The sequence below is a fragment of the Polyodon spathula genome, chromosome 3, assembly GCF_017654505.1.
Source record: "Polyodon spathula isolate WHYD16114869_AA chromosome 3, ASM1765450v1, whole genome shotgun sequence".
Taxonomy (NCBI): domain Eukaryota; kingdom Metazoa; phylum Chordata; class Actinopteri; order Acipenseriformes; family Polyodontidae; genus Polyodon; species Polyodon spathula.
In genome coordinates this window covers 41,273,904-41,395,799 of record NC_054536.1, presented here as the reverse complement: position 1 = coordinate 41,395,799, position 121,896 = coordinate 41,273,904, and the positions used below count along the sequence as shown (strand labels likewise).

At 39.2% G+C, this 121,896-nt stretch overlaps 1 protein-coding gene across 1 annotated transcript; it reads right to left on the bottom strand.

The window, feature by feature from the left end:
* Positions 1-2,184: 2,184 nt before the first annotated feature.
* Positions 2,185-76,037, bottom strand: LOC121313096 (zinc finger CCHC domain-containing protein 2-like). The gene is made up of 13 exons (XM_041245258.1): positions 75,084-76,037; positions 71,553-71,664; positions 67,606-67,682; positions 41,977-42,048; positions 41,494-41,594; positions 28,363-28,457; positions 26,693-26,753; positions 14,812-14,947; positions 10,204-10,271; positions 8,890-8,972; positions 7,174-7,302; positions 5,174-6,565; positions 2,185-3,014 (listed from the first exon to the last, which is right to left on the bottom strand). The coding sequence occupies exons 1-13, from the start codon at positions 75,870-75,872 to the stop codon at positions 2,953-2,955; spliced, it is 3,177 nt and encodes a 1,058-aa protein (XP_041101192.1). The 5' UTR covers positions 75,873-76,037; the 3' UTR covers positions 2,185-2,952.
* Positions 76,038-121,896: the final 45,859 nt, after the last annotated feature.

Below are 121,896 nucleotides of genomic sequence, written 5' to 3'. Positions count from 1 at the left end.
ATTTTCTGGCAGATTGATTTGGCACACTGGTTAATATTTGAAACAATATTCAAGCAGGGTTTGCCAGATTTCCAACAGAAAAATAGCGACGTCGTTCTTCAAAACCCACGTTAGAGTAAGGGCGTTTATGCAAATTCCAACCTGCGGCTCTCAAAAAACAAGCCCAAATCTCGCTTATTATAAGCAGACTTGGCAACCCTGCAATCAAGGTTATTTTCTGGAGATTAAGGCCACCGTATTGACCAATCAGGTGAAAGTAAAGCAACTCTCCGATCCATTTTATAATTGTTTAGGAGGTGGAAATTCCTTACTATTTCTACCCATTGAAGGGAGGACATTATGTTTTGTCAGCGGTCTTCATTTTTGTTGAGGAACAGTCATATTGGCACACAGCAAGAATGAAATGAAAAGCATTTCAGAGTAGAGGTAGGGTTACCAGCTGTCTTGGTTTTAAGGGAATTTGTAGTGTTTGGTCAAAACCACTGGCCGGACAGCAAAAGGGTATGGTTCTTACGAATCTTGCTTACTCACTATTCATTACTGTTTAGATATTTCTATTCTCGCTGATCCAGTCCTTTCAATGCTCCACTGTCCAAACGTTTTTTTCACCTCACCCCCACACCCCACCTGGGGCCAATTCGCTCCTATAGCTGGATTTGTCCGGTTTTGTAAAAATGTAAAGTTGGCAACCCTAGGTAGAGGACTGATCGTGTTCAATGCAGTTTGTACTATAAACTAGTAGGTAGTAACTTACACATTTCATTATCTTGAGATCACCATGACCAAAGGAAGTTTTGTCTTAGACACATACCTGAACAAACATGCTTGGTGCCTCAAGACTCCAAATGTTAGTTGAACTTCTATTTTCAACACTATGAAATATTTCTTCTTCCTAGAAGGAAGGAATCCCTGCAAATTTCTAACATACTTGTAACATGCAATGCAGTTTCGCTTGTAGTGAAGTTTGTGACATAACAAATATTGCAGTGTCCCCAAGGTGTCCCCTAACTTAAAGGTTAAGAAATATAAAAGATACTGTCATTTTAAATAGGAAAAAAATGGCACAACAAAATCTTAAATGTGTTTTTATTATTTTATTGCTATTAATTCAAGGAAAAAAACAAAAATATGCATAAATTCAAATTTTTTTCTAGAAATATAATTGACCTTTCCAGTACATAACATTGATATCAAATACAGTAAACATACAACTGAAGGTAACAGTATACCTCCTAATACAGTACAGCATTTTAAACCTTAAAATAACTTCAACAAATTCAACTGGCACGTTTACACACACACACACACACACACACAGGATTGCATGGTTCTCCATCCACTCGACTTAAGGACTTCAGAGTAAAACTTTGAAGAACTCATCCACACATATTATGGTCCAATTTTTTATTTTAATTTTTTCAAAATAAATGTCATCCTTGTTTTTTGCCCTTACATCTTTTAATAAGGAAAGCTCTGCACTTGGAGAGCTAAAGAAAGCTTTTCAAAATCAAGTGACTTTTTTTTATTGTATTGTTTATGTTTGCTTTTTTATTTTATGGTTTGTTTTTTTTATTTTATGGTTTTTTTTTTTTTAATTTTTATTAGAACTCAAAGAATAAATCCTCTATCCTCCCCTGCATGTCAGTATAATAGATTCTTCAGGCATGCCAAAACCTTTGTACCTGCTGTAGGTATAGCATTTACAAAATAAAAAGTAAATGCTGGGGCATTTTTATATTCTACAACTGTGGTTTGTTTCATCAGATGGTTGTTATTTAACAAACAGGAAATTGTTTGCAATTGCACCACCTACTGGGACAAATTAGCAGCATCGTTTAATCCTGCTCATACATTTTGTTTTAGTGCTGCCTCAATGCATTCCTGAAAACTAGAAAATGAATGAAAACAAGAGTGCATATTGGCCTTTTTAAACCCAACATGACTTAGACATGATTAATACCTTCTTATAAATGTGTTTCACATTATACTTAGTGGCAAATGCTTTTGAAATGACTTTCTAGAACAGTTACAATAACCTTTCTCATTTTAACACCTTTCTTTGTATAAATTCATACCATTAATAAACTTAAAAAAACACATAATAATAATAATAATAATAATAATAATAATAATAATAATAATAATAATAATAATACAAAATCTGTTTTACATTCAAAACGCTGCTGCAATAATCTAGATTTTTGTTTTGGGGAAAAATAATAAGAATAATAATATAATAGAATAATAATAATAATATGACACTAAAACCAGACATGTATTTTAAGAATTTACTGTGGCTTCTTGCATGTTTTCATATAAACAGAACATTTTATACAACATTCACACTATTTGTTCTTTTTAAATTAAGATTTCAAATAAATATAAAAATTAGATGTTTGTTAATTAGCTGCTCTAACACAATACTTAAAACACATTTCTTTCCATTTACAAAATTCATATCCTTTTTAAAGCTTTTTTCCTTTCTTTTTTAAACGTTTGCTCCAACAAGGTAAATATAGGCACAGACTCTAAAATCAGATTTTCAATGTATTGTTACAAAAAAAGACTAAGCAAGTCTTGTAATAGAAAGCTTCAACTTTCTGCATCTAACACAGAAAAGAAAGCATAAACACATTACCTATGCAAAATGACAACCAATCTTTTCAATGTTACCAAAAATCTTTTAAGTGACATGGTGGTACTTAATTAAGAAATAATTCAGTAAACATTGCAAGTGCTTCTTGCGAGTCTTCAGTGCAAAACTAGAGATCAACATTATGCTCTTTGTAACTGATTGTTTCCCTCACCTGTGATAAAGATGAGTTTTAGGCACACGTTCTCAGATTAACTAAACCACTCCCCTGAAGAGGTTGAAAAATCTTAAAACACTGGCTCTCAGGAAACTAATCTTTATTAAGAAAGAATAAAGCGCCTTTGTGGTGTCCAGCTGTTTTAGTCTGCAGAGTCTAGAGTCTCAGGATGAGATGGAGGAGCAAACTTAAGGCGAAAGCCACCTACAACAGGAAAGAGACAATTCTGTTAACAGGGCACTGCATGAGGGGAAAAAACAAAACACAGAACTCCTCTGACAAGCCATAAAAACCTAACAGAAATCCTATTGGGTGACCATAGCATAGAATATTAGTAAATATTAATGGTAAAATATTGAAGTATCTTAAATTAAACCATCCCAGTTAACAAGTAAACTCTTCTGTCAATTAAAACTCTAAAATTAAAACCCTCTAAAAATAGTTTGTTATATTAATGCTCTGCTTGAAATGAATATATGTTGAAGGAACAGAAAACCAGCAGCGCTGTTGCACGAGGGAGCAAGATCTGGAAACACAATGAAGACCAGAAGACAAAATCCTCTTTCTAGATTGCTTCAGAGCGAAAGTTCAGAATTTATTTGAGTTTTATTCCCTAGCCGACTTACGAGCCATGATGTTAAAAAATACATGTAAAAAATAACAAATGCAAATAACGTAGATCAATTGTTTATAGGGATTAGGGTGAAGAATAAATTGCAACGATAAACACAACAGGATAATCAATCTCTTTGATTATTTGATGTAAATGTTTAACATAAAAAGTATAACAGTTATACAGGCCAATTAGTATATTTTGAATACCTTACACCGTTGGTCACTTTGGTGACTGAACAAAAGAATGAGAATAGGCCATTAGGGTCCGTTTCCCCACCTAATGCAATAGACCGGTCTTTATGCCAGGTGTACACTACCAACACACAATGTGGGTAATCCTCTGGTATTATTTATTAAGCATTATATAGCGTTTTCCACTGTCTGTTCAAAGAAAATCAAGCCAATCTGAAGATCAGGATAAGCAGTGTACTCGTGCATAGCTTGCAAAGCTTCCAACAGAAACTCGACAAAGCACGTGAAAAAGGCCGTTTACTACAGAGTGCCACGGGGGAACACAGAAACCCAGATGGTGTAACAGCTTGATTATTGTATCTGGCGTATTCTCCAATGAAGGATGATCAAGTGTAGGTGGTGTAAGATCAAGTTTTAAACAGAGGATATGCTAATACGCTGGAAAATGAATAACTGAATTACATCAGAAGAGAGATTTCTGGCTTCGCAGGTAGGTGAATGACAAAACGCATGAGCAATAGCAAACAAACTGCAGTACACAAATCTTGGATCAATTACGTTTTTGAAGATATATTTCTACTGCCTATGGTACATAATCTTTTTCAAAAATATTCAAATTAGATACATTTTTTCACCCGATAAAGTATTTTCTTAATGTATTTATCTGTTTGGTTTGTGCTACATAGGGATTGACTTCCAAGCTCCAGTGATGAGGCCTCAGACAAGTAATCAGATATGAGACACATTTTTAGCCAGTCAACTTGTGATTTACTTTCTTGGCCATTGACAGATAATATGGAATATATTTTTATTTGTCCAGAACGTTACTTTGTGAAATGTTTTGAATACACACGTGCATTTGAGAAGTTAATGGTCATGCCAGGTAGAAGTATTTGTATAAAATTCTTCCAAGTAATCTGTATTAACATAAATTCATCATTTAATTTTAAGACTATATTTAAAAAATAAACTAATAAAAAAGCTGCCTAATTCTACTTGTTTGAATTTGAAATGTACAAAAAATGAATAACTAACTTGAAAAATGATAACTACTTGTGCCATACAAAAACCTACTTTATTGTCCCAACAAGCATACTGACTTGTGCTTTTCGTTTTGCTACTCCGTATAATGCTCAATGACCAGCACTTAACATTATGCACTTGCAACGGTCGATATATTTTCTGTTTCTATCTCTTATGTATGTGCTCCACTATAGGTTTTGTTAGTTTTAAAGGTTTTGCTTTCTTTATCTTTTTTTTTTTTGTTTGTTTACTATGGTATACACACTCAATATTCTTTACAGGCAACCCAAGCCTTCACCAAACACAATCCCGGCGACCAAACTGACTGGCAGTAGTAAAACTCCTTCTCACATATTAGGGATGTATCTTATTAGGACTTCACCATACTGTGTAACGTTCCTTTCTGAACATGGCAGAAACATTTTGTTCATAACATTATTTGTGATGGCAACTTAAGGTGAACACACTACATTTCAGCCTCCAAATGTGCTTTTGTAGTTAGAATGACCTCACCCACCCCCTATTCAGATTACCTTGTTGGCTTGCCTCTACTGATGGTTGCTTGCAGTCCTGTGCGTAGTGTCCACTGGCCCCGCAGTTGTAGCAGGAGATGTTCCCGTTCTTCTTCACTGCTGCCCCGCTGGCAGCATTTGGCATCATGCTAACCGTCTGATACATCAGTGGGTAGAAGCGACCGAAAGCAGCCATCTGCTGGAGGCCATAGTTGGCCTGGTTGCCAAGCATGTGGTCTGTGTGTGCGTGCAGCAAGGGGCCATTAGGGTAGGGCGAGTGAGCAGGTGGGAAGAAAGGCAGCTGTGTTGCACCGTTGCTCTGGTGCGCCTGGTTGAGGTAGCTGCTGTTGCACAGGGTCGTTAGGTGGAAGAGCGGCTGGACGCTGTAGAGCTGCCGATGCAGCTGGGGGGTGAAGAAGAAGCTGGGTGGGTGGTTGCTTCCGCAGCTGCCCCGGCACCCGCAAGCCCCACATCCCAGCTGTTGCGGAGGGGGATGCGGCTGCGGCTGCTGTGGTGGCTGATGGGGTCCGGCAGAGCTCCCGCTACTGTCAATGTAGCAAGTGCTGTCACTCTGAGCTGTACTGTGGGTGACAGCCGGGCTGGGGCTAGGCACAGGTCCCGGGGTGTGAGTGGGAACAGCTGGAGGCACCATGGCCTGAACTTGGCCAACTGCCTGGGGATGAGCAGGAGGAGGAGTGCCCGCAGCTCCTGGGGAGGACCTGGAGACTGGCAGGCCAAAGGACGGCAGTGGAGCTGGCAGGCCTGTGGGCAAGGACAATGATAGAGGCTTGTTGTGGGTTTGTATAGGCTCAGTGAGGGGCATTGCGGGGGGCAGGCCTGACCTCATTGGCTCTCCGCTCGGATATCGTCCGGCTGTCTTCAGGGTGGACATGTAGGCTGAGTTAGGGGATATCAAATTGATGGCACCCACTGCTGGCTGATGCTGGGTAGTGATGCAGTTCTCTGAGCTCTGGCAGATGTGCGGGGCAGTTATTTTGAAGCGCTCAATTAGGGGGTGGACAGCTGGGCTGCCTGGTTGCTGCGGCTGGGAAGGTCTTAAGGCAGATGGGAGAGATATGGTATCTAGGTGCTGCTTCTCTAAGTCTCTGGCTGCTGCAGGGCTTACCATGGGCTCCCTCATGCAAGGAAGAGCAGGGGGCACGGTCACCATCAAGCCCATAGGCTTGCCGTCTACTGTCTGTGGAGGGACCATTCCTTCGGGCTTGAGAGCACCGTGCTGGATCATGCACTGGATGGGCGGCATGAAAGACAGCTGCGTGAACTTGGAGGTGCACAGGGGGTTCTCTGGCTGCAAGACAGCATCCTTCAGGAACACAGCTGGGGCAACAGACCTTCCCTCAACAGAAGCTGCACCCTTTGCATTGCCAGAGTCTTCAGAGTTACTGTCAGTATCTGCAGGGAGGAAATGGGGTTCATTCAACAGCACTGACAGACAATACAATATGAATTTTAACAAAACGTTTCCCCTCACAAAATAACATGTATTCAAGTCAAAGTGGAGGTGCTGTTGCAGTTATACCAAACTACTGTGCAGCTGAAAACTAGAAAACAATGTGACAGTGAAAGATTATTTAAAGGACGTAGGTAAATTTAGACAACGTAGGTAAATCGACAAGTCACATGACCACAATATGTCACAAAATAAAACTTAAAAAATATTAAGTTGGCATCTCAAGTAGTTTGAGATATTAGCAGATTAAGAACTAGTGGAGGCAGAATGACAGTTAGAGGGATACTTAATGATCTGATGTTTGCAAAACTGCAATAACAAGTTTGTGATCTGTGGTCTTGATTTCAATGCTATGCAACATTCTTTAGTAAAAGTATGTCTCAGTAAATCGTTTTTAGACCTACCTGTACTTTCAAAGCTTGGTGTACTTGAGGACTCCAAATGTGCATACAGCAAAATTGTTTGTAGGTTTAATTAAACACCATCACATATAATTATACACTGTGATCCTCAATAACTGAAACATTTGCACAGGTGTGTAGCTTCCTACCCTTGTCCTTCTCGTCCTCGCTTTCAAAGCTCTCTCTGTCATCGTGCCTTGGGCTGGAGGGGGAGCTGTAGCTCTCAGAGGATGTCTCTCCACAGGTGTCTGGACCCGAGCCAGCATCCAGCCTGGGATCTAGAGTTAAAAAGGGATGTACAGATAACCACCACTACAACAGACAAAAAATACATAATGGGATTGGTCTCACAGCTGATGTCTTATTGTCTGACATCTACACTATAGTGTACAAATGTATTGCAATACCTGCAAATAAACAAAAACAACAGGAAAAAAAATGAAGACGGCCACCAGACTGACATTTTTTATCAGATCCTCTGTAAAGATATATATAATCACTTGCTATTTCAAGGAAATACATTCAGCCATTTTGAAGAAATCATGACTGCCACCAGGCAGCCATTTTCACTTTGGTGAAATGGTATATGGTATATATACAGTGTGGTATCTCTGGAACTATTTAGGAATTAATAGGTGGATCTTATGAATCCACCAATAGATCTCATAAAAATTAACATTATACTTCTAAGGTAAAGGCATATGAAACAAGACAAATCCTCTCAAAAAAAAAAAAAGTTGTTGGGACTAGTTTGATAACTGCCTTTTGCTGTGAGCTCATACTGACTTATTTTTGGTCAAATAAGGCTGTACTTAAAGCTATTCAATGTTAAAAGACATGTCGACACTGTTTTTGGAGCAGTTGGTTTCCATCACCTTGTGTTGTCAAGACTTGAGTAGGCAAGGCTGAGCACAACCCTGGACCTGCACTCTTCAAAAAACAGGCAAACTAGAGAAAGACTGTAACTCACTCATATGCTTAGCGGTCATAATCACAACAAGAGGAGACATTTTGAGAGTTAGGAATTTCAGTTTTGCAGTATGCATAGGTTTGAACAGCTTAGTGAGGGCTTCTTGCACCACACTGAAGTGCCATTGAGAAACCAAGTCTTTCCTGGGGGGCATACACATCGCCCTTCAGGAACTGAGTTGCCAGGAAGTGAGTTTCTGGGGACAGTCAATTTTCACGTGGCAAGCCAAAAAGGCAGCTAGGTAGGCTTTTAAGGTCGAGGGGGTCTTGCCGTCGTCCAACAGGTTTTGCAGATCGGGTCTTGTCCTTGTGACAGACCCCAGGTGTGGAAAATACCCCATTGTAGTCATATTGGACACACATAAAAGCTACTCTAGCACTCTGCAGCGTTACTCTAATGCTGTCTGTCAGGCCCAAGTGGCTCATGTTGAGCCTTTCAGGGGCCAGAGACACAGCTGTAAGCTGCTCAGTAGGGGTGCCACAGGGTCCCCCCGAGCATGACTGAGGAGATCAGTAGAACCTACTGGGCCAGCTCGGGTCCACGAGAAGTACTTGCATCTTCTCTGGTCTGGTCTTCTTCACCAATCAATGCTAGTGATGGGACGGCACACAGCATGTGGCACAATGCTTTCAAACAGTCAGCCACAGAGGGCACTGGCCCACCTTTGCAAGCCCATACTTGTGCCTAATCTGCCTAACCATGTCTGGATAAGGAAGTCGCTATTCCGAGCTGTGCGGGCCATCCCTCAAGAGTAGGTCCACTCCCCTGTTTAGTATATCCCTGGCAGGTGGACTGCCTTTCGCGAAAGTAGGTGGTCATGTTTTTTATTATTATTATTTCAATGTTTCCATTACTACAAAAAGAGAAGACAATTCTGTGCTTGTAAAGTCCTTACCTTTCCCAGACTCTGATTGCACAGGTCCCAGGATACCATTGGTGATGTAGCTTATTCTGCTGTCCACTTTCTTCCCCTTCTCTCTGCAAAAAGAAAACAGATTGGGTACTGTCTACTTTCTTTTTATGCCTTGTATCAAGGATTTGGCTAGTGTGTGTTTTAAAGGCTCAAAAGCAGTGTCTATATGGCTTTGAACTGATATATATATATATATATATATATATATATATATATATATATATATATATATATATATATATATATATATAGAGAGAGAGAGAGAGAGAGAGAGAGAGAGAGAGAGAGAGAGAGAGAGAGAGAGAGAGAGCTTGTAAAGACACTGTCTAAAGGCTAGTGGTCTGTGTCAATAATATGGCTAGATTATAAGAATGTTGCACTGAGATGGTTAATGTTCACTGGCTACTTCTGGCTGCTAACTGAACCTTTGAGATAATCACAGACTCTTTATAGTTTGTACAGAATACCGACTACAAAGACCCAATGTTAAAGCATGTGGTCTTTATTATCCATATGGCCAGAGGCTAAAGCCATGTGGCAGTGAAAGGGGTCATTTTAAATGGACAACACTGGTAATAAAGGTTAAGTAAGAAAATCAAAGAATCCAGCTGTGTACCAAAAATGAATTCAGTACTGGGCCTATTAGGGGTGTGCTGATACTTGTACTCTGAATTGCCTTTAAGCAGTGTTTAAAAGGTATCGGGAGGTATTACATAAAATCAAAACACACCTATTAATTCATTCTGATTTCAAACAAACAAGATTGTTTACAGCCTCCGTACGGCAGTAATAATGTCAGCACCCTGGATGAGACGAAAATTAGTTTCACTCAACGTGAAAATAAAATGCTATTGATTGGTACTCAATTGTAAAAGGTGAGGGAAGGGCAGCTTTTCATATTGAAATCAAAACATAAATAAATGCTTCTTAAAGGAAATTACGAGAACAAGTATTAGCGCAGCCATAGGGGTTATACAACCTTGAAAACATTACGTTCAAATAATAGCTCAAATAATTTCAGAGATAAAGTATGAGGTTTTTCCACTGTGGTGGGGGCAGCTTTGGAAAAACAACTGGCAAGAAAGGGTTTATTGTTCTTGTGCATCACCTTCAAAACTTGAACTTGACCTAGGGAATCACAGAATACATATGTATACTGCATGTGAAGATGCTTAATAAACTGCAGTGCATGGTTACACTCCTTAGCACCGAGGCCAACCTGAAGCTGTGCGGTCCATCTAGCAGAAGTTACATGTCCTATGGAGTTTAATCTTGTGTCTACCAAAAGTAACCTACCGGTCAGTCGCATATTTCACTTTCTTCTTGCTGCCAGGATGGAAACTCAATTTATCTTCACTTAGATGCTGTGTATAGGAGCAGAAGACATGAGAGAAATTAGTGACTATTTAAAAATAGTAAAGAGGCAAAAGAAGGAGTTCTAGTTATTTCACACTAGGTTCCTGTTACAGTACAGGAAGTCACAGAGAAATTATGATAGAGTGGGGTGAACAGTTATCAGGTGAGTGTGACGTAACCCTACATTATATCTCACACATGAAGGCCATATACATCAGCCCTAACATGAACCTTGCATCTCTAGACCCATTTATATTGAGCACAGGATATTGTTTTAACAGAGCAAACTTTGTTAGGGAATTTAAAGGTGTTAACCCCCAACTGTGCGACACCATCTTCACATCTCCTTTTGACAGAGACAAAATGCTTCTTGGTGATAAGTCTCCCTCCTGACCTGTGAGGGCACTGTGTAAAGGAAACAGAGTGCCCTGGGCTGGATGGCCAGACAATTCACTCCCAGGATTAGGTGAAAGTTGGCCATCTAGAAAAGGGCTATAGTACGCTAAGTCATCGACCCAAAAAGGAAGCGATGTGGCAGCCGCGGATTACAATCGTTAACCAAGGGGGTGTGATTGATGGTACATACGGGGACGTAGCAAAATGATCTGTTTCTTGGTTAACGATAAACCGGAAGGAGAACCGTATTGTAATCGTCAGTATTTTTTTGTTTTGCCGTGTCTAAAAACTGTTTGTTTGTTGTTATTAGACAGCAAACACGATCCAGAGCTGTTGCTACAGGCCAGCGCAAAACCCAGACAGCACAGCAGTTTCACTGTATTTCCACCATGAGCACTACAGCACTCACTTGGGACCTGTGACTGTGTTTGTGTTTACTGTGTTTAAGGTTTTGAGTCATTGACTAATTTACTCTCCAATTTAGACATGAAACTGTACCTTGAAGTCATGAGTACTTTCAATAAAAACTGTACATACTTTAATGGTAAAAATGCTTATATGCATTAACTACACAAAACTTGGTCTTAAAATAAAAACAAAAACAACATTAGGTTATTATCATAACCCTGGTTCCCTGAAACTGAAAGTAACCATTACCAAATGGGCAATTACCTCTTAAAAGACCCAAAACCTGAATAAGATTGCCCAAAAATGGACCTGCCAGGAAGCTGAGCTCCTGGGGAGACCGAGTCAATTTTGACATGGCAAGCTGAATGGCTGCCAGATAGATCTTTAACCCTTTGCCGTCCAATGTCAGACCAGGTCCGACATGATTTTCCCTTTCCAATCCAATGTTGGACCCTGTCCCACATCATCGAAAAGACATAAAGCACAGGTCTCTAGTCGTTTTTTCGTCGGAAAAAGCAGAGAAAACCATTCAATGACCGAGTTAGACCAATAGAAGCCAACTGAAACCGGAAAAAAGGGGCGTGTGAGCAATAGCCCTAGCAGCTGCATCACAGAGATAAGCGGACATAAACAAAGGAGGTAGCTGCTTCCGCATCCAGCGCTCAAAGAATATCACAGACATTTGCAGAGCTGTTTAGATATTATAGTAATAAAATAATGACTTGGATCGCATTATTGAGCTGTTTGGTGATAAAACGAGTGATCAAGAGAGGATTTATCAGTATGCACGTTTATAAAGAGGGATGTGAAAAATACAGCGAACACGGAGTGGGGCTTGGCTGGAGATGCAGTACTGACGTTGTTTTGCATTGCAATGCCCTTTAAACCTGTGAAAATAAATTGGACCTGACGCGCCTAGCAGGTGCTAGATAAATGGACAGCAAAGGGTTAATGTAGGGGGAGCTTCCCCTCATGAAATTGGTCCTGCAAGCATTGCAGCGTTACTGCCAAGACGTGGGGTCGAACCCACGAGGCAGACATCATGTCTGAAAGATGATCCACTTGTACCCGATGCTGCTCTGGCATTTTGTATGGTGTCAATAGCCCTATTAGACATACCCAGACGGCTATAAGGTCCCCTGTGCGTGTGAGCAATCTTCACGGCTGACCGCTCAGGAGCTGCATCAGGGGCTACCAGGAGCACCTTGGTCCGGTCCAGCCTGATTTTCTAGACACAGCGGGAGTGCCCCCTAAATAGGGTGTCCATAGACTGAGGAAAAGCAAGAGCTATAGCCAGGTTACCCCAGGACAACTGGATCTTACAAAGAAACCCCGGGTGCACTAGGGGGGACACGGGAGAGCCCCTCTTGATCAGTGGTAGAAGCTCTGCCGACAAGGAGAGCTTAACTGTAGGGTATGTGCCGTCTGACTCCACGTCCTCAGACAGGAACACCAGCTCCTGTTCACCCACCTCCTCGGAGACGACGAGGGACAGCACGTCACCCTGCCAATCTGTGCTCGTAGCCCCCTGAGACCCAAAGGGGACAGGTGGAGCAGACAGCGGCGAACGTTCACACAGTAACTCTGCGAACACTCTTCCTTGGTGGAAAACTGCTGCCCTTACACCTCTCTAACAGAGGGCGATGGGGAAGAGCGCTGTGCAGGACTAAGTGTGCACAAAACTCAGACGCTGTAGTTCACCATGTCTCCTTTGCATGTTCTGGTCCCAGGCAGAAAGAACACCTGCCATGCTTGTCCTCAACAGACAGACTGGCCTTGCATGTGTGGCAGGGATAAACCCAGGCATGATGCAAGTAGCACTGCAGTGTACAGTAACAATGTACTGGTGCTGCCTCAGTAACAGGGTTGTTCAAGACCTGAACAAGACCGCTTGGTACGGACCAGGGGTGTAAGCCCTGGTCAGTAGCAGGTCAGAACCGGGTCGTGACTGTAGCACCGAGTCGGTGCAATATGGTACCAGTGCGGTAACCTCGGTCCCTGTTCGGTACCAGGAACGGGGTGACCCAGTGACCTCGGTATTGGTACGGGTACACCAGTTCAGTTATCGCGGGTAGCACCATACAGGGATGCCCACCTGTGCAAGCTACTGGCAAAACCACTCAGTCAGTACTCACATGAGACTGAGGGAAGCCTGCTTGTTAGAATTAACTTACAGCCCTCGTAATGGTGATGCAGAGCTGTCACCAAAACGACATCAAGATGCTGTGGCAGAGATTGCAAGCAACCACAACCGAAGCATGTGTCTTGGTCCTGCGCAGTGCTGCTGAACCCAGCAGCTGCTCTCACTATACGTGTGCCACAGCACGCATTGCAGACAAGCCTGTGCATAGTCCCTGAAATTACAGAAAATACAAATGGGAAAAGAAAATATTTCTCTCATACAAAATACAGTAATAACAATTACTTTAATTATACAAACCTTCCCGTAATTGGCTGAAGCCAAAACGACAATAAAATAACTCCAATTGGAGCTATTGCAGCCTGGGGAGAGAGCACAAAGTCAGCCGACTTACACTGCTTGATCCAATATAATGACAATTATACAGTCATAAGCAACAAATACCCATTTGGTAATGGTTACAATCCATACTTGAACGGGAACAGTTATTCTTATTTGCTTTATTGACCACAAACAATATGGCTGTTAAAGCTGATTTAAAAAAATAAATAAATAAAAGAAATTCCAACACTGCAGATGGAATATACTTAATAAAAGACTTGCATGCACACAACATATATTTCTAAAAAATAAAAACAATAATTGCACTGATACTTTAATAATGCAAATAAAAGATCATGTTGTACTCTTTCTTGATCACCTTACTATAGCAATATAAAGCATCCCGACTCTCTGCAAACACAGACTACTGTATTTATATTTCAGATTTACCTTCCAGAAATGTGGCTGTCAGACAGGTAAACTGGTAGGTTAGGTTGAGGGGGACTAAGATGGCAAACATGTATTGCAAATGAGTGGATTCAACCGTACATGTTTTTTTTTAATAAACATTCTTTACATTAAACCAATGATTTATTGGTCTTGGGTTTCTGGGAAATCCCAGACAGGCTACAATTAGCTGTCCTGGCATTTCTATGATCCATCTCTTGCTACCGCATGCAGTATATTCACAACTGACCATTGATAGGCCAGGAACCAACAAAGTATATGAAGCTTGATAACATGGGAACCCAAGATGTACAGCACAATTGCTATAAGTATTATTTACACATTCAATTTAAATATCATACGTAATTCATATTTTTTCAAGTCTATGTACAAAAAATACATTTTTTCTCCACTATGTTTTTTTTTTTTTTAATCTATGTACAAAAAGAGACAACCACTGCAATGCACAGTGACCATCTGCCACACTGTCATTTTAATAGGCCCTTGGGAATGACTCAGAATTTTGTATTTTTATAGCACTGGGTAATCGTAATAGCCAGAAACGACACTGGTCTGTTAAAGAATCAGCAAAGCTGCTCAATGTACAATTTCAAGTCAATCACTTTTTTTGTTGCCTACATGCAGTATCTGCACATGCTATTGCTAGCCTCACGATGCCAAAACAAATGAACCCAGAAAAGTGAAACTTAACTGTGAGGGGAAAAAAAACCCAACAACAACAAAAAAAACAAACAAACAGCAGCAGCCAGACTAACAATATGTTAGAAAAGGCAATATTATTTAATATTTTAAAATGCTGGGCAGAGGGTACCTACCTGATCAGAAGCTGGCTTGCAGTGCTCTCGGTTGTGTGTTAAAGAGCAACTTTTCTTCCCCCAATCTAGAACTTCATTGTGGTTCAAGTGCTGGGCCCTCAGTCCCTCCATCTGAGAACCCTTGCTACCCAGAACGCTTTAGATGAAAATCAAATAAAGAGAGTTACTTTCAGAAGCGGAATGCTACTTCCTAACTGGCCACTGGCTATCATGACTGGCTTCCGCTCAAGTGCTAATGACTAGGGAAGAACGGGTGCTACAAATCAATGTTTATACCATTTGTTTTATTTTCTTTAAATGGTGGTTGTCTTTTTTTATTTAGTATTATAGTATTTTATTTTTTTTACATTGAACTAACAAAATAATTCCAATAAATCTTGCCAAATACGTGTTTAGTTTTATTATTGCTATTTTTTACGAAGCTTTTAGTGAACAAAATGTACCGACATTCCTTGAAGTTATCTGCACTACTGTACTTGGTGGGTCCCTGCATTGGATGGACATTAAAATAACTCACATTCCCAGAAGGCTTATGGTCTGGCTCTCCTTATCATTAGTGTTAGGTCCACAGCTTTTTCAAATACTCATGTGTTTCAATATTTCCTTTATGCTACCTCTTGAAATGGAAAACTTGATCTCCCCTGAAGTGCAGCAATGAAATATCTTCAAGGACCAATCTGCAAATTCTGTTAATTTACAGCTTTGAAAAAAAAAGCAGTACAAAACAAAACTACATGTATTTTTTATACAGGAAAATGTGAGACCTGCAAAATGGCAATAACTAAAATTAGGTACGATTCACTAGACTATGTTCTTTAGGGCGGCAGAGAGTTTTAGATGGACAGGGCCGACAAATTCAACATTTCATTATTATGATGATGATGGAAAAAAAAATAATTGTTATACATAGTAGTTCAGTATGTTAGTATAGCACCTCATAGAAAATGTGTTTAGTTTTCATTATAATGTGCCTGTTTAAAAAATAAATAAATAGTGTGTGTGTGTGTGTGTGTGTGTGTGTGTGTGTGTGTGTGTGTGTGTGTATATATATATATATATATATATATACACACACACACACACACACACACACACACACACACACACACACACTATTTGTGAAGCTAATCCAGGTGACGTTTATTCTCTTGGACATATAGCAACTTGATTATGCCTTTTCTGATTAGCCAAACAAGAATATGAACTGATATTCTTGCAAGTTTAATGCTGCCACAGTAATGCACTGATTACACACTTGGAATTCCCCATTATTCCTCCACTGTCCCTGCAAGCACTGCGACACATAATGATCTTAAAACTACAGCAGCTCAATAATAAATCGGTAATTCAACTACAGTGGCTCTCAAAAGTATTCACCCCCCTTGGACTTTTCCACATTTTATTGTGTTACAACATGGAATCAAAATGGATTTAATTAGGAGTTTTACCACTGATCAACACAAAAAAAGTCCATAATGTCAAAGTGAAAAATAAAATCTACAAATTGTTCTAAATTAATTACAAACACAAAACGGAAAATAATTGATTGCATAAGTATTCACCCCTTTGAGTCAATATTTGGTAGCGGCACCTCTGGCAGCAATTACAGTCATGAGTCTATTTGGATAAGTCTCTACCAGCTTTGCACATCTGGACACTGCAATTTTTGTCCATTCTTCAAGTTGGATGGGAACCATTGGTGAACAGCAATTTTCAACTCTTTCCACATATTCTCAATTGGATTGAGGTCTTGGCTTTGACTGGGCCACACCAGGACATTGACCTTTTTGTTTTTAAGCCACTCCAGTGTGGCTTTGGCTGTATGTTTGGGGTCAATGTCCTGCTGGAAGATGAATCTTCTTCCAAGTCCCAGGTCTCTTGCAGACTTCAGCAGGTTTTCCTCCAGGATTTCTCTGTACTTTGCTGCATCCATTTTGCCCCCTATCTTCACAAGCTTTCCAGGCCCTGATGCAGAGAAGCATCCCTATAGCATGATGCTGCCACCACCATGCTTCACGGTAGGGATGGTGTTCTCGGGATGATGTGCGGTGTTAGGCTTGCGCCAAACATAGTGCTAAGCGTTGAGGCCAAAAAGCTCTATTTTGGTCTGTGGCAAAGTGGCTAGTGGAGGGGAACAGGTGTAGCGGTGATGCGATGCAGGAGTGACAGGCAGACAACAGTTTCCAGTGCAAAGGTGCTTTTATTTATAATCCAGGTCTGGTGACCGTAAAATAATAAATCCCCGGCTATACACAACAATGTGTAAAGCGCGGGGATAACAAGCAGGGCACAGTCCCGAACAAAAAACGAATGCACAGTCACCAGTCCTGGGTGAGTGCAGACGTGCTTGTGGTGGGTGAAGACACTGGAATTTTGTGACTGTTCTGTGTAGTGGTGCTCCGGATTGTGCTGACCCTGGTCGACAGCTCCGGATAGGTGAGTTAACTGTCTGGTGGTGCAAAACGCAGACAATTACAAAACAGACAAAACACAATACACAAACTCTTTTTTACTTTCTGCACGAGAGCTCCTCTCTCGGTCCTTCTCTCTGCTGAGGTTTTACCCAAACGAAGGAAAAGATCAGCGTTACCCTGGCCCCTATATGTAATCCCGCATGATATCTTGGTAAACGGTTGCAGCTTCCTTATTACTTGCAGCTGCCTCTCGTTTACCTTTCAAATCAATACGGTCTTACAACAGAGTCGCGCTTCTTTCCAGGCTGACCCACTTCCCTGTCCTGGAAACGAACTGTCAGGCCAGCCCTTCCAGATACCTCTCCTCTCGTTTAGCGCCCTCACAGGTTGGGAGGAAGATTTATCACCAGAACTCATATTTCTGTCACATGGTCTCATCAGACCATAGAATCTTCTTCCACTTGGTCTCCGAGTTTCCCACATGCCTTCTGGCAAACTCTAGCCGAGATTTGATGTTTTTTTCAAACAATGGTTTTCTTTTTGCCACTCCCATAAAGGCCAGTTTTGTGAAGCATCCGGGCTATTGTTGCCATATGCACAGTGTCTCCCAACTCAGCCGTGGAAGACTGTTACTCCTTTAGAGTTGTCATAGGCCTTTTGGTGGCCTCCCTGACTAGTGCACTTCTCGCCCGGATAATCAGTTTTTGAGTATGGCCTGTTCTAGACAGATTCACAGTTGTGCCATATTCTCTCCATTTCATAATAATGGACTTTACTGTGCTCCAGGGGATATTCAATGTTCAAAAGTTCTTATATCCTACCCGATTGGTATTCCGGATTTGCTTTGAATGTTCCTTTGTCTTCATGATGTAGTTTTTGTTAGGAAATGTACTAACCAACAGGTGTATTTAACCTGAAATCATGTGAAACACCTTAATTGCACACAGGTGGACTCCATTCAACTAATTATGTGACTTCTAAAGACAATTGGTTGCACCAGATCTTATTTAGGTGTGTCATAGCGCAGGGGGTGAATACTTTGTAATTAATTTATATTTGTAATTAATTTAGAACAATGTGTAGATTTTATTTTTCACTTTGACATTATGGCCTTTTTTGTGTTGATCAGTGGCAAAAACTCCTAATTAAATCCATTCTGATTGCATGTTGTAACACAATAAAATGTGGAAAAGTCCAAGGGGGAGTGAATACTTTTGACAGCCACTGTATAACACAAACTGTGTTTCAATGATTACATTTGGAATTATATTATATGTAACTTACCACTATTTACTGCAACTGTTTCAGAATGCCAGCTAAGGCTTAGCATACACATATTTACTTACATTTTTTTTTTTTTTTTTTTAAATGTGGTCATTATGTTACCAATTTAATTTTTTCCTAATGGCCTGCAAGTATATCAGATATTTATCACTCACACTGGTTGGATCAATTCCGGTTCGAGGATAAAGAACATAAGAAAGGTTACAAACGAGAGGAGGCCATTTGGCCCATCTTGCTTGTTTGGTTGTTAGTAGCTTATTGATCCCAGAATCTCATCAAGCAGCTTCAACAACATTACTGGGGAGTTGGTTCCAGATTTCCACGATTATCTTTGTAAAAAAGTGCCTCCAATTTTCTGTTCTGAATGCCCCTTTATCTAATCTCCATTTGTGACCCCTGGTCCTTGTTTCTTTTTTCACGTCGAAAAAGTCCCTTGGGTTGACACTGTCAATACCTTTTAGAATTTTGAATGCTTGAATCAGATCGCCGCGTAGTCTTTTTTGTTCAAGACTGAATAGATTAGATTCCTCTAGCCTGTCTGCATATGACATGCCTTTTAAACCCAGAATAATTCTGGTTGCTCTTCTTTGCACTCATTCTACAGCAGCAATATCTTCTTGTAATATTTTGTAGCGAGGTAACCAGAACTGAATACAATACTCTAGATGAGGTCTTACTAATGCATTGCACAATTTTAACATTACTTCCCTTGATTTAAATTAAAATAAAAACACTACATATCCAAGCATCTTATTGGCCTTTTTTTATAGCTTCCCCACATTGTCTAGCTGAAGACATCAGCAAAATAAACTCCTAGGTCCTTTTCATAGATTCCTTCTTCAATTTCAGTATCTCCCATATGATATTTATAATGCACATTGTTATTGCCTGCGTGCAGTACCTTACACTTTTTTCTATTAAATGTCATTTGCCATGGGTCTGCCCAGTCCCTTGACTAGATCATTCTGAATGACCTTTGCTGCTGCAACAGTGTTTGCCACTCCTCCTATTTTTGTGTCGTCTGCAAATTTAACAAGTTTGCGTACTATACCAGAATCTAAGTCATTAAATGTTAGCTTGCGTAGTTCAGGAGGTGTGCAGCAGGGGGCTTCCACTTTCCTGTCAATTAGTACCTATTTTCTATTTAAGCCTGTAGCAATTCACTTGCTCCATGAAGTGGGTGTAAGTTTCACCCACCTGTCCCTTTAATTAGGGTCAGTAGCCTGGCCAGGTTAAAACTCATTTTCCTATAGTCTTGCTATCACCCTATGTTCATCCTCTCCCACCATTGGCTCATTCAGATATCCAGTCCTCCAATCTCAGAGCTCCTTGGAAGCCAGTACCGGTATTAAAGCTGGCTGGCTGGGCCAGGGAGGACTCAATTTTTCTCTCGAGGAATCCATTTACAAACAAATAGCATATTACTTAATTAACAGTGTAACTTTTTTAACTATTTTAGATAAATACTGGTGCATCCATTTTCTCTTTTCATACTCTTGCACTTTGTCTAAACCTTTCTTTTTTGTTTACACTGTTACTTGTTTAAGTTTAGTTGCTGTTTAAGGTCTGTTTAGGGATTGTTTTGGTTAGTGTGTTCAGTCTCCATTTTGTTCCTGATCCTCCAGATATTTTCCAAACGGCTGTTCACCACTCAACCCGGTACTACTCAGCAGACTCACCATTTTCAACGATCGCTATTTTGTCATCAACCTTCATCCAACATCATCAGTACAAGACTCTATTCGGGACTTCATTATTTGTTGGTGAGATTATTCCTTTTCTGTCTGCTGTTTTTTTCTACTTTACTTTGATACTTTTGTTCCTGTAGTTTTGGTTTTGTTCTTTTGTTACTTTGGATTTCATGCGCATTGCTTCACTGGACTTGTTAGGCCTAAATTTCATTTATCATCCATTCAAGACTGTCTTTGTAATTGTTTTCCCTGTATAACTATTCATTCACCTTTGTCTCTTTTGCCTGTCCGTGTCTTAGTTGTATATTGGTGTGGTGTTTGGGTGTGTGGGTTTATTGGAGGCCCACCGGACACCGCATTCATTTCGCTTTAGTGTTAGTTTGTTTGGATGTTTGTTTAATTCGCTTTACTTTCTTACTCACCTGTACCTTCCACTAAACTAACTGTTATCTGCAATAAGTTGTTGCCATTATATTTCATTTATTACATTATAGTTTACAACAATAAACTGTTTGTTTGTGAAATTGACACCTCTGACGTCCCTGCTTTTGCTGTCTGTCACTCTTGCTGACTTAATTAGTTATAGATATTGGGTCAGTAGTATCTCCTTAGGGAGGACAGTACAACTGCTTCTCAGTTGTGCAGAGTGATCGTTACAAGCCCTGATCACTTGCACCTTTGCTGTCTAGAGTTTTGTTTTGAATCCTGACTAGTAGCGGTACACGTTACTCTGCTTAAAAAATAATAAAATATATATATATATTTTTTTTTCCCTTTTTCTACGAAGATCAGCTTCAAATATACACTTATACGCAAGCTTACCTGCTTTCAAATGGAAAAGCCTTCTGCCCACGCTGTTTATTCGGACTTGGACGACTTCCTACCTCCGACTCCTCCACTGGTCCGTCTTTGTTCGACCTTCCGTCCAGCCTCTTCCCGTCTTCTGACTGCACCAACCTCGCCAGCCCACCTTGCTTCCACCCAGCCTTCAGCCAGGCAACCGTGCCGCTCCAAGCGCGGTTCCGCCAGCCAGCCCCAGCTTCATTTTAAAGATTGGACGACACCTAAACTGCCGAAAGTTCTCTTCCAGAAGGCTATCCCTAACTCCGTCGGCGGAGACTGTATGTCCCTGTTTCTTGCTTACTGCGAAGCCTTATCAGCCGAGCCAATTTTTCCAACCCATCTGCAATCTTCGGCCGTCAGGCCCTCCCCTTCCACTACTCTCGCAGTTCCTGTCCTGACTGCGCATGTGCAATTCCCTGCTCACGCAGTCCAGCTCCCCCTGCCTGCGCAGCCACAGCTTCTGAAACAGCAGTTATGCGCTTTGTCCGTCCCCTCCACCAGCGATTCCTCTCATGACATGTTTAATCAGCTGCAAACTTTGCTCCAGCCTCTCAGACTCTCAACTATCTCTCAGCGCTCATCTTGACAAACTGGAGAACCCTTCTGCTCCGCCTGCCTCCAGTTCCAGTACTTCTGCCCCCTTTTCCAGGTATGTCCTCTTTAGCCCCCCCCCCATTGCTCTCCCAGAGTTCAACCTTGCCTCAGCCACTGCATCAAGCTCCTCTTCTCCTCGTACTATTGCCAACCATTCTGTAGCAAATAATTGAAGGTATCCAAGTTCAGTCATCTGGTCCCAACTGCTTCCCCAGCCCCTCTCCAATCCCCTCAGTTTCATCAGCTGTTACTAGACTGAACCCTACCCTCAGCAACCTTCTACAATCCACCCAACACTAAATGTCTGCAGCCCTCGCCCCTTCTTCAAGAGCTTCTTATTCTACAGCGTGGTCAGCATTTCTAACCTTCTGTGCTCATAATCACGTCTACCCAATTCCTTTTAATCAAGACTGGATCTTGGCCTTTATCGTCCATGCTAAGGTATCTCTGCATCTCTCCCCAGCTTCCATTAAATCTTACATTTCAGGAATACAATATCACTACCGCATCATGTCCGTGCCTTCTCCCTCCATCCTCTCTATACCAGCAGTTCGTCTGACCCTCCGCGGAATCCTCAAAAGCTTCCCCCCGCCGTACCTTCACGCCTGCCTATATCAACAGACATTCTGCATTCACTCATCTCTACTCTTCGGAAAGGCTGCTTCTCCCCCTATGAAGATCTACTCATGGAGACCATCTGACTCACAGCTTTCTTCGGCTTTCTCAGAAGCTCCGAATTCACAGTTCCCTCGGCTTCTTGCTTCCCCTCGGTGGGTATTCGTTTATGTGACCTCTCTTCTATTTCCAACTCCTATTTCCTTATTCAGCTGCGCACTTCAAAGACAGACCAACTCCGGCGCGGTCAGTTCATTCAGCTTTCAAGGACCAAGTCTGCTATCTGCCCTTTTTCAGCAATGTCAAGATATCTCTCATGCAGGAAACCCTGCCCCCCTGGACCCTCTATTCATCAACTCTTCCTGATCTATCGTCACTCGTCTCTGGTTCTCAACCCACCTCTCCACCCTCCTCTCCAGAGCAGGCCTCCCTCCTCAGCTTTATTCACCCCATTCATTCTGTATCTGTGCAGCCACCTCCGCTGCAAGGGCCAGCATCAATCACAGCCTGATCAAGACCATGGGGCGCTGGTCCTCTTCCATAGGGGGGTCCATCCTTTTGGGGGGCAAGTGATCATCACTTCCCCGACCTCAGGGCAGGGCATGGCATGCTTCAGCCTCCCTTGACCTTCAGGGGGGTTCTCACCATGTGAGTCAGAGCGGACCCCTGGCCACACACTGTTCTTTCGCAGCTCCTGCGCTTATCTTGCCTCACTCAAGGCTGTTCTATACTCTGTCTCTGTTTGGGACGTGGCTACTCATGCTCGAGTCCCATACTAACCTCTATGCCTTGTTCTTATCTCAGGTCCCAGGCAGCGTGAAGTCTCGGCCAATTGGGGATTTAAGGAACGCCCCTCTACAGAAGTCTCAGACGCTGGGTACCTCTCCCTCTCTATCTCCTTTCGTGTCCTGGTCTTCCGGGACTGTCTTCCTCTGAGGGGCAGCTCCCAGAGTCATAACCCTCATATGTTTTCGGTTGCTAGGTCCATCGGCCCTGGGTTCGTGTCGGCATCGCCACCCTCAGTCAGTGACCACTTTCTGTATCCTGTCTTCGGTTGCTGGGTCCTTCGCCCTTGGGCTTGTGTCGGCATCGCCGCCCTCAGTCAGTGACCACCTTCTATCCTAGCTTCCATGTCCAGCTTCGCTGGTCTGCTACTAGAGTGGGCGTCGCCTGCTCTTCTATCCCAGGTCTGGTCCTTTCTAGCCGGCACTCTGTCCTACTTACCGCTCCCTTCTGCTTCTTCTGCCCTATCTCTACCCCCTAGCTCACGACTCGTGAATGTAGATTAGAAATAGCAGATGACATAATACTGATCCCTGTGGTACTCCACTGGTTACCTCACTCCATTTGAAAGTTTCTCTTCTGTTTTCTACACTCCCTAATCCATCTGCATGCATTGTGATGTGTTGTAAATAAAATCATTACAATTTTAAATGACTCCTCCGTGTTTTTATTGCAGTACGGACCTGGTGTCTTCCACTTTCAACAGGTGGTTTACATCAGAGATGGTGTTTTCAAAGGCACATATTGTACAGCAAAGCCAGCTATCTGCTATTTTAACAAAACAATGCAGCACATGTTTGCTTTTTTAATTTGAATTGATGTTATTTTAACTTTTTTTTTTTTTTTTTAAACTATTGAAACTCAAAGTTAGTTCACTGTGCACAATAAATCCATGATGGACTTTCAGTTAAATAATGAACAGATTTTTACGCACAAAACAGATTTAAGTTTTTGTTTGACATACAGTACTCTGCAAAAGTTTTAGGCAGGTGTGAAAAAATGACATGTTAATAGTTTATATTTATAAATTAACTAAATGCAAAGTGAGTGAACAGAAGAAAAATCCAAATCAAATCCATATTTGGTGTGACCACCCTTTGCCTTCAAAACAGCATCAATTCTTCTAGGTACACTTGCACAAAGTCAGGGATTTTGTAGGCATATAGTCAGGTGTATGATTAAACAATTATACCAAACAGGTGCTAATGATCATCAATTCAATATGTAGGTTGAAACACAACCATTAACTGAAAAAGAAAGAGTTGTGTAGGAGGACTAAAAGTGGGTGAGGAACAGCCAAACTCAGCTAACAAGGTGAGGTTGCTGAAGACAGTTTACTGTCAAAAGTCATACACCATGGCAAGACTGAGCACAGCAACAAGACACAAGGTAGTTATACTGCATCAGCAAGGTCTCTCCCAGGCAGAAATTTCAAGGCAGACAAGGGTTTCCAGATGTGCTGTCCAAGCTCTTTTGAAGAAGCACAAAGAAACGGGCAACGTTGAGGACCGTAGACGCAGTGGTCGGCCAAGGAAACTTACTGCAGCAGATGAAAGACACATCATGCTTACTTCCCTTCGCAATCGGAAGACGTCCAGCAGTGCCATCAGCTCAGAATTGGATGAAAACAGTGGGACCCTGGTACACCCATCTACTGTCCGGAGAAGTCTGGTCAGAAGTGGACTTCATGGAAGACTTGGAAACAAGGTCAAGCGACTCAACTATGCACGAAAACACAGGAACTGGGGTGCAGAAAAATGGCAGCAGGTGCTCTGGACTGATGAGTCAAAATCTGAAATATTTGGCTGTAGCAGAAGGCAGTTTGTTCGCCGAAGGGCTGGAGAGTGGTACACGAATGAGTGTCTGCAAACAACAGTGAAGCATGGTGGAGGTTCCTTGCAAGTTTGGGGCTGCATTTCTGCAAATGGAGTTGGGGATTTGGTCAGAATTAATGGTCTCCTCAATGCTGAGAAGTACAGGCAGATACTCATCCATCATGCAATGCCATCAGGGAGGCATCTGATTGGCCCCAAATTTATTCTGCAGCATGACAACGACCCCAAACATACAGCGAAAGTCATTAAGAACTATCTTCAGCGTAAAGAAGAACAAGGAGTCCTGGAAGTGATGGTATGGCCGCCACAGAGCCCTGATCTCAACATCATCGAGTCTGTCTAGGATTACGTGAAGAGAGAGAAGCAACTGAGGCTGCCTAAATCCACAGAAGAACTGTGGTTAGTTCTCCAAGATGTTTGGGCCAACCCTCCTGCCGAGTTCCTTCAAAAACTGTGTGCAAGTGTACCTAGAAGAATTGATGCTGTTTTGAAGGCAAAGGGTGGTCACACCAAATATTGATTTGATGTAGATTTTTCTTCTGTTCACTCACTTTGCAGTTTGTTAATTGATATATAAACTCTTAACATGTCTATTTTTGAAAGCATTCTTACTTTACAACGTTTTTTCATACCTGCCTAAAACTTTTGCACAGTACTGTATCTTCAAGTTGGGATAAAACAGATTAATAAAATTTGTTTAGATTTTTTTATGTTTAAATAAAAAAAAAAAAAAACAAGTTTGATCACCCTGCTGGTAGTGGTGTGTTTTTCAGTTTGTCTGACAGTACTCCTTTCTATACTACTTTTACAGGGTCAGTATACATCTCCAAAGTGCTCGTATTATTTTCCAGGAAGTTTTGACTTCCCCATTCTTCAATTAACATATTATTAAAAAGCCTGAAATTGACTTTAAACAACATTTTGTTACAAATAAAACTGGTGGAGTGATAATGTTTGATTTTTTTTTGTGATGCGGTTACAATCATACACTTGGGATTATATCCATCTAGCTCTGTCAATCAGAGAGCAAAGAATCGTTTTGTTGATGTATAAAATAAAAATACATTTACACATATAAAATAATAATAATTTATACACACACACATATATATATATATATATATATATATATATATATATATATATATAGAGAGAGAGAGAGAGAGAGAGAGAGAAAGATATATATATATATATAATATCGAGATGAGGTTATATTATATAGAAATATATACTTATATTATCTATATATATAATATATATATATAATATAATTATATTATATTATGGTACTACGAATCCAGTGCAATCCACAAGCACTGAACACTAAAGAACACGTTGTTGCATGGACTTACCGACAAAAGCAGTGGTCTGTGGGATTTGTAATTTTAGAGCCTTGCTAGCAATATAAATAATGATACACTGGACTACAATCTCAGGGACACACGGTGATCAAAACTCTTGCTTGAGTTAGAACTTATCCAGAATAAAATGTAATGTTTTTCAGATGAGGTTATATTTGCAGCTACAACATTTTAATATCACTAGTTATTGAGGTTGTGAAAGTATTGGTCACACAAGCAACTTTTTTTGGTCGCATATTCAACCAAATAGAGCGCACCTCAGAGCCCTTGTAACCAAGTCCACTCTCTGAAAAACAAACATTTAATACAGTAAACAAACCCTGCTGTGTTTCATCTGATGGTCACTATATAAGTGCAATAACAGTTGCCACAGTGCAGAACAATTATGGATACAGACAAATAGCCCATAACACAAGAAAGCAATAACATCCAAAAGAACACTTTGTTACAGGCTCACTTACTTGAGGCTGGGGTTTTTTCCAGCATATTTCTTAGGAAGACTTGCCACGTGCGGCTCCATACCTATAACAACAAACAGATAGGTAAGGTTTTCAGGAATCCCTCGTAACAGACAAGAAGCTTTAGTGCCAGAGCCACCTAACGCAACTTTTCAAGGGACCAGCAAAGAAATTAGTCTCATCAGTAATTCTTATTATCAGGAGTCTAAGCCAAATGCATGCGGTCAGTTTTTACTGATGTTGCAGTAACACTGAAATCAAATTTTTAAATTACAGTACAATGAAAAGTATTAGAAATGTAAAAGTAGTCATATGATTTGGGAATGTCTAGATGTGGCTATATTCTGGGATATCAACTTTATCCACTATATACTCGGGAAATCTATTCCTGTTCCCCCCTTTAGTCCTTTTGTTGAATGATGATTTGGAATTTGAATGTTTTGTTTTATTGTATTGTACTTCCCATTTCGAAAATAAATAAATGTAAAATCCTGTGCGTTTTACTGGAAATCGTATACATTGCAAATGAACTGCAATTTAAATTCTTACCGCACACCCTGGGCGTGTTGTGAGGCATGAGGCCGCAGGCCGAGTGCCTTCAACCACCCAGGAAGTGCGGTAAGAATTGTCTTACCACACACCCTGGAGCGGGTAATTTCGCTTATAAAATGGCTACCTTTTTTTTTTTTTAATAATTACACAAACTAGCTTTTTAAAAGAAAAATTGAAATGTATTATGTATTCTTCCACTGAGAAAAAAATAATCCCACAATACATATATTTTGTACTATTTTTATTTGCCATAAACATTACATTGAACATTCCCATTTATAGTAACATTTTTGGATAAAATGGCATTTGAGAATTGAGAGCAGACTGATTTTCCACATCTGAGCGAGGAGTCACTGAACAGCTGCATTGCATTTCTATGCCGAACCAGACCTTGTTTAAAAGGTCAACGGTTGTGTCAGAAGACAGCAGGAGAGACTTTTTTGTTTTAAATGTTTCTGAAATCTGAAGGTAGTGGTGAGATGTATCCGTTGTGTCTAATTTTAACATTGCATACTCAGTAGTCAGTTTTATAAGGTGGTATTTAGTACATGCCAACGCCACTGCTGCATATTATATATACACACACACACACACATACATATATATATAACATGCTGAGTGAGACCTGCGTGGTGATTTCTCAGATGGCTTTTAAATAAAGTGTTACTGCTACTGCTTACCTCAGTTTTCTTTGTTCTGTTCTCTGACTAAATACCACAGTATATTTTCAAATTTTTCTGTAATTCTTTTCGCCCGAGATGAAAAAAACTAATTATTACTTAAGGTTTAGTAATATTAATAGATCAGGTAAGCAAGTTGGTCTATGAGATCATAGCCGCATGGTCATGTGATCTTACTAAGTTAATCACAGCACTTTATTTATCCAAGCCATTGATAACATAGGTTATAATGACAATTCCACCATTGTTAAAAAATGCACTACTGTATACCAACCTCAGTGAATGTAGCTCATTGTCAGCTAACCAATCTATTTAACATCCAAACCAATTTAACACAGCCTGCCCGAACAACTCTGCATGGTTATAAAGGGCACATGCTTCCTCAGGCACGTACATATATTGATATATTATGTTAAAATATTAATATGAATCACTACTTACTGTGGCTATGGCCTGGGTCTGTTGAGTTGGAAAGGAAGAAAAGACAGACCTTATCTCTTTGCCGGAAAGCTTGTGGCGCTGTGAGAAATGCATCCCTATGAAAAAGATGTAACATTAAAGTTTGTAATTGAAGACATTTCTACAGAGTGGTTTCTGGAGCCTGCACCAAGTAAAGAGATGCAGTCTAAACGCCAATATTAAATCTTCACCAAAGTACAAATGGAAATTTTGTAAGCAACAAAAAAACATCCCTGGCAGGAAAACCCTGGGGGAGGGGGTCATATGAAATTCAAAGGTTTTGTAAACCTGATGTAAAATATTACTGTCCAGAGGTTAACCACAGTGGCAGTGAAAATGTGTATTTCTACTGAACACCACCAGTTGACAATATGATTGTCGGTACAGGCACCCCTGTATTGCTACACAGAAACTGTTTTTTTGGGGTGTTAAATGTGAGAACTGCATACACAAAAAACAGCTGTGGTTTGCCAACAGTGATGTTAATGCATAGATTTAGTTGTAGTGTCTGCATTGAAAATCCGAAAATAAAATGTATTAGTGTGTATGTACTCCAGCAGCCTCGCCCCAGCTTCTCTATCACTGTGTGTAAAGGATGCTTCTGTCAAGCCTGCCGAAAGCAAACCGGAGAGCTAAGCGAAGGTGGGTTATTGTTGATCATCGCAGTTAATTTGATGATGGAAGGCAACACGACAAAATTCAACCGTGTTTAAAATCAACAGTGTGGCCTGAATGAATTTTTTTTTGCACCAAGTTTTTGTTGAGAGTCACGTTATGTCTAAACTATGAGGTAAGTTAGTTCATGACTATGAGCCCACCCCCCCCCCTGCCCCCTGTTGTTTGGTCTGACTAGATACATCAGTTTAGAAACATTTGCATCATCATCACCATCACAGCTGAAGATGGCAACATCAGATCTGTCAGCCTAAGCAGGTATGATATTGTCTACTACTTGCTATGTAAAACCTACAATGGAAACATTCAACTGTTTAAAACAATCTTAAGCACCTGTGAGCTCAAAAAAAACATTACCAGTCCCTTGTGGATTTCATTTGCAACCCTACAGTTTGTGGAAAACATACATACTTTACAGCAGTGATCCTCAAAATAACTTGGACACAGGCATAAACTGATCTTACTTAACTGTTTGCGGGCATGCTGACTATTGCATAAGTTATTATCTTAAATACTGCCTTCCTGCGAGATATATATATATATATATACATATACACACACACACACACATACATACATATACATATACACACACAGTACCAGTCAAAAGTTTGAGTACACTTGCTGGAAACTAGCTTTTTTTTTTCATAATTGACAATGTTTTACGTCGTATACGTTTCTGTAAATACTTGAAAATGAAAACACATGTGACAGTATACAAAACAAGACATAAGGAGTATCAAAGCAATGTTCAAGAAAATTGAAAACTGTCTATAAATCTTGGATTCCTCAAAATAGCCACCCTTTGCCTTAATAACAGCTTCACAAACACAATGCATTCGGTTAACAAGTTTTAGCAGGAAATCACCAGACATGTCTTCCCAACTTTGAGGTGTGCTTTGGGTCATTATCTTGCTGAAGAATGAAGGACTGCCCAACTAGCCATAATCCTGATGTAATGGCAGGCCTCTGAAGTATGCTATGATAGCCATGCTGGTTGAGCTTGCCATGGACTTGGTAAAGATCACCAACTCTGTCACCAAGCAAAGCAACCCCAGACCATGACACTGCCTCCTCCATTCTTGACAGTGGGAACCACACATGCAGAACTCATGCGCTCATCCTCTCTGCGTCTTACAAATACTCGGCGGTTGGACCCAAATATTTCAAATTTTGACTACTCCACTCCTCAAAACGTCCAGTTTCTGTGTTTTTTGGCCCAGGCAAGTCTCTTCCTCTTATTTTGCACTCTTAAGAATGGTTTCCTTGCAGCAACTCTTCCAGTTTGGCCAGCTTCACACAATCTCCTCTGAACAGTTGATGTTCAAACATCTGTACTTCTAGTAGCATTTAGCATTGTATTTCAGGGGCAGTTAATCGCCCGTTGCGTAGACTTGTGACTGAAATGAACTTGTTCTCTGATTCCGAGGTCACCCTTGGCCTGCCTGACCTTGTTCGGTCCTCATGAGTGCCAGTTTCTTCAAATCGTTTGATGGTCTTGGCCACAGCAGTTACAGACACTTGCAAAGTTCTTGCGATTTGTTTTAAAGATTGACCTTCATTTCTTAAAGTAATTACAGACTGTCTTTTTTCTTTGCTTAACTGAGCGTATTTTTCCATTTTCTGCTCCCTTACATTCAGGAATGACAAACTTGTGCCTATGCTACCTATATTTATAGTAATTATGGAACCTCACCTGTTAACAATAATTGGTGACAAAAGGTTAATTAGGTAACTAGTTAACTCAGAGAACATCTAACAAAGACACTTTTATACTTAGGCCAGTGTTCTAACACTGTTATACACATTTCAGACTTTTAACTGACTTGGGCTTCAGACTGAAATCCCCTTGCTTTGGGTGACCATTTCATTGAAATTGACAAGATTTACATTTTCATTTAAAAATAAAATTTTTGAATGCAATTCACTTATGATTATCAGCTTATATAAGTACACGTATCATATGAAATATTAAGTGTTTATAGACAAGTTTATACAGCTAAAAGCATAGATAATCAGGAAAAACCTGGTTTCAAGCAGGTGTACTCAAACTTTTGACTGGTACTGTGTATGTGTGTGTGTGTGTGTGTGTGTGTATATATATATATATACACACACACACACACACACACACACACACTCTGATAAGGCCAAGTCTCGGGCAGTAATTGTTAATGCTGCGCTTCTTTTAATAATTTATATAAAATAACGCAATGCAAATATTTTTAAATAGCATGTTTACATAGAACTAAAATAAGAGGATAGATGGTGTCTTGCTTTGTTTCAATTTGGCAAATTTGTCAACACTACTCTGTTTTAAAGATCGCAATCTCCAGTACAATTATTCAGAGAATGTGGATTCGTAACTAAATCTACTATGGTGTTTCCGTTGTCTGGTGAAATTAAAATATATATATAGAGAAAATTTAATTCTAAATACTGAAATGTATTATTTCTCTTAATAACAGGTTGGCGAAATTCAGTGCTTACCCGGCATATTAATACCCCGCCTCTGATCACAAATGATTGGACAGCTGTCAGATCTTTCACTTTCCTATTGGCTAATTATTCACCTTTAATTTTCTTACAGAATACCGTGAACGACCTATGCTTGCTTATGATTGGACAGCTCCGTAAAACTTAGCAGATATTTGACTCTCCTATTGGTTACACTTACTGTCAGTACCTGCAGCTGAAACAGACACAGTTTATGTCCCACCCAGTTAACTTATGATTGGGCTACCGCAGAGAAAATGCAAGATATTCAACTGGTTAATCGTATCGCAGAGGCCCTTCAGGAAAAAAATAAATAAATAAATGTTGAGTATGTACAAGCACAGCATAAGCGAGCAGCGCTGTCAGACTGCTAGCACGCTTCTGTTGGAAAATGTGCTTAAAGCTTTATTTATTTTCCCACGCTAAGACCCGCTAGAAAAGTGTTCACGATCCATAATTTAAGAACAGCTACTGCGGGCACGATGGCCTGGCTTCTCGGGCACCATTTGTGGACCACTGCTTTAGAGTAAAGGTTTTCCTACCAGATCTGGAAACAGCTACTGTTATTCCTGAACATTAGAGGCATGTAGCACAAGAAGTCATGTGGTAACATTTACCTACAGTATTTGGTTTAAAATGAATTTTTAAACCTGTTTTATTTAGAATTTTTTTGCAAAAGTGACACTGTTTTGTAAAACATTTGTTTTGAAAAATGGTGCAGTTTATATAGATTATTATTATTATTTTTTTAAGATTAATCATAAAATGTATTCTAACCACTCGCACTATTAAATGGAACATAAATTGAGTGCTTTTTAATGTTTAACACTGGATTGCGATACAGATTGTATCGTGAAGACACTGTTGATGCACAGCCCTAGTACTAACTATAAAGCCCCTATTCTGATGGTTGGTCATTAGTATCTTCTGTATTAAAAATCGCCAAATGGCCACAAGAAGATAGAGAGGTTAACGTGGAGCAAGAGTAAAGAAGCCTTATATTGCACCCCTTGTTTGTTGTTTTCTAATGAGCTGGAGAAAAAATCTTGTAGAACACTGTGCAAAAATGAAGGGTTCAATGCGGCAACTGGGAAGTGGTGCAAATTATATGACAAACTTCCCGAGCACTGGAGCAGTAGTCATTGTTACTGGCAATGGACAAACCTGCAGCAGGCTTTACAAGGTAGACGGATCGATAGCCAGCTTCAGAAGCAAATACAATCAGAAGCAAAAAAGAACGAAGCTTTAAAAGAGAGTTCTGGATGTAACATTGTTTCTAGCATCTAGAAATTTGGTATTTCGAGGAAGCAGTCCCACAATTAATGATGTTTCACAATGGCAATTTCTTGGGTGTACTTGAACTAATATCGCACTGTGACCCCCTTCTGCATGACCACTTACAAAAGGTAAAACAAATTCAAGAAATGGGAGAGAAAAATTGAAGCTCATTATCTATCCTGGGAAAGTCAGAACAGCATGTTTTGAACACGATTCTGACAGAGAGGAATGAACCTATTTACATTTCTGTGGTATGTGACACTATCTCCCATACAGAACAAAATGTACTTATCCTGAGGTATGTGCATATGAAAAAGAGGTAAACGAATGGAAAATCTACAAACGTTTTATTGAGTTCATTGATTCTGCAAAAAAGAGTGGACAGGAAATGCTGTTGTTTTGAAATGTTTTGACAACAGAGTCAATGTGTCCAGAAAAGTCAAATATTCCACATATTCAAAAGCCACATATTCTCCTTGCGCTTCTCATTCTCTGAATCTAGTTGGAGTGCATGCTGTAGAATTGTGCCTGAAACAGCCACTTTCTTTGACTGTGTAAATCAGCCATACGTTCTTTTCAGTGGCAGTCCCGAAAGATGGGCTATTTTGAAAGAAAAAACAAGTTGCTGTCTACATCGCTTGAGTGAAACGACATGGAGCGCTCGAACCAAACCAATTCACCCTGTTGCAAAATGCCTTCCTGGCATTAGTGCAGCTCTAGATAGCATCGTCAAATCTAGTAAACTGTCTATGAAGCCATGTCTGAAGCAAAAGGTCTGAGAAGCTACTACAAGTCTTTCACTGTAATTGTGCTTGCCACGTTCTGAATAAAAGAGTTCTGAAGAGAGTAATCGCTACAGGTGAATAAGTACATATAAAAACATGAATGTGTATATCTAAATAGTTTAAAAATTAATTACTCAAATAGGTTAACAGTATTTTAATAAATATGAATATAGTTTTGTTAAAATACGATGAAAATTAATGAGTCACACGACTAAAACTAAATCACAATGCTCCGAGCATGACACTGAACAAAATGGCGATGACAGATCCCCTTTACTGGCCTTTATAGCTGTGGAAGGCTCAGACCTCAACAACATAGCGAAAGATATCTCACAAAGCAGATGGACTGAATGGACTGAAACTAATTTTCAAACCCGATGGCAAGGTCTTGAGTAGGGTGTAGAGAACATCAGCTAGCAGTCTCACCAGGGTAAACAGGGAAAAAAAAAGCAAATATTTTGTTTACATGCAACAGAAATAATTTTAGAATACTTATGTAAATGTATTTTTATTTGTATGATTAACCACTATTAGACTTTTATCAGTTTATTATTTTGCTGCCCATATATATTAAGGCACATAGCTACATCTGTTTTGTCTGTTTGTTTGCTTAGCTTAACCCTGGGAACTGATTGGTTGTAGCATTTCGGATTATTGACTTTATTAATTAAGCATTTTGAATGCTGAAGACAATTTAGTATTAGTTTCAGTGTCTTCCTTTTATGCATCTAAGCTCTGCATCTGTCCTTTCCCCCTACTCCTTTTTTTATTTATTTTTTATTAGCGTTGCAATCAATCTCATTCATAATATAGCCTATTCAGTACATAACAGATTGTAGTTACTTCGATCATAATGTGTTCTACAGGTAAAATACGCTTGCGGCGTGTACTCACGCTGGTGACTGTGTTCCTGACACTTTTTATAAACAGAATACAATTGAAAAAGAAATTGATTTCAATAAAGTCACAGTACATATGGTTTGCTTTATGTATGATTAGGTTATTGTTAATTGATTTGACAATTCATTTTTCTATCCTTCAGGAAGAGGGGTGCTAGTGCTGACCTTAGAGCCCACTGTACCCCTTTTTAGTTTCAGAAACGGCAGTCTGTGCAGGTGGTGTTGTTGACGGTGTCAGAGGGAGGACACCGACCTCAGAACCGCAATATGCAATAAATAGAAACTAACAATGGGGCCCAAGGGTTGGGATTTGCTATATTAAATGTTAAAGGTTTAAATCATCCTATTAAAAGGAAGAAGGTACGGTCTACTTTAAGCCTAAACAATCTGATTTGGTACTTTTACAAGAGACGCATCTCTTGGAAGGGGAGTCACAAAAACTTTGCAGAGACTGGGTTGGTCATGTGTTTTTTTTAGTGTAGGCACAAACAAGAGTAGGGGTGTGGCAATCCTAGTGAGCAAATACTTCCAATTTAAATGCATGAGAGAGACTAAGGACACAGCCGGAAGGGTGGCTATACTGTTAAGTGAGATCCAGGGCCTAACAGTAATTCTTGCTAATGTTTATGCTCCGAATAGTGATGACCCTGATTTCTTTGGAGAACTGGAACTTAAATTGAGTGAAATGGGAGATTATCCTATTGTGATTGGGGGCGACTTTAATCAAGTGATGGACCCAGCTTTGGACCGCAGCTGCCCGCTTAAAAGAGGCTCTGAGAGGACGAATATACTTTTATATGCAGTCCAATCTGCCTTCCACCCCCTCTGCTGGCATAGCTTGGAAAAAACGTAATGCAGCAAAACAGCTTGATTTAGAGAGAAAAATTACAAGCAGCTGAAAAGAACTTTAAACACAATACGCCCACTGAAAACTTAAGAATATTGACACAGTTAAAATACAAATATAATTATATTCTGACTCAAAAGGCAGAATATGCTTTATTCAGGGCTAGACAGAAATATTTTGAGGAACAGGATAAAGTGGGAAAACTACTTGGGCGATATATCAAACAGAAAGACGCCCTGGCCACTATACCTGCGGTGAGATCTCAGGGGAGGAGCCTAGTGACAAATTCTTGCGATATACATAATGTATTTAAAGAATTCTACGCAGAATGATATACTTCCGACTCTTCTGCATAAGCAGAAGACATTTTCCTTAGAAAGACTAAAAAAGAAAGACTTTCCTTAATAAATTGAACCTACCAGCACTGAATGTACAACATAAAGGCTTTCTTGATTTCCCTCTATCAGAAGAGGAAACAGCTACAACAGTTACAAAAAAAACTGCCATCAAGCAGGGTTCTTTTATAAGTGTTTTATAAGTGTTTTGTAAAGGAACTGACCCCACTGCTGCTGAATATGTACATAGAGTCACTTGAAAATAAAGCCATACCTTCTACTCTGTCTCAGGCCCTTATTTCTCTCATACTTAAAAAGAATAAAGACCCTTGTGAGTGTACAAGCTATAGACCTATATCCTTAATTAACACTGACGGAAAAATACTGTCTAAAATCTTGGCCAACCGCTTAGATAAAGTAATCATTGGTTTGATCCATCCAGACCAAGCTGGGTTTATACACAACCAGTATTCTTCTGACAACATTAGGCGTCTTATTAATTTAATGTGGGCTACCCAAACCGATAACTCCCAGATGGCTGCTGTTTCAGCTCTTACACAAACATCCAAATGCAGCAGTGCTGACTAACAGGTTAATATCCCCACAGTTTGCACTTGGCAGGGGCACTAGACTAGCCTTAGAACCGTTCACACCTGCTATACGGCTGGATCCCAGTTTCCTTGGTATTCAAGTGAGAGGATCAACACATAAATTTATGCTTTACATAGACGATATCCTACTTTTTGTTTCTGACCCAGAAAACTCAAATTCAGCTGCTCTTGACACCATAGACACTTTCTCTAAACTTTCTGGTTACAAGGTTAATTGGACAAAATCTGAGGTTCTCCCCTTGACAGTTTATTGCCCCAAATCTTCATTTCAGCAGGTTTTTCTCAATGGATAAAAAAGGGCATACAACTTATACAATTTATCATTTTAAATAGGTTTCACTGGACCCCATCCAGATTGCATAGAATTAATCTGAAGGATTCCCCTGAATGTTGGAAATGTAAATCAGAAGTAGGCACTCTAGTCCATGCTCTGTGGAGCGGCCCTAAAATCCAGGCACTTCTGAAGGATCCTATGAATGTCTAACCGAACATTAAGAAGGTTAATTTCCCCTACTGCCCTTGTTTGTATATTCTGGGAGTTCCCTCACCAACTGCAAATCTTCCTGCCCAAGACGCTGACTGGATCCAGAGTGCCATAACGCTTGGTAGAAAATGAATAGTGAGGGAATGGAAAAGTACACATGTTCCTTTCCCTGATGAGTGGTGTGTACAACCAAATAGCTGCCTATGAAAAACAGATGAATTGGTAGCGTTGGAAACTACAACCTGAGATGGGCTAGGTACCTCAATTATATTGGTCAGACTGTACAACACGTTCTGTATGGAGTTCAGCTCAACCCCACACCAAAGAGAAAGAAAACAAACAAAAACAAATGATGTTTGAATAAATAAGTGAAAATGTGGAAGGGGACGAGCCGCTGGAGAATTACATGTTTTTTTTTCTCAATTTGTAATTTATTTTAATATTATCTATTTTTCCTTACCATTACACAGGTCAGCACTCAGTTATACGTTACCCAGATACACGTCAGTCACGTTTTACCGCCCTTGTATTAAGAATAAAATCAATCACCATTATATACATGTAACAAATTAATGCTCTCACCCGTCACATGCGATTTCCAACTCTGTCACCGGTTTTCTGATACAAAGCCCATCTCTTCAATGTTACAATTTATTTGAGAATCCATCACAGCCTGTGTTTTTTTTCTTCTCTGCAAATCAGTCTGAAGCAGTTGCTATTACTTCATAGATAGACAATAAATCTACCTGCTAGCAAACCAAGCCCCAGTCAGGATATGCATGACAGTGGCAATTTCTTTATATTTTATCTTTAATTATATGCTTGTCGTATTTTACTATAGTTTGCTTTACATTTTACTGTTTGTGTTTTGTTTTTTTGCAGCTAAAACAAAGTGCAGAGACAAGCTAGGGTAATGTAACAGTTAATCATTAAACAGTTTTGCACAGTGATGGATTTTTGTTTTTTTAAATCTGTGATCTTTCGTTGTTTTTGTGGATTTTCATTTGCAAGTGACCTGGGACATTAGGGCCTTATCAAGCACCCTAGTCTGAAATTTTAATACTGACTTTGGTTACTGCTTTAATTCTGGAAACTGCTTAGTTATTTTTACTTTTATTTATTTATTTATTTTTATCTTTTGCTAAATTGCATTACCTTTTATGTTGTATGCAGTTCTGTGCATGGGTAACATTTTGATTTCATTTTGCTGTTGGGTCCTTAACAGGGAATTTTACATACTGCTACAATACATATCAGATTTAAAAGTATGTACTATATTACAATCCACGTGTCATCTCTTTTCGCAAGTGATATTTTCATTATCATATTGTTCTGAATTTAAATACTTGTGTTGAAAATATAGTACTGTACCAACAAAACCAATACAGTACACCTAAATGGAAGCCTACTTATTCTAAAACGCAGTCTTTTCAGAAAAATATTTGTGACCACTGTATCTTTTTTATGTTCCCTGAAAAACAGACAAGGGTTGGAACGGGCCAAAATAAAATAATCAGATATGCGTCACACGCGTTTAACCGTCACTGAAGTCAGCATTTTATAGGGTTGGATATGCGAGTGCTGACTGTATTTCAATGTACACTTGTTCCTCTCTGCCATTGCAAAAGCGATGTCTGAAACCAGGTGTTAACTGATTCTACAATTATATTGTACAAGACAAATCATTAAAAAATCATTAAAATATTCATCACAAAAAAATAAATAAATACAAAGAAAATATAATTATAATTAGAAGGTTGTTTACAAGGTAAATTATGTCAGTGTGCAATGGCTGGATTAAGAGGGAGGCCCTTTTCATAGGAATTGTCCTGGTCCCCAGGATTCCTGTATGCAGCCCTGCTGGAAATTGGCTTAAGTAGGAAAATCAAATACAACCACAACATTAAGACAACAACTAAAAGTGTACTATCTCTATGCACTTGTTGCTTCACATTTCATGGGTCAGAGGTCAATGCCATGGTCAGCAACATATTTAGCATGAAATGCTCATATAACCAAGCAAATATGAAGTCACTACTCCTGGTAGTTTCTTGGCAGTGGTAGCACTAGCTTTGCAAAACAAAAGTGCACTACACCATTAACTTGACCTAGTGAAAAATACATGTGTGTTCTGAGTACGAAGCCAATCCCTCGAAGCACTGGGTCTTTATCATTCTGGAACTAAAAAGTCACATAACCCCTAAATGGTGGACATCTTAGGTCACTCGTAAAAGTGATGGGTGCCACTGGGACAATGAGTTTTGCCTGATGAGTTTCCAGCTTAAATCATTTATGATATATTAGCTGTAGTAGGTGTGGTAGTGGCTTTGCAAATTCAAACAAGCTTCCCTTAACACGATGGTGAGGCAGGGCAGAAGGAAGCCCTGCACATGAATAGAGGGCAGGGCAAAGCCCTGCTGAGAAAATGTATTTGTTTATGTTGAAAGGGTGTTTACATTTTGTGTTTATGTAAAAACATGATGTATTATCATTTAAAATGTATAGTTTTTTTGTTGGTTAAAATGAGTTATTCTTTGTTATTATTTGATTTGAATGTATTTTGTATTTATTTAAACATGACAGCGAAAGCTGTGTGTGTTATTGTTTGGCAGCATGGATGGGGAAGCCCCATCTAACAAAACCCTGTGTAGAAGGCGACCATCTCCCGAGTTAATTAACTGATTCATTTGTTGCCGATCGGGAGATGGTCACCAGTATAAACCCCTACAGTTTTCATTGTTTCAAGACGGGTGTTCGAGAGGAGTAACTGAAGTGAGAGATGACAAAACAAAAACGAAAGTGAAAAAAAACAAAAAAACTACTACAAGTGCTGGAAGCTCCAGCACAGTATTTGTTTAGTTTCTGTGTGTGAGATTTGTTTTTGTACAACCTTTTTTATTTTCGCTCTGTAAGCAGTGTTTTTCTGTTTGAACATTTTATTTATTTTTGTTGAAATAAAAAACAGCGCAAGAATACTACCGAATACTACCTGAGTCTGTGTTTCAGTTCCTATTTCTGGCCTGACGTCACCATCCTCAGCTGTCCTGTCACAGATGCTTATTATTATGAACTTAAGTCAGACCCAACAGTAGCCTAGTTATCATAACAGTATTGTTCACATCTAGCACATTTCATTTACTTTAAAATAATTTGTCACAGTTCCATCTACACCACAAAATCAGTCTGTAAAGCTGAATCTCATTTCGTTCCAATATAAAATGAGGGCTGTACATATTTCTCTATTTTTTTATTTATTTATTTTTTATAATTGCCATTTATAAATCAACTCACACACATCCACTATTTCCCTGATATTAGAATTAACTGACATCCCGACACACAGAGACCTGGCCACAGTCCTAACGGGGTCTGATAAGAGTTTAATTTCAGACGGTCAGTTTCAGTGACAAACAGAAAAATATTGTTAGCCAGGAGTATGGGTTTCAACTGAGTGGCAGAGGTGAAGGGCATTTTCCTAGGACCTAGGGCATTACATTTACTTTGTACTACTCAATGTTAGTCCAGAAACAAATAGAAGGTTTGCTGTTCAGATCTTTCAAGGTAAGTAAACTACAAAGTTATGTAACAACCTCTATATAAACAAATAACACAGCTTGCAGACTTCACACATTAAAATAAACACATTCACATTGAAGAGAGGTTAATAAACAAACTGAAGATTAAGATAAATATCTGTCATTAATAAAAGTGGCCTAATTTAAGAAGGTGTAGTCTACAGCTGCACTTCAAACTTGAAACTTTACAATTCTAATTTATTAAAAACGTATCTATTCTGGCACTTGCTCAAAACGTCTCTTGGTTTAAGCTGATATTTCTGTACTGCAGAGAGAAGTAAATGTCATTAAATTTGGGGTCAATGTTATGATAAGCAAATCATTGTATGAATTAAAAAAAAATTAAAAATGTATGGCAAACGCTAGTCAGAGTCCTATTTTAAAAAACACTACTGTTTAGACCATTAAAACATGACCTGTAGTTTGTTCTCTTCCCATCTGTAATCTGCATTGGCACACTTTCAGTTTAAATATCTTTTGTGTACAAACAATTCTACCAGCAACATAGTTACAAATGGTGTGTTCAGTAAATACAACTTTGGACCAAATCCAATTCCTGGCAAAGCAGCAGCGCTAACAGTTTCACTTTGTGGAAAAATGAAACTTGCAGCATAAATTAAAGTTATCATTCAGCTTGGCTTTCCTGAAGACTGCATCATTGCTTTTTGAACTGTGATCTGACCCTCAGCAAAGTTTAGTCACAACTTATCCACTCAAACTTTAGCCTTCAGAACGCCACCTTTTACAAACTGATTTATTACACTATTGTCAAACAACAGCATTTGGACAAAAATACAGCTGAAACATTTAACATCATTATATTTTATTCCATTGAGTAGAATGCAAAGCAGGCTAGAGCAGAATACTTGGACTATGGGTTGTAAATTTGGAAGATTAATAACTATAACTCTAAGCACAATGTAAAAGCCATATCCCAGACAAGGAAGATTTTGTAGGTGAGATAGCTTAGCCAGAAGCGATCAATTTAAATCAAATCTTCTGACTGCAAGATTATTGGGTCAGATTTGGTTCTATACTCATTTTACATGCTTACTCTACCCATCTTTGTCTATCTTTCACTCTTGCAGTAAGCATGTGCTCGCATGTGCCTAGCGGTAAGTGACTTACATTAAGGTCTGCTCCAGGTCCCCATGTCCCCATTTGTCGCCTTGGTTCAGCAATCTTAAAATGCCTCTTTCAAACGATTCAGTGGAAACCTCTTTTGGTAGCTTTTTGGGAGAGAAGGAATGGATAGCAGTTTCACCCATTCTAGGTTTTAATACAAATTTGATTAGCGAGTGTATACATAACAATCTTAGGTGAGTCTTACAGTTTTCCCATCCCAGTTTAGTAAATGTAGTGCTATGATTCAGCGATGGATTAAAAACAGAAGCAGCACCACCTCCCATATGCATTTCTGCCCTCACATTAAAGTTAACTGCTTAATCTAGGGATTCAGGGTGCTGCAAGATGTAAATGTTGAGCTTAATTCCTATTTTGTGGAAGCATAACCCATACGGATGCTGTAAATGCAGTTAGTTTACCCCATACAGTATCTATGTCACTTGAACAATTTGGCCCAATAGATATGGAAACACCGCTATTACTTACCTTTAATAAAAAGTCTTCAAGTTCTTGGTGTGTTTTTGTTACGGAGCTCAGCGACAAATTAGACCACTTGACCTACAAAGATAACATGTTAAGTGATTTTTGTTTATTTTTTAACCCCCTTCTTGTCATTAAACAATATATTAATAAAATGCAGATGGCATAACATATGATTTGTCAATTTACACTGGAAAACAACAAAAAACGGTAATGACACACAGTGTGCTTTCTATCGCGATACAACAGGCTTGCACTGGTAAGTGATAAAAAGGACACTGTACTTTACTGTATTGCAACGAAAATGTACTAAAATTTTGAAATAAATCAACAGTATGCGTCCATTTCATTTTTGCAATGGAAACACAAGTGTGTGATTTACATGGATTTGGCTTTACTGCCACTACAGAACACAGGCTCTTTAGATGCAGTACCTATTAAATAGATGCAGTGTCTGAAGGGGTAGAATCAGTCTGTAACTTAACCCTACAGGAAACTATTCACTTCAACAACATGCAGGATTATGCATGTCGTACTTGATATATGATTAAATACTCTTGCAAGGAAAATTCTGACAGACACAGGTGATAAGGGTCAACAGGCCAGTTAATTTAAGCCCTGTTATTTTCCACAATTGCGGAACACAGATGGAAAAAGTGGAAATTGGTTAACGAAATGGAAAGCACGTCTGCTTTTGGTTCTTCACTTGTTTTTTTATGTTAATTCAGGATATGTAAACATTTCAAATACAAAATACACACACACACACACACACACACACACACACACACACACACACACACACTATATATATGTGTATATATAGTATATATATACTATATATATATATATATATATATATATATATATATATATATATATATATATATACACACACACACACACACACAGTGCCTTGCAAAAGTTTTCAGACCCCTGACCAATTCTCTCATACTACTGAATTACAAATGGTACATTGAAATTTCGTTCTGTTTGATATTTTATTTTAAAACACTGAAACTCAGAATCAATTATTGTAAGGTGACATTGGTTTTATGTTGGGAAATATTTTTAAGAAAAATAAAAAACTGAAATATCTTGCTTGCATAAGTATTCAACCCCTGTGCTGTGGAAGCTCCCAGTTTGCACCGATGAAAGAAATTGCCCTAACGAGGACACAATTACCTTACCATTGGCCTCCACCTGTGAACCATTAAAGTTGCTGTCACATTTTCTAGATAAAAACCCCACTGTTGAAGGATCATTGGTAAGGTTGTGAATCTGAAGGAAAATGAAGACCAAAGAGCATTCTACAGAAGTTAGAGATAAAGTAATACAAATGCATAGATTAGGGAAAGGGTACAAAATAATATCCAAGTGTTTGGATATCCCAGTGAGCACAGTTGGATCAATAATCAGGAAGTGGAAGCTGCATCACACCACCCAGGCACTGCCAAGAAAAGGCCGTCCCTCAAAACTCAGCGCTCAAACAAGGAGACTTGTGAGAGAAGCCACAGAGAGGCCAACAATCACTTTGAAGGAGCTACAGAGTTCAGTGGCTGGGAGTGGAGTAATGGTGCACCAGTCAACCATATCAAGAGCTCTGCATAACACTGGCCTGTATGGGAGGGTGGCAAGAAGCAAGCCGTTACTCAAAAAGTACCATCTGAAAGCACGTCTCGGGTTTGCCAGAAAGCATGAGAGTGACCCAGCTGCGATGTGGGAAAAGGTTTTGTGGTCAGATGAGACCAAAATAGAGCTTTTTGGCCAAAACTCAAAGTGCTCTGTGTGGCGCAAACCTAACACTGCCCATGCCTCAACACACACCATCCCTACAGTGAAATATGGTGGTTGCAGCATCATGCTGTGGGGATGAGTCTCATCAGCAGGGACTGGACATCTTGTTACAATTGAAGGAAGAATGGATGGTGCAAAATACAGGAAAATACTGCAAGAGAATCTTCTTCAGTCTGCTAAAAAACTGAAGCTTGGGAGGAAATTTACCTATCAGCGGGACAATGATCCCAAGCACAAGGCCAAGGCAACATTGGAATGGCTCAAGAACAAAAAGGTGAATGTCCTACAGTGGCCCAGTCAAAGTCCTGATCTCAATCCCACTGAGAATCTGTGGCACCATTTGAAAATTGCGGTCCACAAGCGTCGTCCAACCAACCTGAACAACCTGGAGCAAATCTGCCAAGAAGAATGGGCCAAAATCACTCCGACACTGTGTGCAAAGCTGGTACATACTTACCCCAAAAGACTTAAAGCTGTTATTGCAGCGAAATGTGGCTCTTCCAAATATTAATATGTGAGGGTTGAATACTTATGCAAGCAAGATATTTCAGTTTTTTATTTTTCTTAAAAATATTTCCCAACATAAAACCAATGTCACCTTACAATAATTGATTTTGAGTTTCAGTGTTTTAAAATAAAATATCAAACAGAACTAAATTTCAATGTACCATTTGTAATTCAGTAACATGAGAGAATTGGTCAGGGGTCTGAATACTTTTGCAAGGCACTGTGTGTGTGTGTGTGTGTGTGTGTGTGTGTGTGTGTGTGTATATATATATATATATATATATATATATATATATATATATATATATATATATATAAATAACAGAGTGAAAAAAAGGACTGGAAAACTTTAATTAGCACTCTTTATGAGTCAAACAAGAAACCAGTCCATTCTAAATATCCATCCAAATTCATTTAGACTGACTGCAACTACGCCAGGTGAAATCACAAAAAATATTTCACTTATGACCACAGAAGTCAGAGTAAAAACCTGCCAGAGGAAAAAAGCTGGCGAATGAACAAACTCCTCCACCAAGCCTAGAGACAGAGACCTCTTGACCGTCTCTTAAACAGCCTTAAAGATAGGGCCTGTTCTCGAACGGGGATACTGGATATAGTTCATAGAAAAATGATTCACATTGGTTCTGGCGATGCTTATGCTTGAATAAATCATTTTCAGATGGGATACATCAGCTCTGACTTCTGAGGTATTTTAATTAAATGTAAACACTGCTTGATCCAGGAAAGCTCAATCAGCTCAAAAATTCTCTTTAGCAAAGTTGGAAGCTCCAAAAAAGGGAGACGTACATAACACACACATACAGTAATACAGCAAAAGCATGGACCACCAATATAATAAATTATCACTTCTGAATTACTCAGTGCCTTTTACAAAAGCATCATTGCAAAGCTCTTCACCAACAAAAAACACAGAAACAGATGTACTTTAAACCAGCAGGTGAGACTTGTTTGACAGGGTGTAATGTGAAATATACTTTTCTTTTGAGCTAAATTGACTCGTATGCATGCTTTGTTCCTTTACTCATGTCCAAACAATTCTGCAGATAATTCTCTACATTTATTATTTTTTTTAACACTATTGTATGAAACTAAATCTGCAACTGAATGGCGTATTTGTTAATATTGGTACAACAATTATGGACTTTGAATTTGATGGAAAATTGTCATGTGTCAGGTTTATAGGGCACCAGTTAAAAAAAAAAAAAAAAAAAAAAACAAACACTCTTGGAAATCTTTCAGAACAGAATAAAAGGGCAAATTATTTATTTTTTAAAATAAGCCATATAAACCAAATAATTCATTAGAACACTCCTGTGCACAAAAAAGCTATAAATCTGATGGGTCTGGCCTTCTGGTGAGGCAAGAGGATCAAATGGCAAAGCTTTGTGGCAACCACTAACGGTTAATGTATAATCATTAGTTTTTCACATTTTACATGCATTCAAAATTCACAAACACCTGTGTTTGTACATGCTAATAAAATACTTTTCTATATTACCTGTTGTGTACTTCAATTCACAATACAGTAGGGTGTGCAGATATTTAATGATACCCATACATGCCTTTTAAAAAATTCACAACAGGAAATGCTATTTTTCGCTCGTTGGTCCTTGTTTAAAATTGAGTGGCAATTAAATTCCATGTCGAATGATTTTAAAAAAGTCACTTGGAAGTTAATTTTCCTTTTACCCAGGGCGCTGTACTGAGGCCGTAAACTGACACAAAATATGCAAATCTAATTTGGCAGATAGTGTATGTTAGCCCTACCTTAACAGCTTATCATGCTGACTGAATTATCTACGGCTGTGTATACTGGGTGATGTATTTCAGAAGTTAAATCTTGACCGGGACTACAATCCTACTGCAGTCATGACACATTTCTTTGGAAACGAGCAAAGTGAAAACCAGGAAGTGAAATGAATGTATAAATTATTTTAATTCAAACTAACAGATTAAAAAGAAAGGTAAGACAATTAATTATGGGGGAAAAAAATGATTCACGATTTTAGGTTGTTTGATCACGATTTCAGATGACGCTGTCAGGTAGTCTGTTTGGTAATTACAGTACTCCGATCTACACAGCAAATCTCTATAAAGAATCATCTGATATTGCAAACATTTTCATTTCAACTTGACATCTGCTACTATACATAGAAAGTCAATGAATGTGGAAGGACTGCAAGAGCTGCAAATCAGGGTTCATGCTTGTGCAGAACTGTAAACCGTCCTCCCTTTAGATTTTGCATTATCAAGTGATACAAAGGTATATTTTCTGCACAAAATGCTTCGCTTAATTTTAAGTTGGTTTCCCCTAAAGCTGCTCCCTCTGCTTTCATGACATTGTTTGGGATATTGCTCTGTTAGTTGCTTAATTTCAGCACTTTTTTTTCTAGTTCTGTGGAAGTATTCACCGTTATTTGACGTTTGCTAATCGCTTTAACTTTGCACTGAAACCAAATCAAAAGACGTGAACTGCTCCTTTCCTATTTTCACCCTGAGTGGAAACAAATGCGATAAAAATCACATCCCTAGCTATAATCACTCTTATCACTTCAAAATTTTAAAGACGGCGTTTATTGATATTTTAAAATTACGTTTCCATGTAATGTTCTATGTGGGCAGCAGATACTTAGATACTCCATGAACATAAATTGAGTCCTGTAGTTATTTCACGGATAAGGATAACCTAATAAGGGGTTAAGTGGGTTGTTTACGGCTAATCTCATGCGTGAAATACAACACACGTTCATAGCGTATGTACAAAAACTACAAAGCAGTATGTAATTCAATATGCTAACTGAACATTATTCAGCAGGTTTCATTTGACTTTATGAAGCAAAATGACATAACTCCATAGGGTGATGCACTTCTGTCCATAGCTGTAGTCAAATTACAGATCATAAGAGGTACATCTACAGTAGGTAGTCAAAGCTGGCTGAACATTTTCACCTTTCTAATAGTCACTAGATCGACCTAAAATTAGGATGAACTAGGCTCTGAATACAAGTTCTGAACACATGGGCATTGGAGTGTGAATAGTATTGTTTGCACAGCATACATTTCACATAGCTGTAAAAGACCACTGGCAGGCTTTCCAGCGAGCCATTCCTCCCGTCAGTCCCAGAGCATGCAATATTCCGATAGCCACAGCAATAAACCCTGCCACCTCTTGGAAAGTAGATGATATTTATATAGCACCTTTCATTCACACAGGCTCTCACATGGCTTAACAAATGCAGTACAACTTAAATCATTAAGAATCCACTGAAGTGCAGCTTTTATAAACGCTTAAAATGCTATGCAGTGTCCGGGTTTAAACCAGATCTACACACACACACACACACACACACACACACACTCTTTATTTAAAGCCCCTTTCACACCATCATGCCCTGCCTGGGTTAGAACCTACCCAGGTCAGGACGCAGTGTCATGTGGGTCGGCTACGCTATTTCACACTGCTTTTCTGACAGCAGGGTTGGGTTGGCTGTCTGGTGTTTACGACACAAACGCATAATTTGGTATCTTCGCCCCAGAATGCCTACGAAGGTAGGTTCGAAGAGACCTAACTTCTCAGACACGGACCGGATGTGCCTGGCCTACCCGTTTGAAGTGTTTCTTGGAGGTCCTTTACTTTAGTGCAGTATATTTGTTTATTAACACAAAACTGTACTAAACAGTACGGTCAAATTCAGAACAGTTTTTTTCGGAAACGCTACCCTTCTAACCCCTTACGTCAATTGGCTCAGACACCATTACCGTTGGTACTTGGCAAACATACTTGTTGTACTGAACAGCTGAAGCACACAAAGTTTTTTCAGTGTCGCTCTTATTGTTTTACGGGTCGGCACAGTGTGGCTCAACAAATTTCATCACATCTGGAAATCCTTCACCTTCTGCAAAGCGAAGTCGGAAAATTCAATGGCCGATTGTCTTAAATACAAACTGTTATACAATAAAATCCACAATATTATGTTTTTGTGCCAAATGTAATCTAAGGGAGTTGTACAATCCAAAGAATGCTACATTGGGAGATTTATATAATATTCTGAGAAATTATGATGATCAGGGGTGTGCAATGACAGCAAGATTTGTGTGAGGGACAAGTTTTGCAGTTATACTTTGCCCGTCAGACAAGCTGTTTTTACTTATTCATTTATTTTTCCTCTGTTCATTAAGTTGCTAGAAAGACACTCTGGGTATATTTCTAGAGAGCCATGCAAGCTTCTGAAAACTGAATTGCTGAAGTCTAGCACTGAATCACCAACATTTAAAAAAAGTGTTTACATCCCACCCCTGTCACTGGAAGATCGCTGTGGAAACTGATCTTCTATTGGTTACAAAGAAACACAGAAATGAGAGCCTTTTGCAAGGCATAATCTTTTAAACTTAAGGTATTATTTATGTTTTTTGTAAATTAGTAAACAAGTGAAGCTGCTTTCTTAATACATGAACCTGACATTTAAATGAAGCAATATAATAAAGTTACAAAAAAACACAACAACAAAAACCACCATAGGTCACTATGGTATTAGCGGGTTAGAAAAAATTGTGTTGTGTAATTTAACACTTTGTGGTCAAGTGTGTACTTGTTGGGATGTTTAAAAACATAAAGTTTACTGTTAGAAGCATTTCCAGACAAACATTCCCTGGCAAAAGCTTTATTTTTTTTTTTCTTTGGATTTTAGTATTACTAAACTAATTTGCTAGTTACCTATTTTGCCATTTCTTTTGTTAAGATTTTATTGCTACATTTACTAGAATTGAACACAAGTGATATTAGTTATCTATAGGACATGCACAGTCCATTGATTTCTGAAACTATTAAAACATGAAAATTGACATATGTTTAATGATAGAAATTAAATACTTATATAAGATTATCTGTACAATATTTTATTATTATTATTTTTTTAAATACAGACTAAATCTCATGGCAATGTGTTTATGTATGTATGAATTAATTCATGTATTTATTTTTCAGTGAGAGTACTGCAGGGAAAGAATGTTGCCCTCCCAAAAAAAAACAAAAAAACAAACAAAAAAAAACACCATCAGGGTATGAAACCAGGATCACCCAGCTGCAGCAGTGTTCTACTTACTTTTTCTGACAGAAAAAATGACACCAAACTTTGGTGCTTCTTTCATTTGTTTGGTGTACAAGGTAATCAAACACGCAATCTTCAGGTGTGAAAAAAGTTACTACCCCCCTAGTTAACTCAACCTAATTAAAGGGATAATTAGGGTCAGCTGTTTGAATACTTTGGTTAACAATCAGGCCTGATCTATATAAATCTGACTAACTTTGGCCCTTACCATCAGAGTGAAGTTGTCAGCACACAGGTTCTAGAGGCACAGCATGCCACGATCAAAAGATATTCCTGAAGACCTCCGGAAAAAGTTATTGATGCCTATCAGTCTGGAAAGGGTTACAAAGCCATTTCTAAGGCTCTGGGTCTCCACCAAACCACAGTCAGAGCCATATTGTCCAAACTGAGAAAGTTTGGGACAGTAGTGAATGTTCTCAGGAGTGGCCTGTCCTGCCAAAATCTTTCCAAGAGCAAGGCATAAAATTGTCCAGGAAGTCACAAAGAACCTTAGAACAACATCCAGGGATCCGCAGGCCTCTCTTGCCACGATGAAGGTAAGTGTTCATGACTCCACCATCAGAAAGACACTGGGCAAAAATGGGATTCATGGCAGAGTAGCAAGGCGGAAACCAATGCACACTAAAAAGAACATAAAAGCTCATCTCAAGTATGCCAAAAAGCACCTGGGTGATCCTCAAGAGTTCTTGAACAATGTTCTATGGACAGATAAGTCAAAAGTGGAACTTTTTGGCCAACATGGGCCCCGTTATGGCTGGCGAAAACCAAACACTGCATTCTACAGCAAGAACCTCATACCAGTCACGCATGGTGGTGGTAGTGTCATGATTTGGGGATGCTTTGCTGCATCAGGACCTGAACTTGTCATCATTGAAGGAACCATGAATTCTGCTCTGTATCAGAGAATTCTACAGGAGAATGTCAGGCCATCCATCCTTGAGCTGAAGCTCAGCTGGGTCATGCAGCAAGACAATGAACCGAAACACACAAGCAAGTCTACATCAGAATGGTTAAAGAACAAGAAATTTAAAGTTTTGGAATGGCCTAGTCAAAGTCCAGACCTAAACCCCATTGAGATGTTGTGGCAGGACCTGAAAAGAGCAGTTTATGCATTGAAGCAGTTCTGCATGAAGGAGTGGGCCAAAATTCCTCCACGGCACTGTGAGCGACTGATCAATAACTACAGGAAGTGTTTGGTTGCAGTTATTGCTGCTAAAGGTGGCATAACCAGTTATTGAGTCTAAGGGGACGATTACTTTTTCACACGGGGGCACTGGGTGTTGCATAACTTTCTTTAATAAATAAATACGTATCAAAATGTTGTGTTACTTGTTCACTCAGGGTTCCTTTTATCTAATATTGTGTGCATTTTGGTAGAAAATCAGTAAAAAAAAACGCAGAGAAACTTGACAGGTTATACACACATCCTTTAAAAATCTGGGGAACGAGTCCTCGAGTGGCTCATCCAGTTAAAGAGCTGCCGCGGGGAGTGCAGGAAGAGACGGCGCCAGTTCGCGTCCGGGCTGTGCAAAGAAGCCTTTACTGGGGTCTCTGAAGGGGACATCGCATTGGCTCGGACACTCCCGGGGTGGGGGTTGTGAAAACGGCAAGGATTGCTTCTCCTCATCACCCGACAGCGAACCCTACTGGCCAGAGGCCAAACACATTCAGGGTGAATAAAAAAGCAGGTCTGTTCTCCGGGATCAGTAGCCTGCTCATCTCTGCTCTGGATTGCTCTGAAAAGTGAGATTTTGGTTTCAGGCTTGTGAGATCGGAGGACGCTCACACACCCTCAGAACATATGTGCTGTGTAGGGACTCACTGCGGTGAGGAGAGAAAAAAACTAAACAAAAAAGAAAATTGGACATTGTAAATTGGGGGAAAAATAAATACAAATAATAATTGGTAACTCAAAATTATAAAAAATTAATATGAAAAAAAATATGAAAAAAATCAGAATTCCACAAATCAGCTGTAATAGTTGGCAATAATTTCATATCTGTGATGCAACAAACTAAAACACCTGTACATCAGGAGTTGGATTCCGCTTATAGAGAAAGAGTGTAAAAAACAGGCAGAAGCTATATTTATTTGAATAACTCCCAAGTATTGCTTAGTACTCTCAGTATGTTAATTAAATTTACTAGCAAATGTGTTCCAAACTGCACTGAAAGGAACATTTCCTTAAAAGTATGTTATAAATTTGTTGAGGTGAGGTCGGGTCACAGGGAACCTTTTATGTATCTTGAAAAATTTTGTGAACCCGTCAAGCTACAAGGCTAGATCCGTCCCTGCTAATCACTAACTGACTGACTGTATTCCAGGGATGGAAATAACTTTTTTGTTTGTATAGTAATTCTGCGACTCAAAATATAATTTCAGTAGCAAAACTTGGGATTTGTGTAGCAATTTTTTTTTTTTTTTTTTTTTTTCATTACGTTGTTTATCCATTGCAGGGCTAGAAATAAGACTCCTTATGCATAGCATCTGCAGGTCAGAAAACCCAAAATGGCTCCAACTGCTATGCAACGGGAGTCTTATTTCCATCCCTACTGATTGTAATGGCAACAGACTCAATGATGACACTTTAAAATGTGTTTTAAATTGTCAAACATTTATTTGAATTGTTTCATTTATTACTTGAGTTCTTTTTTTAAACAACTCAACTCTTTTTAACTAAGCTGAACTTAATTTTAAGTTGAAAAAAAGTTTTTATACATCACTGCTTGTGGGCAAACCCTTTCCAAGTAAATTTCTATTTAGTCTAGTAGCTTATCACTCATCTGAACTATCAAAGTGTAAAACCTCTGTTGATGGTCTCTTTTGAGGGATTTTTTGAGACCCAGAAGGCTTTGCACAAGGTCACCTAAGACTGCAAAAAATCTCTCGGTGACTGGAGTGGGATCAAACTCTTCAGTGTCCGATGCTATATACGTCACAAACAACAGCTCCTTCTCTGTATTTCCAGCATCTGTTGTTCCATCATGCAGCACAGAGAAAAAGTCTGTTTAGTTCGTCTACAAGATTTTGCTCCAGAACCTCACCAATTGTCTGGGTAAATGATTTGCACCCTTGTCTGTTGCTGTAAGCTGTACCAATATCCACACCACGTTTCTTTTCTAAATCCACAAATTTTTTGAATTTGTTAAAGCGTGTAAACTAAGTCAATCAAACAAGAAACTCGCTGCCTACAGACATGCAGTGGACAAAAATAGTATTAAATAATATATTTATTTTGTAATTGATGATTACTGGGATAATCTTTCACACACACTGTCCTCATAGGGGGAAACATGAACATCTCTGGCAAATGTTGTTATGGATGTTTGCTTTTTACTACCATCAGTAGCTCCAACCACAGTAATTTCTGAATGTTTTCCTTTCAAATGGTGAAGCACTGAAGTTGTGTTTTTGTGGTACGCCAATTTTATCTGGTTTAATTACTTACATATTACGGTTTTCTCGTCTGGTTCCTCAACATACTTCCAAATGTGCCTTTGCACCATTCCTTTGTTTAGAGATGCCATTTTATTAAAAAAAAACGCTTGTCATTAAATCTCTTACCACGCCTACTACAGCATGATCAATCTTTCTGTTGCACCAAGAACTACTTACTTGGCCAAACCCCTTTCATTTTATAATACCACCCTTATTCTTGTACCACAGTAGTTGGATATGCGACAGACTACTGTATAGGATGATAAATGACTAAAATAAATACATAAAAAAATATGCGCTTGGTGAAATTTATCACGTGACTACACGTCTAGCATATTATACGTCTTAGCCCTTTATAGTTTATACGTTTAAAATGTTTAAAATTCCCATCCCTAGAACACAGCAGCCATTTTGAGCATGCACACAACAGAACAGTTTATTTTTTTTTTTACCCAATTTATTGTTGGTGGAGTTTTTGGGTTGTTTTTCTTCCTGATAAAGCGGATGGTGTATAAAACCACCTTCCACGAGTTGGGCACTATATACAGGGTACTCCCTTTTGACATAATGTACCCAGAAGAGTTTGAAAGGGAAGCTCTTCTTCCCCATGTAGTTTGCTTGTCATTTTCTAAGCTCCAAAGCCCACAGTAATATACAGCATCCTGAATCACATCAGCCCTGAAGTCTTCACAGAGACGGAGAGGGGATGTGTGGTTTGTCAGATTATATTATCAAATGATGGAGGGCATAATAATGTACAAATGCTCACCACATTCCTCTTCTATTCATTAACCCTTATCAGAACAGTCCCGGCAGTGCATTCTTTGGCTGCTCGTTACAAACTTGGCCCAATACGTGAAGCTCAGGCAGAGAACTGATTGTCCAATACAGGAACAGAGCTGCTGATAATAAAATGGGGGAAGCGAATACAAATCCAAAACATCTAAAATGGGGGAAAAAGGAAAATAAAAATAGCCTATGTAGGGAAAGAAATCCTTAAAGTATAGTCCGCCTCACCCCCATAACTGACATGACATCACACACAAAGCACTAGAAACACAATGAGCCATATTTTTTGTGCAAAAACAAAGGCACATTTTCTGTACTGTTACTGTAACGGTACAAAACTGCATAGCAAGAAATAACAGTTGCATGGAGAGCATTTAAATTATGACAGTAGTTTCTTGCTCGTATTATACTGTTAAAATTATTATTAATCTACAACTGCAACCTTTCCTGTATAGTAACAATGTCAATGAAACATGAAAGAAATAAAAATTTTAAATGACCCTGAAGCACAAATTCCAGTAAAACGAAGGCAGAACTGTTTTTTCTGGTTGTGTGCTACAGTACATTAACTTATGTGGTTATTTCAATGTCTTTTTTAATTCACTAAAACAGTTCATTCAGTTTAAAAAATAAAATAAAATCAACTTCACCAGTCACGGTACAATGTGCAGAGCTGTGCACAGCCCTACAAACACAGAGTGCCTTTACAAAGCGCCTATTATACGCCTGGCTGGTTTACAATCCAGTCAGTCTCTGTGCCAGGGATGGTATTGAGATCTGGATGCTGTACAATCGCTTCGCCCACTATGGTGGTGTGAGTCTGCGGCAAAGTGGTTTGCAGTGCGCAGGTGTAGAGGTGCTCAAGAAAATGACAAAAAACAAAGTACCGGTGAAATGGTGGTTTATTTATAATCCAAAGTCTGATGCCAACAGTAAAGAAATGGAGAGCTGGCAATACATAATGATGTGTATTGCACAGTTCAATAAACAACAGGTTGCAGTCCCGAAATAAGACACAGCTAAACACACACAAAACACAAGCACGGTCACAAGTCCAGAGTGAGTGCTGTAGTGTTCATGGTGAAATACAATATTAATCCGTGAACAATGGTAGAATGTTGTCCGGGATCATGTTAGCCATCTAATAAATAACAAGCAGTACAATTAGACGATACAAACAAATAAAACTTAGGGTTCTCTTAACCATAAGCAAAGGAACAGATTACCTAGCCACATCCCCTATTTGTACCTTCAGTCACGCCCCATTGGTTAGCGAGTGCAGCCGTTTCTCCTCCAATCCGCGGTTGCCACATCGCTTTCCATCTGGGGTGAGGACTTAATGTACCACAGCCAAGCCCCCTTTCTAGATGGTTGACTTCCACCTAACCCTGGGAATGAATTGTCAGGCCACCCAGTCCACTCTGTTCCCTTTATACAACACACTCACAGGTCGGGAGAGAGATTTATCATTAACAATCATTCAGAGTCATTTAGTTTGAATGAAACTGCTCTTCTATGAATTATTGCCTACTGAGCAATTCTCAGGGAGAAGGGCCAAGGTGAGCATAAGATCAGGATGAGAAACAATTGTCTTGGTTGTAAAATAAATTTTCCAAAAATATGAAACAATGAAATGAATGAATTTTTTAAAATATTAAGCAGTATTACATACATTTATGTTGACGCTACACATATATGCATTACTCTCTTTATCAAAGCTAATTAAAAACACACAAAAGATATTCCTTTTTACCATCTACTAAATGGTGTGCTGGCACTAATGACAGACTTTAAATGTATTTGAAAATAATAAAGCACTGTATAAGACAATTTTTAAAAAAATGTAGTCAAACATCACAGAACTGCCTCCCATGGCAAGGGCTGTTTTTTTTTTTTTTTTAATCCGTTAGCAAAACTGACAAAGCTTTAGACCTACCTAGCTAAATTCAATTTTTTCGATCTACCTTGTTGATATTTCTTACAACAGTAATCTGTTACAAGCAATCAAGAATAGTCTAATTCTGTGTAAACTGGTTTCACTACATTGTTCTGCATTCTTCCAGTAGATTTGGTCAAATGCAAGAATATAAAAGACTATCACCTTAACTTTTCTGCAATTTCTTTGAGAGAGAAATTCTGCTTCAATATTTAATTGACAAAAAAACATGCAGTTTTGATATGAACCACTGCAATGCGATGGGGCAACACTGAAGCGATGCAGAAAAAATAGGATTGGTGTTGCAATTTTGTCATGTGGCAGCTGGAGAACTGACCAATGACAAACCCGAGGAGAGCTGCCTATCACATTGTGTGTGCCTGTCGCCACTGGTGTGAAAGGTAGTGTCGCAGGGAAAGTTTGCATGAATAGGCCTCGAGTTTCACCAGCTGAAAGTTTTTGTTTGTTTGTTTTATTATACGAGTTCAGCGATTTCCTAAATACTTTCTTAACTCATCCTGGGCATTTTTCTAATTTTATGGATCTTCATTTTGCAAGTCATGGGAGCTACTGTAGCACAGAGTTTACATACAGCAGCAGAGTATTGACGGATAGAGAAAGTGCATGGAAAGTGTTAAGCTCTCAACCCTGTGGCCGCTTACCCAGGCCAAGATGACATTTAAAAATATGCACAGCAATTTTGCTGCAGAGTTTGAGTTTGCATTTTATCAAGCGTCTTGTTCTTCATTGGTTCCCAGCATCTCAATGGTCAGTTGTGAATATACTGCATGCAGTAGCTAGAGAATGGATCATAGAAAATGCTAGGACAACTAATTGTACCCTGCCTGGGAAATGCCAGAAACATGTGATCAATAAGTCCAGGTTTGTGATTTATAAAAAAGATAAAGAAAAAACAACCTATGGTTGAATGCACTCACTTGGAAAGAGTGTTTGTGGTAAGTGAATACACTGTGCCTTCTTAGTCCCCCTCAACCTAGCAAGCTTCTGAAAACTGAATTGCTTAAGTCTAGCACCTATACACAAACATTTTAAAAAGTGTTTCTGTCCCACCCCTATCACTTCTGATTGGCTAGCTGTGGAAAAAGCTAATCTTCTATTGGTTGCAAATGGCGCGCAAGAGAGCCTCTGGCAAGGCACGACTAATCTTTTAAACTTAAGGTATTATTTACGCTTTTTGTAAGTTAGCAAATAAGTGATACTGCTTTCTGAACACATTAACCTGACATTTAAATACAGCAGTCTAGTAAAGTTACAAAAAAAAAAAAAAACTCACCATAATCGACAAGGTAAGGCATTTACTGGCAAAAATTTTATTTATTTTAGTGTTGCTAATCTAATTTTCCATTGACCATGTTTTGTTTTATTTAAAACACTATTAAAAAAAAAAAGTTATATATAGATTTTATTTTTTATTTTTTTGAAGTGGTTAGTTATTTATTGGACATGCACAATACATCGATTTGTGGAACTATTAAACATTACAACCAACATGTTTACAATTATAGAAATGCTTATATGAGATTCTGTACAATTTTTCATTATTATTTTTTTAAGACAGTAAATCTCATGGCAATGTGTTTATGTATTCATTCATTTCTGTATTTTTTTTTCAGTGTGTAGAGCAGGGAAAGAATGTTGCCTTCCCAAAAAATTTTTAAAATTACACAAAAAAGGCATTAGGGTATCAAACCAGGTTAGCCATCATGGGACCAGATGTTAAATAAGTATATAAGACAACAGAAATAAACAAAAGAAAAAACATATTTTGTGCTTGCAGAATTTGGTGGTACCTACTGTAATATTGTGTGCATTTTGGTAGAAAAAAGTGAAAAAAGGCAGAGAAACTCGACAGGTTATACACATGTGTTTTGTGGGAAGGGGCAAGTAGATTTTTCTAGTATTATATCCCTTGGAGAACAAGTTTTCCCATATATATATACACCCCATATATATATATATATATATATATATATATATATATATATATATATATATATATATATATATATATATATATATATACACACACACACACACACACACACACATATACATATATAATATATATATATATATATATACACACACACACACACACACACACACACACACAGAGCTATGGAAAAAATTAAGAGACCACTGCAAATTTTTTCTTAAATCAGCATCTCTACATGTATGGCAGCCATTCCATTCCAGTGTCTGTTTAATTCCAACACAGGCACACCTCATTCTACTGAATGAGGTACTGATTAGGGGATCACCTGAACCAAATCTTATTTAACGAGGAAAAGTATAAAAACCACTCCTGTGGTCATCAGTATCCTCTTGCAATAGGACCAGCTGGATGGCAAAACAGTGCTAGTAGTACCTCAAAAGTAATTGGAATAAAAAAATAACTATTGACCATGCCCAAAGAGTTGAAAAGGAAAGTTTTGAGTGAGGAAAAGAAGGGTTCAATTCTGGCTTTACTGGCAGAGGGATACAGTGAGCGTAGGGTTGCTTCCATCCTTAAAATTTCAAAGACGGCGGTTCATAAGAACAAGGTCAAGCAGCACACACTGGGGACAACAAAGCTACAGACCGGCAGAGGGCGAAAATGACTCTCCACTGACCGGGATGACCGCCAACTCATTCGAATGTCACTCAGCAACCGTAGGATGACATCAAGTGACCTACAAAAAGAATGGCAAACGGCAGCTGGGGTGAAGTGCATGGCAAGGACGGTTTGAAACAGGCTCCTAGGGGCAGGGCTGAAGTCGTGCAAAGCTAGAAAAAAGCCCTTCATCAATGAGAAGCAAAGAAGAGCCAGACTGAGGTTTGCAAAAGACCATAAGGATTGGACCGTAGAGGACTGGAATAAGGTCATCTTCTCTGATGAGTCCAATTTTCAGCTTTGCCCAACACCTGGTCGTCTAATGGTTAGACGGAGACCTGGAGAGGCCTACAAGCCACAGTGTCTCGCACCCAGTGTGAAATGTGGTGGAGGATCGGTTATGATCTGGGGGTGCTTCAGCAAGGCTGGAATCGGGCAGATTTGTCTTTGTGAAGGACGCATGAATCAAGCCAAGTACAAGGTTGTCCTGGAAGAAAACTTGCTTCCTTCTGCTCTGACAATGTTCCCCAACTCTGAGGATTGGTTTTTCCAGCAGGACAATGCTCCATGCCACACAGCCAGGTCAATCAAGGTGTGGATGGAGGACCACCAGATCAAGACCCTGTCATGGCCTGCCCAATCTCCAGACCTGAACCCCATTGAAAACCTCTAGAATGTGATCAAGAGGAAGATGGATGGTCATAAGCCATCAAACAAAGCCGAGCTGCTTGAATTTTTGCGCCAGGCGTGGCATAAAGCCACCCAACATCAATGTGAAAGACTGGTGGAGAGCATGCCAAGAAGCATGAAAGCTGTGATCGAAAATCAGGGTTATTCCACCAAATATTGATTTCTGAACTCTTCCTAAGTTAATACATTAGTATTGTGTTGTTTAAAAATGAATATGAACTTATTTTCTTTGCATTATTGGAGGTCTGACAATACTGCATCTTTTTTGTTATTTTGACCAGTTGTCATTTTCTGCAAATAAATGCTCTAAATGACAATATTTTTATTTGGAATTTGGGAGAAATGCTGTCAGTAGTTTATAGAATAACACAAAAATGTTCATTTTACCCAAACACACACCTATAAATAGTAAAACCAGAGAAACTGATAATTTTGCAGTGGTCTGTTAATTTTTTCCAGAGCTGTCTGTGGCTGTGTGTGTGTGTGTGTGTGTGTGTGTGTGTGTGTGTGTGCATATATATATATTTTTTTTTGGATAACCCTTAACAACTCATGAATAGAGAACAATCACAAAATTGTGTTTAAAACCTTTTTGTTTAATAAAAAGCTGAGCACCGCAGCGTCTGTTTCACCACGCAGTTGCTGTGCGTTTTGGTTTAATTTCTGTCACTCCTACATAAGAACTGAAGAAAGTTTACAAACGAGAGGAAGCCATTCGGCCCATCTTGCTCGTTTGGTTGTTAGTAGCTTATTGATCCCAGAATTTCATCAAGCAGCTTCTTGAAGGATCCCAGGTGTCAGCTTCAACAACATTACTGGGGAGTTGGTTCCAGACCCTCCTGATTCTCTGTGTAAAAAAGTGCCTCCTATTTTCTGTTCTGAATGCCCCCTTATTTAATCTCCATTTGTGACCCCTGGTTTTTGTTTCTTTTTTCATGTTGAAAAAGTCCCTTGGGTAGACACTGTCAATACCTTTTAGGATTTTGAATGCTTGAATCAGATCACTGCGTAGTCTTCTTTGTTCAAGACTAAACAGATTCAATTCTTGAATTGAATTCAATTCTGTCTGCATATGACATGCCTTTTAAACCCGAAATAATTCTCGTCGCTTTTCTTTGCACTCTTTCTAGAGCAGCAATATCCTTTTCATAGCGAGGTGACCAGAACTGAACACAATACTCTAGATGAGGTCTTATTAATGCATTATAAAGTTTTATATTCAACAGTTTTCACTATATACCCAAGCATTTTGTTGGCCTTTTTTATAGCTTCCCCACATTGTCTAGATGAAGACATTTCTGAGTCAACATAAATTCATGTCTTTTTCATAGATTCCTTCTTCAATTTCAGTATCTCCCACATGGTATTTATAATGCACATTTTTATTGCCGTACCTTACACTTTCCTCTATTAAAATGTAATTTGCCATGTGCCTGCCCAGTTCTGAATGCTGTCTAGATCATTTTGAATGACCTTTCCTGCTTCATCAGTGATTGCCACTCCTCCTATTTTTGTGTCATCTGAAAATTTAACAAGTTTGTTCACTATACCAGAATCTAAGTCACCACTGGTTACCTCACTTCATTTTGAGGTTTCTCATCTAATCAGTACTTTCTGTTTTCAACATGTTAACCTCTGCCTAATCCATGTGCATGCATTTCCTTGAATCTCAACTGCGTTCAGTTTGAGAATTAATCTTTTATGGGGATCGGTATTACCTTTGCAATTCACCAGTCTGTCAGCCCCTATGTGAAAGACTGTTGCATGACCTTGGTTAGTGATTTGTAAATAACTTCTTCTTTCATTTCTTTGAGTACTATTGGGAGGATCTCATCCAGCCCAGGGGATTTGTTTATTTTAAGAGCTCCTAGTCCCTTTAACACTTTTGCCTCTTATGTTGAAGTTATTTAAAACGGGATAGGAACAGGCTGACCTGTGGAGCATGGTCATATCCTCCTCTGTAAAAACTTGCAAAAAAGTAATAATTTAATATATATATATTTTTTCATCTATGATTTTGCAATTTGTATCTCATAGACATTTAACCTCATCTGTGAATGTTCTCTTGCTGTTATAATATTGGAAAAACTTTTTGGAATTGGTTTTAGCCCCCTTAGCAACGCTCATCTCTATTTCTCTCTTGGCCTTCCTAACTTCCTTTTTGACTTGCATTTGCAGTTCCAAGTACTCTTTCTGTGTACTTTGTTTTTAGTCCCTTTTAAACGCTCAGTAAAATGCCTTTTTTCACTGAATATTTATTTTAATTGATCTATTAAATCATTTTGGCAATTTGTTTTAGATTTGTCTACTTCTGGGATGTAACTGTTTTGCACCTCTAGTACTACATTTAAAAAAAAACAGCCATCCTTATTCTGAGGATGTTTTATCTATTTTACACCAATCTACTTATGTTAGTCTGTTTCAAAATTCTAAACCTTAGCTTTAGTCATTACTTTTGAGGTTTTATCACTTCAAAATGAGACCAACTGTGGTCTGAGTTAGCTAATGGTTCTCTGACCTCTGTTTTAGCTATTCTTTCTTCGTTATTTGAAAAGACTCAATCAAGGCATGCCTCCGCTCTAGTTGGTAAACTTCTAGCATTTAGATAAATGCATTTAATGGATGTCTTATCTGAGTTGTTACACTTGTTTTGATCTAGTCTCCCTTCAGTTTTTTTTTTTGTTAATTTCTCCCCCCTTCCTTTGTAGTTTAAACGCTTCTAAACATCCTTGAGGATCCTTTCTCCGAGTAGATTGGTTCCCTTTTTATTTAAATGCAGTCCGTCCCACCTATCTAGATAGTCCTTGTTGTAGAATGTGGTCCAATGATCAAGATAGGTGAAGCCTTCCTGTGTGCACCACGTCTTCAGCCATGCATTTAGATTAATTATTTCCAGCTGTCCGTATGCTCCTTTGCAAGGTGCCAGCAGCATCCCAGAAAATACCACAGTTTTGGTCTTGTCTTAATTTCCTTCCTATCTCTCTGAATTTGTTTTGCAGGGGTCTTGATCTGTCTCTTCCAATGTTTTTTGTACCGATGTGGATGACTACTACCTGTCCACGTTCTCAGTGATGTTCATGACAGAGGCTCCTGGAAGGCAGCACACTGTTGTAGTAAGGGGGTCCAGACTGCGAAATGAACTTGCTGTTACTCAATACGGAGCCCCAACAATCATGAACTCCCTTTTTTTTGCTGAGTGGCCACCACTGTTAATAGGGTCCTGGATGTTGTTCCTTTCGTTCTTTTGATGCTGGTTTTGATCATCTAAATTCTGAAGTGGCTCAAATTTGTTGGATGTTTTGATTTCTGATGGTTGTGTTTGACGAAGTTTCTTTTTTTCCCCCTGCCTCTGCCTAGCTGAACCCAGCTGTTTTGACCCTCTTCTATCTCTCTGGTGGCTCTCAGTCTGTTAGGGGTGCAGACTACCAAGAATTGTGGATGTGCCAGGTCCTCAAGCTAATGTTGCTGTCTCCTTTACTGCAGCTCCATTTCTAGCATACTTTCTAGTCAATCTGTTCACAAATCATTACATTCAATATAAAAATCACTACACAACATTTCCAGCAAGAGGGCACTGTTTAAGCGAGTCATTTCAGAATGAAGTGCTTGCCTTTTTTCTGTCCCATATTAAATCTCACATATCACACAGAGAACTTTTTCTTTTGCAATTTTTTAAAATGTTCCGCAATTTCTTGTGAGGCAGCAAATAAGTGCAAGGTATTCGTCATTTCCAGCGAATACGAACATCTGATTTTTGTATCCGAATACATGTCAAAAAATATTTGTTTGAAAACTCGGATATTTATCCCAGCACTTTTTTTTAAAATAAGTAATATGCACTGGGGATGCACTTAAACTAAAAGAACTAAAGAAACTACAGTAAAAGAAAAAAATAAACTTTGGGGTGGCGATCTAAAAAGACTTAAATTGGTTCTATTGTTTTTCACTTGATATTTGCTTTCAGACTTCAACCAGATTGCCGTTGTCTGGCTGAAATCCCACACAATTTTAGTTTTGTTTTAAAAGTCTAAAAAACAAAACAAACAAAAAAAATGGTATCGAAAAATCATAATACTTCGGTATTTTTATTTTACCCCAATATCAGACATCATGATATACCATATGTATCACTATACCACCAATTCACGCAGGTAAAACTATAGAATTTGCCTGCCTGATGTGTATTTATCTGCATGCTGATACATCTGTTAAAAGGCTTTATTGTTCTTAATAATTGCAGTTATCCTAACTTAACATACAAAATCACATAGGGTGCATCACTGACAGCTAAAAGTGAGGAACCCATTTTACAGCAGCTTCTGTTGTATACACTGAATCTGCAGTTTTTACCAGCTATTGTGCATCCCATCAGCAGTACCTATAAAATTAAGATTTGTTTATGTGCCTTCCAGCACTACTGGTTTACTTGCTAGCCATCAGCATGACCCCACATTTTTGCCTCTTGCATATAAATACGCCAGCACTTTCCCTCATTTGGTGTAATATCTATTCCACGTCTTTCTCAAGCATATGAGACAAACCAGATGGGAAAAGCTCCTGGCACTGTGCCCTGCTTCTGCTTTATACACAGAGCAATGCATCTCTGACTCATAACAATGGCATCAGTACCAGCTTTGTCTGCTGCCTATACAGGAAGAATCATAAAATGATGTCCACCCTAACAATATCTATAATCTGAATTCAGAGGGTACAACAGGAATCATAACCTACTGTAGCTGGGATTTCCATAAAGCAGTTGTACATAAACACTTGGCTATAATCTCTTCAGCGTTTGAGGTGATACAGCGTGTGATGAAAGCATTTTGTACTTTATGTGCTGCAAATCTGACATCAACTACTCCCCAATGAGACAACATTTACAAATGTAGCAGCCCCAGTCTCACTTGCTGCCAGAGGTGATTTTCTATTAACGTACTTGAATAAAAATGCATATGCAGGATTTAAATGTGCAGTCCCAGTTTTTAAATGTAAAACTAGACATTTAGTACGACAGTAGTAGGTCCAATCAAATTCTAAGTTTGCTTGCCTTCCTGTCCAGGAAATGTGTTAAACTTTCCTATCCTAGGTCAATTCACCTCTGCGTGGTCAAGTACCATGCAGGCTACAAAGCATGACAGTCATTAGGGCAGTAGGAAGCTGGTTGGTTACTAACAGGAAAGGCAGCTCTGAAAGGTTGGGAACAACTTCACTACTCAGATGAAATCACCATGAAAGTGTAAGAACAAGAGCAAAGCCTGAGACCAGAGATGAACCTAGTGTAGTTCCAGGTATCATGTTTTAAAATGAGGATAGATGTTTGCTAAAACTTAGATTTTTTTTCGTTTTTTTTTTTTCAAAACTACACAATTGAGACCTATATACTGAATGGATGTGATAGTGTGAAAAATGTAGTTAGTTTGTTAGCTACAATCACCTTAAACATCCAATTACAGCAAAGACAAACTACACTCCACTACTACCGTTAATAGAAACTGTGAGCAGATAGTGATGCCCAATCCAATTATGATCAACACTGGTTTTCTAGTTACACTTAACCTCATAGATGATGCGCCTAATGCTCAATTTGTGGTCATGTTTTCAGCTCAGGTCAGTATTCACACTGGTCCGACTATGAAAGCATCAACAGGATTAATTAATATTTGGCTAGCAGTGCCAGACTGTTGTCTATCTAGGGATGTGCTGACTTGCAAAGTGTATATACTTCCATTTACCAAGAAAGATTAAAACAGTAAAAGGCACTGATTTCACTCATAATAAATCTGTGATCTCTCTGTGTTATAGAAATGCTGCCACGATTTCAAGACCATATCAGTTTCAGCATCAAAACAGCATGAGATTGCAGAGCTACGAATCCAACTGTGCATTGAAATTACTAGGGAATGAAATGATTTTAAACAAAAAAAAAAAAGTCAGGATTCTCCCCAGGAATTCTGTACACCCGGACGGCAGAACACTATAGCCTGGAGCACTTTCAACGGAAAAATAAACTTGCCTTACCATAAATAATATAATACGACAAAGAATATTGTGTTGTCTTTTGTTGACTATATCTGGTTGCGCATGTTCTACATTTTCTTTTTCATTACTGTTTTTTATTATGGTAAATTACCGTACTTATTTAGGTACGCTACTGTTTGACTGAGGCAAGATAATGTAGGGTTATTGAAGTTTCACTTCCTTTTTAGCTTAATTATTGAGCTTATTGCTTCATTTAAATTGTTTTCTTTATGTTATTTTTCAGGACATGTTGTTAATGCACGTCTATTTTTGTTTTTCGCCGTTCTACATTTTTTAAATGCAACTGTTAATTTTTTCACCATTTTTTTTTTAACACAACAGTACTGTTGCATGAAACTGGAGTGTGATGATTCAGCACCTCTGCACTTAAGCATTTATGTCAGCTGACAACTGATATCCCATCATGTCTTTCTTCTTAAAAGGCATATAGCCTCTATATATGAACCTCCAATACCTCTCACAAGCACCTAGGTAGATATTGTTACGATATCACAACAAAAGGAATAAGCTTCTTTTTTTTATTGGTGCATATGTAGCTACTATGTACTATATCTCACCTTACAGTACAATAATATGACAAAAAATGGACAATACCCAAAAATAGTCTTAACATTTTTTTAATAAAGTAGCCGGCGCAATTATAGTATTAGTGGATTGCGCCGATCGGCGGCTTATTTTGAACCCCTACACTCATTGTCCCTCTTTTTCCTTTGAAAATAATTGGTTATTTTTTTAGCAGTCATTTTTAACTTTTTAGCCTCTCAAAGTGCTTAACACAGAAAACCCACTCCTTCAACTCTCTGATTGGTTAAATGTTGTGTCAAGACATATCATGTGATTCCAAGATTTTTTTTTCAGCCAGCAACATGCAACTGATCTAGTCTGCTAGAAGCGACATTAATCCTTATTGTTAACCCTTTGCGGGCCTACGTCGGACCCTGTCCGACATCATCAAAAAGACGTCAAGCACAGGTCTCTAATCGTTTTTTTATTATCTCCGGAAAAAGCAGAGAAAACCTTTCAAATGGCCAAGTGAGACCGATAGGAGCCAAAATAAATAAATAAATAAAGGGGCGGATCTAAGCAATACACAGAGGCTCTGCACCACAGAGATAACACAGACAAAAACAAAGAAGAAAGCTGCTTCCGCATCCAGCGTAGAGTTATTGAAGTTTCACTTCCTTTTTAGCTTAATTATTGAGCTTATTGCTTTATTTAAATTGCTTTAACTAACTTTAAAAGAATATCACGGACATTTGCCAAGCTTTTTGAGACGTTATAGTAATAAAATAATGACGGATCGAATTATTGAGAAGTTTGGTGATAAAACGAGTGATCAGGAGATGATTTATCAGTATGCACGAATATGAAGAGGTATGTGATAAATACAGAGAACAGGGGGTGGGGCGGGGCTGGAGATGCAATACTGAGTATCCTGTTGATATGCAATTCCTTTTAAACCTGTTTTACTTTGAATAAAATTACTTTTAAAAAGAGTGCATGTAAAATGAACAGAGCATGTGAAAATAAATTGGACCTGGCGCACCTGACAGGCGCTGAATTAATGACCGCTAAGTGTTAAAGGCACAGGCACAAGACAGGCGGATGGGTTTTTTTCAGCCGGACGGCGACAGCCACACATTGCCCTGGTGGCCCGCCCTGCTGAAATGGCCTGGACAGAACTCTGACTGTTAAGTGAAATGCCATCGAAATGAACCACTGCCTACTCAAACATCCCATCTGCATGTTCCTCCCAAAATACATTTTATTTAACTTTCAACAACATAAACTACACATGCTGGCAACATATGTCCCCTGCCAAGTACAAATACAGTACATCACATTACAGAGGAGTCAGGATCACGAAAAAAGGTCACCATGATCTTCCCACAGTGGCCCATGCACACCATGGAACCAAAATAAGATAAGACAGTACCCTCTATAGCTCAATTAGAGAAGTTGCACAATACTCTGGTCAGGAATATAGTGCAGTTTTCCAAGCCTGCCTATTTCTACACAACTCGCTTTCAGTACCTTCCGGCACCAGGGAGAGCAGCTTGGTTTGGAAAATGAGGTCAGTGCCCCAGCAGACCCGTGTAGCGTTTGACGTCACATTCTCTGTGTACTGTGTTTCAACTGTCAAACCTGTCCACTTTACAGAAAATGGTTCAAAAGGGCACATTTAAAAACACATTACTTTCAGGAATTGCGTTTTTTAATATATTTTACAAATGACTATTTAAATATTGAGGTGCTCAAGAGAGGGAAAATATTAAAAGACACTGATGTACGTGACTGATTGTGACATCAATGTTTGAATTCACTCTGCAAGTACTGTAGAAACCAATACAATACCTTTGATGTAAAAATATCTATTATATACAAGTTATATGATGATGAAACACCCATTTGATCACAACTCGACAAACCCTCAATAGCTAAAAGCGTGAAATATGCACAAATAGCAAAAATAATTAAAAAGCTATGCTAATAATGTAAAAACAGTCAAATTTGAACACTCGAGCTAATGGAAATAGCCAACCAGACAGTTACAGCTTCTGCTGACAGGGTGTAAAATAATCAGTTTGTAAGGTAGTGTATCATGGAGAGCTTTTTTGGTATGAGAAACCGAAGTAACGTGGGTGTAAAGCAACTTTTTATTCATATTTTTACCAAAAAAACATAGAAGTACTTGCCTCAAATGTGTACTCCAAGCATCTGTCTATCCTACTTCGTGACACTCCTTTCAGCACAATCGTCTCTATGTGTACTGCTGCAAAAGAAAACACAACACTCCTGTTTGTTCAGAGCAAAAGGTGGTGCTTGCTGTAACCTTCTTACCTAACATGTACAGTACAAGCCCTCTTCAGTTTATAGGCCAGATTCACAAAGCTTAATGTGAAGATTTATAGGTGTGGAAGCTTAACAAAACATAGTTTCCCTCGTTCAGTTTACCTTTCCAGTTGTTTTGAATAATTTATTTAGGCTCGTATATGAAATTTTAGCATGACAATTGTAAACAAAACATCCCCATAAAACACGGCTACACATGTTGGTTACACTGACTGTGTTTTCCTGACCCCAAGCAAAGCCACAGTTGACCCAATGGTCCCCTTACCGAACAGGTGTGTGCACAAAACTCAGGTACCAAGGATTACTGACAGCATAACTGTATTCACGAGGTGCAAGAACCACTCACGTTCCACCGTTTCCTAAATCATTTACCAATATTCAACCAGCTTATTTCATGAAAAAACAAACCAAATCCTACATCAGCACCCAGTCTGTCTTTACCAAGCCCCAGCTTGTGTGATGAGATAGCTTCATCTTCACAAAACTTAATCAGTGTCCACTATCGGCTGATGATGATCTACAGATCTTGGAAAAGTTTGTGGTCATAATGTATGACAGGTCCAGTACAGATAAAAATGCCAACGATGCAAGGCTGGGCCTCTTCGCCCGGAAGCAGGTAATGATTTGATTCCACCGACTCATGCAACAAGCAAAGCGTGCTGCCCATCAGGCAGGTCACTTATAGGGGTAGGCAACAGTCTGTCAGCCAGACATCCAAAGTCTTGCTGACTGTGGATGGACAAAACAAGATGAAACATGGCAGGAACTGGCAATATGTAGCTGAACAGTATGTCACGGAAATGCATGGATAAATTCATTTTAATAAGCATTTTCCAGATATTAAATTCAGACTCTTATCTATGTGTCATGCTGTGGGGATTGAGTTGTTACTTCAAAGCTGATTAGAAAAGGCACAGGCCACAAACTGTGTTAACTCTTTGAAGCCCGTCTTCCAAAATCCTATCTGATTGTAAGGTGTCATAAAACTTACCAAAGCAAGCTATAGTGGCAATGCAGTTTTACCATTAGAATATTAAAAGTTAGTTTAAATGCTCTGAGAATCATTTTTAATTACCTAACTTGTGTACACAAGTTTAACAGTTATTTAAGTTTCCCAATAAATTGGAAGTGTTTATTGTGTTTTAAATGATTATAAACTAAGAACTATTTTTAAATATTATCCTTTGATTGTATTATGATGTGTTTTATATGCTTGTAATCCATTTTGTATAGAGAATGAAACTGAAATTTGTATGCTTCTCAAATGAATGTAAATAACGTTATATTGAATAGGAGGTTTAAACGATAACTGTAAAATCCTTTGATAAAAAAATAGGCAGATACATTCCATTTCTAACACACCCTTTATGTGTGACACGCAACTGTCTATCAAATACGGTTAACCAACGGAAGGACCTACAAAGACTTTACAGTTTACAGTACAAGGGAACGCCTATACATTGTGTTATTTAAACTCAAAACAAGGATTTTCATTCTCTCTCTTCTCTCTGGACGCCGGACTCTCTGGGCTCTCTCTGGATTCTTGCTGGATTCTCTCTTTCTTCAATCTCATCGCTCTCAACTCATCAAACTCCGAAGTTCTTCAACAAAGACGCAATGATGTAATTTTCAAACTGTCCTCGAGAAAATAGGCTCCCTCCAGAACGACAAAAGCTTTTGCCTACAGCCTTCACAAAGATACTGCACTGCGCTGCTGCCCCACAAACTTCTACAGAAAGGATGACCATGTTAAGAAGACTTTGTTTTAAACATCACACCAACAGAATAAAGTATCAAACTTATATTGTGCGTTTACAAGTAACTGAACTGAAGCCATGATAGTGGTATCGTCACAATACGTAATGTGCGTCTACTCAACTAGATGCTGGACCTTGTACATGCATACTTAGCCAAGTGGAAGCTGACGCATGTAATGCGTGACTCAACCAAACAATGCATGATGAACTATTAAGACTGCTTCACTAATGCAGAACTCTATGACCAGAGAGCACATCACAGATTCATTATGAACATTTAACAATGCATTACTTTTCCTTCAATGTTTTCATTTGTTTCTTCATTATACATATGTTTTTAACTATGAAACATAACCTTTATTCTTTTTCCTTTGAGAATATGAATAAATGTAATAATTTGGATTGTTAGGTTTATTTTTGTCTTATAACAAATACACATTTGTAATTGATCTGAAATTCTTAAACATAGGGATAATCTAGGGATAAGCAAGAATAGCTAGTTCTTATTGAGATATTGTGTTTATTATGGTTAATAATTACATTATGAGCTATAATGGGTATTTTCTTTAATGGTAATTGGCGAGGACACAGTTGTGACAGAAACCCTAGATCTACCACGTAAATATGCATGACAAGTACATGCCAGGACTAGCTAGGTAATCTAATGAAACTAATTTGTTGTACAGATCCACAGTAGCGTAGAACAGAAAACAATAGTAGGTGGTAAATTTAATATGCCTGGTCAATGTACCTGTAACCGTATGCCTTTCATCTGATGCCTGGCTGATAGGCCTCATTGACATAAACACATCCTCATAAGATGTCAAAGGGACACTGGAGGCATTTATTTTATAGTGCAATTCGTTCCAGTGTACAAATAAACACTAAGACCTATTGGCTAAGTCTACCAATTTCTGGGTCAAAAATTGACATTTCCGGAGAAAATCGGCAGTCATTTTAAACAATGACAGGCATCTTGGATTTTCAGGTGGCTAACGTTTTTTTTTTGGTTGTTGTTGTTGATTGGCCCAATGAGAACATACATTCAAATGTTCATGCTTGTATCATCATCACCTGGAATAACGTAGAAAAACACAGATTTTCAATGCTGTCAGAGAATTTTTTGTTTTACTCTTGGGGCGGGGCAAAAAACATGCAAAGCTTTGTTTGTTTGAGAACTAAATCAATACACTTATCATATATAATCATCAACACAGGCAATGCTGCTTTACATTTACGTAACCATACTTGTTCAATAAAACTGCTTCTGGTGTACAGAGGTCAAGGTTGAACGAGGTGCACTGTCAGTGTCACATTAATGCTGAAACGTAGCTGCAGTTTACTTCAGTATCTAGTGCGTTGTTACTACTGTTCAAGCTGTAAAGATGCCAAAAATGATCAAAAAAATAACCCCTAAGATGAAGTCAAGGAGTTTGGCAACAGCCATCCAGATAACAAAGACAACATGGAAATAAACAAATATGAATACTATTTTTTTTCTTTTTTAACTCTTACTACACAGTAAAACGTATTTGTAATGTTTAAAGTAAACTGGTAAGTTTGTATATTATTGGTTGCTGGCATAAGTGCGCATGTTTTTTTTTTTTTTTTTTTTTATTGAAGGGGAAAAAAAAAAAAAAACCTGCTGACCACCAAATGGTCGATTTGCACGTGACCACCATGGCTCTACTTGGGGTCCGGAAAACTTGACATCAGAGTAAGAAACATTGCACAGCCATGTGTGATGTTGTTTACAATTTGTGAGAGAAATGTTTAAAATAATTTTGGTGCTAAAATTGAATATACAAGCTTGAAGTCTGTTCCACACCTAGAAATACTCACTTTAAAAGTCATGAGTTATTTAAAATATGGTTTCTTTTGAAAGAAAAACAAAAAAGACAGAAAACCTGGTATTTTCAAAACAGACCTAATAAAAATAGTATTAAAATAACTAACAGAGCCGCGAGGGCCCTGTGCCATTTCATGTTGCGATAATGAAAAAACACTTTTGTTACAGACAAATAAGGACTTACCTTCTCTCTGTGCTTTCCTAGAGGCAGTCTGATTTCCCCAAGTAGATGCAGTTCTTTCAAACAGGTTGTCAGTACTGGGAGCAAAGCAATCATTTGGTTGAACGTTATTCTGCTGCAAACATAAGGGAAAATGATGAGCAATTTAGAATACCAAGAAAGGAGTACAGCCAAAATACCAACATCCTCTAAAATTGTTTTATCTTATGAAGCTTTTAAGGGGTTCAAAATGAATCACCCAAGTGATAAAGTGGAGAAAAATCAATATTATGCTAGTAAAAAGCATGTTTTTTACTACAAATTTTCATAGGCAATAACCTTTTTTCCAGAAGTTGTAATTCAATATTCACTTCAACTAATTATGGCACAATTGCTTCATTTTACCTGGATCTATCACAGTGCAGTAAAAATTGCTTGCATTTGACAGCATAAACTATTTAATTTGATCTTTCATGACTACAAATACCAGATGGTTATACAGGAGGTACTAAGGAAAATTCATGTAAAAAGCCCTCAGACACTACATCAAGATATGTTTTATAGTTACTAAATCAGATTTAAGGGGGGGGGTTAGGGTAATTAATCCTGGAGTCAGTTAACCTTTTCTTTGGTATAAAGGTGAACAGTACAGAGTACACAGTACTGCGCAACGTAACCAAATTGGTTACGTGATACAAAAAGGAGGCCCTAAGTCTGCTTCGCGTTCTTATATATGTAAAGGTTGGCCCTGGTCTTGGATTGCAGGCCCTGGGTCACATCGAAACAGTGGCCTAAATCTAAGCCGGCCCTGGGCTGCCTTTTCTTCTTTGGAGTGTTCACATATGAGAAAAAGGAGCACTGGGCCACCTTAAATCGTAAGTGTGAATGGGGTCTTATAAGTGATCAGTTAGTACATGAATCAACAGCTTAGTTAGCTATTGCACCAATTATAGCTAACCCACAAGGTCTTATATATTTAGATCTTTTGCTCTTGTAGGCACATTTAATTACACTTAAAAATTTGGTGAAAGGTCCCCCTTCAACTTAAACCTCACATTCGCAAACCACTCAATTGGCCCTGCAAAATCACTTCAGTTGCAATTAAGTTAGACGGTGGAAATGGGGAGCCAACTCCAGGACAGCGATAAATCCAAACCCGCAGTAAGACAGTCGTTACAGCATGGTCACAGGGATATGCTAGCACAACAGTTAACGCAATAGCTTGCATCTTGAGGATAACACTAACCACAAGAGAAATCCAATTGTAGATTTGTTGTGTACAGAATTCTTACACTACTGAATACTTAGTATCGTCATTTATAGGGTAGGTACTCAGCAGCACTATAGTGGCAGGTTTTTAGCCATCAGATTCCAAAAACACAAGCCTACTGCATGGACTATCTGGGTAATCAATGTGTACAATTGGTAAGATCACTCATCCTGAAATGTGGTTTACTGGACAAAGAAATGATATTGCAACACAGGTAGCTGTGAAACGTTTACAGATACAAAACAAAGGTATTATTTAGGCTATTTATCAGAAAAGACTAGAAAACAATAAAATAAACTACTTTTTAGATGCTGAGAAAAAAAAAATGTGTACAGTACAAGCATATACAATACTGCTGGAGTAACTACAAAGCAAATTAAAATATTTAGAGGCTGATGTATGAGTTTAAACATTCCATAAATTTTAAAACAAAACTGGAGCATGTACACTTTTAAACAAGAGTACCAAATTATGAAGGGTAGAATTTCCTTGTACTAAGCAATGTATAATGCTTTATGGAATTATTATTCAGACTGTTAAGAGTCCACTGCTTATCTAGATTATTAGTCACACACGGATACTGACTATTCGACCCAATTAAATCAAAATGTCCTTTGCCTCTTTGGTACTCCTTTCTCCAAGATACAGAAACACTACTGTCTAATTTCAAGCAGAAGGTGAATACATCCCTGGAGCACATTGGTTGTTTCTATTTCTTTTTTTTTTTTTGCATACTTGTCACACCTTTTTGGTGACGTTGCCTTGCTAGCTTCCAGAATGCTCCCAGATTACCAAGACTGCAAAGCAATGTGTGTGTGTTTGCCCAGTACAGTAAGAGTAAAAGCAATAAATAAAAAAAATTTAAAAAACGATTTACAGTATTTTCCATGTCAGTTGCCTTGCCTTAGGCTACATACCAACACTGACTTGTACACTGACTGCTGAACATTTTTTTTATCAATTTAATAATTGATTAATTTGTGTTTACTTTTAATTTCTAAGGAGGCTATTTCAAAATTATAGAAACTGTAACTGCATGAGTCGGCCTCTCTGGCAATGCTTTATTATTTACAACAATTTAATAAACAACATGACGAACAATACAAGCTACCAGACATTAACAATATAATGTAATAGTTATTACACATCTAGATGTGCTGTATGTCTTACACTTTTTGGGAAAAAACGGGTTGCTTGCTGCTAAATCGAAGAAAAAAAAAAAAAAAAAAAAAAAACATCCTGCCGTTTTTTTGTTTTCAGTTTCTGCCCTGTAAATCTTACATATGTAATCTGCCCTTTCCTATAGAGTTAACTTTTCAGACACATTGTACCCACCTCACTATTGTCAAAAAAAGCCTTGGCAGCCTTAGGGTACAACACGTCAATACCCAATGCACACACTCAACGTTCCCACCCTACCCCAGACACCGTGGCTGCCTTAACTGTCAATCAAACCGATATATCAACGAACCGACACCCAGTGGAAAAGTCCCGTTAAGGTACCCAACAAAAATCTAACTTCTTACAAAATCCGTCCAAATTTTTAAAACACGTTTTTCTTTTAAAAGAAATGGATATTGCCCGAGTAACATTTCGTATAAGGTTTAACTTAAAAAACAAGCGTACAATTTATAACTTGGTTATACTTTATAACCAGTTATGCAAATTAATCATGACAGCTTCTAGCCAATAATATTTCAGCAATGAGCACTATATATTGTTACCATTCTTATCGTTAAACCCAGCGGAAGATTCGCAAACAGATTCTTATAAATGTATGAAAAGACGCAAAACAAACATTAGATGTTAAATTATTTCAGGGGCTTTATTATTGTATTCATGCATTTTCATATCCATTAGTTGGTTGTCCCCACTAAGTTTTGTGGATAATCTCAGGCCTATCTCGTATTAAAACGTAAAGACGCGCACTACAACGAAATGTTTACATTATTGTAAACAAAATATTAAGACAAGTTTACTTCAATTTAAGGTGCGCGGTTTAAAACAAAATTACTCAACCCGTTGCTCATACAGATGGAATAGTGAATTCTGAAAACGCCTACTTGTCACTCATATCTGTGCATTGCTTAGGAGTTACCATCTCTCTCTCTCTCTCTCTCTCTCTCTCTCTATATACAGTTATGGTATACTTAACTTACACAAATCTTTTGTCGTTAAGCTTTAATATGTCATTTTAAGGAATAAAGTGAGGAAAATACAGAAATGATTAATTTATTTATGAAATATAGGTCAAAATATTACTGCGTATTACTGCATAAAATTACCCGAGTATTATTGTGATGATAATGTGGTCTCCCTTCTTCGAAAGATCCCTCAATCTTATCCAAGTGCATTCTCAGACTCTCTCTCTGGTGAAAAGGGAAAGCTGGGTGCAAGGAGGCCATGGTGAAAAGCAGCTTCAGCTGCTGCTGGACACCGGCCTCTACCTCCATTGGCGGCCTGCAACCATGCAACGATCCCCCGGGCTCCTCTCCATCACCACACCGATGATGATGGTGATGATGTTGCGGGTCTGTATACGAAGTGACAGGTAAGCCATAGCTCTTGAAGTTGAAGGAGGAATCCACATGGCTCAGGATACGGAACAGTATCCCAGCACACTCGCTGTTCTCAGACCTCAACAGGGACATACAAACGAGAAGTTTGGACCGGATCACAGGGTCACTGACATCAGTCAATAAGCTCAGATCGTTCGGTCCATTTGCTCTTATTTCTGAGTCTCTGAGGATGTGGAAATCTTTTCGTGCAAGATCCTCAAGGCAAGAGCCCAGAAAACGTAACTCTAGCGGCTGACACATATGAAGCAGTCCACACATAAACTCAATCCGCTTGGCCGGGCTTAGGTACAAGCCGAACCACTCGTACACCGCCTCTTTATTTAGAGAGTACCGCAGTCCGCTCTGAGAATCTATAAACCTGTTGGTGTCAGTTGACGTCTGGTAACTAGAACCGGGAATATGGAGATTGCATTCAGAGTTTTCTTCAAGCTCGTCCTCGGTCGTTTTATCTCCTCCTTCCATCGGCGATTTCATGGGCAGCTTCATTTTAAGCATTATCAGCTCTGCAGAAAAGAGAATAAACTGAGGTCAGGTATGAAAATACATTGTTTGTTGATAATGGCTCGTTGGTTTTTATCTCAAAACTGACTGTAAAGTTGTATACGGTATTTTTAACAATCACAGTGACACTCGCCGTTATGGCTGTAGTTTAGTCAATCTCTGTAGTCTTCTGCTCTGCAAACGCACGTCAATAAAGTCTAACTCCTCCTCCTCCCACCCTGCTTTGCCAATGGGTCCTAAATTCCGTTAATCGTATTTGTTTTTACACAACAGTACATCCCCCCCTCCCCTCCTACCTATAATGAGAACAGAGTTGTTATATAAAAGTATTTAACATATACATTTCAGTATAGTTTGTGAGAACAATTAAATGCACGTTGCATTGTTTTCCTAATCGGGTTTGTTTTGTCACATAAACTGCATCATTTTCAAAAGGGGAAATTAAAGCTATTTAGAATTTTTTGTAATGATTTTCACCACTGACAGTGGTATCGAAAGGGGCAGCATTTGTTGTTGTTACTTTAAGTGATTTAACCAAAATATCAGCTATTAAAAAATGTTGGATGTATTGTTGAAGGCCCTACATCACAACAGATAAACAACTGCATCATGGTCCTTTGCTGTAGCTCACATGGCCAAATTGAACATTATTGGATTTTTTTTTTTTTTTTTTTTTTTAATATCTGTCTTTTCCAGACTGAAGTATAAAATACAAGCAAAGAACCAAAAGATCCATAACAGAAGAAAGGGGAACCATTGCTAATAGTGCCGGTGCTAATAGGAGGCAAGAAATTGATTTGAAAACCATAGTTAGCATTCCTTTGACAGTAATAGGTGCCTTATTACAAAATACACATGCATAATAACTGACAAAATGGTTGACTCCTTTCTTCCTGAATTCAGGTTCAGTACTCTTCAGTATAGGCATAAGCAAGAGCAAGCAGTATGATGGATTAGTAAAATCATACAGATGGTATAGAATGAGAAAAGTCTCTTTAAAACAGGAACTGTATGTACAATCAATCTTCTTACCACTTCCAATAATCTACATTGACATCTTGTGGGTAACACATGAAAATGCATAAAAGTTATAGTACTGCTTCCAGTGATACTTATGTACAGTGACTGGTCTACAATCAATTTTACATCAAATAAATACTTCTTTGTTTTATTTGCTAAATTTCCCATAGTTTAACCTTTGAATTCTACTGTATAGGAAAGCAACCTTGTTGACTATTCAGTTAGTTTACCATGTAGAGACGTAAGCTTCTTCACTTTAAAAGCTGCTTGTACGTTCTGCAATAAGAGTTTATAGTTTATCTTTGAACTGCTGTTATAGCTCAGGGGGAAACAACATTGGCAGGCCAAGAATATTGGTCAGTACAATGAAAGTGCAGGTCATCGTGACTGACATTGCATCAACAATGAATAGAATATAGTTGTAAAGTGCTTTACAAAATACAGCTTTAAATAGATCCTATACGTGTGTGGTGAGGATATTCATTCCCAAATAAAAATGTTACTTTCCTCAAATAAAGAGAAAACTATTCAATATATCAGCAGCATATACCTGCATTGTGAATATATTTTACAAATAATTGAAAGTATTGTAATAAGTACTAAGGGTGTAATATTTAAGCATTTACCACTTATTATAATATAATTGTCCATACTTTCTCAGAGATCCAAATGAGTGAGACCTGACAAAACTAGAAGTGAGATTTCTATTAAAATGTGTTGTCATTTCCTGGCTACTATAACTGATGCCAAAAAAGTACCTAAACTGAATGAGTCTTGATATGTCTGTTTACCCAATAATAATAATAAAAAACATAATAGGGTGTTAATTATTTTGATACTAAATATGCAAATTCCCAAGGGTGTAGTTTTAATGTTAATAAGATCAAATCTTAACACAAAGAGGACAGCTATGTTATGTACACACAAATACAAATAAAAAAGACTAAACATTTTTGTGTAACATAATGGACTAATGAATTCCCTTTTATATAATTTTATTGAATAGATTTAATTAACAAAAAAAAGTACTTGTTAGAAGTATTCTTATTTTATATTTTTTGTCACAAAGTTTTGGAATCTTTTAATTAAATTAGATGCATTAAAAAACAGTCTATTTAACATACTTGTTCAATTAATTTCATTAACGTTATTTTTCTCAAATGTAACCTTACCTTGATAACTTGAAAGGTTGGATGAAAATAAAAAAATGAAGAGAAATAGTTCCAAGTGCCTTCAAAGAAAATATTATTTCTAATTCCATCCTCATTTCAGAAGCTTACAAATATCACACTGCAATGGTTAATTATTACATCATAGGTAATGCATGACATCACTATTGGTGTGCTGTGTCATTCTTACAGCTTAAAGTAGCGGGGTTCTGAAAAATGTAGCGTTACACGTTTAAATAATGTACCTGTATTTTTTCTTTTCATTGTTAACATCCTGACAACTGCACACTTATAAGTTTGAAGTTGGTTTCAAAGCTCTTCAAAATGTCCGCTTTAGTGCACTGATAGGTTAATGATTATTGCTCACATTGTCAAACAGGTAACACAGCAATAACGATCCACGATGTGGTATGGAACAGTTTTTTTTTGCTCCTCCTCCAGTGATTTAGAGGAAACCGCTCAAACCCCAGTGCACTAGAGTGGCCATTTTGAAAAGTGTCCCATTCTCCTGCTCACATATGCAACTGAGATGGATTTACCAGTGAGCAGGAGGATGATGGGTAATGTAGTTCTGAGAGGTCCATCTGGGTACATGGGAAGCCATCTTGAGGCAGGGAATGCAATTTAAAAGTTTTAAAAAGTTGTCAAAATATAAAAATAAATATTAAAACAATACATGTTATGTAAACTGTTGTAGCAACACATTGGAGAATGTAACACAATAAAAAAAGTCATTATGTGCCCTTTAAGATATGAAAGGTGAATGAGATAGTTCAGGTTTAAAATACAGCCCTGTGACTTTTTGTATCAAAAACTAGATTTCCATTTTCATTTGCCTTGGACAATTGCACACTAGTATATAATATAAATTACATGACTTCTTCTATTCTCTGGATCATAGCAATCCTCATATGTGGAAAGTCTCATACAATTAGTTTATTATCTGTTTAACTTTTTTAAAGAGAAAGGGAAGAACAACATTTGTAATCTATTATTGACTTCTCATTTCTCTTAATCTCTGACAGGTATTTGTGTACTTGTTCAACTGTAAAACAATGTCATTCCTACATTTGGAAGCAATGTAACAATACCCCAGCTTTAGATCTCTATGCAGTGACATGGTAGTTTTACTTCAACCTTTATTCTTAGTTGGCAAATGTGCAGGTTTTGGACAGCAAATAATTGGTTGAAAAACTTTCTGAGAGCAGCCAAACTGCTTACTGAAAGCATAAAAACTATCCAGGGAAACACAACTTCCAGTATTTCAATATCAATACTGTTAGGTTGCAAAGCGACATAGCATTTGTTATTTATGTCAATCTTTCCAATATAAACAACTTTCCTTATAATATCACATGGCTTTACAGCAATTGTTGTCTCTTTCAGTACAACGCATTTGATATGAGACACTGGCAGGGTTTATATGCAAGTTTTAATCGCGCTGCTATAGTGCATTCATGACGTGTCACGCACAAATGACGCATGATTGTGCTCGTTTCAAAAGTGCACGGCAAAAAAAGTGTGCGACTTAACTGCCATTACACTCTGGTAAAGCATTGTAAAGTGCACGCTAATTGGCCTAATTAGTCCTGAAGTAACTTACAAAAAATAGATGGTGAGTACGTAGATTCAAGACAATGCACAGAGTCCTTTTCTTCAATCAGTTGCCAGGTTTATTGAAATATGCAGGGAGTCTGGTCCCAGGTACAGGACAAACACAATACTCAACATTACAATGTTTGCATGACATTAAATACCCTTCTGTATAGATGGTCCACCTCCCCTTTCTCTGACACTTAACCAATGGTCAAGGTAATTTAATTTATTGTGTGAGTGTTAATGTGTGTGTGTCTGTGTGTGTAGTCTAGTGTGACAACCTCTGAACTCAGGTGCATTCTTCACACTCCTGGAGACAAAAGGTCCATACATCTGCCTTTTGTTATCTCCTTGGGACCCCCTTTGATGCCAGTGGGATTATCTCTTTTGATCTCTCTGAAGTCTTTAGAACCTGTTGCCTTCTAGTCCACAGCATTGTTATGTCGTTAGCTTGCAGTCATTGTTGAGCAAGAGTTTGTAGACGCAGCGTCTCTATCAATGGTTAGCAGTACATGCAATTTGAACCAAACAGTCTGCTATCTGCAATATTAGTCTCTTTTCAGAAAAGAACACCAGTATAGCTCTGCCAGTCCACATGCGTAGCAAACCCCTAATCAATTCTCGATCCATGTTTTCCAACAAGTCCCATAGCAACAAACTCGACAGTGTGTAAAATAGTTCACGATAGACTTTCATGAAATACCACGATACCTCTTCCACTCCTCCTATATAAAAGAATGCTTTTCTCTGGGAACGTTCTTTCCACCCTGCTGTCCTCATCTAGACTAGAGCGTAAGATTTTCCTTATCCCAGTCTTACTAATACAAATCAGTTAAATATCCACCGTCAGTTATTATCAATCCGCTTCTCCTGGTGAGGGTCGCTGCTAATTTGTGTATAAATTGTATATAGAGATTTTGATTTATACCAATACGATGATGTCAGCAGTTTATAATATTATTTATTCATTTCATTGAATTATGAATAGCGTTGGTATTTAGTCACGGTGGTTGCGTGACTTTTGCTAGTGTCCTCGTTTTTTGCTGATGTGCTTAACTTGCGGGGATGTTAGTAAATTTTGTTCAATATCTATGTGATTTTATTGGAAAGTGTTTCTCGTTAATATTAAACTTCACATTTAAAAACAATGCATTTATCGTTTATTAATTCTAATAAATAATTACATATTTTGAACAACACAGTACTTGCTGTCCTTTTGAATTTTTTTAATTATTTGGAGAATAAAAATAAATCTGAATCAAACTAAGCTCTTTGATTAAACACTTCTTGAACGTAAACAGTTCATAAATTCAGTTTGTGTGTATTATACTATATATTCGATGCGGGGCATTGAAAAGGTTCCTCTTTTTAATTGAAATGATTGTTCCACTTGTTGTTTAATTGATGTACGGTTGCAGTTAATTTAATATACATGTCTCTTGTCAGCCCCACACCCTTGTTGTGTGATCCTCGTGTGTATTTCTCGGCCCTAGTGTGTTACGTTGCCGTCTCTTACCCTTTCCCGTTTGCGTCTTTATTATCTGCTTAGTTCAGCGCATACAATGCTACTGTTAGTTAGTAGTTACCGCAGAGCAAATAAAAAAAAGCAACAAACAGAAATTTCATTTGTTTCTTTGCTGAACCCGTGCGCATCAACGCAGCTATATGCTTTTATTAAAGACAGTTATTTTATTTTATTTTATTTTATCCCCGTGACTTTATTCTCCCTCTGTCATTTTCTTAGTGATTTTGAACGCATTTATCGTGACTGCTCCGTGATTTACGTCCAACTTTTCCATGAGAAACTCCTAGCCCTAATTATGAACGATGCAAGAACTACTAGATCATTATTACCAGCATAACCATAATAATAATAATAATAATAATAATAATAATAATAATAATAATAATAATAATAATACAAAGAATGTAGCTTTTTTTCTTCTTTTTTTTTTTTCCGCGCACGATGTTTCAAGCTTCCACCCTTTCTGACAGCACCCAACACCAGGTCCGCCGGACGGATGAGGAAACTAGTTCCCTCCTCCAAATTATTGCGGACCTGGGGGTTATGGACGAACTGGATCGACCTCGCCAAAGAAATGTTGCCTTTTTCACCAGTATTGCCGGTGCTCTGGCTGAACTTGATATAAACAGAACGCTCCTGCAGGTACGAGATAAATTCAAGAAACTGAAATATCTGTACCTGCAGGAGAGACAACGGCTGCAGTCCTCCGGTCAAAGCTGGAGGTCCCAATTGCGGTTCTGGGAGGAAATGCAATAGTTAATGGGTGACGGCCAGTGGCAGTGGCATTGGACCATTTGCTGGAATCCTCATCCTCCCAGACGTCCTGTGAAATACCAGCCCCATCAATACAATGTGGTAATTGCGCCAGCCATCATTTACTTTTCTAAACTAAAATATGCTGCAATTGTAAAACACAGAAATCAATATTATTATTTTCTTCTTCTTGGCAGCATGAACCGTTTTAACTGCAAGCTCTTTGCATTCTAAGCAGACGGGGGTAACCTTCTCTTCATCTCTGCCTAGCGCGTAAAACCTCATATAAACCCCTATGTATTATTTGAACGATATCCTTTATCGCCCAGCATCTCTTTTCAGCGCGTTTGGTGATATTTAAAGAAACCTTATCAATATTTTATTATTAATGAGGTAGTTTGCATTTGGACGAGTAAATACTCTCTCTAAAATAAACTCTCATGTACATGCACGATAGATTTTTTTAGACCAATATTTAAATTTCTAAGTTCAACTGTATAACTATTTTGTTTGTGCAATTTTCCATAATGTTCTGTGCAGAAAAAACTTTTTATTAGAGCACTCTCAAAGAATTCTGCTTCTACAACATTATCATTGACAGCTGGTCTGCCTAATGGCAGCAAAATAAGTTCTCATGATGACTTCAGAGCTTTTTGGACTAGACTGCCAAGTAGGACAAGGTCTTTTTCCAAAACTTTTGCATTTGTTATTCATGGATAACCATGAGCCCATTCGTTCACATACTTTTCAACCAAATAGAAATATCATTCTATGTTCTGGATTCTCTCATAATGTGAGGCACAGACTTCAAAGTTACAAAATTATATAAAATTGGTGTTAGAGTATAATTGGTTCCATGGAACAATTTTTTAAGTTTTTGATTATGTTCCTCAAAAGGAAAGGCAAAAGTACACCAAAGGGTGCATATATCTTTACAACATGCATGCCATATATAAGGAATTCCTTTCACAATTTTTCTAATTTTAAATGTTGACATTGCCCAATTGTGTTCAGATACAGTCTGTTTAAGAAAGCAAAATTTGGCACTGACTAAAAGCACCCAGTGTTTCATGAATCACTTAGTATGTTGTCTAGCACAGGCGGGCTGCAGAACAATAACCAGCTGTGTCATTCTGAAACTTTCTACTTGTGAGCTGCTATCACACTCCGTGGTAGTCTTGTTATATCAGTAGGTGGTCTGATGGAAAGCAGCTTTTGATCTACCTGATCTTTTTGCTGTGCCAATGTACCATGGATAGGCACGGTTCTGGCTATTCAACCACGTGTCTAAAAACTGTTTAGTGACACCTAACAATACACATTGCATGAAGCTTTTTACCATGTCAAATCCACCCAATTCATTTCATAGAGCTAATGGCGATGTTGTTTTAACACCAAGTATATGTCTTTCTCCGTTTTGCAAGAATCTCTCTCACCACATTCTACAAGACGATTCTTTTTGCAGCTTCTTGCAGTGGATAAACCCAAGTGAACCCTCTTCCTTTAGGCACTACAGTGCCTTTCTTTAAGCAATAGCTCCCCCCATAGGCTCCACTGAACTTTTGAATGTTGTGAAGCATACATCGAACCAGTGCATCACAATTTATCTTTATTTTAGGCAAACAGTAGATCGCTAGAGTTTGCGGTCCTTCATTTCCTCTTTTAAACAGCTTGTAACTTTTGGAATGTACAAACTCCTATATTCAAAGCATTATAGCAAGGCCAGATAAGCAGATGCTAAGGTAAGCTCCCAGGTAAGCTCCTGCTTCCTTCCTGTTAAAGGGATAAACCCCAAGCAGAGGTGAATCACCTTTTCCTATTTAAGGGCTACAGTTCCATTATAAGGCGTTGCATGACAAACAGTCCCACAGTCAATAAAAAATAAATAAGCACAGCAGAAGAAAACACCAGTCCATTAACCTAACACAATATACATGCAATAAACAGCATCGATTGTTTATTGATTACAATGTGAGAAGTTAACACCCACATTTGTTTATAATCATGATTATTTCAATGTATTTATTTAGGTTAAGCTTTTTTTTTCTTTAACAACAAGCTTGGATTTTCATATCTAGTAAGTTTAAGTTGAGGTTTTAAGTTACAAATTAACACTTAAAATAGTTTCAAAGCTCTTTTTCATACAAAAACCAATTAGATGTTCTTTTTATTTCTTTCTCTTTTATATTTTCCCATTGGGACCTTTGGCCTACCTTGGGCCCAACCGATACAGGTATGTTTTCATTTACAGGTTTCTTTTGTTTGACAAGTTGTACGTGGTTATTTTTCTTTACAGGGTGTTTGTGGGAAACAGGTATGTGTTGTGGTTCACACTGACGCCAGTCAATATCTAAATTATTACAGACCAGTACAAGCTCTTCAGGTCATGCACTACTGTCATCAGGGCTATGAGATTTACAATGATGGGTTGCCATCACGCTGGTCATTAACCTGAGTTAGGACCTTACTTTAGGTGAAATATTAGAAATCAATGCTAATTCCATGCTAATTTTTATTTAGGGCTTTCAATGGAACACTGCAAAACCTACATCAGAGAGAAATGCTCCAAATCAAAGGCAGATGAAGAATGCCAAAAATATTCTACTTTAATAGAACAAAACAAATGAAGAGGTAGTATGAGTTGCAGATGACTGTTTTACACCAAATGCATGTGTTTTTTTTTTTTTTTGTTTTTTTTTTTAGGATAAATTGATTTATTAATCTGTTTATTCCAAAACAACTGGTCATGTCAATTTTTACTTTTGAATAAATATTGTATTTTTTAATCTTGAATCTCTTTTTTTCTAATCTACGCATGTGCCTGTGCTTTGTAAGTCTAGCCTGGACTTTTTTCTGAGGACAGTACCAATAGTTCTGTAAAACGGTCACCAATATTTTACAGAACAATTAATGTGGCAGAACATGTTTTCCAGTATTTTTAATACAAGTAAATGTTTGTATTACACTTAGTATACTAATATTTCTCTGTTCTTCAGACCTGAGGCATTGAAACTTTGTTTACATTTAGGGAAATTGTTTTTTTGCAATTCAATAATGAATGGTCTTCACAAAAAAAAAAAACGTTTTGATTATTTCGTATATATCTGCAAAAGCAAAGCAATGCTTCTTGAAAGAGGGTTTAAAAAAAATAACGAAATTACAAAAAAAAAAATAAGCTGCTGCTATAGATAAACTCAAAGACTTGGTTCAGGCCTTGAAAAAAGTTTGATGCATTTGAGCATAAGGTAAGTCAGTTCAGGGGCCCATTTGTATGGTACCACATTTAAGTTTAGAAGCATATTAAATTGATAACTTACTTAATTTACAATTTGCTTATGTATAATTTCTTACATGCTTTATCTTGTGTGTTCTAAATGATTTTCAATTGCTGTTTCTGCTAAGATCATTGTTTGTCATGAAAAAAACATGAAAAAAAAGGCTGATTGCGAGGAAGTTAGTGTTGCATAGTCTTTCCATTGTAGTGGGTTGTGGCAGGAGAACGTCATGGCACAAACCGTTACAAGTAGGAGACAAGCTGCAGTTTAAGCACATATGCAGAAGTTTATTAAACGCAAAAACAAAGAAAAAGACACAAGGGCCAAAACAAATGGTTTACACAAAACTGGGCATTCCCCTTCACTAGATAGTGCTCAAAACCGATATATGCACTCACCTAACTCCCTCTCCGAAACAAAAGCATTTCTCTCCCCTTTTTATACATGCAGCTGTTTCACAATTAGCACTCAATTACCTCATTGGAGAATGGCCACACCTGTGATTGTTGGCAGGGATGGATTTAATCCCATCTCTGCCAACCTTACATCTGCAGGGCTTTTGCACTGCCACAAGGGTAAATTACTTTATAACCATGCTTTATAATATCAGCACCTTTGCCTTAAACACAAACCATATACAGAGGGATATCTATTGACAGCATGTAGGTAAGGTGCAAATGTATGCTTGTACTTGTAGTACAATTCTATACATGTCTGTGACAGGCTGACGAGTGGAAAGAGGTCCAGAGACAGACTGCAGTTCAAAAAAAAATACTAATTTTATTATAAATACACAAAATAAACATGCACAAGGGTAAAATAAAAATCTTTAAACACAAAAAGAAAGACAACAAAACTTACAAAATTAAAGTTTCCAGGCTGGGCAATGCCTTCACTGGATCAAAAAATTCAAAAATCACAACCACCAACCTACTTCCTCAGCTCCCTCCTCCTAATGAGAAACAGAGGCCTCCTTTTATGTCAGGTGGCTGGGCGCTGGTTGATCGTTAGTTAAACTAATCATCTAATCAACTAATCAACCCCAGCCACCTGAAGATAATAAACCCAGGCAGGTAGGGGAAATTAACCCCATCCCTGCCAATTTAAAAAAAGGGCAAAGCTTTGCTCTGCTACAATGTCTTAAATGAAACTTATGGGCACACTTTTTATACAGTATCACTGTTATGGAACAACTCATAAAATGCTGTGTAAATGGTAATATTAACTGCATGTAGAGACATTCTTGTGGGGTTACATGGACAAAGAACTTTGCTTTGCTATAGAATTTCTTTTATTCATTACTTCCAGGATTGCCTAGCCTAATGGAGGAACTGTGCAACAGCCTGGAAAGTGAAGAGAGCTTGGAGAAACAGATGGGATATGTGTGATAAGGAATGTTCCTAAATCAGGGCAAAATCAACTGGCCATAAATAATGCAGTGGCAATAAATAACTGTGAAAGCACCAGGAAAGTGTTATGTACACACTGAATATTTGACTAACAATATTTTTTATTATTACAGTACTGTATTTTTAGCAGTGTGACTCTGAAGAATTCCAATTGTCTTTTTTTTTTTTTTCCAGTAACCACATGTTGTTTTACTTCTAGTTAAAAAACAGGTCCCTGTACAAGCATCACCTCAGATCAATACTCTCATATAAAATGAGACGATTCTAAGAAGGCTACCAAAGAGCTCTGTTGTGCAGTCTTTGGCTGAAAAGTTCTTGCGACTCACAGCTAAACTGAAAATGTTCTAATGCTTCAAAAGTAAGGAAGCCAAGCCACAGCTGAGTCCTGGGAAAACTGTAGACATCATTTGTGAGTAATTGTTAAACAGTTTTGATTTGTTTAGTAGTTGCTTACTTTTGGTTGCAGAGAAATCATCTAGAATCTCTTCAATTGTGTTATAGTGAACATTACTCCTTAGAATGGTCTCAGCTTAGGGATGCTTCAATATGAAAGTGTGATGAGAAGAAAGGTCATGATTTAATTATACATCTTTTTGTATATTTGTGTTAATTGAATTAGTTTTGGTGTATTTTTTAAAATAATTAAGTTTAAATTACAAGTGTATATTTTTCTATTTCAATTTCAATATGTTTCTAAGACAGAGTATTCAAGTTATTTACTGTAACTCTGCAAGACTTGTTTATTTTTTAAGATGTATGTATTGAATTAGAGCTAATACTATTAATAATTGCTTTACAGATTTTGTAAGTACAAAAACTGGTCTGGACAAGCAACAGATAAAACAAGGCTTCTGTCAAAAATGCAGTGATGAGGAAACAATGGTAAAGAGAAAACAGGGCTTTGCAGCAGCATGTTACTGTCCTGAAGATGTATACATGTTATTGAATAAAATAAGCTTGTGATTGGAATTTAAAATTAAATTTAAAATTTTACACTGTAACCTTTGTAAGTCACCTTGGATAAATTAATAAATAATAGTAATAAATTGACAGCTTTCAAGGAGTTATTGTGAAATGTAAGCATTTTGATTGGTCGCCATCCATTGGTTGCCAGTCAATTGTAGACATCACTTTCCACAGGCCTTTTATTTTTATTTTTCACAAACTTGACATTAATAGTAACAACATATTTTACCTTAAGGAGAGGTGTGTTCCATAGTAACCATAACTAAATTTGGGCAAACTTTAATGAAAACCACGCTTGGATCATATATGCCATAGCCAGATTTCAAGACACTGGTGCAAAAAAAGAAGTGCCATGACTTCTGGAGAGAAGTCATCAAAAGGTACATTAATAGAGTACTGTTTACTGAATCCCATTCACAGCTTTTCAGTGCTGCTAAAAACGCTATATTTTGGAATATAAGTTACATATTGAGACTTAGCATTATGCTGACATCTTTTTTTATGTTTCAGATTTCCATTGAAAGTATAATACTCTTCTGTTTCCTCCATTATATTACATTTGTGATATTGGCATTTTTGTCAGTGTTCTAGGAAAGCTGCTTCTAGTTATATCTGCCTATTTCTGTACTATACAATACATTAAGTAGTATGTTGATTAATTGATTGAAACTGTGCCTGCATACTTTTTGAGGAATTGTTCAGTGGAGGTAATGTGTTTTGTGTGAAGTAGTATAGACATTTTCAGGTGCATTACTATGTATAACTGTTTTTTTACGGTGTGGCCCATCACTTGAACAGTCTTGACTTAAATGGCCCTTGCTGCCAAATGAGATTGACACCCCTGATTTAAAGAGAATCCCTACTCCTTTTGCATATTGCAGACTAAACTTGATTAGAATGGTGTATGTAAGCACATTTCTTTCTTTTTTCTTCAATGCTCTGTGTTTTCTGCACAGGATGACTATATACACAAGATAAGATGTATAAACATTTAGACAAATCATTGTATTGTGCTTGGTTGACTTCTCGTATGTGATTTATAAAAATATACATTATGAGAAGATCTATGTGTATAACCACCTATAACTGAACCCTAAACTAAAGTGTCACTGAACCCAAGATATCACTGACCTCATAACCAAAGGTGGTACATGCATGCCTTAGTTTGAAGAAGTCCTGTGTGTTTGATATTTTTTCTCCCTTCTTAGGCTGTACAGTATTAGTGGATTCTAATTCTCTGTTGGCCTCTTTAGATATTAAATCTGCTAACTTGGAACAATAACTATGAGGCTTTTGTGTTAAAAACAAGTAAGTAATGGCATTTACATCCCTTTATAGGGTAATGGGAAACACCGAATGCATCTTTCTTGGCCTCCAGTCAAGTTTTTGTGTATATGTTGTTATTTACAGCAAAGTCCCTGTGTCTCTAGATGCCAACTGAAATAAGGCAAACTGCCCCTAACTTCTGTACCAAAGATAGAACGTGCAGATTACAGAGCATAAGGAAATGTATGCAGACTAGGAATATTGTTTAAAAACATATCTGAATACTGTTGCTTACAATTTTATTTTAAGAGCATTCTGCTGTGTGTGTATTATGGAGAATTTCCACTAGCCTTTTTCTGTGGTTTGTTTTTTTAAAGATATAACTAGACGCCATTTTAACTGGTTATCGCTATGCTTAATTTACAAATGCCCTGGCAATAATGGGACAATTGAAAAATCAGTTTGTTGCATCACACATCCGCTACACTGAATAAGTATTGGGATAGAGGAATAAATGCTGAACGATTCGGGTAAGGCATTTGTTGTCTCACTTACTACCAACATTTTGCATTCACATACTTATTTTAGAATTGAAGAGGTAAATCAAGTAAACATTTAGTGGTCTGAGTGGGGTAAAACAGGAAACCCTGAGTTACTGTAATTGCATGTATTGCTTTATTTGGTGTTGTAGCCAGGCAATAAGCTGTATCCAGTAAACACGGTTATAAAACACTGGCACTTTCTCCAACAGAACAAAAGAGGGAGCAAAGCACCCCATCCATTTCAAGGCTCTTCACTGCTTTAAAAAAAAAAAAAAAATGAAAATATTTCTTATTGAAGGAACCGAACAGGATCAACCAACGATCATTTGGGTGTGGTTTTACAATGTTTAGTGAGGAATTTGTGAAAGGAGGGGGGAAGGTCAGAATGTTTCAGTACACCATTAGGGTGGGTCAGATGTCCAGGGGCAGTGGGGGAATGGTAAAAGAAAAGCAACGCCTGCTTGCTTGCTAGGTCGTAAATTATATGAGTTGAGGGGGTAGGGATGGATGAATTGTCCGCTGCGTGCCAATTCCTGATAGGAGCAGGAAATTTTATGTAGAAACTATATAACCTATGTATGTGCCTTACCTCGGCAGAATACACTAGTTACTGATGAAGTGACTGTTATTCTCCAGAGCGCTCTGTATTTTGATGACCACTGCAATAAACCTTTGATGCAACGATCGGTGTGATCGATTGTCTCTGATCATCTCTGCACTTCATTTCGCGATCCTACATTATGGATCACATCGTAGCTTCAGTAGTGTGTAACTTAGTTATCACTATTTCATTACTATTACATTAAAAACTGTAATCTATAATTTTATAAATTGTAAACTGTTTTTTTTAAGAGTTGTAAATGGTCTCTCCAACATGTATGTACACAGCTTGCAAATCTGCCACTAGAGGTCAATGTATCATCAAAAATCCTTCAGTGCACAGTTGTGATCATGTTTATGGTCTTTAAAGAAAAATGAACAAAGTATAAAATAATTGAATATCTTTTTCTGAGGTTAAATGCTATTGCTGCAAAAACACACCAATTGCAGGAAAAGCCCAGTAAGATTTGTACAATTAATCTCAAATGATACTTTGGTAAAGAAACATATTTCAATATAAATGTCAACATACATTAAAATATATTCCAATGTTTTCATACAAGAGTTCTCAATATCAAGTAAAAAGTATTTTTAAAATAGTTTTTAAATGTGCTAACAACAACATGTTAATCATTCAATTATATTCCCCATCTACTGATGCTGAATTCTGCACAGGGATTATTGGCACACACCGTGTGTGTTGATAAATGACATTCTAATTAATTCAGAAAGTGTGACTGTCCATGCTATGATTCCCTGCCACTTACTAAATAAGGTTTGTTCTAAAAACTAACACAGAGAATAATAAATAAATCACCCCTGAGGTGCAGAAATGCCCTTATGTATCAGTTTTCATAATGATAGCATTAATAATACTAATAATGTGACTGTATTTAATGCTACAATAAGTAGATATTTGTTGCAAATCATTGTCCTTCACTTTTATGTGGTCACATGTGCACTTCTTATCAAAGTAGCATTGTTATTTTCCCAAGAGCAGTTCAGATGAGCTGTAATGCAGCAGCCTATTTTATTAAGGTTGTGCATAGTATCTTGTGCATTCGATTCAAATGTAACTTTGTGTTATATTGGCTTGTTTTGGGATCAGTGCAAGAGGCAACACAAGATATTTTAAAAAAAATCACTTTATAAACCAAGTACTGTAAGATGGAAACTTGAATGAATGTTGAAGCTGAAATGCCAACTAAAATCTAAGATTACAACAATGTAGAAGTACAAATAAACTATGACAGTGCATTGAAATTGAAAAGCAGGGTCTTAATTATCAGATCATTATACACACTGCATTTGGGGAACTTAATATTTGCATATGATTGGCTATGCAATGTTCAGTAAAATACAACTCCAAAAGCACAGCATGTGGGAACAGCTCACTGACAAAGGGGAAAAGACTTATACAGTTGAGGAAATTATTTTTGTTAATAAAATTTAAGGAAAAAATTCTGCCCACTGTACGCCATTATACCCTTGTAGAATTCTGCACCTCTAAAAAAATGTAATTATGAGGAATATAAATAAATGATTTGCAGATTGTAAATACTAGTATATCACAAACTGTAGCTATTCCAATGTGTAACATCCTAATGTATACTAGATACAATTTCCTGGTAATATTTTGTAAGCACCATATACTTTAAGACTTAATTGATTGCCACAAGTAACTTCATCAATAATCAATCATGTAAACACTGACAGAACTATGCAACTGATATTAGGGGTAACTGATTTTAGGGGGTAACCAGTCACGCTAGCCGTCAGTAATAAAAAAAAAAAAAAAAAAAACAACAACACTATGCCAGCCAACCAAAAAAAGTATGTACCCTCCACCATTTTTATTTTTCATGCACCATTTTTTGATATCACTTTCAGTTAGACAACATTAATCGATCAATTCTTTTTTAATTGATCAAAGTCCACAGGTGTGATTAATCATTAATCGATTAAACCCATAATATATACAAATACATAGATAAACACATACTGTGCCTATACACATACTAATACACCTACAATTACATACACACATGCAAGTACTGCATATATGAATGTTAAAGGAAAGATAAAAACACATAATAATGGTTTCATTACAACTAAAACAAGCTAAGCTCAAGTACATATGATGCTGAACAATTATTACACTGTATAACAATTATTATTATTTTTTTTTTTTGTTCCTGGGTAGTAAGTGTTATTTCCTAATTGCTTATGCCTCAAAAGTATAGAAAATGGCTATTATTCCCCACAAACTTTGTTTTTGTGACCAGGACAGTGATATTTCAAAATATCACTAGTTCCGTAAAGTTCCACTACTTCATTCACATAAAGTCAGTAAAAAACAACATATGAATCCAAATTAACATGTATTTATACTAAAGTAATACAAAAATGACTACAAAAGATTTAGAAGTGAGTAGTTTTTTGAGATTTACAATTATACTGTATTTACACAAAAAGACACACATTTGCCCGTTTTCCCACTGGAAATAGTGATATTTTGAAATATCACTGTCCTGGTCACGAAAGCAAAGTTTGTGGGGAATAATAGCCATTTTCTATACTTTTGAGGCATAAGAAATTAAAAAATAACAATTACTACCCAGGAACAAAAATTGTGTTACATAGTGATTATTTATTAGTTAGCAGACGCCCTTACCCAGGGTGACTTACAGTTGTATACAAAAAATACTAGATCAAGAATTACAGTACAATTAAGAGGAAGATACAAAATACAATGACTTTAATAAGTGCAAGTACAAAACACAGTACGATTTGATATCGGGGCAGTTTAAGAGCAGTGCTGACCGTTACATCAGGGTTAGAGACGAGTGCAAGTGAAATACAAAATACTACAGATTGGGTTAAGTGGAGGATTAAAAGCAGTAAAATAGGGAGCAGATCAGTGCAAGTTAAAGTGCACTAAGGGCAGAGTGCTATATTATCCAGAAGGGAAGAGTTGAGTTTTACAGATGCTGTCTGAAGAGATGTGTCTTGAGAAGGTGCTGGAAGGTGGTCAGGGACTGGGCAGTCCTGACATCCATATGAAGGTCGTTCCAACACTGCGGGCGAGAGTGGAGAAGAAGCGGGCTCTGGAGGCAAGGGAATGTAGAGGAGGTACAGCCAGTCTTCTAGTGCAGGCGGAGCGGAGAGGTCTGGTAGGGATGTAGGGAGAGATGAGGGTCTGGAGGTAGCTGGGTGCAGTCTGGTAAAGGCATCGGTAGGCGAGTACAAGAGTCTTGAACTGGATGCAAGCGGTGATCAGGATCCAGCGGAGTAGCGTCGGAGAAATGAGGCAGAGAGAACACCAGTCGAGCAGAGAAGTTCTGGATGAGCTGGAGCAGACGGATGGCGATACAGAGAGACCGGCCAGGAGGGAGTTGCAGTAGTCTAGGTGGGAGAGTACCAGGGCCTAGACGAGGAGTTGCGTGGAATTGCTGGTGAGAAAGGGTTGAATTCTTTGTATGTTGCGCAGGAAGAATCGTCAGGTGCGTGCTAGAGTAGCAATGTACTGGGAGTAGGAGAGGCAGGGGTCCAGGGTAGAGAGATCAGAGGAGGGAAGATGAGGATGGGAAGAAACGGCGGTCAGGTTTAAAGAGCTTGAGTTTGAAGTGATGCAAGTGCAGAGATAGCAGACTGACAGGTAGAGATATGGGAGGGGATGGTGAGTTAAGGGTGGGGGGGCGAGAGGAAGATCTGACAATAACACAGTGGAATCTGGAAGGGCATTCCAGAACCCCAAGACTGTCCCAAAAAAGATTAATAACACAATTACACAAAAGATTATAAGGAATGATTGTCAGTGCAGTTCTGTGGAGGCCTCTCAATCCATGTCTTTTACGAGCATAGACTGACATAGCAGTAGAACACAGTGAATGCAATACCTTACAGAAGTGAATGGTTTTTTCATTTAATTTACTCCACCTGTCTGGCAGATACGGGCCCTAGTGTATGACCTTTCCTAAATATATGTTTTAATTAGCCTGACAGTTTGAAAAAATAAGGGAAATATAATTCCCTCATACCTAGAACTACCAAACCCGGTCAAATTGACCGTTAGATAGAAAACAAATGTATTTTGTTTGTACAGTACTGTATTCTGTTTTATTATTTGCATTTATCATCCAGGACTCATCTTATCTAATCACATTTCAAAAGGTTGCTGGCAGATCTGCTGGGATGTCATCTGTAATCTGATGCATTGTACTTCAATTAGACTTAGTTGTACTTCAATCAGGCGTCTAGTGAGTGTCAGTCATGTAAGCAGGTAGGGTATCTCCTGTGATCTATTTTTAGATTCAATCAGGTTACTAAACATGTTAGAACTAATCACAATGTAATAAATAGATCGGCACAGTCTGCAGCCTTTAGTTTGTATGGCTTCTTGTCTGAGCTGTGAAAATGTGTTGCCAAACGTATGACTGCTGATCAATGCTTAGAATTACCACAGAATTTATCTGAAAGTGAATCTGGATACAAAAAATTAGTTTCCACTGACAGAAAACTGAATGATGAAGAATGGGGTTGCGTAAGAGAAACGCCCATCTGCAGTGAAAGTAAAGACATTGCCTGCGAATTGCCAAATATGGAGCCAGGACTCCATTTGGGAATACCTGGGCACAGAACCGTACACTGTGCTGGATCTAGCCGCTATCAACTCTTTTTATTATTTACAAGGAATGCACAGGCAAGAAATTATATATTTCAGCTGAAGAACTTCGCCAGAAACATTTTGAACAAAAGAAGACTCCGGTGCCAGGCACAAGCGACGACAATGCCAGGTAAGACACTTGATAGTTGTGCCAAATATTGGCAAGATTCAAAAGCAGTGTGTGGAAATGACATTGCATGTGAATTGTGTAAACACTTAGGCTTCTTTGATAACATATTGTGCTGTTGCGATTCTATAGAAAATCCATCTATGTTCAAATGTTTGTTTTTTATTTACTAGTTTCAGTTGCATATATACCTGTATATACACTTATTTTTTTGCAGTTGCGCTTTAAATAATATGTCTGTATATAAACCCATTTCTGTTCAAATGTTTTGGTTGTGCAGATGTTTTATATGACGGGCCTGAATTAGACTTGTAACCAATTGAGCTATATTCCATTCCCATTGATAAAAAGAAAGTTAATAATTATTAAATTAGTTAATTCAATGGGTTGTCTGATCGGTAAAGACAGCTCTACATGAAGAAGATTTATTTTATTGAAGACCGTGCCCTCACCTTGCTAATGGACCGATTCTGCTAAACTAAAGAATATACAATATTTACAGAAATGATGCTTGGGGCATGTTATAAATGTATTGTGAGGGAAAAGGGTGAGGTCCCTTTAAAAAAATGGCAGTAGAAGGAAAAAACTTCATATCCCAGGATGGCCAGTGCCATAGTCAGGAAGGGGCGGGGCCTGGGATATAAAAGGGAGCAGGCAGAACAATCTGGGGTGTTGCAGTGGGGAGATGCTCCCAGGCTTGTTTGGCCTGCTTTTGTTCCAACTTCCAGATAACGTAGTAAGTATGATCCTCAACACTTGAATGAATAGTCCTGGAAAGCTTAGTTGGTTTGTTTAAACTATTTATTTTGTTTGAACTGCTCTGCTTGGTGAACAAGTCAAAAATCAGTAATGCATATTTATATACCGAAGATATAGGTGGGAGTAGCGCCATGTAGTAGATTTGGATTTGAGCTCATGGCCCTGTCAGTACGTGTACCTTTAACAATGCTTTGTTTAGTTTACCTGGCGGGTTGTTTTGTGCGTAATTCAAACAATTTTTTCAAAAAGTTTCCACTTCAGAGTTGGTCACCACCACTAAGGTGCTGAGTTAGTTAGATACAATAGATCTTCTCTCACGCTTTCAGGTACTACTATTACACATTACTTTTCAACAGTACCATGTTTTCTGGATTAAGGTACAGAGTGCCGTCTGTGGTTAATACTAATCCTGTGGTGCAAAATACAAGTTATTGTGATACAGGTGCGGTGATGTCCAAGTTAGGGCTGGCCTCTTGCGAGAGCTCCAGAACGTGTTCGCAGTCTACTAATAATAACAGCAAGTAACAATTAGAGACAAACAAACAAAACACTCATGGTACGATAAACACAATACTGGCTCTTCCGGGTCATTTCTTAACCATAAATGAAGGAACAGATCACGTCGCTCCATCTCCTATTTGTACCGTTAAGCATAAACCCTTGGTAAACGATTGCAGCCACTTATCCAATCTCGTTTCACTTCCAGGTTGATGAGTTAGTGCGCCGGAGTTCTGCCCAATTTCTAGATGATGACTTCCCTTGAACCCAGGGAAAGAACTGTCTGGCCAGCCCGTCCAGGGAACTCTGTTCTCGCTGCTTAGTGCTCTCACAGGTCGGGAGGGAGATTTACTACCAAGAATCATTGTATTTCTGTCACATACCCCACCGCTCAGAGTTGAGCCGAAGAAACACTTGGCTGAATCTATCTTTCACATTACTCCCCCCTCCCAGGAAAAAATTATCTGCATTTTGGTGGTCTTTCCCCGCACGGTGTATCATGTGGTACATGAAGGGCTGCAACGCCAGATACCATGAGTTATCCAGGCATTGCTGTCCTTCATTGTGATTAACCACTTACTTGAGTGGTGCGTGTTCTGTGACAAGATCAAATGAATGTCCCAGCAGGTAATATCATAAAGAGTGAGTAGCCCCTTTAATGGCCAAACACTCCTTTTCGACCATGGAGTAGTTGCGCACCTGAGGTAGCATCTTTTTAATGAGATACAGTATTGGGTGTTCTACTCTGTCTACCTTTTGGGACAAGATAGCACCCAAACCCACATCTGACACATTGGTGTAGAGGATGAATCTCATTATAAAATCAGGTGTGATAACAGCGAGGGTCTGGCAAAGTTTACGCTTAATAGTATTAAATGCCCCCTGACACTCATCTGACCACTTAATTAAATTTGGTGCACTCTTTTTTGTGAGGTCTACTAAAGGGTTAACCACTGTGGACATCACCTGAGTATTGGTTTTGGGGATGGCCGCATGAACCAAAGACTGGATTTTGGTGACAACGGTACTCATCCTTCATTTCCCATTAAAAATCCCAAATATTGTGTTTCTATCTTGGCAAATGCATATTTTCTCAAGTTAGCTGTCACCCAGGCTACTCTTAGAGACTGAAGGACTGCTGTAACCCTAGCCAAATGCTCTCGCCAAGTGGAGCTGTAAATCACCACATCAGCAATATTCGCTGCTGCATATTTATGATGTGGGCATAAAACCTGGTCCATTAGTCTCTGAAAGGCAGCGGTCACACCATGTAGCCCAGACAGTATAGTTATAAAGTGGAACAGCCCTTCTGGTGTTGAAAATGTGATCTGCCAGTATCCATTTGTCAGGTCCAGAGTAGAGATAAACTTTGCCTTTCCCAGTTTATCTAGAAGTTCGGCGACCCAAGGCATAGGGTATGCATCTAACTTGGCAATAGCGTTTACCTTCCGGAAGTCCGCACAGAAGTGGTTGGTGCCATCTTTCTTGGCCACTATGACAATTGAACTGCACCACTCGCTCCTGGAAGGCTCAATCACCCCAAGTTCGAGCATGTCCCATACCTCTTTGCAAATGCCACTTCGTCGACTTTTCAGGATCCAGTAAGGTTTCTCTTGTACTATGACACATTTTAGTGCTAGGGGTCTTTGGATAGGGGCCTAAATTATCCTCTACATTGCCAGGGGCTATAAATAATGCCTCCCTTGTCTACCAGGGCTTTAATACATTTATATGATAAATTTCACGTTCATTACGGCGATCAGGCTGTCTAATTTTGTAATTCACCTTTCCTATAGCCCGAATCACTTTATATGGCCCCTGCCATTTAGCACATAATTTCGATTCTGAGGAGGGAAACAGCAACATTACCTTGACTCCAGGTCGAAAGGTTCGAATTCTTGCATTTTTATTGTAATGCTGCTGTTGATGGCTCTGAGCCAATTTGGGGTTGTCCTGGGCCAAACGATCGACAAATCCAGGTGATCTCTAAGTGGGAGCACGTGCTTCACTACATTTTTGGATGAGCCTTTGTGCTCTTCCCACCCCTCTCTCAACAGATCGAGGATGCCATGAGGCTGTCGGCAATACAAGAGCTTGAAGGGACAGAACCCTGTCGAACTCTGCGGCACCTCTCTCGCTGCAAAAATAAGGTAGGGAAGAAGCGATGCCCAATGTTTTTGGTCTTGAGTTACAAAACATCTCAGCATCTGCTTCAAGTTCTGATTAAATCACTCCACCAAAACATTCGTCTGTGGATGATAAACAGATGTCCTGATGAGACATATTTTTTATATTTCATATAGTTGCTGTAATGTTTTAGGCAAAAAGTTGGTTCCATGATCAGTCAAAATCTCCTTGGTGATCCCTACTCTAGCCATAATCTGCACTAACTTTGTGGCTATTGCAGCGACACTAGTGGACCTCGATGGAACTGCCTCCAGGTATCGAGTTGCATAATTTACCACCACTAATATATCCATATACCTGGAATCAGATTGTAGCAAAGGGCCCACTATGTCCATTGTAATGCATTCAAAAAGGGTGGAAATAATTGGCAGTGGAGTAGCACCTGCCCTAGATGCCTCATTAACCTCGCCTTCTCGGTCACATTGTGTTCCAACTCCCTTTGACTGGTGTTTGTTACCATCTGAGTACTTTCCCACCAGGCCCTAGCCTTGTCTCAGTGATGCTCCCTCCCATTTTGAGGTCCTTCTCTCTTTATTCGTTTTTCTAGGATGGAAAATAGGAGAAAACAGTTCAGCTTGAAAAGGAAACACATCACCAATTCGTTCTCTTTTCCTTTTTTTCTGCCACATTTACTTATGCTGTTGAGACTGCCATTATTTGCATTAATTATGAAAATTTTGGCCAGTCTCGGCCCAGAATAACAGGGTGTGGCAACCTTTCCTCCACCTCTACTATCAGGTGACATTTTATCGGTCCTATTGATAAGTACACTTTTAGTGTGAGGTATGCTGCTGTGTCTCCATGAATACAGATGGCCATCTGACCTTGCAGCAGCCACAACACACTGCCCAAGAGAGCTGTTCTAATTAAGGTCTGCTCACACCCTGTATCCACTAATGCCCGTGTTTTCACATTCCCTAAAACCACATCAATCATACAAGGCCCCTCCCAACCTCGCTGACCTATTTCAGGTGCCCAATTACATGCCGCCACATCACACTCCATGGCAGCAGGGCATGACCTGGCCAGATGTCCCGGATGGTTACACCTAAAACAAGTTGGGGGGACAGAGGGAGCATTGGTTATATACCTATCCCTTGTTGGTATGGCAATGGAGAAGGGGCTGCACCTCTACCCCACCTGGGGGCCAACCTTGCTCTCCACAAAGGAGAAAGAAGAGGTGCTCAGCTGCTCTGAAGAGCAGGAACTGACAGTATCCCTGTCCAGGCGGAGACTAGGGAGTCCTTAAAATCGTCATCCAGTTTCACAGGAGTCAGGGTTGTGGCGCTGTATCCAAGCTTGGGTATCGATGCCGACCATATGACAGAATTGCTCCACAACCACCGCCTCCCCCATTTGCAAGTTGGTTTTGTCCTCAGGGGTCAGCCAGTGTACACAACTGTTCCACGACCACCCTGGGGAGTGTCTCCAGGGACCACTGGTACTCTGAACTCTCTGCCGTAATCTTGGCAGACTAGGGAGAGGAAGGGGAAAATATGTAGTCTACCAGAATGCTACAGGACTGAGCCAAGAAGAGGTTTCTCTGGCTCTGGATAATGAACATCACCTGCCTATGATTAAGAGGCAGGTACTTGAACATGCCAAAAAGCTTGTTTGAGGCAGTCGGCAATTTGTGTGAAGACAAGAGGTTGCCATTGTGAAGAAACCTTTATGGTTTAACTAAAGGTACTGTGTGAACCTTTTGGTTTGTGTGTGTTTATAGTGTTTGGTGAAACTGGTGTACAGCTTAGATGTCCGATGATAGTTTGTGGAAGAAAACAAAAGTTCAGTTAGTACTCCGTGTGGGAGTTAGGTTTTGTTTTTTTATTTATTATTGTAAATAATAAGTGTGCAACAACGCTAAACTTTATGTTCTGTCTGAGTCTAGTGTGTAAAGAGGGTGAAAACATGACTCTCCTCCCTTGGGTCATTCCATATGAAATCAATCAAAAAATGGCCATTTTCAATTGACCGCCTCTGATTTTGATAAACTTTTGCATATATTATTGTCTTTTGGAAGAAATGGTTACATTGTGAATTGTAGGCCTGAGAGACCCCCCATTCATGAGATACAGGTCATCAAAGCCTGACCTGATTTGGACACCCACCCTACCTTTACATAGTCATAACTTCCTCCATGATTGACATAGCTGGTTTTGATGTTGTTTTAAAGCTATGAATATGAATTTATTTATTCATGAATTTATTCATTCAAAATTGATGTGAAATACAAGATAAAGTTGTGTGCCCAGGTCAAATCATGTAACCTCCAATTTATTTTCACACATGCTGTTTATTTTACACACGCTGCTTAAAAGTCACTTTATTAATAGTAAAACAGGTTTAAAAGGAAATATATATTAACAGGACATTCAGTACTGCATCTCCAGCCCTGCCCTGTATTTATCACATATCTCTTCCTAGTAGTGCATACTGATAAATCATCTCCTGATCATTCGTTTTATCACCAAATTCCTCAGTAATGCTTTCCAAGTCATTACTTTATTACTATAACATCTCAAAACGATCGGCAAATGCCTGTGATATTCTTAGAGCGCTGGATGTGAAAGCAGCTATCTTGCTTGTTTATGTCCATGTCATGTCTGTGGTGAAGGGACTATGCATATGTTCACATCCGCCTCTTTTATTTCGGCTTCCCTCGGCTTCTATCAGCCTCATTCGGCCACAGAAAAAACGAATATAGACCTGTGCTTGACGTTTTTTTGATGATGTCAGACAGGGTTTGACATCAGACCGGAAAGGGAAAATTGTAATGTCAGACCTGGTCTGACATAAGACCGCAAAGGGTTAAATAAAAATATTTATTTGCAATTGAGGATATGCTCCTCACCTGTTAAATTGAAGCTTCAGGGAACTGGTGCAGCTGTAACAGCTATTAATATATTAATTAATTATCCAAGGTGCCCTATTTACATAATATAACAAATATAAATCAATACTGAATTGTGTGCTTTTAATTTTGTCCACACCAGTGGTACTTCTGTCAGCGCATGTTTGGCAACACAATTTACCACTCACCTATACTTAAGTTGCCCTTTTCCTTCGTAGCCACTCTGTCATGGCTTTTGATGCTTTGGCCATCTCCTTGTCTCTCAGGGTGTATGCCCTTCCTGTTGCAGTTGTTGGCTCCATCGATGTCAGCACATCCCCCCATGTCTACAATAAATTGATCTGGATGGAGTGGGAAACACAATGATCATGCTGGTCCATTTGGGTGCAGGAGGTTAATTTCACCCTTCTGTTTCTTCTGATCAGCAGACACCACCAGCCTGAGCCACCGGTGACTGTCATACTGAACAGTAACATATCCTTTTGACCATTTGACCAAGTGATGTATGATGTATTCTACTTCAAAGAGCAGGAATGTTGTCTTTTGCAAACCTGTACAATTGGTGTGGAGTCTGGATCTGGTCATGGTATGGACGCTGCAAACTGGCTTTTGTTGCCATTTCGTTTAATTGTTCCTCCTACACCATCTCAGGGTCTTTTGCCATGAGATGTTGCAAATAAGTTTCACTCTGCTTCCACTCCAAAATCTTACATGTGCTGGCAAATATTCAGGACATTTTTACAGTTTATAGTACACTGCACACCCGTCAGAGATTTTTCTCGGACGTCCCCCAAATTTGTTCTCCAAGAACTTCAAAAGATGCTTTTGAAAGAGATAAATAGTGACTGTGTCATAAGTGTCCTCTGTATATACCAGGAGATTGGGACAACTGTCATAATATAAACTTGCTGTCTTCGACTGATGTTTAACTCTTTTTTTTTTTAGTAGTCGACAATTGTTTTTATTATTTTTTTCCCAATTTGAAATAGCCAATTATTTTAAGGCTCAGCCCACCACTACCACCCTCATGCTGACTTGTGAGCAGCGAAGAAGAACACCTTCTGAGCTGCAAATACATTTTGTGAATTTCCTTCTCTTCATTGAAGATTCTCAAATTGCCTCCAAGGCCGTGTTTATTTGTGAAATTTCATGTTCTTTTTCAGCTTTGAAAATTTCGTTGCTTTCAGGTTGTTTGTCTTGAACAGCATGAGGGCTGGATTCTCTGGAACTAGACTTCTTGAGGTCACTTTGTGTTGAAGATGATGTTTGGTTTTGGTCAGGAGGACGATGGGCTAGCAACTTCATACAAAGATAAGCTTCTGGTGGTCTCTGATCTTCTTCTTTCTTAAGGTGCGACCTTTAGTGCAGCGCACTTCATGATGCTTTGCAAATGGGTCACAGCATGCTTTGATGTCTTTAACGGCAAGAAAGCCATTGGAAGTACTTGCCATTTAAGCAAAAATTGGTCTTATATCAAATAGACTGCAAAACTGCAAGAATTTTAGTACAAAGATTTAATCTCAAGAATGTTAAACTGATAAGTATAATATATAAATGTTTTCTGGACAAATACCAGGTTCAAGGACACGCCTTAGTTGAGTTGTAGTTGGGTTTTCTTGTTTTTTCTTTTATAAAGGGCACAATTCAGTATTGATCTGCATTTAATTCACCTGTGCTACACTTTAGTCACGTGTGTTAATAGGCCAGATTGGTTAATGAATTAACATGAATCTGTTATAGATTCACCAGTTCACTACAGCTTCAATTTAACAGGTGCATATACTCAACTACAACTAAATATTTTTGTTTAATTGTATTAGGTGTGTAATCGCTTCACCTAGAAGATTCACCTGACACTGCATTCAACTCTGTGCTGTGCTCAACCAACAGCAGGCACAAAATGAAACTTGCAGGACATTAGATAAGGGTCTAGGCTATAATCTATGAAACACTGACAAAAATCCAAGGCTAGGCGATTTGACCTGGATGAGGTCAAAGGTCACAGAATTACACACCTTTTTATCTTACACTTCACAGAACCTTCCATAGAAAGAGAAGATAGTGCTACTTGAGAGCTTCAAAACAACACCAAAACTACCTTTCTGTGTCAATTATAGAGGAATGACCCTGGAAAGGTTGGTTGGGGGGGGGGGGTCCAAAATGGGTCAATTTTGACATATCTCACGAATAGGATGTCACTCAGGCCTAAAATTTACACTGTAACCACAAACATGAATGGAAATTTGTATCCAAATCAAAGGAGGGAGAGATTTTTCTGATTGATTTCATATGGAATGACCCCCCCTCTTAGTACCAAAGTCTCAATCTAGATATGTACTTGAAAGTGATATAACCAACAACTGCTTACCAACTTAACAAACTCCACAACTTGTTGCAATTCAGTGTAAGCCCTGAACTATTAGCATGGGGGTAGACTGCCCTGTACTCCAGACATCTTAAGGCGATTATTCTGCTCCTTCTACTACATAGTCTTTGAAATATACAGGTGCCTCCTTATCTCTAGCCGGATAACACAGACAGATTTCTGATTTGGTGTCATTAAGACTGGATGGAGGGGCCTCTTCATTGTTGCATTGTCCTATGGGTGCACTCATGCTACACTCCTCCAAGACTGTCCTGGGAGTGAGGTCTTCCAGTGGCTCTTGTCCCAGGAATAATGTTTTTGTAAGCAGTATTCCTGGGATCCACTTGTTACCATGTGCTTGAAAACACTGCGCACCTCCACCATCCGCTGTCAGCCTTGAGGGGGAATAATTACTCTGCTACTGCACAGAGCGTTAGTTTACCTACCGTAAACCTGGTTCCCTGAAAGAGAAGAAGGACATCAAAACTTCGTTATGGGATATACGCCTGCCTATTGGTAGGTGTCACCGAGCTCTTTCTATCGAAGCTGCCGATAGGCCCCCTCCCCTCAGTGACACCCTTGGTCCCACCTACCGAGGGTACTTAACCGTCATGCAGGGGAGCCTCACCCGCTTTTCACAACGAAACCGTGATACCAACCGACACGACGTTGTGGTTGGTGGCCATCTTCTCTTTCAGGGAACCCAGGTTTACGGTAGATAAACTAACATTTCCTTTCAATTCAAAGATGGCCAACAAAACATTGTTATGGGAAAACGAGTGCCAGAGCCATTGTGAGGGAGAGAAGAATGGCAGCATATGAGGGACGCCTAGCACTGCCTTACGAAGCTCAGCGGTGTGAGCGTGCAACCTCAAGGACCCTAGTGCCCACAGAGGGCAATAAGGGATCTATCACATGGATCATGACGTAGCCACACCTCTCGTGGAAAGTGTGGCTACCCGCCCAGACAGAGGTAAGCCAGCACCATCATACGCAGTCGAGATCCAATGCGACAGTCGCTGCTTCGAAAGGGGCTGTCCCAGGGTTCGTGTTCCATGGCAGACAAAGAGCTGGTCAGACTGACGAAGTGCTATCGTCCTATCCACATAATATCTCAATGCCCGAACCAGGCAGAAAAGGTTCAACTTCCTATCCTCCTCCGGAGCAAAATGGTGGAGGATGAAAGGACACCAGTTACACAGAGTGATTCATATGGAAGGCTGAAACCACCCTGGGGAGGAAAGCAGAGTTTGCACGCAGTGACACTCTGCTACCATTATTCCAAATACGCATGCAGGAGCTATGCACAGACAACGCCTGCTGCTCACTAATCCCCTTTGCAGAGGTGATAGCCAAGAGGAAGGCTGTCTTCATGGACAGATGCTTCAACTCAATGGAGTATATAGGCTCACACGAGGCCTGCGTGAGAGCCTTCAGTACAATCTCAAGGCTCCATTGGGGGAGAGTAGCCCTCCTAGGATGGTGCAACCACCGAGCATCTCGGAGAAACCGGGTAGCCAGGAAATGCATGCACAGGGACATTGAGTCAACAGGGGCATGGCAAGCAGAAATAGCCGCTAGGTAAACCTTCAGTGTGGAAAGTGATCTACCAGCCTCAAGCAGATCTTGCAGAACTGCAAAGTGGCGGGCATAAGACAGGAGATTGGATCATGACCGTTAAAACGGCACCAATCTTGAAACCGTTTCCACTTACAGGCATACGGTGACCTAGTGGAATGCACCCTAGCATTCTGCAGCATACCCACGACTGCGTCTGAAAGCCCTAAGGCTGACCAGCGGTCCCTTTCAGGGGCCAGACCCATAACTGGAGCCTGCCCGGCTTCGGGTGCAAAAGTGTGTCTCTCATCTGGCTGAGGAGATCTCAGTGGAGCGGGATCTCCCAGGGCAAGCCGTTTTCAATAGCTGGCACAGGGTTGAGAACCAGATTCTCCTTGTCCACCTGGGGGCCACTAGGAGAACTGATTCCTTCTTGGACCGGACATTTTCGGGGTGAAGAGGCAAAGAGATTGACCTGCGCCTTCCCGAACCATTCCCAAATGCGCTCCACCAACTGAGGGTGCGGGCCCTCCCTCGAGAGGAGGTCCATTGCCCGATTCTCCATGCCCGGAACATGCGTTGCCCGAAGGGACAGCAGGTTCTGTTGTGCCCAAATCAAGAGCCTCAAGGCTAGGCGATGTAACCCCGGGGACCAAAGGCCACCCTGGTGGTTGACATACGCCACCACTGACGTGTTGTCCGTGCGGATCAGCACATGCCTGTTCCACATTACGGGTAGGAAGTGCTGGAGGGCAAGGAACACCGCCTGCAGCTCCAGCATATTGATATGCAGGGACGTCCAACAGCCTGACCAGGGCCCACTGACTCCTCTGCCTTCTCAGACCACGCCCCAACCTGAGTTGGAGGCATCCGTTGTCACCACCCTGCAGTTGTTGACCACTCCCATTCAGACTCCTTGGCACAGATGAGAGGGAATCCTCCACCATCGCAGGGCCGCCACACATGCAAGACACGCTGTCAGCCGGCGGTGCCTGTCACGCTTGAGATGTAAGTGGAACGCACAGAGCCACACCTGTAGCGGGCGCATGTGCAATAAACTCAGCTCAATGGCTGATACCGCTGCCGCCATCAGACCCAGTAGTATCTGGCACAAAACAAGAGGCACCCTCCATCCCTGTCGAAACAGGGAATGGTGGTGCTGGAGAGCTGCTACCCTGTCGTCCGACAGGTATGCGTGCATTGTAGTGGAGTCCGGCTGAGGCTGAGGCGGGGCTGGCTGTGGCAGTGGCCTAGGGCGGGTGCTCTTGAACCGCCTTCTAGGGTGCTGCTGTGTGGGCTGGCCACGGCCACACCCACCACGTTGCGGGATTGTCCTGTCCCTCGCCTGAGGTGAGGACTGTAGGCGATGCCTAAGGTCACCTAGAGTGACTGTGGGAACTGGCACCGTCCTGGTGACTGTCCGCATTGGAGTTGTGTGCCAGCAGCTCGACCTACCCCGTGCCGGAGCGGGTGGAGGGAGCAATGCGGCTACCTGCCTCGACGCCTCACGTTCCCGAAGAGACCACTGCAGACTCTCCTCCACGGCTGGGCCAAAGGTATGGTCTGGTGATATAGGCGTGTCCAAGAGCGTGGCTTTATCAGCATCAGGCACCTGTGCTTGTGAAAGCCACAGCTGTCTGCGCACGACCACTAGGCCCGCCAGGCTATAGCCCAGGGCCTGCAGATCTGGAGCAACATGTGCGATAATAATCGCAACTCTGTGGCCACCGGCTCTGGGAGCGGGACATCACGCAAAACACCATCCATGTATGCAACCAGCATACTGGATGTATTAGCTAAGCGGGTACTTTGGCCCCCCGCCACGTAAGCCCTCCGGATGTGTATCTCTGCAACTCTGGATTGCAGGTTCGGGCACACAGGGTCCCTGGGAATATCTCCTACCGGTGGAGCCTTCACCAAGGCTGCGATGGTAAAGTCTACGGGGGGGGGGGGAACCCGGCCAGTCCCAGCTTCTCCACCCCCTCCAGCAAGGCCAGTTGAGAACCGTGTCTCACCTGAGCCAGCGCTGTGGCTGGGTGGTTCCAGGAGGAGTGCACCTCCTCCATAAAATCAGGTAAAGCTGGGAAGGGTTGAGCTCGGGGATCCACGTCATGCGGCCAAAAGACAGAGTGATGTGGCTCTGCCTGTGCTGTCGAGGGGACCTACAGGTACGCTGCTGCTTGCCCCAAGAGCGCGGGCACTGACCCTGACAGTGGTGGCACGCTAGTAATGGAGGAAATCTTGGAACTAGGGGCCGCTTCAGCAGGGAACTTGACCTCCGTCTCCAGAGGGAGAGCGGAATCCCTCCACGAGGCGACGATGGAAAGCGATTCCTCGTCCGAGCAAAGCGCCTGGTCGACTCGCTCGCCCTGATCTCCCACGGAGAGATCAGGGGGTGGTACAGCGACTGCGGTCGGCACAGGGGATGAGGTGAGTGCCACATGGGGGCCCACAGCCAGAGCCGGTGGGGCCTGTTGCCTCTCTAAAAGCTCCACGATCTGGCCGATCTGAGCATGTGCATAATATCCTGCGCCTGCCGGGACTTATTCACCCGTCTAGCCGTAGGCGACGGGGAACGGCTGCGAGTGGACACAGACGCCTGTGCACAGGGAATCCCCCTGGAGTGGTTCTCTGATGGTGTCAGGAGGCATGGCTGGGAGGGGCCTGCTGCGGGGGACAAAGAATGCCCCTGTGCGACTCTCCAGGCAATTGGCGAGCACTCGGGGCTGAAAAGCTGCGCAGATGCCGCAAGAGCCTTGTAGGGCTGAGGAGGTGTGCTCGGGGCCTAAGCATCGCACACATATGCTGTTCCTGTCCTCCTGTGGGATATTAGTCCCACAGGCCTTACAGGCATGGAAACCAGCCCTGCCCGTCATAACTGGTATACTGAGTGCAACACGTACCGCTCAAAACGTGCCCCAAGTACCGTGCAACGCTAGCTACTAAGCACCAAATGAACAGAGCACCATGTTCACCGCGTACTGTGCACCTTGTGCATCGAGTGCCGCGCAGCACTGGGTCTAATGTGCACCGAGTCCCGTGCAGCACCGAGTCCCATGCACACCACATGCACTAAGCATGGGGCAACAGATATTGTGCACACCACTTGCACCGAGCACCGTGTGCACCGAGCACCGCGTGTACCGCGTGCTGTGCAGCACCTGGTATAATGTGCACCGCTTGCACCTAGCACCGTGTGCACCGAGTACTGCATGTACACCTGCAGCGAGTACTGTGCAGCACTAGGCACTGCGTGCACCACGTGCACTGAGTACCGCATGCACTGCATACACAGAGTACCATGTAGCACCGGCTCACTAGTCTGTATCGGTACAATGTGTCAATAAGCATCGTGCGCACTGTGGTACCGAATTAGCATGGGCTGAGTTTCATGCACCGCGGTATTAAAAACACTGGGGCAGCTATGCGCGGTGCCTACCCTGATCGCGTGGTCACACACCTGATCAGAGAGCATCGTACAACAAGGGGACAGGGCTGAAGCAGCTAGTCCTCTGTGTAAGTACGAGGACACGCAGCTACAAACAAAACAAGCCCCGACCTCCGGCCCGCAGGTAGCTGGTGGGCTAACTCGACAGCGGGGACAAGGCAGGCCCAGCCCCGTGGAGTAACAACGCTCTCCCAAGTAAGAAAGCGTGAAAAACATACACAATTCTTAACAATAATACTTACCATACTAAGACAGACAGAGAGAAGCAGCCTGACAGGTGTTGATAGTTAAAAACAGAAGAAAAAAGGCTACGAATTAAAGCTACTGATTCCGGGAAAGCGGCTTTCAGCACGAAGTGCAGGGGAACTAGCAATAACTGATGCAGCACTTTTTAAGAAGAAAAAAAGGGCTCAATGCAACACAGAGAGGTCTTACCGTACCAATCTTGAGAAGCGAAAAGAAGGTTATGTACCCTCGGTGGGCAGGACCGAAGGGCAGGTGTATATCTCGTAATAATGTTTTGGTGGCCATCTTCGAATTGAAAGGGAACTCATCCATCCTCCACGCTAAGTTCATATCTGCGTATGAAAACCAGACGCAGTGCAGGATGTGCACAAGTTAGGGGCCATAATGAAATGCACCATAGGCCTTATTTAGCTGTAGTTTGCCCACCCCTGATGTAGGGTGTCTGCATGTATGTTTACTGGAGAAAATAACGTTTTTCCCCAGGGCCAGACACTTGAAAAAGCTTTATGAAAACATGTGTAAAGTAATTTTAGTCAGATCCTCCAACTCATTCGCTATTTATTTGGTAAATCAAGTACAGTAAATCAGTGTAAAATGATATGCTCATTCCTATAACATGCTACCGACAGTTTAATGCAGTTTTGTATTTATTTTATACAGTACACAACTAGTATTGTACACGTACCGTAGCTTATATCCCTGAACCTCTCAGCAATAAGAAAATGGGGTAAAGAGCTGGAACACGCCCATGAGCAACAGTAAACATGAATAAGAGATAATCCCTGGGATAACCAGGGGTAGAGGCTTCATGCAATCCAATAGTATATCCCAGCTCTGTAAAACACTTATAAAATGCATTGAGGACTAACAGTATCTCGGCAGGTATAGATTGATCCAATTGAGTCATGCTAATACGTTTTACTGTACAATCATGAAAAAGTCAAAGAACTAGTTATTTTAAAAGTATGCTTTATTCAAGATTGGGTTTTACAATTACTGTAAAATCTCACTTTCATGAAGTATGATTCACACTTAAGCAAGAGATTGAGAGACAATTATAGCAACCACTGCAGTCAAAAGATGAAAGGATAAGCCCCAGTACAGACATTTTAATGCAGCCTCCAGAAATCAGAGCTAAGGAAAGCATAGGGGACAGTGCCTCCTGCTTGGTTGAATCGAGGGCTGCAGTAGACTACACACTGATCAGACCTTTCGAACTGTAAAAATAAAAACACAAATCACTAAACATTGAAGTAAACGCAGAAGTACACATTAAAACAAACTGACATAACATAGCATTTTGTTATCACTCCTTAAAAGTAGCTAACAAAACATATTCATTCATTTCATTAGCTATACAGTGTTTCAAAGGTGCAGTTTTAAACATGATATCTGGTACAGTATTACTACCCAGTGCACATTTGAGACCTATATAACAAACTGAAGTACACAACAGTGCTACAAACAGCGAGGATAGTGACAGTGTTACTAGAGCTTTGGTTAATACAACCAAGTAGTAGACAACAGGCGGTAATAACTAGAATTGATAGTCATTAAATAAGGAGATGTGTAAAAGGAAACTAATCTCACCTCTTAAAGCTGAATTTAAAGCCAGTGGAGGAGATTTCACGGTCACTGTGGAACTGAACCTCAACCTGCGATGCAGTAGAGGAGAAGACTGGCAGAGACGCATTTCCACAGAACTTTTTTGCTGGAGATTTGTCCCCGTCTCTTATCAGAACATAGTCCTGATCACACTGGTCTCCAGCTTGAAGATCAAAGGCTGTAAAGGTTATCTGGATCTGAAACAAGCAATGCAGATTATCATGTTAGATTTAAAAATAAATAAATAAATAAACCAGCAAAGTAAATTCAGTGAATTCAGCTTTATAATGCAGGGTTTAAGTGTTTCAGTATTAGCAATGGCTAAGAAAAAAGATACATATAATATATTTAAAGAGAGAGATGGAGAAATAGAAAGAGAGATGAGAGGAGAAATAGAAAGAGATGAGAGGAGAAAGATAGTAGTAAAGAGGAAGAGAAAGAAATGCAACTCATGCAGGATTAGCCTGGAATGCTGGTGAATGAGGGGTTTGGAAGGACTGAGAGGGACTTTACTGTTTCATCCTCATAAGTGAGGAGGGTCCACGTGCAGTCCATGTTGTTTGGGTAATTGAACGGGTAGTTGGGTGATGTGATATTTCCTTCCGACACCATCCTTTTGAATCCACACTGTATAATGGCAAAGAAAAGACACAAATACAGATGGAAGAAATGTGATTTTACACCGTAATTTTGATTTGTCATCAAGAGGCGAGGCATTAGTAGCCATGCTTAGCATTCCTATCCTGAGCTGTTCTGATTGGAGGTAAGACCATGAATGTGAAAGCATTGGTAAGAACTGTTTTTTATTATTTCTTTTTTTATTTATAATTAGTCCATAACAGATGAAAAACAAGCTTATCTGAAGAGAAACAAAGAAAAAAATAACAAAGAAGGAAAAGGAAGAAAGAGAAGAAGAGAGAGAATCACGCTTTTCAATGACAGGAGATTGTAAGATTATGAGATTGGAGTCAGCCTGAGTTGGTCAACATACAGCAGAAAAGGTTGCCAGCCTTGAAGAATTTTCCTTGTATCCTCTCAGAGTGTATTAGATTTTTTCCACTTTCAGGAAATATTGTATTAATGTACGTGAGCCGGAGTAAGCATTGTATTGACCTGCTTCTGTGTGTGCTAGCTATTTGTACTAATAAGGAGTGGCAAACCCCTTTAAGGTGATCACTTGTTGGGATCTTCAGAAGGGTTAAAGGGTCTCTAGATGCCTAGTCTTCCCAATAGTATATACTGAGCCTGATCCCAACTTAAATTCAGGGCACTTATCTGATTTGTAAGAAGCTTTGAAGCCAGTTGAAGTGACTGCAGCGTCACTGAAGTACTCCACAAGTATGGATTTCCCGCTTTGCGAATAGCTGAATAAGTTCTCATTGTAAGTCACTGGAGGAGGACGGACATTGCCACAGGTCTTATCCAATAGGATGGGAGCGTTGACAGTGTCTTCATTATACACTCTGATATAATTTGAGGAGCAGCCTGGAGAGCTCTGGAGATTAAACTCATCGAAGGTCACGGTCACCTAGAAAACGGGAGAATACAACCGTTCAGAGCTTGGCAGCCCGTTCTGCTAGAGCCAGTGAGCCCTATTCACACAGTCACTGTGGAAAGAATGTTTGCATGAATAAAATAATTTGATATTGATCAAATTCTTCTTGACTGTTGTTGTTTTTTTAACAACAGTCCAGAAATGTTTTCTCAAACCGTCAGGTCAAGCTTTATGTAAAGGAAAATACTATCAACAAACACCCTTCTATGTTAAACATAATTTGCTATGGCATTTCACAAGAATACCACTCCCCAATGAGATCAAATGGGACCAGAAAGAAACTGCAATTACAAAATGAGTTATCAGTATCATCTAAAACTAGTGCAAGCACACAATACTTACCTGTGGATACATTGTGATACTCTATGATGTGCTGTTTCATCATAATTGGATAAGCTGTTCTCTAGATATAGTGTATGTATGGCGCTACAGTGCATCATGACGTACAGTACATTTGTAACACACACAGGCACCTGGTATCTCATTGATACGTACCATGCTGTCTGGAACTCGAATGCGATACCAGCAGTGTGTGTTTTTTGAGTAAGATGTGGGATGGTTTATAGAGGCAAAACTTCCAGACATTTCACTGAAATCCATATTGCAGATATCTTTGAATAGAAAAAAAGACACTGGAGTGTTAGCTGAAATGAATGAGCGGCCAATCACTTTCAAAAGCACATAGCTTGGGTAAAATAGACACACATGCATATGCAGTAAACACTTGTGTGACACATTACTTTCAGTAATAATGTTCTACACCCTATTGACTGCGTCATGGCAGGAGAACAGATCCTCCCTCATTTGACTTACCACATTGATACAGACGATTGACTTTTTTGATATCAGTGGCGGTCATTCCTACTCTCTGTCCAATGTAGCGTTCAGGATTTAAAATAGGTAATACAGTTGGGTTGCCATTTTTCGTGAAAGCAAAGCTGGACAGAAACAGAGAAATAGTTCTTCAATTAATTGAAACGTCAGAATACTTTATAGTAGAGCATGAAGCATTGCTATAACCTGTTAAATGGAAACCGGGGTGGAAGATTAAACAGTGTGGGATTGTAGGCTTCAGTAGAGTTGGGCAAAAGTGAACCCTCAAGATAATATGAGTTTTTACATTTTTATTAAATATTATTAAATAATGTCTAACTGTACAACTTGTCTCTTACATTTCCTCATTTTATAATATTCATAAATATCATTTCACACCATTCTAATGGCAGTAAAACTTGATAATCATGTTGGGTTGGCCAGCTATAAATCGAAAGACTGGACGGGCACATCAGTAGCTGATTTGGAATTGAAATACTTAATATTTGAATACTGTTAAAGACGCTTACCTTGGGTAATGCATGATTGAACTATAGTCATATGTAGTGTCCAGATTATTTGTATCTTCTTTGGCAAATGCATTCTTATATGCTATGACAGAATTGAGAAACATGTTAAACTTCAAACACTCAATCATAACACTTCTGAGGTTGAACTATTAGAAACTAAGGGGGTTATGCACACAACATAACGTCCTGGTTTTCCATGGTGGTAGGACTTTTTTCTAGTTTAACAAAGAGGGTTTTCTGACATTTTCTCTGCATTGTGGTGACAGGCCTTTTCCCCATTTCCATACAATTCAACTGATTGATCAAATAAGTTGATGGCAGTAAATGGCATGCAAATGACCACATCCGCTACACCTGACAGTGAGCTGTCAGAGCTCTCTATGGGACATTTTTGTTTGGTTTATTTGATCACTGATTGGAAGCCTTGTCTTTTATTTCCTTTATAGCTACATACTGCCTTGGGCAGGCAACCTATTATTTAAATGTGATAACAATTTTCACAGTCACTATATTATTATAATATTATTATTATTTTATAGGCCAGCATACTTAACCTCTGCATTTTGGTGTTATGCTGAAATCCTTAGGACAATGTAATTTAGTCTCAGATTCACTAAATATTTACTGTGATAGTGGTTTTAGAAATCAGATGTTTTGGAAACTCTGTCTATTTTATGCATAACCTATTTTTTTTAATGTACAAAATATATGACAAAAGCAACATTGACATTTTACATGTAGGAAAAGGACCAAGTTCCAAAAGATCTCCATATAGAGGCCTAATCAAGGCACACTTGCTAGACCTGGACAAGTCAAACCCAAGACCTCAACAAAACTCAGGTCTGTGTCTCAAAGTTTCTATAAAATATTTATATTCTTTCTCCTATCAGAAGTGTATTTTCTCAACATGCACCCTACTCTGCAATAAAAGCCCCTTTACTGGGCATCCACCACCTTGCAGGGGTGTCTAGGGAGCACATCGACGTCAGATGTGTTCGATACCTGTATATTATACATCTGGAAGTGTTGCTTCTACTCAAAAGAAGAGAGTCTGAAAGTGAACAATATTCAGCACAAATAGTCTGAATGAAGACACAGGAGCTGGAGTGAAGCAATGAGTTCCAATGCACGCACCTTCTTCGATGTTATCCCACATGATAGTGACATACTGGTCCCGGTCACTTCTCGACTGCTCATGATAGAAGCCCAGAGCATGAAAGAGCTCATGCTGAACGGATCCTTTGGCCATACACCCTGCACTCAAGGACACTGGCTGCGCTAGCATTGTTGTCCTGCCCAAATAGGACCAGCACCTACCACCAAGAAAGAACATTCATTGAAGTGTTTCCAAACAACATTTCATCTGATCAGCAGTGGAACTAATACTGACACTGGTTAGATAATTAACATATATTTATTTGTGTATAAACATAATTAAAATCAAATGTGCAATCAAATGATGTGCTACAGGTATCGGTAGAAAAAGATGTTCTTACCCATTTTCAGGCATTATACTCAGGTACTGCTTTTCTGTTGTGCGCGCTATAAACCGAATACACGTCTGATCAACAAAGTCTTTCACTGCTTCACGTATCACATTCTTATCACCATCGCCTTCACAAAATGAGAGAGAGAGAGAGATATTTCAATACAAAACTTGAAAAGCCTACAGCTACTATAACTATGAAATTGCCAACAGTGCTAAATTTACAAATACTAAAAGAAACTTAATAAATTCAATGACAAATGTTTCGACTGGAATTCATACTTGGGAAGAAATTGAGACTATGAACCAAATTAGCTAAGTATTAACTAAAATGTAGCTTATTCTTGACTGCTTTCCTTTCTGATAAGTCAGGGTGGCAGTGTACTCAGCTGTGTACTTACTGTAATCATTAGAGAGATTGTAAGGCACATAAACCAATCCATTATCCGATTTGGGCCAAAAGCACTCTCTTCCATTACACTTTATAGCACTCCTGGTATTTGGTACAGCAATGTCACCGTGTGTCATCTTCTTCAAGATTCCTTTCAAGAACAGGATAGAGCCACAGTCAGTGTCGATCAAGACACACATCATCACGCTATACATTTATAAGAGGACTGAGGAATACACAAGCACCAGAAATTAAAGAAAAAAGAAAACAATCAAGACTTGTAACTTTCTTACCTCTATTGGCTTCTAAGATTCTGGTGACTATATCCTTACTTTCAGGATCCTGGCTTTCTCCTAAACAAGCACAAGGTATTCGTGTCAATTAGGACAGAAACTTTTTAGCTAATGTCCTCTCTTCAGTATAATGGAAAATGGTATGGTATTTGTTTCATCTAGTGTTGAGCAAATTAAAAACTGTAATGTGCATTAATTTTACAAAAATAAACCCAAAAAACTCACAATCTGTAAATCGTTTACACATTTCTGAAACAAATGTCCAAATGGACCTGAAGTACTCTTGGGTTTTACATGTCAATTTCTGAAAAGACTAATTTTATTGAAGATCTCTCAGTCACTCTCAGTTTTGTAACATTAACATGCAGGGTAAAATTCTCAACAAAAAAGTGCAGGTACCCATATGCACAGCCGGTACACAATACATTCATAAATACAAAATAAACATTAAAAAATAACTGATAAAATATAACCAATTCATCATAAACAAAGAAGCTGAAAATACTGACAGCTTTGTACCCTCTGCATGTATCACTCAGTCATGTACTGTAATATAACACTTAAGTTAAACCTTAAATGATAAGTATTAGGAAATATTACACTATGCAGTAACTGCTGTAGAGTGGGAGTTTTGTTTCAAGATATCCTAAAAAAGTGGGGATGTTATACAAAATATGCTTAAAGAAAACAGCTGTGCTTTGAACAAATTATACAAAAAGGTCTAAATCAAACAACGCACAATACAGGCTGATATACCCCTCTATTTTTTAATGTACCAGGCACTACGGCAGATCAACACAGATCAACCAATAAATGACTTGGCCATTTCAATCTCCATTGTATTCTCTGAAATCCTCCCCGTAATTCCAGACCCTGGGTGCTCACCTACAACAGGACCGGGGTATGCTGCATTGACAATCTTGGATTAGAACATATATCCCGGTTTATTTATTTATTTATTTATTTATTTACTTATCCTACAATATACTCCATGTGCTTCTCTGTTGTGTTTCTGTGTAGATGAATTATACCATGATGTATTCGAAAAAATATATGTATATATTTGTATATTTCAGGCAGAAACAGTATAAAAGTAGACATCAGGTTTTTTTTTTGGTTTTTTTTTATCCCTGGAATTGTGGGTCCTGCACAATAACAAAGTGACAGATTACACATTTTCATAAGGTAATATCATTACTGTAGTTTACGTATGCCTTTACACGCAAGTGCAAACTCAAATTGAACTTAAATAAACTGTAGAAAAGGGGTATTGTACATATATAACATCCTCATAAGAGAAAATACTAGGATGACAACAAAACACAACTTTGATCACTGTGCTTAACATTTACCTTGCAAGTAGTGCCAGTGTTTGGAAAGTGTAAAAGCACACCTGCATCTGTATCCCGATTCTGTCTCGCTTGCCCAGTCTGAAGAAGCACTTTACTTTGTTGATCCTGTTTTTTATGTTAATCTCTACTGTCCCACACATCACTTTCCATTTTATACATCGGTGCAAGACAAAGCACGTTGTGATAATTATTTCTAATATTTATCAACTGTGTAAATTATGGCGGACACTAACGTAAATGCTTGCCTTCAAATATATGTGCAGCAATGGTCGTTCGAATATTTAGATAGTTTCTCTGAACTTAAGAAAATAATAATTACACCATGCTGCTGTTTTCACGTTTCACTGCTAACGTCTTCTCTCGTTGATCAACCAATGAGCACTGACACAAAGTGAAATGGGCAGGATTTGCGACGCATGCCAAAATGAAATCTAATCAGAATGAAAGCTCGGCCAATCAACAAGCAGTGATTATACTGACTTTAATGGTTGCCAATAGCAGCTACGAGACAGAGAAGCAGTATTAGGAAACATTGCGCTCGTGTGAATGAACGGAATGCAAGCGCGTTGGATGAAAAGCAGATTAAATAAGTCCTGCTTCCCAGTACTGGCATTAAAATAAGACCCTGCATGGAGTAGCGGTGAGTACTGGCATAATTGCTCCCCTGGGAACATGCATTTAGCAGCTAAATAAATAATGGAATAAAGGTGTTAACATTAGAAAATGAGAAACAAACAAGAGATCCTGAATGATGTTATTATATTATTTGGTTCTAGTTCTGTAAAATAAATAAAAAAAGAAAGAAAGAATAGCTTCTACTTTTGATTACGAGTCGTTCTTTGGTTTAAGAATCAGTGGAACAACGATGTTTTAGTTGAAAATGATTTAAAGAGCTGCATGTGTGTTTTACAGATATTGCAGTGTCATAGGTGATTCATCAATCGCTTGAATTGCTCAATTGACCAATTAGCTCATATATCAAAACACCAGATACAATGAGAATGCTTTTAACAGACCAAATAAAAGAAGTGATAAAAATTAAACTTACCAAAGCCATTGTATTTCTCCTGAAAGAACAAGAGGGGAAAAGCAAATTAGATCCAAGAACACTAACTGAAAAATGAAGGCTCCAGTATCTTAAAATATGTTCAAGTTGACACTAAATAATAGTCTTCCTGTTAACACATATGCCTTATGAGAAAAGAAAGAAAGAAAAACCCTGTATATAATAGTGTAGGCACGCTCCTGATACTCCTTGGAGCGGTCTTTAAGCACAGAGCAAGCACGGAAATAAACAACTGGGATTGCAACATTTAACAGAGTTGATATTTTCACACAGACTGATTAAATAACATTTTAAAATCGAATGTGGTACAACACTAATCCCAAACAATATATCTGCAATGGATCCAACTCTTACCTGCACAGGATTCCCTTGTGAGAGACTGGGCAGCAGGACTGCTACCATGGCTAGCACCAGTGTTCGACCCATCCTCAGTTTCTGTTGTTCTGTTCTGAGAAGTTCAAGGAGCTCCTTCTTCTTTGAAAGTAGCTTGATGTTTAAACCCCACTGAACAGGGTCTTATATACACACAGCCCTGGGTGAGCCCCTCAAGACAGCTGAAGGTGGAATTACTGGGCCAACTTGAGTCACTTGGTCAAGAGTTTAGTTTGTTTACTACAATTTATTTATGTATTTCTATGTTTATTTATTTATTCATTGATGTGTTTGCTAATCGGGTAAGGTCACTGGAACTTCCCTTAAACTACAGCCAAAACCTAGTAGGATTCCATTATAATCCCAGTATTAGGTAGGTACTATCAGAACCATTAGCAGACGACAGCAATACTGGCAATGACAATACAATGTATTTCTTACAGTCTTCAATGGCAGCAAAGACAGACAGACCGCACCACACTGGCAATACCATGGCCCTGTACTAACAGGCAAAGATAACACAAATACAGTAAAGTGCATTACAATGGGATGAGGCTGCTCTATCTAGAATGCTACCACATTGTGTGCCAGTGACTGCCAAGACTGGTTCGACTGTTCATGTAAAATGAAGAGCCAATGTCCTAACCCATTGGTTCTGTACTGGTAGTAATTAAAGGATAATATTTGGGGGAGCACTGCACTTGTGAGGCAGTTTGCTTTTTAAAATCTTAAACATGTATTTGAAGAAGGGATGATTATCTCTTCAGGGAAACCAAGATATTTAATGTAAAAGCAATGGGGTCTAAGTCGGGTGAAATGTACAACAATTATTCTCAATAAATGTATCTGTCGCACTACTTGATGGAGGGCGTTGCATATTGATGGTAGTGTGTGCTTTGAAGGTTACAATAGCAGTGATATGGTATTCGATCACTTAGTTTGCTGAAGATCTCCTATTTGTTAACAATAAGGCTTGTAATTAATTTGACCTATTCACTAAAATGAGTGAATAAAGGGCTGTTTCGTTTGATTTTAAAATCAACTGCTTTAGAATAGAAAGAAAATTGTAATTAAATATCTTAAATTAATGCTTGACATACATTGAAATACAGAGTCACAGCAACTTGACAGGTGTCCATACCGGGCCCTGAGGAGTTAAAGGATTAACTCTTTCATTTGCTTCAATCATAATCCACCCAGATTAATATAAATCTCATCTGCTAACCCCACCTCTGAGTGCTCTGGTAATCTGTTGTCACACATGTGATTTCAATGTTAGTTCACTAGGCATCGATTGAATGGCAATGTAACATTTTTACACCTTAGTAACTAAATTATATCATAATATATCTTAATATGACCAAAAATCGATTTATTGAAGCCGAATAAAAGGGGGGTATCTCATAGCCCCATGCACTACAGAGATAACATGGACATATACAAAGGAGATAGCTGCTTCTGCATCCAGCGCTCAAAGAATATCACAGACATTTGCAGAGCTTTTTGAGATGTTATAGTAATAAAATAATGACTTGGCTAGCATTATTGAGGAGTTTGGTGATAAAACAAGTGATCAGGAGAGGATTTATCAGTATGCACGTCTATAGAGAGGTATGTGAAAAATACAGCGAACAAGGGGTGGAGGCTTGACTGGAGATACAGTATTGAGTGTCATTTTGCCATTCATTGCCTTTAAAACCTGTTTTACACTGAAAAAAGAAAGTTAAACAGTGCATGTAAAATAAACAGCGCATGTGAAAATAAATTGGACCTGACCTGCCTGACAAGTTTTGAATAAATGGACTGCAAAGGGTTAAGTTTGCCCAGTAAAGCTCTTAAACCCTTGCACTGCTTATTGTCTCACTTGTCCCACATGAACTGTGTCCTTTATGTCCCTGTGGAAGGGTGTGGGTATTCACTGACATGGGAAACAAAAAAGTGTATTTGGAAAACACAGCACAGGAGCCCAGTTTTATTTATTCAATTTATTTTTTCTGTTCAATGATATATTTTAGCCTGCAGAAGGTGCTGTTGTCCTTGGTCTGACCACCAGCGACAGTAGACAGGACCACAGGAATACCAATGTTGGTAAATAGTTCAAATGTGGGCGCACTCGCAGGTGCTCAAAAGAATAATCAAAAACAAAAGGCGAAAGAAAAAGGGAAAATAAAACACAGTAATAAAACTACAAAATAAAGTTGCTGCACTCGGCAGCGTTGCTCCGACCATTGCTATCCACACGGCCTGGGTCTCCATCTTACGCTCACCCATTCCCTCAACCTGCTTATACTGTTCGGGGTTCTGTCCAAGTTGTTCCCCGCTTCTAAAAATTCCTTTTCTTTTCCTTTTTAACTGATTATTTATTTTGCTTGTCCTTCTCCGGCCGTGCTTGATCTGGCAAGAGAGTTTCCTCTAGCTGGCTCATTTCGTCGTAGAGGGTCAGGCTGAGGGAACCCCAGAGCGTTATTCTATAGGGTCAGCAATCCCCTCGGGCCTGCCTCTCAAAGGGAGTGGAAAACGTCATCGTCTCTCTGGATTCTGAGGTCAGGGGTATCTGCCAGTACCCCCTAAATCCAGTGTCGTCATAAAATGAGCTGTGCCTAGACGCTCCAGCAACTCATCTATCCGGGGCATAGGAAAAGCGTCAAACTTCAATTTCTCATTAACTCATCTGAAGTCAATGCAAAATCGTGTTGCCCCGCCTTCTTATCCACTAAAACAATCGGACTGTTCCAAGTCACTTTGGGACTCCTCTATTACACCCAGTCTGAGCATCTCGTCAATCTCTGTCTTTATTACCTGCCTTTTGCGCTCAGGTATACGGTACGGTCTCTGGCGAACTGACGCCCCCGGCTCAACTTCAGTGTGATGCTGGGCTACTTGCGTCTACCTCGGGGTGGGAGAAAACACATCAGGAAACTTCGCAACCAGCACACAAAGCCTGACATTTCTGTATTGGTGTCAGAGTATCTACAATCTTTCCCAACCCCTTTTTCACCAACACTGAAAGATCAAGTCCCAGGTCTGTGATGTCATCTGCTTGTGGCACTAACAAAGCCTCCTGTTGCAACCAGGGCTTCAAGAGGTTTACATGATAAATGTGCTTTTCTGTCCGTCGCTCCAGCTGGCAGATCTCATAGTTCACCTTCCCAATCCATCATGTAACCTCAAAAGGTCCTTGCCACTTCGTCAGATGTTTAGACTCAGAGCTGGGTAACAATAGAAGCACTTTGTCCCCTGGCTGAAACGTGCGTAACCAGGCCCCCATGTTATATTGGGTCTCCTGTCTGCATTGAGCCTGCTGCAAATTGTCATGTGCCCATTTTCCCACCGACTCAAAATGTTTGCACAGGACCAACACTGGACAGTATTGGTCGAATTATCCTGCTGTTCCTTCCACATATCTCTGACCAGATCGAGCACACCCCGGGGTCTCTGCCCATACAGCAGCTTGAATGGTGAAAACCCTGTTGAAGCCTGAGGTATCTCTCTAATAGCAAAGGGAAGGGGAGGAATCAGCTGGTCCCAGTAGAGCACGTCACCCTCAATGAATCTGCGCAACATGTTTTTGAGGATTTTATTAAAACGCTCCACAAGACCATCTGTCTGGGGGTGAAAAACCAAGATCCTAATGGTCTTAATCCCCAAAAGTTTATATGTTCCATGGACTAGCCGGAACATAGAGTTGGTGCCTTGGTCGGTTAGTATTTCTTTGGGGATCCTCTCCCAG

Bases quoted from the DNA above. Each gene is read 5' to 3' on its own strand.
- LOC121313096 (XM_041245258.1), bottom strand. From the start codon at position 75,872: ATGCTTAAAATGAAGCTGCCCATGAAATCGCCGATGGAAGGAGGAGAT. The intron at 28,458-41,493 runs GTAAGTCACTTA...TCTTTTTCATAG, and splicing joins GACCTGGAGCAGACCTTAAT to GGATGCATTTCTCACAGCGC. The intron at 6,566-7,173 runs GTAGGAAGCTAC...TCCTCCCTGCAG, and splicing joins CGAGGACGAGAAGGACAAGG to ATACTGACAGTAACTCTGAA.